Source organism: Gopherus flavomarginatus, chromosome 11 (genome assembly GCF_025201925.1).
Source record: "Gopherus flavomarginatus isolate rGopFla2 chromosome 11, rGopFla2.mat.asm, whole genome shotgun sequence".
Classification (NCBI taxonomy): domain Eukaryota; kingdom Metazoa; phylum Chordata; order Testudines; family Testudinidae; genus Gopherus; species Gopherus flavomarginatus.
Genome location: NC_066627.1, coordinates 40,908,492 through 41,052,670, shown reverse-complemented (window position 1 = coordinate 41,052,670; position 144,179 = coordinate 40,908,492). Strand labels below are relative to the sequence as shown.

At 42.9% G+C, this 144,179-nt stretch overlaps 1 protein-coding gene across 5 annotated transcripts; it reads left to right on the top strand.

Moving 5' to 3' along the window:
• The first annotated feature begins 68,012 nt into the window (after positions 1-68,012).
• On the top strand, positions 68,013-137,044 carry PMEPA1 (prostate transmembrane protein, androgen induced 1). Of its 5 annotated transcripts, none has more exons than XM_050918232.1 (4): positions 68,013-68,361; positions 126,341-126,495; positions 133,230-133,283; positions 133,390-137,044. In XM_050918232.1, exons 1-4 carry the CDS (start codon positions 68,259-68,261, stop codon positions 133,933-133,935), a joined length of 858 nt encoding a protein of 285 aa, XP_050774189.1. In that variant the 5' UTR covers positions 68,013-68,258; the 3' UTR covers positions 133,936-137,044. The 5 variants fall into 5 exon arrangements, with proteins under 5 accessions (XP_050774189.1, XP_050774188.1, XP_050774192.1 ...); XM_050918231.1 differs by having other exon boundaries at positions 133,387-137,044; XM_050918235.1 differs by lacking the exon at positions 68,013-68,361 and adding an exon at positions 70,905-70,962 and having other exon boundaries at positions 133,387-137,044.
• Positions 137,045-144,179: the final 7,135 nt, after the last annotated feature.

Genomic DNA, 144,179 nt, shown 5'->3' with positions numbered 1-144,179 from the left:
TGTGCATTCTTGCGGGACCAAAAACTGTGAAGATTGGAGCTCCGCTGAAAGCTTGGCTCATTTTACAGAGTGTTAGTACAACAGGGTTTTGATCATTGCTACCAAACTCTGAAGTATGTTTTTTTAAAAAAAAAACCTCCTTGTTTTAGTGTCATTGACTGAATGACCTTCACTTGTTTTTAAAATGGAAGATTTAAGCTTCCAAACAGTTATGAAAATAGAGTTTATTTTAATTTAGAAGACTCCCACCCATTAATTTTCTTTGCTGGGCGATTACTCAAGGTTAGTCTTGGCAGGCTACACAGTGTTATGACTGTGATTTTTTAAAAAAAAAGTGGAACTGATCAGAGTAGAATTTCCTGTTCAAGAGTGTAAAATTGACAGACAGTAGATGATTTTTGGAACACTGCAGCTCTCAGGAAGCATTCATTGTTTTCTCACAATCCATAGACTTGACTCTATCTCCTGTTTCCTGATCTACTGTAAACAATAGATAAACAGCATGGTGGAAGACTTTAAAGGATTATAGGCACTAGCGGAGTGTCTGGCGATAGCTACTGGTCTGATTTATCGGTAGTACACAAATGTTACAGGAGCCTCAAAATAAACACTGCGTTATTTCATTCTGTTTCTTTTTTGTGGAAAGGTGAAAAAGAAAAAACAAAGGATATGAACAGGTACCAAAGAACTACAGTTCTGTTAGTCACCCCCACTGTTGACGCAAATTGATAGAAGACTCGGACTATTAAATAAATATTCAGCCTCTGTGTAAAATGTCACCTGATGAACGAACAGTCTCTGTTCTGAAGTTGTTGCATCAAAGGCTCAGACAAGACCTGGGAAGAGGAGAGAGCTGTAAGCAAAGTCACGTAGCAGGTGAATAGTGTGGAAAAACAAAGGCTGAATTTTTAGGGGTGTTCATAAAAATAATAGTAAACTGAGCATATGTTTTTAAATGACTTAGAATGAGCACTCCAGGAAAACTCTTCTGAGTATAAGGGCTGTCAGAGATAAAGGTAATTATGTTTGTGCTATAAATGTTTGCTTAACAAAATGCAAATTCACTGTAACAGATGCACAAACTTGTAATATAAGAAAGATATGGCAAACTAAAGATGAAATTGCAGCACATAGGAGGGAAGCTGAAATCTTTTTTATATCCTGGTTAGATTTCCTATGAAAATGTGCCATGCTCTGCATCAGCAGATTCCTGCACCCATGCATAGCCCCATTTAAATCAATGGGGCTCTGTACAAATGTAAGTGTCCACATGCAAGGAGTTCATTAAAGGATCAGAGCTGGATTGTAAGCTGTTCAGTCAGCAGTTGTCTTCCTGGGTGCTTTGTCTGTGCCTAATATACAGTGGACACTGCTGGACTACAATTACTAAAGCTGGTCCAAAAATGGGGTGATTGCTGCAGAAAATTTGGCCCAAAACTAACATTTCAACCTTTTGTCAAAGAAATGAGGAAAATTAGCAACCAAAACCCCAAAATGTAGAGCTAAAAACTGCTAAAAATTCTCTGTTTTGGTCTTCTGGTGTAAAACTGAAAAATTTCCAGGATAACAGGTACTTTCTGTAAAAATATTTGTTGAATCAAAAACACAAGTTTCTGTCAAAAAAAAGTTTAGGTGGAAAGTTTTCATCCAGCCCTAATAAATAATAATAGCCACTTAGCTAAGACTCTGCTAGTAGAACTGATAGGGTTACATAAGAATTCTCTGTATGTCCTTTTTCATGATAAAATATTGTCATAAGTAGTGGATATTTTCTATATGATTTTTTAAAATGTCAGGTTCAATTTCTCATAACTGCTCTGACGATTAGATGCACTTAATGACCTCCCAGTTTCTAATATGTTAATTGGTGATGGTACTGTCAGTGCATTTAAATTACCAGTAACCTACTAAAAAGCTGCTGCACAGTAATGCTCCCATAACAATAACCACTGCAATGCTGTAACCTACTAGAGGGCTATTATTTTTCACTCGAGAGCCAAGCTTTGGTCTGTGCTGCTGTTGGCTGGGGTTAATTAAACAATCAGAGCAAAGTGATGAGTACGTTTTGGGGACTTTACAAGTTGTGTAGAAGAGTTGATTGAATTTGTAGCAAGAGATCCCCTACATTTTACAAGGCAAATTAAGCAAAATATGAAGATCTTCAGCAATTGCTGGCATGTTTCTTCCTTAGGGTCTCTAATCCATTGTTTTAACTTATTGGCATAAGTCACCACTTACACCTGCATCAGATTTTGCCCTGAGCCATCTTGCTGTTCCTGACAGCTGGCTAGGGCAAAAGAAAATCATCCAGCTATGAATGTTTTCTCATAACATCATAATGAGGATATCTGAAAAAGTCTAAACCTTTGAGATTCAGTCCTTGACTTTTTTGAAAAAAAAATGGGGCTGGCCACTGACATATGTGATTAATTTGTGTCCCCACACTCTGGTTGCACATGCAACTTGGGTTATGGTGCACACAAATTAATCATCAAGGCACTTGGAAAATACTTCCCTGATTTGCTTAAGTAGTCATGATAATTAGAGGTCAAGTCCTTAGCCACTCTTTCCAGCTGCTTTGTGCCTCTCAGGCAGCTGGGGATGCCCCCTTGCATAGGGGAATTTCTCGGTGGCATAAAGCCAGGATGACTGGCTCTAGATAACCTGCTACAGAAGCCCTCAGCATAGGGGAGTGTCAGAGAGAAGGCTAGAAGTGGAAGGGGGCCTGGCCAGAGCACCTTCTCCTCCGGCGATCACTGGCGGGCAGAACAATTCCTGGGGGATCATTGCTGCTGGGATAGTTTAGCAGTCATAAAGTGCAAAGTTGTCAGGCTGCTCTAAGTCATGCTATGCACTGAACTGACCGCCAGCCGTCCCCAGCGTAGGGAAAGAAGAAGCGGATTTAGAGACATCTTCCAACTCTTTCCCTACCTGCCCTTGTGCCTCTGCCAAAGATCTTATCCCCATGTATGCAAATCACATGGTTACCCCCACCGACATTCTTAAAACCAAGCTGAATTTGTGTAAGCTAATTTTTTAAAGCCAATATTTCTAGAAATTAGCTTCGGCCCTGCCCTCAGTGCAATTAGAGCCATGCTAAGACTGGAATGTTGCCTTCTTGTTGCCTAAATCTCGCTCCAGAATCAGTTAAACATTGCAATGCTGAGCACAGCAACACCTAAAGACTTTTAAAAACCTGGCCCTAAGTGCCTTCCCCAAGGTCCCACAGTGATTCAGTGCATTTCCCCTGAAGATTTTCCATATAATACGTGTTCTAGCACAGGTCCTTCCGGAAGTGTCTGTAGAACAATTTTACCGTGCCACTGACATTATGTGACACCACCTTTCTGCTGGGACTGCCAGCTTGCAGTCCTAGAGCTCCTGGTTCCAGGGAAAATCAGCATACATACAGTTCCCAGAGGTGACTCAGCCCTCCAGTTTTATCATGGCTGATCTGGGCCTTTCATTCCTCTCCCTTCCCCTCCACTACCTCCCTGCTTACGAACTTGTGTGTATTGGAATATCCTGGAGGGAGGTTCATTGTGGCTCTAATATATATTTTACAGCCCTGATTTTAGACTCCAGGTTTGCCAGCATGGCTTTGAACACCTACTAACCCACCTCAATTCCTTTCCTAGCTGCAGGCAATCATTACACCTAACACCTGCTGGAAGACAAAATGGTGGTGCACTGCAATGTGCCGTCTTTCAGTCAGCAGGGGACAGAAACGAAGCTATAAAAAAAAGACTTTTGTTACTGCTGAACCATCTCCAATTCTCATTGGATGAGGCCTGCAAACCACCCTGCAAGCCAAGTAGCAGACTCATACTTTCAAGGGAACAGTTGATGAGTAAATTTAAGATGGAATAGTGGGAGGATGGGTTCCCAGTATCCGTGGCTGTGAAATGCCACACCTGTCATTGCTGAATCAATCTCTCCAGGCTGTCTTTATCATGTGTCTGTCTGCCTGTCTACCAGAACTGTACTTATCTGGTCAAAGTCACTCAGATTTATTTACATTATCCATGGGAGTGTGCTCTATTGGCCAGGGAATTATATTGTGTTGAATGCAACCCAATTAAAATCAGCTCATCCTCATACTAGATTGCAATTTAAGATAAGGTGTTTCTTTTATATAAATTAGACAAGAAAGATTATGTTAAATGCCACACCTCATAAGTATTTCAAGAGGCATTACATCGGTGAGAACTGTTTCTCCCTGAGTCTGTACTACAGAGCCAAAGAAAACACTTCCCCGTCCCCTGAATTTTCTTCCTGTTTTGTTTTTTTAAAGGACATTTTCCCTCTATCTTCTACCAAAATGACAAGCTGTCATGAATTGTGATTTCATTACAGTTGTAGATGTAACTCAGTAGGGAATCTACTCACATTCACATGGGCCTGATCCTGATCTCTTTTATAGCAGTTTAAATCCATTAACTGCAGTGGAGTTATTCCAGATTTTCACCAGTATAATCGAGATAAGAATTTTTTCCTAATTATAATACTTAACCTCTGTGTAGTTCAGAGCACTTTGAAAATCATTAACTAATTAATCCTCACAACAGCCCTAAAAGCCACTAATCATTCCTCTTTTAGACATGGGGAAACCGAGGCAGAAAGCATGACTGCCAAAGTCACAGATAGTGTCAGCACCAGCTCCAGCATCAGAACTCAAGTATCTGACTCCCAAACATGTGCTCAGGCCATTAGAACCATTCTAATAGTCACTATCTCAGCACCAACACAGCTTTACCCATGCTCTAGCCACCATTTCTCACCAGCTTTCCCCACCATCACCTAGCAGTAATCCCCCCAAACCAGCCTCAGGTTTTTGTGGGGTTCGAGTCAGTCCTGCTAAGGTACCATGGATAGATTTTGGTTCCCAGGTGAAAAAACATTTGAAAACCATCATGTATCTATCAGCTAAAGTGATTGTTGCCCTCCAATGCCTGCCAATGCACATATGTTGCAGTTAAATGTAATAAACCTGCATAGCTTTATGCGGGGGAGAAGCTACTCTTGTAACGGCCAGATATGAAACAGAAAAACTAGAGGACCCCATGTTTCTTATCCAGAGGATTTTACATGCAGAAGAGGTATATATTTACCTAGACAGGTCTCTTTTCTCTTGTATACTGACTCAGGTTATTGTGGTAACTTGAGTCAGTTAGCCACATGCATTTTTATAGCATATGATTCATAGATTCATAGACTCTAAGACTGGAAGGGACCTCGAGAGGTCATTGAGTCCAGTCCCCTGCCCTCATGGCAGGACCAAATACTGTCTAGACCATCCCTGATAGACATTTATCTAACCTATTCTTAAATATCTCCAGAGATGGAGATTCCACAACCTCCCTAGGCAATTCATTCCAGTGTTTAACTACCCTGACTGTTAGGAACTTTTTCCTAATGTCCAACCTAAATCTCCCTTGCTGCATTTTAAGCCCATTGCTTCTTGTTCTATCATTAGAGGCTAAGGTGAACAAGTTTTCTCCCTCCTCCTGATGACATCCTTTTAGATACCTGAAAACTGCTATGATGTCCCCTCTCAGTCTTCTCTTTTCCACACTAAACAAACCCAGTTCTTTCAGCCTTCCTTCATAGGCCATGTTCTCAAGACCTTTAATCATTCTTGTTGCTTTTCTCTGGACCCTCTCCAGTTTCTCCACATCTTTCTTGAAATGCGGTGCCCAGAACTGAACACAATACTCCAGTTGAGGCTTAACCAGCGCAGAGTAGAACGGAAGAATGACTTCTCGTGTCTTGCTCACAACGCACCTGTTAATGCATCCCAGAATCACGTTTGCTTTTTTTTGCAACAGCATCACACTGTTGACTCATATTTAGTTTGTGGTCCACTATAACCCCTAGATCCCTTTCTGCCGTACTCCTTCCTAGACAGTATATGGGGTCACACGCCTAGTCCAACTGAAAGAGTTTTGCCATTAGTTTCAGTGGAACCAAATCTATCCAAGTGTTTGCTCATGTAAAAGCTAAAGAGAAAATGGCTTTGCTGTCCCATGCTGATGCCAACCAGGGTTAACATTAGTAATAGGCAAAACAGTTCAGTGAAGATGAAAACTGCATCAGGCCAATAGAATTTTTTTTGTCAGTTTGGGTGGGGAGTTTGATTGTCTCTTCCCAACCCTTACTGGACAGACTTAGAGTTGTCTACACAGGAGAATTTCCCAGCATAGCTATACTGGAATAATTATTCCACTATGGTTAAACTGATGTAACGATAGCAGAATAATTATTCCAATATAGATATGCCAGGAAATATCCCTTTGTGGACAAGCCTATCGAGGGAAGGGGCAAAAGTGAGCTTGTTGAAGGATTATGAAGGAGGAGGGACCTTTAAAAGTTCAGATAAGCTTTAAATAAACCAGTCCAAACCTTTGGAGGTTTCCCCATCACTTGTCAAAGGGATCAAGTCACAAGGGAGAGGCAGAGAACAAAAGGGGCAGAAACATGGATTCCTTTTACTAAGGTGGTCAGTTGGAGAGGGGAAGTAGTATAATTTCCAAGAGAAATGGCATGGTGCCTGGACTTTAGATTATTTGCTTTTGGAAGGTGTGAGTCATTAGGAGAGAGAAAAAAAATCTTTGTCTCTGGTCGCTATGCAGTCCTGTAGAACAGTAGTTTCTATGTTTATTTCTGTGTTTTCCAGCACTGAATTTGTTGCCACGCATCATTATGAAACTAGAGTTTGTGCACACTCCAAAGAGAAAAGCAAATATTCGCCGATACAATAGCAGCTGCTTCCAACAGTAACAGCAGATGCAAATATGTTAAACGTATTGGGAGAGGAGGTATAATTAAAAGAATCAGGCATTCTTGGTAACCTTCCCTTGCTGAAGATTTTTTTTTTATATATAACAGAAGCAACTGGACTGGAAGAGCACCCAGAGCAAGCTGGAAAGAAGAAATCTTTGATCTCCCCCTTTGTTATTATTGTGTCCCAAAAGAGAGAGAAATACTCCCTGTTAAGTTACTCTGTTAAAAAACATGGGCAGCAGGAGATCTAATGGTTTGATCTTCTTAGAGTTTTTTATTCCTTAAGTTTGACATCTCAGTGCTAGAATTCTGCTCCTGAGTTTTGTTTTTACATCTCTTCACCTTGTTTTTGGGGGGGAGTTGGTTGTTTGTGTTGGGTTTTGGTTTTGAAAAAGTTGAAAATAAAGTGTGACTAAAACAAGCCTGTGTTTGTGAGATGCTGTATCTTCCGCAATCAAGCTACTGCCCTTCTCTAATTTCAGTTGGGGTTTTATTATTCGGTTTGGTTTTGGTATTTGCAGTCAACTTTTACCTCAAGGTTGATTAAAGGCAGGATTTTGTTATCATGTTTATTGTTTACACTAAAATCAGCCCATTTCAGGGGAAATGAACTTACAGAAGTCAGGTGTGCTGATGCCGTGGCAGCTTTCTGCAGACTGGCAAAGCTAGATTGAATCACTGTGCAGTTCTTCTTGCTCTCTCTCTGGGCTCTGCTCTTTTTGGGATGGACTCATAAACTGTCAGGAACACTAGAGATATTCCAGGGACCTATTGTTCACAAAAGCTGGCAGACTGCACCATTCTTATACCCCTCAAAATAAAAGATTCCTAAAAGTATCTTTTGTGTGCTCTCTCTTTTTCTAGCAGAGTTGTCTCCCTCCCATCCCACAAGAAGAGATTCTGATACATAAATATATTTGGTTTCCACAGCTCCCTTGACTCCTGCACACACTCCCGCACCGTTATATTTTCTGAGGCTCAATGCTGTGCACTGTCTCTTCATGGTTAGTCTAATGGAGTCATTCAAAAATGCCAAGAAAAGAAAGCCTAGCAGGTAAGAGCCAAGGTGCCCCTCGCGTGCTTTGTGAATTGCTTTCATGCTTGGTAAAACTGGCAGGGGAGGGGGAAAAACACTCTGCAGCTCCAGTCTAGACCTCCCCTGCTGTTCAGGGAATGAGAGAATTTGCAGCCAGAGTAGCTAGCTTGGGTGAAATCATAATAGTTCCATTGACATCATACAGTGTTTGAGGGACTTGCAGACCCAATATCCTGTCAGTTAAAATGTCTCACACTGGCACTGATGCTGTTATGACTGAGGGACCCTGATAATGATGCCAGTTGTGCTGCTTTCTCGTGCAATGACTAACATATGGATCAGGACAGCTACAGTGAGGTTTATCTGGATCAGGAAGAGCTACAGATCTGCTTGTAATATAAGTAAATGGTACTTTACCTTCCCATTTACGTTTAAAGTGGTGGTTGTGCTGTGTTGGTCCCAGGATATGAGAGAGACTAGGTGGGTGAAGTAATATCTTTTACTGAACTAACTTCTGTTGGTGGAAGGGACAAGCTTTGAGCTTCTTCAGTCCTGGAAAAGGAAACCAGAGTGGTCAAGCTAAATACAAGCTAAATCCCACCTTTGACTGACAGCATTCTGTGGCAGTTATCAAGATTATGTCCCCCAGTATCTCATAGTGTCCTTCAAATATCCTCTCCAGCCTGTTACCACATCTGACACTCCCAGAGCTACTGAGACATTGTAAAAACTAGAGAAACAATAAGGTATAATACAGATGAACAGTGACTTCTCAGCAAATCAGCTTGTAACAACATGGAGGCTTCTGCAGCCTTCCGATTTATTTAGTGTTGGTTGACCAGAATTTTGATCATGTGCCCCGGCTTATTTTCTGAGCTGCTGCTGACTTTTAAGACCTACTGCACAGCTAACTGATGGAAAATAAAACCTTTATGTGTGCTACTGGCAGTGGCTGTAAGGGAGGATCTTGTTACGAAGGCTGTATATGGCACACTGACCTGTGCTATAACTGTACATTTCAATTGTGCTCTGCAAACTTTGCCCCTGCAAACTGATGGAAAAGAGATAGATGGAGCACAGATTCATTTCTGAAAGGAAATGAGAATATAAATTCATTTAGGAAATGTCATGTCAATTTTTCTTTTCCCTCTCCCTCTCATAATAAACTGCATGGCTGCCAGGAATTTCTGTGAAAATAACACTTGCTTTTTGAAAATCCTGCTTGAGTATTATAAAAGACCTAGAGACTGATGTGTCATATTTAAGTTCTCTGCAGAGGTAATCCTCACTAAACAAATGGGGGCATCTCCCTGAGTTTTACTGCTGACAATGATATCAGTGTAGGATGCAACATTACTTCACTGAAACTTTGAGAAAATATATAACCCATTTACTTAATGGACTGAGCTGTAATGTCATCGCTTAAGTGAAGCCCATGAATAAAGAGCAAGATGAAGTAATTGCTTCCAAAACACTTCTGGAATGAAGCAAAGATTCATGCTGGTTGGTCTTCTGGGGCCTCATTGATAACTTATTTTCATCACCGTTTGCTCTACTGTGACATAGAGACCCCTTTCCAGGTGATACTACAGCGTTAGCTCAATAGATGGCACTAACCATAGGACAGTTGTGGTCTGGTCCTTCTTAGATTGTGGTGTGTGGGCTCCATCATGGGTTGGGTGCAAGTGTAGTAGTACCCGAATGAGAATTCATTCTAACCACACTGCTGAAAATTACAATGGTGGTGAGTCAAATACTTTTGAATGTGAGGTGGGTTACTCTAGCCCTTAATGGCTGAGACCTGCTGGTCTAATGTTCTGAAGACAAGGTCAGAGGTCAGGCCCTCTGACTTCTGTCTCACGCAGGCAGACTGCTGGAAAACTGGGAGTGGAACCTGGAAATTTTGGTCTAAACAATTTGCTGCAGTTCACACAGACGATGGAAGAATGAAATGGCCGATCATGGGGTTAAGCCTTGCCACATCTGCAGCAAATTGTTTTGACCAAAATTTTTAAACTTGAGTGCCCAAAACCTTAAGCACTTATATAAAACTGACCATATTTTCCCAGCTGCGGAGCACATGCACCTCTCCTTGCAGGCTACCACACACATACCTACATCAGCACCAACAAACTACACAGAAACCTGTGGTGCAAGTCCTAGCTGGGATGATTTCAACACAAGTGAAGAAACATTAATGGGCTGATGCTGCAGTCTGTACTGATTCACTACAGTGGGAATTTTACATGAGTAAGGTCTGTAGAATCAAGTTTAATTTGGCCACATCTGCAGATAACCCTGTTGCTCTGGCTTCTTTCCAAAAAGGCAAATCTTCTGAAGATGTACATGAGCAGAGCAGACCTCAGAGAAGGTGGAACTGATAGCGTTCCACTGCAGAGGACAGGGGCAAAAATCTGGCATGGTACCACAGGGCTCTGCAACCTTGCTGCACTGTGGAGCTCTGATCAGCAGTGAGTCCCTCTGTCTTTCCCAGGACTCAGGGATTTGCGTGAGGGATCAGGAGAGGGGTGTTCCGTGGATCATCTATTACTCGCATCTACCATCAGACCCCCACTTCCCACCTTGGAGGTGAAGGAGCAGTTATAAGGATAGTCACAGACTTCCTGGGTGATCTTCAGTAACTCATTTGATCTCTGGGTGCCTCAATTTCCCATCTTCCACTTATATGTTGTATCCCCTTATTCCACCCATTGTTTGTCTTATCGGTTTCGACTGTAGGCAGTTTGGGGCAGGGACAGTCTTTTATAATGTATATGTACAGAGCCTAACACAGCAGGGCCCTGATCTCGGTTTAACCCTTTCAACACTTCTGTATAACAAATGATAATTAAAAAAATTAAATACCTTGACTGTTAGTGTTCCTGCGTTTCTTACACAAAGGCTCTGGCTGCTGCATGTATCTATCAAAGCAAACAGAAGAAAAACAACTTCAGTTCTTTTTGTAACAGCAGTAAAATACCATAAGAAAAATCTGGCCCAATGTCCCAGTTCTGCTGGGAATAAATAAAAGGGCTGAGAACTCTATAAGTACAAACTCAGGATACTTGAGGCCTGATATTTTGTCAGCCCGAGGAACAAAGATAATGGAGATGTGGTGATTAGAGTAGGGCAAGGTTTTCATATCAAGTTTGTCTTCAAGGAACTGAGTATTCTGCTCTGCTCTGCATTAAGAGCAGTTTATCTCATTATAGTCAGTGGAGAAGGAAGAATTCTCTGAAGGAAAAGGGACTGCATGGTTTCTAGATACCTGACTTCTAAACAAAATGTCTTGTGGGAATAAGGCAGCAAAAAGTTTGACAATGACAAAGAGTCTAATTTAGTAAAAATCTGTCAGCGGGGCCAATAGTTTTTTGTAAAGAAGTACTTTGTGCATGAACAGGGATTCATCATGGACATGCCAGCACAGTAAGAAAAATAAAGAAGGGGTAGCTAACATTCAGATCCAGGCATGGAGCAAGAGCTCTTTATGTTCACCAGTTCCAACAGATGCTGGCTACAGAGGCTGTCCCCATGGTGTATGTGCTACAGAGCAGCTTGAGGCAGGGGAGAGAATGCCGTGAACTAGAGCAGCCCCAGAATCAAGTGGATGTTCCAGGCACTAGAAGCCCTGGGAGAAAGAGAGGGAGGGAGGAACAGAGGGGGTAAAATGGCACCCAGCCAGGGCCACCACTTCCTCAAGCCTCCACACTCAGAACAGAGCTGGGGAGATTCCTCCCCACCCTACTTTGGGGAAGCTAGGACCCAGGTGGTGCCTCTCCTTTCCCTCCCACTGCCCACCTCCATACCCTGGCCCTGTGGCCTTGGGATAAAACTGCAGAGAGGAAGCAGCCAAAGATGCCAGCTGCTGCCTAAACAGCTGAAGCGGGGACCTGCGGACATTCAAGCCATGCCTTCACTGCACAATGCTAAGCATGGGGTAAGTTACCCTGCAATAACCTACCCCACGATAGCACAACCACATTACTGTACTGTCACGACCTCCATATGCCAAGTGAGGTATCTGGTCGTGACAAGCCAGGCAGCTGTCTGGGCACATATCCCAAGATTCAAAGTGCCACAACTCACTGTGCTGCTCTGGACTTACATTTCCGGGGTATCGTGGCACAAGTTGTCTACCCAGCCTGGGGCTCATGGAAGGAAATGGTCTAGGCCTGTGGAATTCATTTCCTGGCATGCTCTCTACCCCTGGGTAGATAAGGAAACCATCTCCCTGCTTTGGGATAACCCTATGTTCCCCAGATACCACCCTCTGCCCTATCTGCCTGTGGGCTGCATGTCAAGGTTCTTTGTTCCCCAATATCCATGGCCATTTTCAGAAAAGGATCCTTTATTATAGGCAGCAGCCTCATGGCTGCTGCACACATAACTTGGGCTTTTCTCACCTTTGGGTAGCAATCACACATTATGCAATCCTCCTTATCTGCCTCAGTTTCCCCACTTTCAGCTGGGGTCTCAGTTACAGCAACATGGAGCTGTGTGTGATGCTGGAGAAACTACCAACTGCAGGGAACTAAGCAGATGCAGATAATCCATTTCCAGTCAGAAGGCTTATGGGAAGGGATTGGTGGACCAACATGACTCAATTATTGTGACTGCTCGTGGCTCTCATTACCAATGCAGTTAGCTCAGGATAGCAATGCATGTTAACAGCTTCCTTGCAGTCTTTCCTATAGCTCAGGATGACTTTTACCATGTACCACTGACAGAGAAATGCAGATGTGGAACATGGGGCAGATTAAGGGAAAAACTGGCAGTTGAGTCTGAGTTCAGTCTGCTGTGAAGACAAGCTCTCAGAGAACTGTCTACAGTTTTGACTGGACTTGCTCTGTCCTGTTCTCAGTGGCTGTTTACTCCCATTTTCTCCCTCCCTCGTTCCCTCCCAACTTCCCTTCATCTGCCCCTCTTATCGTCTTCTCCCCTGCACTGTTGCTCTCAGCCCTCTTCCCTTCAATGTCCCCTCTCCATTTGATTGATCTCCTCCTAAAATCATGGCACTAACACAATGGTTGCTGTCATCACATTGTTCACTTTGCTTAGATCTCATCCCGCTTTCCCCCCACTCTGTGTCTGTCTTGTCTATTTAGACCTTAAGCTCTTTGAAGCAGAGAGATAGCAGACTTAAAACAAACAAAAGTAAGCACTTCCTTGCACGACACTCAGTCAGCCTGTGGAACACACAGGCAGGGGATGTTGTGAAGGCCAAAACTATAACAAGAGTTCGGAAAGAATTGATAAATTCAAGCCATCTGTGGCTATTAACCAGGATGTCAGAGATGCAACTCCATGCTCAGGGTGTTCCTAGTCTCTGAGGACTGCCAGAAGCTGGGATTGGTTGGCAGAAGATGGATCACTCAATGATTGCCCTATTCTGCTCATTCCCTCTGAAGCATCTGGCATTGGCCACTGTGAGAAGACAGCTAGATGGACCATTATTCTGATCAACTATGGCTGTTCTTATGTAGAGACTGTTTGCTACTCTGTCTGTTGAGCAACTAGCACAATGGGGTCTCATTCTTGGCTGGCCCTGAGGCACTACCATAATAAACATGATCAATAATAATAATGAAATTGCATGCTTCCTTATTCTGTGGCCTGAAAGCATCCCAGTCACCCCAGCAGGTGCTGGGCAGTATTCTAGAGTCTAGCCAACCCAGTGCTCAGTCGCTTACTAGCACGTCTGAATGAGGTTACATTGCAATGGAATTCCAATAAATAATACGCCAAGGCCTTCACCCAGGCAAAGATTTCCTCCTGCAGCATTTTCATTTATTCATCATCTGCTTAAATGGACCATCCTTCCAGGGAGAAACGTTTTTCACCCAACTGGGATACAGTATTCTTTTTTCCTATGATATTACGTATTATTCTTGGTTCCACGTATAATGCGATCATAAATGCTGTTTTTAAAGGTTCAAACTGCCGTCAGACTCACCCATGTAACTCTCATTGACTCAATGTGGTCTGTTCATCCAGTTCTGAGGGCTGAGCTGGGTCGCAAATATCTCATTTAGATTCTGGGTTGGTTGAAGAATTAGAAAAAAAAGGGACAATTTTTTTTTTGGTAAAATTTTTCACATTTTTCTAGCTTTTCTCCACACCTATGAGGGCTAGACAGTTGCTTTTCTCCTTTCAAATGAAATCTAAAATTCTCAGCAAGTCACATGAGCCCAAGAGGTAGGACTTTAATAAAACAAAAGATTGTGAGACTCACAATAAAGTCATGAAGTTGGAAACACTGTGCCCAATGCATCCAGATAAGAGTGTGTGCACTGTAGGAAGTGATTACATGGAGTAAGACACTTTTACATCTCTCTGTCTTTCATGAACATACCAGGCATCCACGACTAAAACTTTTTTTTCAGATGATTCAGAATCCCATCATGGGAACTATCATAGGACCTACCAGGGCACAGAAGAGATATACCAAGAGCAGCCTTGCCCAGTGTATCATGAGCTAACAAAGGGAGAGGCTGGGCCATTCTGAGAGCTGAAGGCAGAGTCAAGATACTAACAGGAAGCCACAGCGTAGAAGGAAGCTAAGGGAGAGTGCAAGCACACAGCTCACCGCTGCACCTCATCTGAAGACTCATCTGAGGGGACACAAGCTGTCTGGGCTAAGGCTGAATGCTAACGGCCTGCTATTCAGAGGTGCTGAGCATGCCCACTAGCCATTGGCGTCAATGAGTGCTCAGTACCTTTGAATATGAGGACATCATAAATAACTCTGTCTCCTATGCCATGTTACTGCTTCCTGTCATGTTCAGTGTACGATGATGAAAATATAAGAAGTCTAGTCTCCGTCTCTGAGGCTGGTGGTGTTCTTAGAAGGGATCGGTTCTAGTGGGCGTCATGTGATGTGCTTGCAGCTGAAACTCTGTAAAAACTAATGGCGAGAAAGGGAAATCAGCTTTGAACCAGGGTGAGGGAACAATCAGACATATGAAAACAAAGGAGGGACTTTGTCTGGGTTTGTGTGTTTTCTCGCATTCTTGGGAGACTTTGCAAAAATGTTCTAGTCTTTAGAGATGCAGAAAGCATTCAGAAAGGCTGCATTCGTCTTTCTTCTCCTTTCAGAGACGCATCATCTGCAACAGGGCCTGAGATCTACTTAGACAAAATGCTTTTCAAAAACCCAACACGAAGACTGTACAATGAAAACCCACCTCTGATCTTTGCCTGCATCTCCCCAAGCAGCCAAAGAAACACCTTTCATGCTGAGTTTTATTCTTTTTCTTTCTTTCTTCTGTGAATATTTTTATCCTGATTTTTTTTGTCATCCTGTGCAGCAAAAGAAACTGCCAAAGAGACAATCTGTAAAAGTGCTTTCTCAGTTTGCTAGATTTTTTTTCCTGTATACAGGCTGTGAGGTCAGAGACTTGGATTTCTCTTTGTTTTTTTGTGCCCAGCTGCTATTCCTGTGTTATAGCACAAGGTCCAGATAAATAAGGGAACAGAAACAAAGGCGATCTATTTAAAAGGAAAGGTCTGTCCCCAAAAGTCTGAAGAGATAGAGTATCTATTATCCCCTGGGCAGTATCCAAGGAATCTTTTGCAGATCTGGAGCCAAAACTTCCCCAAAAGCCTGAGGGGATTGGTTTGGGACCATCTCTAATGTAGATGCAGCAATGACTTTTCCTGGAAATTATAGCTATGGAGCCATTCACAAAAGGAAAATCTGGAGCTCCCCAGGTCAAATCTCATGTTTCAGAGCAAAAGGAGCTGATCGCTCCAGAGGTCAAGGAACTCCCCCCACCACTTGTCTTTGCATAGTTTGCTAGGAACATTATGGGTTAGGCTTTTACACTTACTGTACCTCAGAAGCATCTGGGTATTGTCCACTGCCCGAGAGTCAGGTTATTGGACTAGATGGGCTGACGAGGTAGAGGAGTGTCTCTGGCAGACCCCTCCTGCTTTTGATGAAGTCAAACACTTATTATGGGCACTCACTCTGTTTGTTAGAATGGGATCAAGGAAAGCAACTGCACTGTTGTCAGTTAATAAGACATCTGGGTTTTGTCTCCATGCGTGAAAGCATGACATGGAATGGACTGATTTAGCAAGGTACTAAGTAGTTATGAGAACAGAGAAGCGGGTTACATCCAATGTATAAAGCAAGAGTGGCCAAACTTACTGACCCTCCGAGCTGCATACATTAATCTTCAGAAGTTCAAGAGCCTCAAGACATGCACAAGGCACCACAGGGCAGCACTTGCTGGGGCACGGGGCTAAAGCCCTTAGACACCCCCCACAAAGGGAAGAAGCCCCTAGTCTCACCATGCCATCACAGGGCAGAAGCTCTGAGTATTCCCCCACCCCTGCAGTCTGGTAGGAGGAGAATGGGGGCAGGGGCAGGGCTGGGAGGCTCCACGAGTCACACTTTAACTGTAATACAGCCAGGGCCGGCTCCAGGCACCAGCAAAGGAAGCAGGTGCTTGGGGCAGCCAGTGGAAAGAGGCTGCACATTCCAGGTCTTCGGCGGCAGTTAGGCAATGGGTCCCTCACTCCCTCTCGGAACGAAGGTCCCGCCACTGAATTATGAAGTGGTGCGGTACAGCTGCTGCCGAAGTGCCACCGATCATTTATTTACACACATACACACACACACACACTCCGCTGCTTGGGGTGGCAAAAAAGCTGGAGCTGGCCCTGAATACAGCTGTATGCAGCTCACAAGCCACAGTTTGGCCATGACTGGTATAAAGAGCTTTGAAAACCAAGAGAGCAATTTGAATGTGGGCTTTGTAGCTGGCTAAGAGGAGGGTGTATACCAGCTTTCCTGAGTGGGAAGTGAGTCTTGCCACAGATTTCTACATCCGTGAGAGCTGCAAGTTTTCAGCACCTTTGAAAAATCAGGCCATTTATTTAGTCACCTAAATATGGATTTAGGGGCCTAATTTTAGACAGCCATAGTTTGAAAATATTGGCCCTAGAACACAGAGTTCAGGCTGAATTTGAAGGGTTGCTCTCACATGGATTCTCCCATCACTACCATGTGAGATTAGTGCTTGCATCCAACAGGCACTGAGCCACAACCACCAAACACATCCAGTCTGCCAGTTGGACTTCAACCAGACATCCAAAGGTGAAATCTTATCTCCATGCTTGAGAGAACACAGGAGGAGGTGCAGATGGTCTCTGTAAACCATTGCAGGAAACAAAGTACACTCGATAAGGAGAAAGAGAAGAAGATGACGAAAATGGCTAATGCCAACGATTGTGTTAAAGACTTTGACCGTGCCTTATGGGAGACTGCATAGTTAAAATATAAATAAACTGACTTTAAAACATCCAGGCTGGAACAGTAGCTGCTGAGATGAATTTAACAGTAGCTGCTGAGATGAATTTAAATCACCTTCTGTAGCTGTTGGAATGTTTAGCACTGTAGGGGAGTGGGATGTTTTTTTTTCCTGTTACATAATTTTCTTTTCAAATCTCTGAAGCAGCATACTGAATTTATTTTTTTAAAAATGCCACTGGAGATGCCCACACCTCTTTTCAATATTTTACAAGTAACATGAAATACCACATAGGTTTAAGAAGAGGAGCTAATAACCCAAATTGTCCTTTTTAGCCTTCTTCAAGCAGTCCCTTGCCTTTATTTGAAAACCTGAAAATTTTCAAAGAAAAAATGTTGGTGAAAACAAAATATTTTATTTTCTATCAAAAAATTTCCATGTGTGTATGGGGCGGGGAGGGAGGGTGTATAATCATTTCTCTGTTCTAAACTATTGTCAGACTCTTCTTCCAAGGGACTTTTACATATTATGTGATCGACCATGCATCCATTGTGTTGGCAAGTACTTACAAGAGAAGTCCCATTGGCTTGAGTGGGACTACTTTTATGAGTAACTGATAACAAACAGCTGCAACTCAGTCATCAGCACAAGGTCTATGTACCATATAAGCTCTATTACGAGGACTTAACTGATGCATTGGCTTTGTTCTGGTCCCTGGCTAAGAATGAATGTCACCCCATTCTGACTAAGAGCTGCGCCATCTAAATCTATATATAGTTCAGCATCTTTAGATCAGCCATTGACAATGTTAGATTTAATATTAATTTCATAGTATGTTTACACCTCCAGAGGATACAAGACAATCCTAAAGCCCTTTTCCCCCTTCCAAAATGGTATATGAGACAAATAATTCTACAGGACTCTCTTAGACTGACTGCTGATTCATTTCTGATTCATAAAAATAAACAGATAGCAAGACATATGTCTGAGCCAAACAGCATTTACTCTGTGGGAACATGTAAATGTAATAACACACTTTAACAGGGTTAAACAACATTAGCCCTCTGATTTGTCATTATTAGTGTCACTAATTCTAGTTTCATGAACATCACTGAAAATATATGGCACGCAAAAAACAACCACCATAATGTGAGTACGTCCATCTGTCTTTCCAGAAGAAAAACAGGCTTGGCAGGGACTGCAGATCTGCATGGATTTAAAAATCACAATTTTTTTATTCATTAAAACGTAGTTATGGTCTGAAAATGGACTTGGAGGGGGTGGGAAAAAATGACCCCTCATTACAGACCAGCAATTTTCTTTTCCCCCGGCACCTGGGCAAACTGCTGACAGATACAGAAACCTAACACTGCTCTCAGTGATGCCAATGGCAAAACTCCCTGTTGACTTCTGTGGGAGAAGGACCCCATCCCACATGTCTACTGCTGTCAGCCGTGCGGAGCCAATGCCCCCCCCCCCAAAGGGAGCAAACTGGTTTCTTTTCTGCCTCAGGCATCTTCAGCAAATTGCCAGCTACGCTTTGATTCCAGACTCTTTATTGCGGCTGAGGATAGCTGATGACTGGGCTCGGCCAAGCTTGTGGAGTTTGAGGCAAGCTCCACATTGCCAGCCACAAGCACAGCTCCTAGGGTAAGTACGGGGACTGCTCCTTCCATGCCTCCCCAAGGGTCAAAAAATACCCCCAAATGGCTGGGGAGGAAGCAAGACCATGTGCTCCCCAGTCCAAAAGCTGAGCCATGGTGAGCTCCCTTAGGTACAATCCTTATTTCAGTCCTGTGGCAGTATATGTCCAGGGTATCCCTATGTGACAGAATCTAACCCTAACAGTAGAAGGCCGCAGCCTCCTGTGGCATACATGGCTAACAGTGCTTGGCTGCAAAAGTGGGAGAGAACAATTATGAGGACAACACCAATAGAGGCACATGCTAGTGCTGCAGTCTTTCTGCCTCGTCTCTCATCCTCCAAATGCTAACCTGACACAAACATATGGCATGTACTTTGTCCGCTAGTATTTCTCTCTTTCCTTCTCCACTCTTTTCCTCGGTCTTTTTGTGCTTGTTTTTCACTCCACCTGCTATCTGTTCACCCTATTTTTCTCTCTTCCCCTATCTCCACTCTCATTTTCACAGCCTCTCTCCAAAAGAGAAGGTGAACCCAACACATTTCAAAATATGAGGTGAGACAACAATCTCTGAGCAGGTTTGAAAGAAGTCAACGTGAGCTAGCCCATCCCTCGGCAGGGTGATGAAAGAAGTAGGAAGAATGTAGACTGAATTTTGGATACCAGGCAGAGCACAGGGTAAGCGCCTATTTTAATCCTCTCCAGTATCTGTGAATTGGCTTGTACAAGCAATTCTGGTTTTCTCAGGTAAATTGAGCCAATAAGGTAGCGAAGTTGCTGATGGGAATTAAACATTGTGCACTAAGCTACAGTCATTTCTTTCTGACATGTTAAAGTACTTTAGGTACCAAAAAAAACTGAGTGTGTATTAGTCCATATTTTGCAGAAGATAAGCCTAATCTTTATGCTCATCTCTAATAGGACTTTGGGGGCTGCATTAAAAAAGTCTGTCTAGCATCACTGTAACTCCTGGCAGTTCCTACTTCTTAGTGGGTGATCTGTTGTTTTGCTGTTATTGCTAAATTCTAATAGTCATTCTGCTCAGTGGTTCACAACAGATATTACTCTGCCTACCATGGGAATGGGGAGAACACAACATTGTCACATCCATGCCCAATTAGTCATTGACCAGAAGTTATACTGTCCTTAACACTGGGGTATATCAAAGCTCCAGGTAATGGTGGCACATTCTAGATCCTGCTCCATTTCAAGGAGAGATCTGAAAAGGCAAATACTTGCAGATGTTTCTTTAATACAGACCAAAATGAGATTGGAAGGGATGCCTAGACTACAGGGGCCTGATTTTCAGAGACCTTGAGCATCCACAGATCCCATGACTTCCACTGGAGTTCTACTTGCTCAAAACCTCTTACAAAATATAGACCCAAATCTGAAAAGTCAAATCCCTCAAATGATTCTTTCTCTGTCACTCATTTTCATAACACAAGAACTAGGGGCCACCAAATGAAATTAATAGGCAGCAGGTTTAAAACAAACAAAAAGAAGTATTTTTTTTACACAATGCAGAGTCAACCTGTGGAACTCCTTGCCAGAGGATGTGAAGACCAACATTATAACAAGGTTAATTAAAAGAACTAGATAAATTCATGGAGGATAGGTCCATCAATGGCTGTTAGCCAGGATGGGCAGGGGTGGTGTCCCTAGCCTCTGTTTGCCAGAAGCTGGGAGTGGGTGACAGGGGATGGATCACTTGATGATTACCTGTTCTGTTCATTCCCTCTGGGGCACCTGGCATTGGCCACTGTCAGAAGACAGGATACTGGGCTAGATGGACCTTTGGTCTGACCCCGTATGGCCGTTCTTATGTTCTTATTCCTCATTCCCTTTTTGAATTTTAATGATGTATCACTGCCTTTCATTAATGATAAGCCATTGGAAGGTGAATTTTCAAAACCCAGGCAGGATCCTTCAAATATATTTCTTTAATTTTTTAAAGCATCCCAGGTCCCTCTTCCCAAGAACCCCTTAACACGGTGTACTTAGTGCTTCTGGTGATGGGAAATCAGGGAAAGATTTTTAATAGATTTATTTCTTAGACTGTGTCCTGGCATTCATAAATCCAGTTAGAGAGACTTCATGACTATAGTGAACTAAGAGAAATTTTATGCCCATTCACTCACCTGCAGAACAACTTAACATTGCATGTCAGCATGTAAACAGGATTGTCTGTAATTAGGCTATCAAACAGAAGTACAGTGGTCACAGATAGTAAAACCTGGGCAGGGATCTCTTCCTGCAGTGTCTGTTTGACTTTGGTATTCAATAGCCTACATTCAGTCTTATGCAGGAGACACACAGTAAAAATGAGTAAGATATAAATACATTACAAATATAGATTGGCTCCAAGGGCAATATCAGTAACATATTGCCTCGGGGGGTAGGGGGGCAGGAAAGCTTGGGACTGGGACAACGAAAGGAATTAATTTTAATTGACAGCATTCATTTTACTTCCAGTGTCCCAAGAGACTCATGGTTTCACTTTCTTTCTTTTTTTTCCTTGGAGCCAGCTGGAAAGATGTGCAGGGAGCAGCTCTGCTGGGGAGATGTGCAGACTTCACTGAAGGCAGAAATAGGTCCCTTTAAGGGATGGGAAGCTGGTTTCTTCTGTTGTTGGTGCTGTCCAGCCACAGGTCAAGAGCCCCAGCATGTCTGTGCTCTCAGGTGGTCTCCTGAAGCAGAGCTCTGCACCTGGAGGCCCCAGAGCACCTGTTTCATTGGGCTAGGCGTGCTCTCTTAAAGCCTTGAAGACAAGTGTCTTCTCGTGTTCTGCATGGGCAGGTGGGCAGTCTCCTGAAGCTGGGGCTCTGGATTCACAGCTCCCAGAGCTCTTGTCTCCTGTGCAGGTGGATGGGCAGCAAAGTAAAATGAAGGGTCATATGTACAACTACTTAACTGGGTCCAATTTTCTTAGTACCAAACACTTGATTCAAGGGAGGCAGCATGTTCCCGTCTGAAGGCAGTCCACATACCTGTGTTATATTCCTGATTCAATGTGTAACCTTGGATAAGTCACTTCACCAACCTGCTCTGCAGCCTTCTCAGCTGACCAATAGGGAGAATGACACTTACTTCCCCTTTGGAGATTTGAGGCAAACGTTTTTCACAGTGAGGGTAATTAACTACTAGGCAATTTACCAAGGATCACGGTGGCTTCTCCATCACTGACACCTTTTAAATCAAGATGGGATGTTTTTCTAAAAGATCTGCTCTGAGAATTATTTTGGGGGAGTTCTCTGGCGTGTGTTATATAGGAGATCAGACTAGGTCATTGCCACTATCCCTTCTGGCATTGGAATCTGTGAATGTGTGAGGCAAAGCACCATGTAAGTTACTTGCAGCTTTCAGTGATATTGTCAGATGCAGAAGGGACACCAAAAGAACCCATTAGGCAACTACTAATAAGTTGCTTATTGTTACCTCAGACTAGTCTGGCAACAAGCACAGCTTAACTACAGGGCTTGCGTCCGTCTGCTGCGTGTTTAGTGGCACCGCTTCATGGAAAGATGAAATATATGGCTGGGCAATAACAGAAAAGCTGAAAAGAAAGATTTATAATTTTCCCCTTAAGCTTGTCACTCACCTCCCTAATAGAGATGTGATTTAGGAAGGCAACAACTTTTTTTCTTTTTTCTTTTTTTGATAAAAGCTTTGTGTATGTACCCACAGCCTGACAACCAAATGGGGCTGCTTTTTTCCTTCTTTTTCTTTCACTCTCTGGATTGCTTCTAAGTCTGTCAGTCAAATGGAGCAGCAGTTTCATGAGGAGGAATGATTAAGGCTCCTTCAGAATAATGGACTGCACGCTGTGTTTTTTCTATTCGTCAGCGCTGAAGATGGAAGAGTAATTCTGTGCTGCTGAATAGCATGGTTTCTCAGACATACAAAATATAGCTCGGAAATACTGTACTCAATGAAGCTCAAAAGCCTCCAAGTGCCTCTACCTTTTTTCTGATTATTTCTGCATGAACATGCTTTATTTTTTTCTTTTCACCATGTGCTCCTGGGCCCTGATTCAGCAAAGCCTTTGAGCAAATGCTTAACGGTAGCTCCATTAAGCATATGCTTTAATCTTAAGCACTTATTCTGCACACCATCCTTGTTCAATGAATCGCATAAGCACATGCTTAAGTTCCACTGAAATCAAAGGGACTTCAGCACATGGTTAAACATGTTCTTAAGTGCTTTGCTGAGTGGAGATGGACTCTGTGAAGATTCCCATTGACTTCAGTGGGCTTTGGGTCAGGCTCTGACTCTCCAGAACTTGTTTTTCATTGAAAGTTATATGATCAGAACAAACAAACATTGAGACCCAGTATGTCTGGTGGAGAGAATGTGCAAATCACTCACAGTAGAATCCTGCTTCAGTGATGTCAAGGCTGTTCATACTATCAGGACTTGGAATAAGGGGTAGTGAATAAGGGAGTCAACAGGACAGGGAGATCCTGGGCAGTTCATTAGAAAGGGAAGTTTAGAGTGTGAGTATCTGAATGATCATATTAAAGACTTGTCTTATCGGTATAATTAATAGCTGTATTAAAGGCCTATGTAGGACCTGGGATATCATGTGCATTTAAAAGTAAACTTTGTTTTATCTAGCATTTTATCTAGCATCTCTTCTCACTTTCATCTGTGTAAATCAGGAGTATCTCCAATGGAATTACAGGCATGAAAGAAGAGAAGTGGGACCTACATAGTCAAAGAATCGAGCTGTATATGCTGCACAAATATTAGCTAATCGGTTAACCCACACAGCCCCTTGCAAATAGGAAAATGCATATTATTATCCCTGTTTTATTTGCAAGGAAATCTGAAACATGGATGTGTGAAATGACTTGCGCGGGGATGTAGGAGATCAGAGCCAAGATTTCCTGATGCCAAGCCCTATGCTCATTGCACTAAACCATGCTGCTCCCCAGCAAAGAAATGAGGAAGCTGAACAAAGGGGGGCAACAAATGGTGTTTGGGCACTTTCCTTCTTCTTTATAGCGGACAAAGACAGCGGCATAGTGGTTCTATTCCTGTCAAAAACACAGGATAAAATATGTATTTATTTTGTTTGCATTATTGGGTTGTAACTTCCCTCTTCCTTGTGGAGGACTTCGGCAAACTTTGGAGGACCTGGAATATGACATCACATCTGGAAGTTGGACCGTGAGCTGCGGCTCTCCTCCAAGAAGAGAGGAGATGTTTAGTCTTGAGTCTCAGGCAGGGACACACACAGCTAAGGTTCTCAGCCCCCCTCGGTAATGTTCTCCAAAACTCTCCCAACCTTGCTCTCCAAGGAAAAGAAGGACGTTAGGATCTGATATCTGAAGGCAAAAGAAGTGGCTGAGGTTGTTATTATACTTTTGAAAGGTGTAATAAGGGGCAAAGTCCATATATATGTTTTTGTTTTGTAATTCAACTAAGCACAAGCTCCATATTGGTATTATTAATTATGTATATTACAGTAACATCTAGGGGCTCCAACAGAGATCAGGCCCCTATTGTGACAAGCACTGGGCAAACAAATGATAAGACATGGTGCCTGCGCTGAAATGCTTAGAAAGTAAATGGATGAGCCAGACTAAGGGTAGGAGAATGGAAGTATTATCCCCAGATGAGAAACTGAAACACAGAGAAATTAAATGACGTGTCCAGGGTCACACAGAAAGCCTGTAGCAGAGCTGGGAAGTGACCCACAGTTCCTCAAACTTCAGTTCCATGCCTTCATCACAGCACTATCCTCCTCCATCCAGTTAAGGTACAATGCATAGAACCTAGAAAACAAAAACAAAGTGAAGATATGTCTGCACTGCGATAACCCCTCCCCCAGCACTGAGATTCAGAGCCCAGGTCAGCTGATTCAGGCTGGCGCAACTCAGGCTGCAGAGCTAAAAATAGCAGCATAGACATTCAGGCTTGTCCAGGCTCAAGAGACCCTTCACCCCTGCAGAGTGTCAGAGCCCAGGTTTTAGCGTGAGCCTGCGCGTCTACACTACAATTTTATAGCCCTGCAGCCTGAGCCCTGCAAGTCAGGGCACCTGACCCAGGCCAGCCACAGGTCTTTCACTGAAGTGTAGACATACCCTCAGAGTCCCTCTGCAGTTCACTGAAATGCAGGATATTACTTCACGACTCCCTCTGATGTTTTATTGTGTGGCGAATCTATTAGGGGGGTAATTTTCAAGGAACACACTTAACTGAATTTTAGAAAAGGAGAAACTATTCTGGTCAGTTTCACTTACCGTTTCACTGGCTGCAAGAATCCTGCCTGTGTGAATGACTGTAACAGCCTGTGTGCTATGTTTGCCAACGTACAATGGAGTGAACACTTTGGTACAACATGGTAAATGTTTCATGAAAAGAGTATTAAATGGGCTATCTAAAACTCTGAGAGACTGTCTGCACTGCAGTCAAATGCAGGACATTATTTTATGATTCCCTGTGATCCCTTTTGCATTGTAATTCTAAACAGTGAAAAGAAAAGTGAATGAAGGTAGATTACAAATCCTAGTCCCTATAAAGAACATGTAATTATTTGCTAAACGATTGCATTTAGTCTCTCAGGCTCTTTTCTCTCCAGTGTGGGATATGCTGTATTTGCCTGCTGCACTCTCTTGACCATATTACCAGAACAGTTTAGAGGGACCATCTGCATCTCCTCCTGCTTTCTCACATGCATGGAGATAAGATTTCACCTTTGGATGTCTGGGTGGAGTCCAACTCGCAGTCTGGATGTGGTTGGTAGTTGTGGCTCAGTGCCTGTTGCATACAAGCTTCGTTTTGAAAGTAGCGTTCATGATTTTAAGGAATGGCAGGAGAGAAAACAGCACAATAAAGATAATGGATTTCAGGAAGGCAGACTTTAGCAAACTCAGGAAGTTGGTAGGTAAGGGGAAAACAGTTCAAGAGAGTTGGCTGTTTTTCAAAGAGACATTATTAGGGATCAAGAGCAAACGATCCCACTGCATGGGAAAGATAGGAAGTATGGCAAAAGACCACCCTGGTTACCCAGAGATCTCCAATGATCTGAAACTCAAAAAAGAGTCCCCAAAAAAAGTGGAAACTAGGTTAAATTACAAAGGATGAACATAAGCAAATAACACTAGCATGTAGGGACAAAACTAGAAAGGCCAAGACATAAAATGAGATTAAATTAGCTAGAGGCATAAAGGGTAACAAGTAAACATTCTAAAGATACATTAGAAGCAAGAGGAAGACTAAGGACAAAGTAGGCCCATTATTCAAACTATATTGGAAAATGTGGAAATGACAGAAGTGCTAAATGAGTTTTTTGTTTCTGTTTGCACCAAAAGGTTAATAGCAATTGGACAGCTAACAAAAAGAATGCCAGTGAAAATGAGGTAGGATCGGACGGAAGCTAAAATAGGGAAAGAACAAGTTAAAAATTATTTAGAGAAGTTAGATGTCTTCAAGACTCTAGGGCCTGATGAAATAGATCCTAGAATACACAAGAAGGTGACTGAGGAGATATCTAAGCCATTAGCAATTATCTTTGAGAAGTCATGGAAGAGATTCCAGAGGACTGGAAAAGGGCAAATATAGAACTAATCTATAAAAAGGGAAATAAGGACAACATAGGGAATTTTGGAACTGTCAGTTTACCTTCAGTACCCGAAAAGATAATGGAGCAAATAATTTGCAAACACCTAGAAGATGATAATAAGGTGATAAGTAACAGTCAGCATGGATTTGTCAAGAACAAACCATGTCAAACCAACCTGATAGCTTTCTCTGACATGGTAACAAGCCTTGTGGATGGGGCGGAAGCAGTAGAGGTAGTATATCTTGACCTTAATGGTTTTTGATACTGTCTTGCATGACCTTCTCATAAACAAACTAGGAAAATACAACTTAGATGGAGCTACTATAAGGTGGGTGCATACCTGGCTGGAAAACCATTCCCAGAGAGCAGTTATCAGTGGTTCACAGTCAAGCTGGAAGGGCATATCAAATGGGGTCCCTCAGGGATCAGTTCTGTGTCTGGTTCTGTTCAATATCTTCACCAATGGTTTAGCTAATAGGATAGAGAGTACACTTATAAAGTTTGTGGATGATACCAAGCTGGGAGGGGGGTGCAAGTGCTTTGGAGGATAGGATTAAAATTCAGAATGTTCTGGACAAAGTGGAGAAATGGTCTGAAGGAAACAGGATGAAATTCAATAAGGACAAATGCAAAGTACTCCATTTAGGAAGGAACAAACAATTGCACACATACAAAATGGGAAATGACTGCCTAGTAAAGAGTACCGCAGAAAGGGATCTGGGGTCATAGTGGATCACAAGGTAAATATGAGTCAACGGTGTAACACTGCTGCAAAAAAAGCAGACATCATTCTGGGATGTATTAGCAGGAGTGTTGTAAGCAAGACACGAGAAGTAATTCTTCCGCTCTACTCCACGCTGATTAGGCCTCAACTGCAGTATTGTGTCCAGTTCTGGGAGCCACATTTCAGGAAAGATGTGGACAAATTGGAGCAGGCTGAGGGAGGTACTGGCCGCCGCTTCCAGCAGCTCCCATTGGCCTGGAGCAGTGAACCGCGGCCAGTGGGAGCAGCATTTGGCCAGACCTGCGGATGTGGCAGGTAAACAAACCGACCCAGCCCGCCAGGGGCTTTCCCTAAACAAGCGGCATCCCAAGTTTGGGAAACACTGGTCTAGGTAATACTAGTCCTGCCTTGAGTGCAGGGGACTGGACTAGATGACCTCTTGTGGTCCCTTTCAGTTCTATGATTTTCACACAGAACTAATGGGAGCATGCATGCTGAAATCCAACTTGAACTCAGTCATATTTTAATCCATTTTTAGATGTCTTAGGACAATTTCTTGAACATGTTTTGGGCTGCCATTTTTTTGGTGTAAAACTGGATTTTTTCCCATGATAGAAAGCTGGAGTCTGCCTTAAATCTCAAGGAACTTCAAGAAAAGTCCTTTTCTTTCTTTCTTTCTTTCTTTCTTTCTTTCTTTCTTTCTTTCTTTCTGTCAATGGGACAGAAGGGACATTCCCCCATAATACATATACAATAACATATAGATATATATATATATGTCTCCAGTAGTAGCAGGATGCATATATACATATGTTCTCTCTTATTCTACTTTATTGCAATTCAAAATAGCAACACTCTGGTTATCTGTCCTTTCCCACCAAAGACAGGGAGGGGTTATTTGGGTGGAGTGAGGAGGGCTGATTGTCTGAATTTTTTTAAGTCATCACAATGAAGTTAAATATAATTTTTGTGAAATGCTCCAAGCACACCACATTTGCTTGGGTATGTTGTTTTTCAAGCTTTCTCCCACCTCTAATCAGATCTGATTCGGCACAGTTGGCAGTCACTACTCAGCTGTGGCTCACATCTAAGCTAGTAAGCAGACTGTCTGAATCACAACTCAGCCCTGAAAGGATGGTCTTTCTAGGTCAGGGCTAAATATACCGAGTATGGGGGTGAGGATGGAAAAGTTCCCGTTAAAGCTGCCTACACTGTGCCTAGCCTGTGCTGAGTCTCACAGGAATGCTGGGAGGATTAAGTCACTAACATTTGTAAAGTGCTTTGAGATCCTCCAAAAGAAGATGAAAGGTATTATTATATTCACGATTGCCCTAGCCCTGGCAGCCCTGAAGGTCTGCGAGGGGGAGGGAGGGGGATATGTAAATGTGGTGTGAAACCACCTTTGCTGGCTCCCTTTATCTGTACTGAGTGCTGCTCAAGACCTACCTCTTCCATCATTGCCAATGCCAGTGAACCTGGCTTGTGTCTACACATAAGATGGTTAATATATGGGATGCTGAACTGTGACTGTGTAACTGGGATGGCCCTCCTTCCAGCTCCTAGTGCAGCAGGGTGAAACCCTTTGTGCATGTTCTTTGGGCATGATTCCTTGCTTAAGCAGCATGGTGTAGCTGCTCAGATGTTTCCAGAATGCATCAATACATTCACCCTTAGACAAGTGGTAGGAGTGGATGCACAAGCTCAGTCGACCAGTGGTTGTGCTGTGAAGAAAGGTATTGTATGGATACAATTCAGCCACGTTTGTTGCAACGGGGTTGGATGAAGGTGTCAATGTCTGGTTGAAAAGCACAGAAGTCCTTGTGGTGTAGATGGAGCCCAAGTGCTTTCCTTGGGGCTGAAGTCTGCATGATACCATCTGAAGCACATCTCCAATGGAAGAAGGCAACTCACAGAATCTACCTCCAGCCTGGTCCAGGTCTCCCTCTACCCTGCAACTGAAAATTGGTAACTTGGCTGGAAAAAATAAAGTACAGATCTGCACACTGCTTAAATGTAATAATGAAATGAATGCGCATTTCCACGGGCACACAGGCCACTCTCTATTAATTCTACAATAGCATCTTTTGGCGTCATATAAGACATTAGCCCTCTGTGAGAGTTTTCTTCCCTTTAGAAGATGAAGCTTAGTCTCGATTGTTACAGTTGCTAGAAGCAACTATTCTGCAAAAACCGTTTATTTAAAATTTATTTAGCTAATTAAAAGTATTGTAATAGCACTGTGTTCATAGGATCCAATATCTCCTCCACACAGTGCATGTAATGGGCTACGTGTTAACTTCTTCTGCAGAACCACAGAGAAAAGGGGAATATGGGGATAAAAAAAATGGCTGCCCCAATTCAGCTAATTCTAATGCACCATCTCCTATAAAGCATCGGGACCCACGATCTGTTTCATTTTTTATAGAAAGAAAAGTAACAAAGTGTGTGTGTGTGTGTGGCAGAGGGGAGCTTATAATGGAGTCAATTCAATATAGTTGGCAACAGGAATAGAACAGCCTTACATCAGTGACATTTTCCAGTGAAACAAACCTGTCGTACAGAGAACAATTTTTAATTAACTCTATATCTCATGTGTCGAGGAATGTGAGCAAACTTCTTCATGACTTCACTTTCAGCTCCAAAGTACATCCCAATTTTTACTCTCCAAGAATAGAACCGGGGGAGGGGGGGTGAATAGCAGGGAACGGTGGGTTTCTAAAAATGCATGTGAAATTAAGTGCAAAACAACTTTGCAAGTATGCTACTGATTTTTTTTATCTGCCTCTTTTCCATAATACAAAGCACAGTGCGTTAACCATTACATGGTCCTGAAAAAAATTCATGTGCTGCCAGAGGTGGCTGAAGTATGTATTGAGATTGAAGCCACCAAATATTTGGCTTCCCGTCCAAAAAGGGTGGCCCCACCCAAGACAGCGAGCAGTATGTGCCATACACACTGGCCAAATCAGTCATCCGGTCACCAACTATCACCTGCCCACAACTTCTCTCCTGCCATGAGATGGTTTGGGAGGAGCTGCCAATGATCCAGAATGCACCTCTCCTTCCTGTGACATCTGCTGCTCTCTGTTTCAATGGCAAAGCTTGGATCCGTGGAACTGGCTTTAGGGTGTGATTCTGTGATTCTTTAAGGCGTGAGTTCCATGCATGGAACTCCCATTGAAACAAATGGTTGCTCTACATGAAGAGGGCCTAGGAGATCAGACCCTTAAACTTAATGTAACCCACACACCTCCTGGGTGTGATGCTCTGTCCCATCTAGTGGCACCAAGACCAATGAGAGAGAGCGAGACAGAGAACAATTAATGAGTCTGCTCTACAGCCTTAGTGAAGAGCCAGTTGGCTTTTAGCTCGTGAGATAGAGGCTCGTGCGCTAAGCTTCAGAGGTCCTGGTTCGATCCCACCCGCCGACAACTGGCATCTGTTGGTGTTACATTAACACTCCAGCACTTTGTGGTAGGAAAGTCTCCTGACTTGGCTAGAAATGTTGGGAATTTGGGAAAGGAGGGGACTGGTTGGCAGGGTGGTCCATTGCAGAGGGGAATGCACATTGCCAGTTCTTCCAAGGTGGTGGAGCTGCCAGTATAGCATGTACGTGCTGGAAGTCTTTATAAGGAATTCTTTCAGGAGGCTCCCAGTGCAGTACAACCCCTCCACACACAAGCCGGAATCTATCCATAGGATAGCACAGAGAATGTAGACATAGCCCTTGCAACAAACAGATTCCAAATAATTGCTGTATATGGCTCAGTTCTGAGCCACCTCAGGTACCCATGCAAAAAAGTAACAGAGTATAAGGCATTGCACGCTACTCACATGGGTAGGCGAGCAGGGGAACAGTCTCTATGGAAATGCTACACTCTGTCCCATGTGTTTGGGTGAGGGTGGGTGGAGGCATGGCCAGCAGAACTCAGCTGGGGCACCAGGACAGATAATCGATGCCTGGTAAAGGGCTCTGTGTCACAATCAGGTCCCAAATCTGCTCCTTGGTCAGTGCAACAACATGGTGAGCCTTACACAGAGCCTGTGGCAAAGCCAAAATTGAGCCCATACTGAAGCACTAGGAAAACAAGGGACATTTCTCCAGTGTGAGACCAGCACTAACCCATATACTTTTTCCTGGTCAACAATATCAAATTTATTATTATTATTATTATTATTTTATTTGTTGTGGTTTTTCTATAGATGAGCATGAAGCTTTGCAGATAAGCACCAGAATGCTCTGCCCCCAGAGAGTGTACAGTCTGAACTAATGGACAGGCAAAGAACTGGAGAAGGCGTTACAAAAGGGGAAGGTCATATTTGGCTTGGCACATCTCTTGCTATTCCAGGGACTTGATTTAAAATATATATTGTGTTTATGGCACTGGCAGGAAAGGATTATTATCAGACAAGCTGAAAGAAGTGTGGTTTTAGTGGGGACTTGAAGAAAAATCAACCAGCTATAAATTAACCAGTCTGCAGGCCAAGGAGCTTTATAAATGTAGCCAAAGAGCCGCCAGATCTCATGCACATCTCAGTAGAATGTTCTGTACGGGCTATGCAGCTGCTCCCAGCATGTAGGCTGCAGCTGTGTTGCGGAACTGGAAGATGACATGATGAGCACCATAGATCATATGAGATATGAGCCTGTGTGCTTTAACTCAACTCAGACTAGGTTTCCAAAGTCCTAGAAAGCATAATGACAGATCCAGAGGGATTGTTAGGCCAAGCCTGCATAATAATCTCATCCAGGATTTCCCTAATGGACAATAGTAAAGATGTTTCTCAAAATAATGGGTGAGTCAAATGAACCAAAGAGTAGCTAAGTAGGAGGATATATGATCTGGTTCAGAAGCCTTGGAGTTGGGAATGGGAGAGTCTTACAAGCTGTAACAATTCCGGAAAGCGATGCCAGTGGGTGAATAGCAGCCACTGTGTTAAATACAAGGGTCTATGGAGCATTATATTTATGGACGAAGAATTATTTTATGGGGCCAAATCCTACTCCCATTGAACTTAATGGGAGTTTTGCCACTAATGTCAATAGGAATAGCATTTGATCCATAATGAGAAAATAATAATGGTAAAGAACAGAAAGAGCCATAATTCAGAGCAGCCAGGAACCTTCTAAAGAGATGTAGTAAACTGTATGTAGTTTGGGTGCAAATATAGGTTTATACATAAAAGTCAGTCTTTCCCCAAACATTTGTGCAGACAAGTGAACAAAAAGGGGGTGCAAAGTGTTATTAAGTGGCACCAAAACATTTTAAAATAGTTTGTTTAAAATTCTTAAGATTTGGACACTATAGTTTTAGCTTAGTTTTTGGGCCAAAGTCAGCACCGTACAAGGTGGTTAAAGTGCTTTGAGATCTATGGATGAAAAGCACTACAGAAGAGCTAGGTATTATTATTATAAGGTGTAATTTACAGGTTATATACGTGGGATTCTAAGTTGTTTTAATTTACCTCTTCTTCCATTTCCTCGGCTTGTAAATTACACAGACTTAGGCACACCGATGGATGTGTAATTTACGCCTCTTTGCTCAGTACCTCTGACTTCAGTCCATTGTCTCTATCTGAGGCACATTGAAATGGCTGGAAACAAGTCATAAAGAAAGCAGCAAAGAGTCCTGTGGCACCTTATAGACTAACAGATGTATTGGAGTATGAGCTTTCGTGGGTGAATACCCACTTCGTTGGATGCATGTAGATGAAGTGGCTATTCACCCATGAAAGCTCATGCTCCAATATGTCTGTTAGTCTATAAGGTGCCACAGGACTCTTTGCTGCTTTTACAGATCCAGACTAACATGGCTACCCCTCTGATAAGTTATAAAGAGATCACATGATGCAGCTTCTCAACCAATAAAGGGCCTTTACAGACTCCTTCCTGTGTTTGGTTTCATTAAGGTTGGTTTGGATGACTAGCCCAAGCTACCTAACTCACTCTGGAGGTACAAATAGCTTTGTTTCACCACCCACAGTGAGGTTATGCCCCATATTCAGAGATTTGTTTGTCTGAGTTATTTCACCCCATCTCTATTTTAAATAAGCGGGGGGAAGAAAGTCAGAGATCAATAAAAGTGAAGCCCAGAAGGCAGCCAGCAAGTAATAGCTTTAAGTATTCCCTCTAGAGACCCGCTGCACCAGAAACCTGCCACTTAGTGCTGGTGATCCTGACACCTCCTACAAACTGTCTGTGGGTGGCCATGCTCGGTATGTGGATAGGAGACTTTTAAACTACACCCCTGTTGCTGCCAGAAATGGGATTGGTAATTCAGTATGGGACCCTCTTTTCTTGAAGTCACTACTCAGTCAATGGCTCAGGATGTTTTCAGGGGCACTCGGTTGCTGGTGCTGTTATTTTTTGAGATGAGATTTAAAACCACTGCCACCATCTGTATTAAATGACACCTGGCTTTTTCCCTAACATTTGGGTGTTAAAATCAGTGTCCTGAGCAAATTTCAAAGCAGGCATTTATAGGCTGCCTCCCTAAATTCCCTGCTTGCAGTTTTTGTTGTACATAAGTATTTTTCATTCCTGTCCCACACTGGCAGGTAATGTAGCTGTGTGCTGTTAAACAACCAGAGTGTTTTGCCCCAGAGGTGGCTGCATTTTATTGATGTATTTAAATGATCCCTTTCTCAGTTTGTAACAAACAGCGCTATCAACATGGAAAATGTAGTTCTTATTATTGCCTAACTTTGCCCTCCTTTCTCAGAGCGTATTCCCATTGCAGGATCGGCCCCATTGTAATTAAACCTGTATAAGAAGCTTTGCTCATCTGTGTAGTCTCTAGGAGTGACCCAAGTTCAGCTCAGAATAAAGTAAAGGACAAACCAGATAGACGAGACAACCCATATGTTACTGACTGGAATGAAAACCTTCTCTTACTTGTATGCGATAAGACCTAAATATTCAGTCTGGCACAGGGTTTAGCACTGTGTCAATGAGCCCTCATGACATGAATCTGTATCTTTTGTTCTTGCAGTGCTAGAGCCTTTTATTTTCAGAAATGCTAAAAATTTGCATGATATTAAAATGCATATTCCATTGGGCTTTCCATTTAAATTTGTTCTTAACAAACAGGGCTCACTTTCACAATTGTTCAGTTTTTCTCTTATTTAAGCAAAATTTTAAGCCCTTCAGCTGCTCTGCCGAGAGTTTTCTTTCATTACTTTATGGCAGATGAAAGTTAAGAGGCCCAATTATGAACATTTTATGATGGCACAGAATATTATTAAAGCACTTAAGAGGTTATTAACACCTTTTATGTACTTCATTATTTAAAAGACTGCCATATTTAATCATTTTAGCACCATTAAATTGGCATTAACAACAACCCTATGACTTACACTCACAAAATGTCACAGTTTGACAACACTCATGTAATAAAACATCTTGGAAAAACCTGCAAGCGCCAGGTGCTTCTTGAAAACAGGAGTTTTTAGTAGCTTTATAGCTACAGAGAAGCAAAAGGGGACCCACTGGCACTGTGGCTTTCTTAGCCCTTTCCCCCACTGAAGCATTTTCTTATGTCCAAATGCAATTGGATGCTCTCGCTCTCCATTTAGGACCTGTTACCCGCCAGTGGACAATACTGAGAATAGCGCCTGACTATACAGGCCCAGAAAAAAAAGACTCGTATGATTGTGTTTAATGCCCACCAAGGTTTGAGATGGCTGGTCATAGCTGGATGCAATGAGACAAGTGAAGGGCAGCACTTGCTCCATACGCGGCTCTATCCATGAACAGGTGAGCCTGTTGACAATCTATTGCAACACTGTTCTCCATTAGAGATGATTTTTGCAGCCCTTAAACATTGTGCTTTTGGAAAGTGATGCCACAATTGCATTACTTTTGGCTCTTATAGTGCCTCCCATTGGAGAACTCAACACGTTTTGCAAACATGAAGGAACAGATTCTCTGCTGAGCTCAGCTTTTGCTGGGTGCCAAAGGCAGGGGCTGTCTGAGAGGCATTTACAGGTCCTTCATTCTCTGCCTGGCTCCAGACACAGTAAGAGCAGCCTGGGGACTACTCTAAACTGCACCAGCTGGAGATAGCTGACCCCCAGGCGACCAGAGATAGTGAACGCTCATCACTCTCCAGCCACTCTCTCGCTCCTCATCCCTCCTTGTCTTTCCCAGCTCCTGATATGCCCCTTGCACTAGGGACTGTGGCGGGGGGAGTAAGAACTAGCCCTGCCAGCTCTATGCCCACTAGTGACTACTCTATGCCAGGGAGTGTCCACAGTAGCGGATTTGGGGGGTTGGTGGTGCCTGAGTGGATTAAAGAGCAGAGTGGGGCCAAGAATCTAGTCCAAACTGTTTAGTCTTCACTCCCCACTGAGGTAGGGAAACAGCATTAGCCCCATTTTACAGCTGGAGAAGGTGAGTCACAGAGCAGTTGTTAGGTGACTTTTTCAGAGTGACACAGGAAGTTGGAGGCAAGGCCAAGGTGCAATCGCAGCTGCTTTGAATCCTGCCTATTAACCACAAAACTGTCCTTCCAAATGTCCATGTTCAGGGCAAACACAGTGGGAATTCCTATTTCATATTTCTACAGCACCTTTCACACTGGCCCTTTGGCTTGCTGAGGAATGGGCACATTCTCAGCTGCAATGGAGTATGTTTTAGAACAAATAGAGAGTGAAATAGGGCAAATCTTTCAGAGAAATGGGGTCCCATTTTCAACTTCAGACGGAAACTTGAAAAGATCCTCAAAGTCTGACCCCTTTTCCCTGCCATTGCGGTTACACTGCACATCCCTGAGCATGACCCCAGGATAGCCGTGTACCAGAAGGTGGGCTGAAAGGGAATTCAGGAGCAGCAGCTCACCTTGTCTTGGTATCCAGAATGCTGAATCACTAAGGGACAGACAGACTCTGCCACCGTATCACAAACCTCTCCTCGCTCTGGGAGCATCCCCATCCATTTGGGTAGCAATATTTGTGGCATGCTGCTCAGCATGACTCAAGGTGGCAGAATCTGACTCTAAGAGCTAGATTGTAACTTTACAGTCTGGCCTGATTGGGGCCATACGTAGCTGCAGTGCCCCAGGAGCAGACTAGAGAAAGGATTGTGATCTAGAGAGTTCCACTTCCTGCCCAACTACTCCTTGCTCAGGACAAGGAGTAAGTTCCTGTGCCCTTTTCTTACATCTCTCTGTGCACTCAGCTAGCCAGCGTGGGGGCCGAGTCAGGGCTCCTCTCAGGCCCCATCTACTTGCTTATATAACACACTGCTCACTGTGTTATGTGTCCCCCTTCGTGCTCAATCCACAGAGGAAGTGAGCCTATTACAGCTACTAGTTTAAAAGGCTAGTTTTTTACCTTAAGGTGTAGCAGTCTTGTTCTGGAGATTAGCTAGTTCACTCTTCAGTGCAAGCCAAAACAGTAGCTATCACCCTTGCAGTAGGGAATATTGGGTGAGTATCTCCCACAGGAGAAAGCACCTTCTTCCCCTATGCAAACAAGTCAGAGCTTAACAATCTCCCCTTGTGTTTGTAGAATAATGCAATAACATATTCGCACATCCCTGAAGGGTTTCAATGCTGTTGTTTTTCCCGTGTCCCTCATTTCTGGGGCTCTGTCCCTCTTTTTGCCCTGGAAGGTTGAGGCTGAAGTATGATATGTTGGTCGGGAATTATGCTTTTAATATTAGACTCTACCAATTTATTGTGAGCTAGATTGGGGGTGGGGGGAGGGCAGGACTAAAACACACAGAGAGACACAGACAACAACAGCAGAGTGGCTAAGTGGAGCATCATGTTAATCAAGTCAGAAGTATTTTTTTAAATATCCTGATTATTTCTTACAACCTGGTAAAAGCCAATGTGACCTGGGTACCTCAGAGAAGGTCTGATCAAATTAGGAGTGTTCCTATTCCATTTGACTCACAGTTTGGTGCCACAGGAAAAAGATTCAATTTGTGAGGGGATTTTTTGTAGCAAAATACTTGTTGAATTTTAAGGCTTGCAAACAAAACCCCCACAGTCCCAAAATGAATGCTACTAATGTACTATGGGCTTAGGCATTTTTAAAACACATTCTTGTAGCTGTTCTTAAAATGCCTGCTATAAATATGAAGACAGAATCAGGCAAATATAGCCCATTGCTCACCTGCCCTGTCTCCGACAGGGTTCCCTTTCTTCAACAGGGTTATCCAGCTCCAGCAGAGAAATAGGAAGTCCAGGATGTTTTAGGTTTGAACCATGAATGGGAGCCCATTGACTTGTATTTTCAGACACTATCCTCACATACAAGTGACTGCATCTAAAATAAATCAGATCTGTGTACAAAACATACTGATACTATTGGCTGGAAAGATGCCATCACTGCTATCAAGGGTATTAGTTCAACCATTTGGGGTAAATGTCAGCAATTCCAATGCAAAGAGGTCAAGACATTCTGCTGTTAATGATGCTGTCTGTCCACAACAAAACTTCCAGTGTTTAATGTTAATCACTGGCTCTTGCCTATTTCCAAGGCCCCCGATGGAATATATTAAGGCTTGGATTTGTTTTACTGTTTGTGCTGCATCCATGTCTGCAGCAGTTTAATGTTGACAGACCACTGTGTCTCTTATGTGTATGACAGGAGCCCCTCCACAGAGAATCCTACACTTCACATGACAGGCTAGAACACTGCGTTCCAAGTTACTCAGCAGTCTAATGTCAGCAGAATGAGACGGGTCTGACTAGTGAATCCACCATGGGAACAGAAGCTGGATTGAGTTATTATTTGAAAAGGTGGGGGGGAGGGAAGGAGGGAGTTACCACTCATTAAAGTGAGAGATTAATAGCAAACTAGCCCAATCTCCACCTTCAACCTTCCTCTGCTTCCCTTCTAGAATCATAGAATATGAGGGTTGGAAGGGACCTCAGGAGGTCATCTAGTCAGGGCTGGTGCAAGGAAGTTTCGCACGCCAGGCGAAACTTCCACCTTGCGCCACCCCGCAACCCAGCTAACCTCGCCCCTCCATGGCAGCTAACCATGCCCCCCCATTTCCCCCGCGGCAGCTAACCCAACCCCCCACTAGGGGAGCCTGCCCCCCCCGCAGCAGCTACCCCCACTCTGCAGCTAACCCAGCCTGGGGGAGACCCCCCTGCAGCAGCTAACCCCGCCTGGGGAGACTCCCCCCTCACTTCCTGCAGAAGCTAACCCTGCCTGGGGACCCCCACCGTGGCAGCTAATCCCGCCTTGGGAGCCCACCCCAGCTCACCTCGGCTCCGCCTCCTCCGCTGAGTATGCCGGCATCACTCTAATTCTCCTCCCCGCCCAGGCTTGCAGCGCCGATTGGAGGAGACTTAGAGGGGGTGCTATGTGCTCAGTGGAGGAGGCAGAGTGGAGGTGATCTGGGGCAGAGAGTGGTTCCCCAGTGCACCCTCCCCCCTCCGTTACTGCGGGCAGCCCACCTCGCGCGCCTCCCCCCCAGCTCACCTCCACGCCACCTCCTCGCCTGAGCGGGCTTTTAGGCACCCTCAACCACTAGGCGACCTAGGTGGCCGCCTAGTTTCCCTAAGTGGTTGCACCGGCCCTGCATCTAGTCCAACCCTCTACTCAGATCAGGACCAATCCCCAGACAGATTTTTGCCCCAGATCCCTAAATGGCCCTCTCAAAGATTGAACTCACAACCCTGCTCAAACCATGAGCTATCCCTGTAGCCCCTTCTTCCCTAAGCCATGCCTTTTTGCTTCCTATTTTAAAACCCTTTATGGCCCCTCTCCTGTTCTCATTTCCCTGCTCTCTAGAAGCATTTAAATCTTATTGGAACTCGGGCTCCTAAATGCCTATGTCACTTTTGAAAATGGGACGCAGGTTTCTAAGTCACCGAGGCACTTCTGAAAAATTTGCCCTCGGTGTTGTTTGGAGTGTGAAGGGGATGGCCCTGGGTGGCTCCATCGTACCAGCCTGAATGTGTTCTCGTGGTCTAGCTGACTACTCCAGGAGCAGAGAGGAGGGGGCAAAAGCTAAGTAAGTGGGTTACTGCCTGAATCTTTGGGTCTGGATCCAGAAGCTGCCCACAACCTACTGCATTATGGGCAGCCTCTCTGTACACAGAAGTGTCACTGAAGTCAGTGGTAGTTTTGTATCAGATGTGTTGCAGGACTGGACCCAAAGAAAGAGAAAATTGTAGAGATGAGGCCATATGGGGAGCAGAGCTGTGAGCGGCTTAGGCCTTGTCTACACAGGAAAGTTTTATACCAGTTATAGCAGTATAATTATACTCATATAACCTCCTTGTGGACACTCTTATTCCAGTACGAAAGGCTTTTTTTTTTGGTTTAGCTTAAACCCCTTCCCAGGCAACATAACTAAACTAAGATGCCATGCATCCGATGAAGTGGGTATTCACCCATGAAAGCTCATGCTCCAAAAAGTCTGTTAGTCTATAAGGTGCCACAGGATTCTTTGCTGCCTAAACTAAAGAAAGCCTCTCTTATAGCAGAATAAGAGCGTCCACACAGCAGGGAGAGAGGTGATAATGGTGGTATAACTCTATCAATTTAAATTCACACCTTAGCTTATACCAGTAGAACTTTGCTGTGTCGACACACTCAGAGTAGTTGTGCAAGGGTTCATTCATCTCTGCTCTAGAGCAGAGTTTTGATTTTCTGCTAGGGAATGTAGCTTTTCACTTAAAACCCAGTGACGGTTCACAGCCCCATGGGAGACAAGTCTCCTGGATTTGCCCCATGTGTGAAATTTCATTCCACCCCATCTCATTTTCAGATGCAAAGGGCAATTTTTATGCTGGTTTTCATAAAAACTAGTGAAAAAACCAAAAGGGCATTTCTTGCCCTGGAAGACACAGCTCTGCTATGGAAGGCAGCTCTAAAATAGCCTTCAGCCCAACAAACCCCATTGGTGAAGAATAGTCACCAGTAGAGCTGGTCTGCAATTTTTTTCTGTAGCAGAACTCTTTGACAAAAATGAAAAAAACAAAACAAAATCTTTAATTTTCCAGGTAAAATTTTGAATTTTTATTAATTTCAAAACCAAAGGATGTGTGCTGAAAATGGGAGTCTTAGTACCTCATGAGAGTTGTAGTTTGCTCCTTGATTCCCCATTTCTCCTTCAGGGGCTAGGATCTCCAGCTAGACTACATCTCCCATAAGGCATCACGTTCTTCCCTTTTGATGAGGGGAAGCTGTGCAAGACAGAGTCCCTGTATGTGGTGCAGCCCATCCATGGTGGAAATTCCAGCCTACTGGCTAGACTAGTAGCTGCTGCCTCTGCACGGGGATCCCAGGTAATGACCAATCCTGGATCCAGAGCTCCCTTCTGCAATGGGCCCACCATGTGAGACTATTTGGAGCCAGTGCATAGCCCTACTTCTGGAGTATGAAATGGGTACTGTTCAGCAAAACCAACAGCAGCTCAAGCGTCCCTATTCTGATTTTTTAGAGTTCACCCCTAAACTGCAATGTGTGAGAGGGTATCTCGGAGTGCATGCCTTCCTTTCTCCACCTTTCTCTGAGGCTACCAATAAGATGATCAGCTGGTACCATTTGTAATAGACCAAAGTAACCAACCCAATCAATCATACACCCCGATGATAAATGATTATTGTGACTACCAGTCTGGGCTGATGTATGGCTGCAGTCTTGCACGTAATCTGCAGAATCAAGGTGTGTATGTGTGTGAATTGCTGCTCAGTTGTCCTCCCGCCTGAGGCCCATTGACTCTAGCTTTGAGCAGGGAGAAATACATTTCACCCTCCATACACAGAGTTCAGTGGGACAGTCACATTGCTATTCATCTAGTACTGAATAGCAGATTGAAGACGTGCCTATTTTCCACCACTTGATTCAAGAGATCCTTGCAAAAAAACAAAAACAAAAATCTAAAGGCCTTCAGGATCTCAGCTCCTGCATCTGACAAAGTGATTTCCTAATGTCCCAATTCAATGTACACTGTAGGAGAAAGACGAGATGACATATAGCAAGTCCCACTTTGGTCAATTCTTACTCAAAGATGAGTTATTGTAATCAAAAAGTGGTTGTTGTTCTGTTTCTAATTATAAGACTTGATTCTAGAACAGGCAATCATACAAGTGAGATTGGCTCACCATCCCACTTTAACTCCACATTGTGTCACATTGGAATGGAAATGGCCTGGTAAAAGCCAGGGAGTTCAGATATGATGCTGCCAGATCGTTATGAAATATTCACAAGACATTTAATTTAATGTGGTGCTAATTGAATCCTGACAGCATAAGTTACTCTTGCTTGCAGCAATAGTCCATCACATTTGGGCAAGTGACATTCTCCCCCTTTGATGCTATAACGGAAAGTACCCTGCACATAGTAGGGGATACAATATCTCAGGGTCCAATCCTGTTGGCCCCATGCAGGAAGAACTCTCTGAAGCCAACGGGAGTATAACTTCACAGAGTGAGGCAGGCTGGTCCCATGTTAGGGGAATAGCTGAGGAGTTGAGAGATGTAGGTTCAGTTCCCTACTCCCCACAGACTTCCTGAGTGACCTAAAGCAAGTCACTTAGCTTCCCTGTGCCTCAGTTCCCAGCTGTATAAGGGGGCTAATACGATGAGGGTGTTGTGAGGATTAACACATTAAAGATCAAAAGGTGCTCAGACACTAAGGAAATGGGTGCCAAATAAATAGGGATTGCAAGGTTGGAGTCTACAGGGGTAAGTTTTTCGATATAAATAAGGTGTAAGTTTATACCAGTCCAGCTCTCATGATTTAACCTCCCACCCCACGTGCACATTGGCATAAGAATGCCCTTTCCCAGTTTAGTTCCTATTACTTGGGAAGAAGCCACTCATACTGCAGTAAGAGTATCTAGAGAGGGTTCTGTCTGTGTAACGATATTGATACCACTGGCAAAACTTTCCCATGTAGACAAGGTCTTATTCGCTTCTTCATCTGATTCTTTTCTAAACAAATGAACACAATGTTTAGTGACAGTTCTAAATGTATTGTTTTGTATGCTCAGTTTTCCCCAGGGGCATTAAACATCCCATCAGGAACTTTATTACTGTCTTAATTGTCCCTGGTTTTACTTATTTCAGAACAAAGTTTGAAACATTACTTTAGAAGCATGATGTCTGGATTCTTCAGAGGGGACGCGTGGTCTAACGAGCTTGGGCCCAGGCCTCGGAGCCAACAACTCTTGAATGCTAATCTTGGCTCTGCCATGTCCCAGCTGTGGTTTTGGATGAGTAGCTTGACTCCTCTGCCTTGGTTTCCCAGCTGCAAAATAATAATGCACACATAGCACACAGAGGGGTGATAAGGAATAGCTACATGTTACCATTTGAGAAGTGCCATAAAGAAGTAAAGTGCTATGTGAATGCTAAATGCTATTACTGGCATGCACACAGTGATGGCATGGATACCGAGAAGTAGGCCAACAAATGGACACACCACTTTGTATAATTATTGAAGCATCACTTCAATGTTTTCCTTTTCCTAACACATCCAGAGGGAAGTTCACAGCACCTGCGTAGAGCCAGAACAATAGTATAGTGAGGAAAACCCAGCCCTTAACCTGGGCTCAGGATACTTGTGTGGAGTTAGGGCCACTGGATGTGTGTAACTGAGGAACCAGGAGTCCCCTCCACTACCCTCAGCACCGCCTTCCACACCAGCCAGTTTAAGGAAACAGAAGAGCTCACTTCTTATGCACAGGGCGTACTGAGATCCTGCTCCACCGCTGCTCCACCCTGTCCCTCCTGTGGAAGACAAACGTGGTGCAGAGAGCTTCCATGGGACCTTCTGTACAGGTGTGGATTTCACCCCATGAGATGGAGACCTGTGTGTTAGAAAAGTGACCCAGGACATTTTTAATCTGGAGAGCAAACTCCTAATCTGCCCTCCACACCTATCCTTGGTAAAGAAGGGAATTAAAGGAGACTGGCTCACAACACAGGAAGGTGTTAATTAATTAAGCTGACAGTGACTTAAGTGCATTAGTTCATTGAGTAAATGGCCAGCTGACTACAAGTTCTGATGTGAGTGCCAGCTGACTATAAAAATGTATATAGTCCTAACACCACTGGAAATTCTAGAAAGGCGAAGTCATGCCCTGGTCTTTAAGGGCTGGCCTTCACTAGAAAATACTGGCATTTTAGCACTTTACCTCACTCACACCATGTTAATTATCACCGTGTGGTCCATGTAGGCAGGGACCATTATGTCTGGCTACGTCTTCATTGCAAAGAAAGGGGCATTTTTACATCAAGAGAGATTACTTGATGTGCAGCCCTAGCATAGACAAGGCACTGTTGTTTTTACCTCAGTTTAATTCACTGAAGTCAGCTCCAGTTGAGGGTTGTAGAATTGACCTTGACTAACTGCATCAATGTAAGAACTACCTGTGCCAAATGATTGGAGGATAGCTAATGTGATGCCAGTTTTTAAAAAGGGCTCCAGAGGTGAGCCCAGCAATTACAGGTCAGTAAGTCTGACTTCAGTACCAGGCAAACTGGTTGAAACTATAGTAAAGAACAAAAATTGTCAGACACATAGATGAACATAATTTGTTGGGGAAGAGTCAACATGGTTTTTGTAAAGGGAAATCCTGCCTTACCAATCAACTAGAATTCTTTGAGGAGGTCAACAAGCATATGGACAAAGGGGATCCAGTGGATACAGTGTACTTGGATTTTCAGAAAGCCTTTGACAAGGTCCCTCACCAAAGGCTCTTAAGCAAAGTAAGCTGTCATGGGATAAGAAGGGAGGTCCTCTCATGAACTGGTAACTGGTTAAACGATAGGAAACAAAGGGTAGGAATAAATGGTCAGTTTTCAGAATGGAGAGAGGTAAATAGTGGTGTCCCCCAGGGTCTATACTGGGACCAGTCCTATTCAACATAGTCATAAATGATCTAGAAAAATGGGCAAATAGTGAGGTGGTAAAATTTGCAGATGATACAAAACTACTCAAGATAGTTAAGTCCCAGGCAAACTGCGAAGAACTACAAAAAGATCTCTCAAAACTAGGTGACTGGGCAACAAAATGGCAGATGAAATTCAATGCTGATAAATGCATAGTTTTGCACACTGGAAAACATAATCCCAACTACACATATAAAATGATGGGGTCTGAATTAGCTGTTACCACTCAAGAAAGAGATCTTGGAGGCATTGTGGATAGTTCTCTGAAAATATCCACTCAATGTTCAGCGGCAGTCAGGGCCGGCTCCAGGCCCCAGCATGCCAAGCACGTGCTTGGGGTGGCATGCTGTGGGGGGCGCTCTGCCAATTGCCAGGAGGGTGGCAGGTGGCTCTGGTGGACCTCCCGCAGGCGTGCCTGTGGAGGGTCCGCTGGTCCTGCGGCTCTGGTGGAGCATCCACAGGCATGTCTGCGGGAGGTCCACCGGAGCCACGGGACCAGCGGACCCTCTGCAGGAACGCCTGTGGGAGGTCCACCAAAGCCGTGGGACCGGCGAGTGGCAGAGCGCCCCCCGCGGCATGCCACCATGCTTGGGGCGGCAAAATGGCTAGAGTCGGCCCTGGCGGCAGTCAAAAAAGCTAACAGAATGTTGGGCATCATTAAGAAAGGGATAGATAATAAGACAGAAAATATCATATTGCCTCTATATAAATCCATGGTATGTCCACATCTTGAATACTGCGTGCAGATGTGATCACCCCATCTCAAAAAATATATATTGGAATTAGAAAAGATTCAATAAAGGGCAATAAAAATGATGAGGGGTATGGAACGGCTTCCATATGCAGAGAGATTAAAAAGACTGGGACTATTCAGCTTGGAAAAGAGACAACTAAGGCGGGATATGATTGAGGTCTATAAAATCATGACTGGTGTGGAGAAAGTCAATAAGGAAGTGTTATTTACTTCTTCTCATAAGAACTAGGGGTCACCAAATGAAATTAATAGACAGCAGGTTTAAAACAAACAAAAGGAAGTATTTATTCACACAGTCAACCTGTGGAACTCTTTGCCAGAGGATGTTGTGAAGGCCAAGACTATAACAAGATTCAAAAAAGAGCCAGATAAATTCACGGAGGATAGGTCCATCAATGGCTATTAGCCAGGATGGGCAGGGATGGTGTCCCTAGCCTCTCTTTGCCAGAAGCTGGGAATGAGTGACAGAGAAAGAATCACTTGATGATTACCTGTTTCTGTCCATTCCCTCTGGGGCACCTGGCATTGGCCACAGTCAGAAGACAGGATACTGGGCTAGATGGACCTTTGGTCTGACCCAGTATGGCCATTTTTATGTTCTTATGCTTTGTCTCCACTAGGATTTTGAATCAAGAGTGCTAACTCAAGTTGGCTATCTTGCTGTAAAAACACACTTTTTTTGCAGTGATAATAAAGCCTTACACATCAGATCAGCTGATTATGGGTGAACCCTGAGGTTTACATTATAGGGTTAACTACAACCAGTTGATGTGACATTAAATACAGCATATCTCAGTCTACACTTCCTGCAAAGTCATGTTTAACATCCTATTAGTTCAACTCCTCAACTCATGGTCTTATTTTAACATGGCCTAATCTGAAGACCCAATCTAAAGGGGTGTCAGATACTATGGTGATGGGTGCCAATACAAGAACCCCAGCTAAATAGATCACCTACACTAGCTTTCTCCTCCACAAATTTCCCACTGTTGCTACCACTGAACGCTACTTTCCAAGTGCCACCACCTTAAGTGGGTTCAAATTGTGACACTGCACCCCATATTCTTTTCAGTGATTTTATTATGATATGATTATGACATAGTTATGATGTATTTTATGCAAGGTAAGTCATGTGAGATGTCATTGGAAAGGATATGATTTGCTAAATATTGTTATCCTGTTGGTATGCATGTATCACTCTTGTATACAAAGTTATGAATATTGACTATGTACCTATTTCACATGGAGCTATTCCTGGGCAATGTCCACTAGGCAAAAGGCTCTGGCTGACTGGGAAGGGCCCATTCAAGTTAATGAGCCATTAGAGAGAACAATGGGCCTTAGAAGAAGCTTATGTCTCACCTTGGGAGTCTTTCTGAGGACACTACAGATAGCCTTGGAATAATGGCTGCTGTGACACTATAGGGACATGTGGCCAGGTCACCTGGACTCCATCTTGGGATGTCAATATTTTTCCACTGACTGGTGTGGGAACCAAGCTTTGAAACAAAGGGTTCCTGCCATATGGAAAAGCAATATATAAGGCAGGGGAGTGACATCATTGTGATTCTTCACTGATTCTTCCATCCAAGATGCCTTGTGGAAACAGCTGAGAAACGAAGACTGAACTGGGGGAAATGCTGGACACAGGCTAAAGGGCTTGGGGATTCCAAGCTGTAGGCAAGTGCAGCTTGCCCCTTAAGAATCTGAAGCCTGCTTGTATCTTCACTTAGGGTGAGAATTTGCTATTCATATCCAATCTATGTAGTATATTAAGCTTAGTTTGCATTTTTTGTTTATTTGCTAGGTAATCTGCTTTGGTCTGTTTGCTATCTCTTATAATCACTTAAAATCTATCTTTTGCAGTTAATAAACTTGTTTTCGCTTTATCTAAAACCGGTGTGTGGGAGTCATAACTCAGGGCAGAAAGCTGTTGCATATTTGTCTCCACATTGAGGGAGGGGGCGAATTTCATGAGCTTACGCTGTACAGTTCCCTGTTCACTTTGGGTATACACTCCAGATGGGGTATGTGCCCGAGTAGCTGGGAAGTACCCTAGCTGGAGTCTTCCCATGCAGGGGCTGGTCAGAACATCTGCATATAATTTCACCTGGGTGTGTCCCTACCTGTACATATGCTGGTAAAAGGGAAGGCTTGGAGAGGGCTTGGCAGCTTGTCCCAGCAATACAGTGTAAAAGGGAGCCCAGGCTGGTGGGTCAGGAGAGCTCAGTGGTACCCCAGTTCCAGGTGGCACCCCGGGGGGGAACCTATCACACAAATGAATTTGCATTTTCTCCTGTCTGCATAACATAGCCTCTTGAGAAAGGGATGCATGACATGCCCCACCCTCCATGGAATCCTGCACCAACTGGCTCCCATAACTACTTCTCCTCAGAGAGAAACTAAATGATGGTCTGGAAATCATCTATCTTGATTCATTTTATTCTGGGCTAGAGCAAAGCCAATAGACAGTGGGAGGACTCCACTAATAAAATATTTTTTCCAAAGCAGAGAATACCAGAAGATAACACAACAGCAAATTACTGCATATTTTAAACCCTTGTAGCTAAACATGCAGTTTTGGGGCTACGCCAGGTATCTTGTGGTGCCAGTGAAAATGGGATACAGATGTTCCCTTGTTTGGATGGAGGCACTGCAATAATTCATGCCTGCTACAAATTATATGATGCCTTGTGCTCACAAAAGAACATCTCTATCTTTTTGTCAGTAATGAGAAAATATATTCTAGCTGCCTATCTTAAGGAATACAATGCCTGTGAGGATTTGGAATCTGGAAAGTTGGTTCTTTCTTTTCCATAATGCTACCTCTGCTGTAGAAAGCACTGACTTGTAAAAGTATTAGTACCACGGTACAAAACAAATGGTGTGTTAAAGCCATCACTCAGAAATGCATGTCAATTAGTGGCAGGGATAGGTGTAAATTAAGTTAAAATGTATGAGTAAAAAGATATGTCCTGGCTCAAACCTACAGAAGGACTGTGAGAGAATTTGCCACGAAAAAGCAATCTGCAGTGTCAGTGGGGCCACTGCAGACTTCTGCTGTCTATAGCCATGCTGGTCAAGGATGTGAAGAGGTGAGATCCCTGATGGACACAGCTGTGCTGGCAAAAGCCAGGGCTGCCCAGAGGCGGGGGGCAAGTGGGGCAATTTATCCCAGGCCCCCAGGCCCCACAGGGCCATGAGAATATAGTATTCTATCGTAGTGCAACTTTTTTTTATGGAAGGGGCCCCTGAAATTGCTTTGCCCCAGGCCCCCAGAATCCTTTGGGCAGCCCTGGCAAAAGCTTCTGAGGTAGGTGTAGCTATACCAACAAAACCACACTTTTTGTGCGTAGCTCATTTAGCTCAAGGGGAATGAAATAAGCTGTACTGGCAAACATGCAGTTTTGCTGGTCTAAGCTTTGTCCACACTAGGAGTGCTAGTATACCAGTATGGCTATACCGGCAAAGTATACCTGGAGTAGACCTGGCCTGAGACTAAGGCTCCTAAGTGCCTCAATCCCTTAAACCAATTTGAAATTTTTACCTCTGGTCTTGCAACCATTCCTTTTGCAAATAGCCCCGTTGGCGTCAGTGGGATTACTCAAGGCAGTTAAAGGCACAAGAATCTGCCCCATCCAACTGAGGGGGAAATGTGAAACCTGCCAGGCATATGCTGCAAGGGGGTAAATTTCCAAGAGGGCTGAGGCCTGCCCTCCCTTTGCAGATGCAGAATACACTTGCAAAACTGTCATCTGCAAACGGTATTGTGAGAGCAAGTCTGTGTACTTACACCTCTGACTTGCACTTTCCATCAGATTTCTGCCAACAGAAATGCAACTGGATTTGCATCCACAATTCAATGGCAGGTCCAAGAATGCAGGGATAAGTCCAGCAAGGGCAAATGGCATCCCTAAAAGACAAGCCACTTCTTTGGAAATCTGGCCCCACGTCACTCAGCTTTCACTCTGGCTATAATTTTTTCCTGTTTTTCTTGCAACATCTATATTTAAATAAAGGATTTTTAGCTTCTCAGTCCATCATCTCCTGGTGAAACCTTCACTGGAGCCACAGTTAGTGCTGTGTGTTATCATCAGTTTCATGGGACTTCGTGTGAAATTTTGTAATGTTTGCACCATTTTGTCTCCACCCTTTAAATTTGACCTTTATTTGCAATTTTGACAACATGGCTTTGGACTTCTGAGACTAGGGCAACTTGTAATGTATCAACATCAAAACTGTTACACTATGGCAAATCTCTAATTTACCCCAGTAATCAGTAGGATAAGCCATATGAATAGTCTCCATCGTGCACCAGTGCATCACATCTACACTAATGCAAAAACAGAGACAGAACCTATTTTTGTTCTGCAAGAATTCTCAAAACATGAATTTCCATGTGTTTCCAATGTGGAAAGAAGAGTTACTTTAATTTGCAAATGAGACTATATGTGCTCAAAAATTTGCCAATTTCCAATAAAAATAGTGCCCATTTTTTGCTCTGAAAATATAGACCCTTTTGAAAATTTTCCCATCAGATTTGGAATAGGATGGAGGTGTGGGGGCGGGGGCGGGAGGGTTGCCATGAATTTCAGTTCATTTTTCATTTCTCTAGGAGTATGTCACACACCTTTAGTCACAATGCTGCATTTTGTATTGTCACATTAATTTTCACAGCAACAGACTGATATAAACACTGTGACTGCAGTGCAGAATCAAGCAAGAGAAACTAGACTGATTTGGAGGCATAAATATCTTCAGTGATACTGAGGGGAATACAGAAAACAACCAACCAAGAAATTGCTTTTTGTATAAATGTTATCTTTTTACAAGTGTGCTCCAGTGTGAACGTCCAGGGAAACCAGTGACCTTTTAATCCATTTATCAAGCTGATTGTTGCTCCTGTTCCAGTGAGGCAATACCACAATGAATACAGGAGGAAGAAATTCAGTCTGCATTCAGAAAGTTTTATGAAATACAGGGGCCTAATCATGCACGATCTGCACAAAGGGAACGCCTATGGATTTCAGTGCGGGTTCTGTGCATGTAAGAATTACAATACGAGGCTCAAAAAAATGATGTATTTATGACAAAAGAACAGCACGCACCCATTGAACCAGATCCTCCAGTGCTACAAAGCCACGTGAAGATTCCTTTTGTGAAGGGGAATCCTTCAGTGGCATAGAGCCAACAGAATAGCTCCTACACCTGTTCCCTTCGAGTTCCGGTGCAGTGAGCTAGTCCTGGAAAAAAGTAGGTACAATCAGGCATCGCTGTATCCTAGAGATCCTTAGTGGGTCATCCATGCTTTTGTCACCTCCAGATTGGATTATTATAGTGTGTTGCTACATGGCTGCCATAACTCAAGACCATTTGGAACCTTCAGCTAGTGCAGAATGAGGAGACTCTCTTGCGAAGCAACGTGTTTCCCAGCCTCCCTACTAGCAGCGTTTCCTGCAGGGAGCACATTACACCGGAGCTCTATGATCTGCACTGTCAACCCAATGATATCTGAATGAAATTTAAACTGTTATCTTTATCTCATAAAACATTGTATGATTAAGGCCCCGCCTGTTTCAGTGACCACCTCTCCACTTGGCTCGGGAACTGAATTCCTTCTTTGGCCCACCAGAGCCCAGGTTTCTGGATTTTTCAATGCATGCTGCAGAGCTCATCTCTGCTACCAGTTGTTTTCAGAGGAAGGACTGAGAGTGGCACTGGTTCATTGTAATACGTTTGGTTAGAGATAGTTGAAATGCATAAATAATGGAAGTCGGAAGCATTCCATGAACCAAGTGCTGGGTAATAACATGAGAGGACACCCTGTTTCTAAAACTAAACTGGCTATTAATAGCACTGTTTACAGAGCTGTTGCAATTGCCGCTAGCACTTCAGCCATGTGCAAAGCAACTGACTTCCTGGTGCCTCCTCCAAACTCTTCCCTCCTGCAACCTGTGCTTCTCCCAACAAGTTCTATGCAGATTGCTCCATGAGGGAATATCACACCGTCTGAACAGATTTTGCTAATAAAGGTGAGTTGTGTATCCATATGTATGCTACATTTCTCACATTTTTCCCACTCATTGCCGGAACTGCGTAGTGTTTTGTAAAACTTGTTCTTCTGAGGCTGAGCCTGCAGTTCCCAGTTGATAAGGCCAAGCTTCTGACAACAAATGCCCTGAGTGGAAAATCACTTGTACAAATTTATTTATACTATATGAATGGCTTGCAGTAGCCAGAGCTTTTAAAACAAGAACAGATAATGGCTTCTTCGTAATGGTGTGTACATTGCCTGACACTGGATTGGACTGGATATGAAAAATCACTCATAACCAGACTTGCAAACACAAATCCACAATTTTTGAAGAGTAGGATTCAACTGAAGTTCTTAAGCCCTTTTTTATTGTATAAAGATCCACTAAAATTTTCAGTTTGAGCACATTTTTTTTTAACAAAAGAGCACGATGCAGCCCAATAGATCAGTCTGAAGCAAAGTGATTTGTGTCATGAATACTAATATGCATTTGACGGCATCACATAAATTCAACACATTTTGAGGAACATTAGCAAGAGTTGTAGCTACTGTACTTAAGAAAAAACATTTTCAGTTACAGAGAAAAGGAATCTAGCAAGAGTCTATAATTGTATTCTAAACAAATATGGCTCAGGTAATGGTAAAGCTTATGTGTGCCATGCTACACCTGTGACTAGTGCACATCATTGATTTTGTCTACATTAATCACCCTAAAGCTATAGGAAACACAAGCTGACGCTATGTAGACCTGATTTCCACATTAATTTGTTGTTCATTAGAAAGATTTTCTCTTTCTTATTTGCCGCACCCCTGCTGCTGCACGTTCATTAGGGGAATGGAATGTATTCCAAATATTTCCTAGCACGGGCAGGGCAGATGGCTAAAAGTAATGCTGCAAATTCCTTTGGAAAAGAAAATAAAACAAAACACCAAAATCAGAAACATCAGTTCTCCTAATGCTGATGTGTTTCACATTTTTATGTCCCTCTGGATGTAAGACATTTTATGTCAGGGTTATGTGAAGGGCTGTATATTGATAGGTGTGTATCACATTTAGAGTGACCATATAAGACTAAGCCCCAAATATCAGGCTCTAAAATCAGGACATCTGGTCACTCTAATCACATTACAAATGTGATGCTTGTGTGGCTACTTTCCCCCCACCCCCCCAAACACTGGGGTAGAGCGTCAGGTGAAGTTATGCACCAGCCAGAGTCATCCCCAGGCTGAATTCTGTCTGTCTCAGTTGGAAATTTTCCGGGGAGCAACCAGCCTACCTGCTGCACTACCGTAAAAGAGACATTAGGTGGTGGGGAATGCAGAAGCCATGGCCCCAAATTGTTTCAGGCACCAAATGCCCCCTAGGGTCCTGGGTGGTAGCACAGACTATGCTTCCCATTGGTGTTCTAGCCAGCTTTACACAGAGCACGAGAGGGAGTACAAGTTCCTTATGTCCTCCTCCCCCACTGTGTAGGTACTGGCCCATGGAAGAAGAGGTACCCTGCACAGGTCTAAATGTTCAGATAATGGCAGAGTAAGTAGCCACGAGTGCACTTCCTTCTTGACTCCTCTGTAGAATCAAGAAAGTGAAATGGAATGGAAAATTCAGCTCTTAGATTTCCTTGAAAGATCTCAGCATTGACTCTCTGCTCTCCCTTCATGCTCACTTCTCCTGTTGTCATGCAGACGGGAGAGCAGAATACCACAGTCAAGATCTATCAGGCAGATCTGCAAGCCCTAAATGTGGGTAGCAAAACAAAACAAGTTTCAGAGGGGGACTCCTCATTGTTTTTGCTAATTCAGACTAACAGGGCTACTCCTCTGAAGTCACTACAAAAAATAATTTCCCCTCTGTTGATACTCACCCCTTCTTGTCAGCTGTTGGAAATGGGCCACATCCACCCTAAGTGAATTAGCCTTGTTAGCACTGACCCCCCACTCGATAAAGCAACTCCCATCTTTTCATGTGCTGTGTATTTATACCTGCCTACTGTATTTTCCACTCACTGCATCTGATGAAGTGGGTTATAGCCGACGAAAGCTTAAGCCCAAATAAATCTATTAGTCTCTAAGGTGCCACAAGGACTCCTTGTTGTCTTCCCAAAGGCAACCACTGCTCATGCTTGGAATGGTCTCTGTTTTCCCACGAGCCCCTTGACCTTCAGGTCTTTCCTCAAACCAACACTCTTGCAGTGAAGCCTTGTAAAAAGGACCCACTGCTGGATTCTTATATCTCTTCTGCTCACACTAGCACAAGATGTCAGACACAAAGAGTCTGAACTGAGTGTCTGCGTCTGTACTCTAAGCTCCTTCGCAGCCACTGTGGCTTCATATTTGTTTTTAAAATGCTTAAGCACAGCAGTGACAATGAGTCATAAATAAAAAAGAGTACGGTTGCCAACCCTCCAGGATTGTCCTGGAGTCTCTGAGAATTAGAGATCAATCTTTAATTACAAATTATGTCATGTTATGAAGCGTCCAGGAATATGTCCAATCACAACTGGCAAACCTAAAAGAGAGAGGGGCTCAGATAGAACCCTAGATATGAACTGAAGAAATTTCCTCCTTGGCATCTCTTAGCCACTGCTGAAAACAATTCTCTCATGGGTGTGGACAGAGTCAGTCAAGATCAACAAGTACTGCAGCGCAACATGCTAGAAACCTGGCAGAAGAAAGAAATGTGTTTGACCCCATCTACACCAGTGCGTCACCCAGTTCCAGCACACAGGGAAGGGCTTGGAAAAAGTTGTTTTTGACACCTGTTGCAAAACCCAGGAGGATTTCTAGTGCAGACACACCCTTGGGGTTTAATTTTCAAAAGGGATGAAGCCCAGCTTTTCTTTCTGCAGGCATAGTTTGCAGTGTTCAAATATGTGAGTGCAAACTGTGGAACTTGTGCCTCTAGCTATACACAATCAAGTGTTAGAACCCAACTTTGATCCAGCAATTCAATGGTGTGCTCAAATTTTGTAGGCACAAGTTGCTCCTCAATTCAGAAAAACATTTAAGCATGTACTCAGCTTTAAGTCCCTGCTTAAGTCTCATTGACTTAATTTCATGGGGCCTAATCTTTCTTTATATTGTCTTCAATTTTTTGTAAAGTAACATGTATGTTGCCTTCAGTAGGACTTAAGTCCATGCTAAAATGCTTTGATGAATTGGGGGCCCCAAAGAGGACGTGAATCCTTTGAAAATTTGACCCTCACTATCCACTGTTAGGCTACTTAATGGACCAAAGCATGAGATCAACCTTGTAATAGATTAGTACTTATGTGGGAACCATCGTGTTCCTCATTGGAGAGCTGACTTTCGCTGTTCTATGGCTGAGAATAGCTAACACTAATCCTTCTTAATGCCCCTAGAACTGTCTAGCAAACAGTGTTTCAGCTGAGGTTTAGAACCCTGTCTAAGCCATACACAGACATATATTTTTCAGTGCCGAGTTTTAAACTACTTACCATCAGCTGGCCAAGAGTCTTCAGAGATGAACAGTGGGGATAATTCCATTATCAAGATTTCTTTTTAATTTGTTTTTACTGAAATGTTGAAAATGTATTTTATTCACAATTATAATGGGTTGGAATGAAGTTTACCCAGGGTAATTTAAAGCACAGCCTACATATGTATAAAATATTATCTCAGTCATATTTTAATTAAAATCTGTTAAGATGATACCCCTCCAAAAAAAAACCTGAACCAAGATTAAGTTTCTAATTGTTTTAACAGTGAGATTCAGTTCAGTGAACACAGGGCATATTAGTTTCCTTGGAAACACTAGCAATGTATTAGCTGTATAAAATCTACAATAAAAGATTTGCAAAAGTAAAGCCTCTAGGTCTTAACTGATATTATAACTCTTTTCATTTTAAAAACCAGATTGATGTGTGGCCCCTGGGAAGGAGTCATTTTGGTGTGTTCTGTTAAGCTTTAAAATTAATCAGTTGACAAATGACCAAAATCATTAAGAAAAGAATCTAAAATGGAAAACAAAAGCCCTCTGCCAACCCAATATTCCTGATTCATAAGGTTTATTTCACTGGTGCAAGCACGGCAGAGCTCAGGCAAAACTCCCAATGACTCCAGCAAGAGCTATAGAAATCCGGCTCTTTATGTTTTAACATCTATTTTATTACTATTATTTATTATTTAACACACATGGTACTATATGCCAGAACCTCAGCTGGTGTAACTTGGTGTCGCTTAATTTACATCAACTGATGATATGGCTCCATAAATTGGTCATAGGCATATAACACCGTATGTCTTCAAGACATAAGTTTTGGGAAATGTAGTCCAGCCACAGAATGTGGCCCAGTGAGGAGAATAGTGGCATGAGGGGCCTGAACTACAACTCCCATGAGGCAATGTGGCAGCTCAAATGGACACACATCAGCGTCAATGTGAACCAAAATGCAATATTTTGTTTCAATTCTCCTGAGGGAAAATCAGAACATTTCCGGAAAATCAAAATTTTCTGTGGGAAAAGTTCTATTTTATGGAAACAGCCTTTTCTATCGAAAAAACATTTTGACAGAATTCCTGATCAGCACAGCACACCACCACTTATACTGAAACAATCTACAATATTTTAATATGTGTGATTCACTCTGAGCAGAAAATGTGAGGCTATATAGTAACTAAGGACCAAAATACTGCAGAATCATGTTTTTAAATTAAGCAAAAAACACTGTAGATAAATGACCAAATGTATGATTTTAAATATCAGAGCACAGAGTACATGGCTCGGTTTTAACATGTAAGACTAATAACTCAGTTAAAATCATTTTAGCAGCTGCTGAGTAAATACATTTACAGAGAACATCTATATGGATGAATTTGGATTTTGGGATTCCCACTCCCAATTCCCCTCTCCCTTTTTTCCCTCTCTCTTTTGTGTTGAAGCTGCCAAGTTAACAGGTTTATTAGGTAATGATGACGATGTCAAATGTGCAGCTATGCAATCAACAAAGCCTCTAGACTGTAACATATACATATAAGTTGAGCAAATTGAGTGCAAGTTCAGCAGCTCATCCGCAAACAATAGGCCTTTCTAAAGCAATAGGTCTATTCAACTACGTGCTTGGCTGATTGCCACCAAAAGCTGTGACCAGTCATGCACAGTCCAGGAGTCTGAAACACCCACAGACACACACAATCCCCAAGAAGACTTTTGTTTTCCTTGTGCTCTTTAGTGATTTCTATCCGCTGCAACCAGATCACTTCCATTGCACTTTTCCCTAGTGAGCAGTAACCAGACCAGATCTTCTATAGAACGAGATTCCTAACGCATGCAGTTAAAAGCATCAGGAAGGTGGAACTGAGGAGGGTGTGAAATAATAGGAGACTAAAGAAAAACAAGGTTCGGGGTATAATCTTGTTCCAGTTGAAGCCTCTAAGGCAGTGGTTATCAAATGTTTGTACTGGTGACCCCTTTCACATAGCTAGCCTCCGAGTGTGACCCCCTTTATAAATTAAAAACACTTTTAAAATATATTTAACACCATTATAAATGCTGGATGCAAAGCTGGGGTTGAGGTGGAGGCTGACAGCTTGCAACCCCTCATGTAATAATCTTGTGACCCCCTGAGAGGTCCCGACTCCCAGTTTGAGAACCCCTGCTCTAAGGAGCCTTGCCATTGACTTTTTGGGAGCAGAATCAGGCCCTGCATGACAAATGTGAAAAGGGATCTTTTGAATTTATTGGAGGGGTTAGTACACACCTTCTGCACCCAGTTACACAGAGTTGCCAAGAGTGAGTTGTGTTTAAACTAGTGGCATACACAAGGATCTGTTACCAAAAGCTTTTCCCATTTAATAAGATGGTAAATAACAATTCAGTGGTCACTAAGAGCTGCTGTTATTTGGTAATCTCTGTAAAGTGCTATGTATGTGTGAAGTGTCAGTAATCAGTGCCGAGAATGTCTGAAACTTCTGGTTTTTTAAAAATAAGGGCCATATCCTCTGCAGGTGTAAATCAGTTCAGCACCCCTGAAGACAATAGATTTGCCAATTTGCCCATGTGAGGAGACTTCACATATAAACAGTGCTGTATTTAAGGTTTTGTGTTTTATGACCCACAACAAGGGCCCTTATCCTTCAAAATGAGCGTAGTTACAACTAGAAATAAGCACTGCCCTTGATGGGAAGCATTTGCAAGATTGGGTCCCTTGTTGCATAGCAAAATATAAGCCTGGATGTGCTTCTGTATCAGGCTGTTTGCTTGTGTGTAGATTTCTTGGAGAAGCTGATGTGTGCGCACACAGAGATGTATGAGTAACTTGACACAGGTGAATAGTGCTATTAAACCAGCTCTATTCACTTCTGTAAAGTTACTCCCTGGCATAAGTCTTGCAGGATCAGGGCCTATATGGTGACATACTTGTGGTATTATGTCCTATTATTATTTATTGATAATATTAAAATACCACCATATAATTAAACGTTATAGGCTTTGTTCTAGCAGATTCTGATCACTCATGACTCAGGATCAGACCCTACTACAATCACGCACAGAAATCCGACATATTACAAACTCTTTGTCTAGGCTTTAATTGTGATGAATTTATCTGGAAAATAGCATTTTTCCTTTCTTTATGAGTACAGCATGTTTACTTCCCCCTTCCCTATGGGAACATGGATATGTGTATTTTAAATATTCTGAAGCTACCAAATAACAGGAAGAATTAATTTCTTAAAAAAAAAAAACCCAAGAAGACCAATCTGTCTAAATTGAACTTCATCCGTGGCAAGAAGCAATGATGGCTTTTAGGAACGTGTTTCCATTGCTTCATAGACAGAGACATTGCTACAGTGTTTGCAAGGAGGCAGAATAAGGGCGGGGGGGGGAGGCTGTCTCTTTAATGCGTCTGGCTCAGGGAGAAGAAGCTGTTTATTCCTTTGTGATAGCAGTGGGTCAAACTGAGGTTAGCAGCCCCTTTTTACAACAGCCTCTGATTGCAAAGGTAATGAATTGTGTCTGTGCGCCTCCCCCTTCCTTCCAACACGTGGATTTAAAACCCCACATGGACAGAAGGGTCCTTCCTTCTCTTTGCTGATTAGCTCCCTTGCAACCAGTGGAAACTTCCACTTGTAGGAACTCAACTTTTGATTGGCTGAGTGGTGGTGTCATTTACATGTGGAGACAGAGAAACTTCTGTGTGTGAGTGACATCAAACCAAGTCTGAAACCCACCTCTTGGGGGTCTGGAGAGATTTAAAGCGGCAGAGCGCTTTGATCAGAGCTTCTCCTCTAAGTTGCAGTAGATAGTCATAACTGTACAAGGTTATATTTTAAAATATTTTGTATATTTCCATAGATAGATAGATAGATAGATAGATAGATAGATTAAAAACTGCATATTCCTGGCCACAAGTTCAAGCTGTTTTTTCAACGATAGAGTGAAAAGATTATGTATATTGAAATAGATGGAGAACACACAATACATATTTAAAACCATCAAATATCACTGTTATTTCCAATGGTAGCATTAACTCCCTTTGGAGGGACATTTTTGAAGAGTTTTGAAATATTTGATTATCTTCTAGCAACTGAAATACAAATAAACTGCATTTGCTCTAATTTATTTATTTTTTGCCCGTGGCTGCAAAGCAAGGACTTGTCATTTAAAAGAGAGGGCAAGCATCAAACTTGGGTCTGGGCTCTACACAAAACTTGTACCTTGTAATTCTCCTTATTTGAGAGAAGGGATGCACGCACATATCTATCTGTCTCCCTGCAAATCACAGAGCATTTGTGAGTGGCAGTAACTGAGGTAGCTAAAACAGTGTTTGCCCCCCTAGGGTATGTCTTCATTGCAGTTAACTCATGTGATCCGCAACCAGGTCTGAGCATACCATGTAGCTTGGCCACAGGTGTGAGCAGCCACTTCAATTACTCTGTCCTCAGTGGTGTGGCTCCCTTGTGTGTGTCGCTAGGACTTCTGGGGGCATATCCCATGGTTCGTTGTGCTGTAGTAAGCTCTATGAGTCTTTCACAGTGAATTGTAGAAGTTGTCTGTCCTCCTGGGCACACGGGGGGAATCGTGGGAAGGCATTGCAGAACTGTCAGCACTGGATGATTTATCTTGTATCCTCACTGCAAAAATGTGTGGCTTATCAGCCCAGTGAAAGAGGCACCTGGGCTCCAACCCAGGGGTGGGCAAACTTTTTGGCCTGAGGGCTGCATCGGATTTCCAAAATTGTACGGAGGGCTGGTTAGTGGAGGCTGTGCCTCCCCAAACAGCCAGGTGTGGCCCGGCCCTGGCCTGTATCCAACCCCTCCTGTTCTCGCCCCGACAGCCCCCTCGGAACCCCTGTCCCATCCAACCCCCGTGTTCCCTGTCCCCTGACTGCCCCCCGCCACGCCATCCAACCCCTCCTCTCATTCCTGACTGCCCTCCCCAGACACCTGCCCCATTCAACCACTCTGCCCCCTATCCACACCCCCACCCCTGACCACCACCCCGAACTCCCTTGCCCTCTATCCAACCCACCCTGCTCCCTGCCCCTTTAGCGTGCTGCCTGGAGCACCGGCGGCTGGCAGCACTACAGGCACGCCTCCCAGAGAACCAGGAGAGGCTGCTGCGATGCGACTGCGCTGCACAGAGCACCGGGTCAGGACTGCGGTCTGCAGCCCCGCCGCCCAGAGCATTGTGCCAGCAGCACAGTGATCTGAGGCTGCAGGGGAGGGGCCCGGGGCTAGCCTCCCAGGGCAGGAAGATCCTGCAGGCCGGATGTGGTTTGCCCACCTCTGCTCTAACCCATACCCCCAGCTACCTCAGGTTGAAACCACAACTGAATTGGGGTCAGAGAGTTTTTTGTATGGACAGGATGACGGTTCGGGACAACGGCTGGATTAGAGCCAGGCTAACTCGGCAGTGAAGATCTACCCCCAGAATAGAGGTGTTGCAGCAATGGAGATTTGGACTGACTCCATGCAACTTACCCTAATATAGAAGCCCTTTCTTAACGTTTGGATTGGGGTTTCCTTTGAGATCAAAGAAAGAATAAGGTCTCCCTGAGAGAGACAAGAGTGTGCCTTTCATTTTGTAAGAGCCTCCATTTAAAATCCACTCATAGCCTTGTCCCTCACCAGGCAGACAGCTATAGACTTCTTGAGACAAATCCTCAGTGGGTGAAAACTGTCTGAGCTCCAAAATGGATTTCTGTAGAGCACTGATAACTCACTTCAGTGGAGAATCTGCTCTTTTACATCTAAAAGTGCAGAACAGAGGCAACAGAAGGAGATTTACCTGCACCCCAATAAGGTAGTTCTGCTACACAAAAATATACTTCTGAACATGTCTAGTCAGCAAGAACAACAGCACAATCTGGATTTCTGAGCTTGCTTTTCTACAAGCATCAAGGGGTCATGTGACATGGCGAGATCTCCATTGTGGTCCATGTAGATATAGATATATAAATGCATCATTCTGTTCTGGCTAGGTTTTGACTATAAGATATTTTATATAAATACTATAAGATCATATATATATATATATATATATATATATATATATATATATATATATATATATATATATATATATATATATATATATATATACACACACACACACACATATATAAAATTTGGACAGCTTAACAAGACTGCGCCACAAAAAAGCACCCTCAAAGCAAACCTAGTCTGAAAGCTGTACACAAAGTTCTGCTTTCAGAATGTCGGAACTGCTTCACCAGAAGAGCTAGAAGACTTAACTTTGATATGTTGGCTGCAATTTCAGAATTTCAAAGTGTCACCTTTGTTTGCCTTCCAAAGTACCATTTCTCTGCCCAAAGAGATTGTCTTTCCACCAAGAAAAATCAGCCGGAGTTTATGCTTCTGTATTTTAAAGCACTTTCGCTAGTGCTGTTTTATTTTACATACTGTCATTGCTATTCTTGCTTTTCAGAGCAAGAAAGTAAAATGTTTTCAACTTGGAAATCATGAATGCTAAGGAGGTTTATTTTTTGTTAGTGCCACATTTCTTACCGGTGCTCCCAGCGAAATATAAGTTAAGTTGGAGTCTTTCCATTGATTTCAGTGGGAGTTGTATTGGGACCAAAATCAGATGGAACAGACTGAAGTAACATTCTAAGAGGGTTTCAGTACAATTTGTCATTACAAACAAAGACAAGTGAACTTTCTAGCCCTCCTGGTTGTGAAGAAAACTTCCCATATGTGATCCAGGCAAATACTGTAAGTTTGCCGAGACAGAGAATAAAGCATTAGCTACAAGGCAGCTGTGAACTGTCTTCTTTCATCTAAATTGAGGGTTTACACTGGACCCTAATGATGACTATTTTCCAACTGATTTTTCTTTTTTTTCTTTAAATCCCACCATACACAGGATTGGAATTTAGTCACCAGGAATGATGGAACATGAACAACCACGTGAGAGATGGAGCAGTAGCCACCAGGAGTGGGAGGGAAGGGGGAACATGGCTGAGGGGGAGTCACCCGATAAAGGGAAAGAAATAGAGGTGCATCCACCCAAAGGAGAGGAAAGGAGGATGATTCAACAGCCACCAGGGATGAGTTATGCTGATGAGTACAGTATAAATGCCGGAGCGGGTGGACATGTAGATTAGGCAGAGAACCACTGGAAGAGTTGAGTGGGACATGAAGATTGTTCCCCTACTCTCCTCATAGAAATGTGATGTAGGGTGAATAACTCTTGTCAACTATTCTGAGATTCTCGGAAGAAAGGTGCTTTACAAGTGCAAAACTCAGTTGAAACTGACATGCACCTGTGTCTCTGCTCAGCACTGTTCTGCTTTACCATGCCATGGAACGTGCTATAACTGGCATGGAGCAGATTGGAATCCCTAGCACCAAACAGTTTCGAAACAAAAAGGAAAGAAAAGAAATGTGGATTAAGAGGTTAGTCACCAGAAAGTGAAAACCATGTCTGGAATTGTTAGAAATAAGGCTTGCTTGAAAATAAATACAGAATTATTCACCATGGTAACTATTGCCCTATTGCGTTAGTGAATATCGATTTAACATTTATCCTGAGACTAATGCTGTGAAATATTTGGTCTCTTTAATGGACATCTATTTAGTTAACAAATCTTTGGGGAGCTGTTGGGTTTTTGTGTTTTTTCTTTTTTTTTTTCTTTTTTTTTTTTCCAAACTGCCTTGACCTATTTTCTGAAGAAAATGAATTGACTCCTAGGTTTAATTATTTCTGTTATGGGTCGTTTTTTCATGGTATTTTATATGAACTTATACTCAGTATAATAATTACATGGGGTAGCTCAAATGCTTAACAAAATCTGAAGTGTTTGTAGTAAGGCCTAAAAGCAAAGATTTAAACATGTAACTGTATACGTGCTTAAGGCAGATACGGAACTTCTGTTTTTTAAATGGAGTAAAATTATCTTATAATCAAAACATAGCCAGAACAGAAGATGACTTTATGCAGCTCAGTTCATCCAAGGGTCTCAAAACACTGCGAACACTCATGAAACATCACAAAACCCTGAGAGATAAAATTAACCCCATTTCATAGATGGGAAAACCTAGGCACAGAGAGGTTAAGTGACAAGCCTAGGTTCACACTAGGTTTGTGGTAGAACCAGGAGAACCTAGAGTTCCTGACTGCAAGACTATGCTCTAACCACCACATTACTGGGGGATTAGTAAAATTAGTACAAAGTTCGGAATAAATCAGTAAAGGTCATCTAACGTTCTTTAATTTTTACAAGGCCCATCTAGAATTACTTTAATTATTCATTCTTACATCACGTCGGAAAAATGTTGGTTGTTCCTAAGGCCACACATAGCTCTTCCGATTAAATTCGGTAGTAAATGTTGCATTTTTAAACCAGCATCAACTTGCAAACAGTGATCTATCTATTTATTTAATTATTTATCTTGGATGAAAGGTTAAGAGAATGTGTGAACTTACAGAAGCCTACATCTGAAACTTGAGCTTATATCTGCCAAAACTGTACAAAACTTGTAAAATCTCCCCTTAAAAGAAGAAAGATGATTCACAGGAACTCTTGCCCCGACCTTTTCCCATCCATAAAGAAAGATGTCCTTTCATCTCCTGTGCCTGCTCTTTTTTTACTCACCTACAGCCTGCTCCTGCTTCCAGTTAAGTCAGTTGCAAAACTCTCATTTAGCTGAGTCTGGGCCTGATCCTGCTTATCCCAAACTCCATTGACTCCACCTGATAACTACCTAATCCTAGCCTCAAGAGGAATTTTGGCTGTGCAAAGAGTGCAGAGGCCTAAATGAGAAAGTCTATATCCTGAAATGCAGTAATTATTTATCAAACATGATGCAGAATGTCACTTATTCTTGTACAGGAACATGGACGCATATTAGCAAGCAGAACACAGAGGGCTGAATGATTAATTGCAAGATTAGTCTGAGAACGTCAGTGGTTTCCCATGAAATGTGAGTAAGATTGTATTGTTAACATTGACTTATTTATGACTATGCTACACACTGTAAGTGTGAAGGCATATGTTAGTTGCAAGTACAGTAGTATGATCTAGGCTTAGCGCACATAATTACAGAGCTTTTTGGGCAAGCAAGCAAGGTCCATTGAAATAGGGTCTTTGCTATTCAGTTTGCATCAAAAGCTTTTTTGGAAGAAAAGATCCAGTTATCCAAGCCCCAATGAAATATGTCAAGTCATTTAAGGCAGCAGAGGCAAAATAGAGCATTCCTCTTTAATGTTTCAATTCAGCAAAGCATTAAAGCATGTGCTTAACTTTAAGCACATGCTTACTACTTTGCTGAATAGGCTTCGACTGCTGAATCGAGGCCCTAGTTAGTTTAGTTGACCTTCAAGTTAAACTGGCTTTTCTTAGATATGAAAACCAACATTTAAATTCTCTATTTGCATTTCCATGTCAGTAACAAAACCAATTTTTTGTGTTTTCATAGTGCTTAACAAAGGGGATCTTGACACACTTTGCAGCCATTAATGAATTGAACCCATAAGGGAAATAAGGATTACAGACAGGGAAACTGAGGCACACCTTAATGACCTGGAAGAAGACAGTGGTTTGGCTAAAGCACAGAGCTGGGAACCAGAGGATTACTGTTTTTTTGCCAGTGCTACCACAGACTTCTCATGTAACCCTGAGCAAGTGATTTAGGCTAAAACTTTCAGATTGGGGTACTCACATTTAAACACTTCAATCCATGTTTAGACACCTAAAAATTGTTGTGATTTTCAGAGTTGCTGAACTCTCCCAGCTCCCATTGATGTTGGGGTGCTCAATGCCTCTGAAAAAGCAGACCACAATTTTAGGTACCTACAAACATGCCTAATTCAGGGAGCCACCCAGGGTTGAAAAGCATAGCCTGACTACAGGAAATTTGCTCCACAGCCAAAAAAATAAGTCTGACCTACTGACTCTCAGTTCTGTGCCTTAAGCACAGACATTACCTCCTCCTAGTTCTTTAAGTCAAAGCTGTATTCCGTGCACTCAAATATGCCTTTTACTATGGAAAGAAAAGTCTGTTGAACTGGCAGAGTGACCTAATAGATTTTCTTTGCCATCTGTAGCTCTACAAAAATTCATATCCTTTTAGCACTACACTTTTAGGAACCAACATCTAGCTTCTTAAGGCTAATTTTCTATCTGTGATGCAAGACTTCTTCCCCTGTTCATACTGGACTAGTTATTGTTGGAGATACCTACTGTCAGATGGCATAGTGTTAAGCCTAATCAATCTTCCAGTAATATGTCTCTTTCCATCAGGCATTTTCCTGAGGGGTAGATGGAACGATAGCCATCTCCAAGGAGTATAAAGGATTCTTTGAAACCACATGGTAAATAATCATGTGAAAAAAAATCCTATTTTCGGTGGGTGAAAATAAAAGTTCAAACTTGCCAATAAGTAAATCATGCCTGACTCCAAGACCATCTCCCTTCATCCTCCATGATTTCTATGGCTTTGCAAGAGATTTTGGTTTTTAATTTGGTATTCACAGTTTGTATTCTTTTTATTTAGCACAATATTCATGATAGCATCTTTAGGGAGCATAGGCCCAAGTGAAGACCCTTTAACTACTTCCAAGTACTAAATCATAGCTATCAAGAATTATGGGAAAATATGCCTTCTTGGAAGATAATTGAAGCTGACGTTATCTCTCAGTAACAGGATTTACCAAGTATTATGGGACCTTGTTCACACTACTATAGTAAAGTGTGTATCAGCATTTTCATTATAAACCCCAATTTTCACAGGTCTATTTCTCAACTGAAAAAAATCACTCCTGATTAAAACTTGGCATAAAACACTCATTGTGGGAATGATTCCTCCTCTCCCTCCTTATATCTGTCTAAAAATTAAATTGGGCTGACATTTTTAAAGTAAATGACAATGGAACTGTATCTCTTTGGACTATTTGTTGAGGTTTGCGCCTATAAGGCAAATGCTGGTTCAGCTGACGAGTGATCAAACCATACAATATCTAATTGCTTTTGGTGCCTTCACAAAAATAAAAAATAAAATAGTGACATGGAATTTCTGAATCATTGAAACTCCTGTTCATAAGAATTACCAGTGGCACCATCATGCCTTGGCAAGCCCCAAAGTGACCTTACATTAAGCTCAATCTTGTAACTACTCCGCATACACACAAAGTTTGCACTGAAATTTTCCTGCAGAAAGACCACAGGTTCAAGATCTATAACTTCAGAGCCTGAATCAATGGCAAAACTCCCACTGACTTCAGTGACAGCAGAATCAGGTATTCTGTGTTTTCCTCAAAGCTTTTATTTTTCACACTTCCACATTCCCTTCCCTGGAAAGCTCCCCCAACTTTTCACTTAGGATCTGTCTATACAACCAAATCTGCAAAGCCACAGGGATGTTGCTATACTATAATGCCCTATTTCAAGGGTCCCCAACGCACTGCCCGTGGGCACCACGGCACCCATGGGGGCATCTTAATGCGCCCGCGTCCTGGCCCCTGGGACAGAACCGCCAAAATGCTGCAGCGGCATTTTGGCAGGGACGCCTCTCGATGACGATGCTTGTCGCCGACAAATGATGTCATCGAGAGGCATCGCCCCCGAATTTCGGCGGGGACGCCTCTCGCTGATGCCACTTGCCGTCAACAAGTGACGTCATCGAGAGGCGTCGTTCCCGAATTTCGGCAGGGACACCTCTTGATGATGCCCTTGCCATCGACAAGTGATGTCATCGAGAGGCATCGCTCACAAATTTCAGCGGGGACGCCTCTTGATGACGTCGCTTGTCGATGGCAAGCAACGTCATCGAGAGGCGGTGCCGCCAAAATTCGGTGGCATTTCGGCAGGTGCTCCACCGCCGCAATGGTCCTTCGGCTGGTGCCCACCAGCCAAAAAGGTTGGGGACCACTGCCCTATTTTGTTTCTGTCTCTGCTGAAGGGACTTAGCCATATTACACAACCTTAATAAAGCCCTGTACAGTCCAAGGCCAAAATTTTCAAAAGAGGGCACTGATTTTCTATGCTTCAAGTGGTTAGAAATTATTCAGGACAGTGGTTCTCAACCAGGGGTCTGGGGTCCACTGGGGGGCCACAAGCAGGGCCAGTGTTAGACTTGCTGGAGCCCAGAGTAGAAAGCCAAAGTCCCACTGCATGGGGCTGAAGCCCAGGGCCCTGAGTCCCACCCCCTGGGGCTGACAGAGAAGCCTGAACAATTTAATGTCGCGGGACCCCCTGTGACATGCAGCCCCACGCAGTTGCCCTGCTTGCTACCCCCTAATGCCAGCCCTGGCTTCTGTATGCAGAAAACTAGTTGTTGTGGGACAGGTGGGCCATGGAGTTTCTATAGCATGTTGTGGGGGCCTCAGAAAGAAAAAAGTTCAGAACCTCTGATACAGGGAAGGTTAAAAATCAGAATTACCTTAAGGGTGTTCTCTGGAATGTGCATTTTAATGTACATTACAGATTTCCTAAACACATCTGTACATAACAGTGGGTCACAACAGCATTAACCAAGAATACAGTATTTCTGGGGCCTCATTTGCAGAAGTGCTGAGAAGTGTCACTTCTGCCAAAGTCAAGGGGAGCTGTGGTGCTCTGAAAAGCAGGCCGCTGGCTTGCACAGCAAACCTGTACCGTGCAGACTTCCTTACAAAGGAAGGAAAACCTTCAAGTAACAGGTTGAAGTGCAACGTTCCTGCATTTGGTCATTAAATGTATGTAAATGATTAATAAAAATTAATAAAAATGTAATTAATTTATTATTTTTATTGTTAAAACATATGCAGTGGGAACTGTTTTAGTGATTTTTTTTTTTCAGAATAGTTTCACAGTCATCAAAGGAGATGTATAGTAATTGGGAAGTACATTTGGCACACGGCGGTGCTTTGCAACAGCCTGATTCTTATAACCCCCTTCATTATAAATTGTGCTGCCGTCTACCCCAGTATAAGGAGAGTAAGGATGATCTTCTAGGAATCTAGGGAACTGACCTGGTGCTGGGAGCCGGGACACCTAATTTCCATTATTACACGGCTGTGGAGCTGGAGTAGCCGCCGTGGAGTTACTCTGGATTTACACTAGCCTCCTTTAGCTCAGAATTTGGCCCCAGGGTTCGATTCCTGACCGTCACCGACTGGCTGCGTGAGTTCGGGGCTGCAGTCTCGCTTTTGGGGGGGGGGTAATCTGCGCTAGACCCCAGAGGAAGGAGGAAAGAGGGGGGCGATGTGTCACCACCTCTCGCTGGCCTGCAGCCCCAGGCCTGGCAGGAGTTGCCTCCTCGGGGGTCTGGTGTGGGTGTCCCCGCGTGCAGGTGGCGAGCTCCCCCCGTCAGTTCGGGTGCACGGGACGGCAAGGTGCTCAGCGGCGCTCCCCAGGGACGGGTCATTATTACCCGCGTCGCCGGGAACGACCTGCACCGCCACGGCTCGGGGCTGCCGCGGGGAGAGCCCGCCGCCCGGCCGGGGCTCGCTCCGAAGCCAGCGGGAGCCTTGGGGCTTTGGATCGGCCCCGCTCAGCTCTCCGGCCGGGCACAGCAGCGTCCCACCAGGGAGCAACGCGACTCCCCGGCGAGCTGCGAACCGCCCTCGCCGCGGGTTCACCCCACACTGCGGGCCCGGGGCAGGGGCAGGGCTCGGGCGCTCCTCCTCCCGCGAAGCGGCGGAGCTGGGATTGGCCAGCAGAGCCGTCACTCCCCCGCCTCCTTCTCTCCCCTCCAGCCTCTATTTCCTCCCCGTCCCCGCCTGGCGGGGCGAGGAAAAGGGCAGTCCCAGTCTAGCGCTGACGTCACCCTGTCTGTCTGCCCCAGACGCCCCTTTCCATAGGAAACTGAATCTCCTTGGACTTGAATGAGGAGGAGCGAAGGGGCCGGGGAGGGGGAGCCGCTAGGAGCCTGCCTGGGCAGGAGCGAGAGAGAAACAAAGTAGCAAGTCTGTTTCACCCAGCCCTGAGCAAACTTCCCGGGCTGGCGGGGGAGGGGAGGGAAGCCAGCAGAGCCCGGCTCGGGTCTCTTCTCTGTCCGTCGGGGGGCTGCCTCTGGAGTGGTTCGCAGTTCCCTCTCCCCCCCAGGCCAGGAGGAGCCCGGCTTGATGCGGTGCTGCCCGGAGAGCTCGGCTGACTTTCCGTTCTTCGCTCTCCCCCTTTTTTAAATGTATCACTTGATGGGTGTGAACAGCACAGCCGCAGCCACACAGCCCAATGTCTCCTGCACATGCAACTGCAAAAGGTCTTTGTTCCAGACTATGGAGATCAGTAAGTACTTGCTCCTTCCCTCGCCGCCCCGCGCGGACCCGATCGCTCAAGTTTCCTAGATGTATCTGTGGTTTTTGGTCTGCCCCCCCCCTCGGGTGGATCGCTTTTGGGGGTTAGAAATACAAAATGTCCAGAATCTTTGCTGCTCCCCGGTCCTGGCTGGCAGGCTCTGAACTCCGGGGTCCAGCTGTCTTTCTCTGGCTGCCTCCCGGAGAACAGAAAGTTGGTTTTTAATTTCTTGTTAAAAACAAATATTGTTTATTCCCCCCCCACACACCTTTTCTCGTAACGCACCGCAAAGGAGCGAGTCGCGGTGATGACCTCTTGGCTGTGTGTGTGTGTGTCACTTGTGTGTGTTTTAATCCGATTTCAACCCTCTCCTGCCTCCCTCCCCCCAATTCTCTTACTACCTTCTCCTCCACCCTCGAAAGTTGCTGCTGTATAGGTGAGGATCAATGTATGTGGTTACATTTTTGTAAGATCTCAATGTATGTAAGGAACGAACTCTCCCCTTTCCCCAGGGCACTTTGTGGGGGACTTTCAGTTGTAGGTGCAATCTGTGTATTAAGTGCGGATAGGGAGATCGGAGAGACTTCTGGGCATTCTGCTGTGTAGTCATAAAGGTTGCGTTGCAGGGAGAGTTTGCTGCCAGGTTAGTGTTCCTGGGATGACAGGGGGAGAGGGAAGTCTGTGTCTGGGGAAGGGTGAGTTCTAGTCAGTTTCAGCTGGCTGCTTCTCTTAGCTTTGTCTCTGCCTGCGCCCCCAAGGCAGACAGGGAAACAGACTGCGAGGGCTATTTAAAGCATATGCAGAGTCCCAGCGTTAGGCTGGCGGATCCAGCAGCTCCAGGCGTCCTTTCCTCCCCCAGACACACACCATCCCTCTTGTTTTATTACAACGCTTCTCCCCCGTAATTGCCCTGAACCTGACATCCCAGGTATCCCTCACTGTGATTCCCTCTTTTCCTCTGCTTCCCCCCACCCATTAAACTATTATATTCTCCTCCCCCACCCTCATTTAGATTTTGCAAAGAGCAGGATTTTGGGGAGTGCATTAGCTCCATTCTTGGTTATTCCGTTGCCAGTTCCTAAAGGGTGCAGTTCAGATGATGTGGCTATGATAGGGAGATTATGCGGGTCCCACTAACCTTCTGTACTAATTCCAGCTTTGAAGTGTATAGTCAGCTGTTATTTTATATCTTGATTTTAGGATGATGAATCAGTGAAGTTGCAGAAAGACGTCTGTATTTTTCTCCTTTCTTTTCTCTCCCCTTACCCAAGACGATAACAATGGTGTAGTAGTAGCATTAAGCGGTCTCATCAACTTGACTGTGGTGTGTGTGTGCACGCGTTTGGGGGGGGGGGGGGGGGATACACATGTACATCCAGCGATCTAGAATTTGTGACTATAAATAGTAATCGCTAGGTCTGAGAAGTAGATTAAGACCATGTCTAGCCTGCAGAGTGGTTAAATAAGTCAAAAGTTTTCCTGCCTGTCTGAAGGGGAAGAGGGCCTGGCTAATAAGCTGTATTGTTAGACAGACTGTGAAACCAAATACAGAAAAGCTTGGGTCTGTTCACAAAGGTCTATGAATACCTATGGGGTAACTGCAGGGGCTAAACAACTTGTAGAGATATTGCTAAAGGGTCAGAGTGAAGTAAAAAACCATCAGGCAATAGAATTCAGTCCTTTTCTTAGTGTTTCTGCTCCAGTTTCTTTTGGTCTGCAGACATTTCCAAATATGTGTCACATCCTAAACTATTTAACATGAATGCATTGATGTGTAGACACCCATGTATGATCCTGATCACACTTGACTCATTAGCCAGTTTAACATATGCTGATGCCACACATTGGGCTGAGTGTTTTCTCCAGGAAGACTCTGCCTGGTATTTAAACATTACAAGTACATACAAAAGGTAAAAATAACAAAAGACCATGTCGTTCTCCATTCTGGGCGCTGTCAAGCAGTCTTGATGTCTTGACTTTGGAGAGCAGAATACAAACCTCCTAGACACAGAACTTCCCCCCAAATGATATAAGTTTTTGCTGGGAGAGCTGTGTCCGATTCTGCCTATCAAAAACCTCTCGTAATTAAAGATAAGGAAGTCCATTGAAATGATAGAATAGCTCCTTAATTTAAAAAGAATTGTTACTATTTTTAATGGCTTTTCCATGCTAGCCCTGATCTCTGATCTGTTGCTGTTTAGGATTTAGAATATTTATAAGTCATAGCATCCGCACATTAATAAAACCTAGCCATATTAATTTGGTTTTGTTATAAAGCTATGCGAGGAATTTGCTTGATTAGGACAAAACTGCATTTAATGCTACCTCCATATATAATGTTGAGTAGTTTGTACAATGGACAATTATCCACCTTCCCCCACTCGGCATATATATATCTATATATACACACACACATATATTATAATCATTTTTCGTTTAGGTCCTTCCCCCAGCTAATGATACAAACATAAACATAATGATATTTGGGTTGACACTGAGGCAGTTTGGTTAATTTAGTTGTCTGTTCTTCTAAATAGACAACATTTCTCTCCCTTCTGATGAAGTGATGCTCAGGAGATTTTGATCCCTAAGGTTAATGTTGTCAACACTTTTAACAGATAAATATTGCTTTTAGGTATCTTAATTGGCCATTACATTTAAATTAGATGTATGCGTGTAGTTATTTGGGAGTTAGAGGGCTACAGACAGAAATGGAGCAAATATTTGGAAAACTAGTTTTTTGTTTTTAAATCCATAAAAATGGAGTAGCAGTGAGTATGTTGTCGGACCAAATATCTCCAGTTTTGTGTTTGCCATTCTGCCTTTTGAAAATGGACCATATGGAGCTGAGCTAGAAAGTGAGCTTTAGTTTGGTGTGTGGGGTTTTAGTTTCGGGGATAGAGGTGTTTTTGTAGTTTTTTGTTATTGTTGTTTGAGAAGTTGATTGGCTTTTTTAGCTATTACTTTTAAATTTATTGTCTGGAAACTCAGTCTTGTCAAAGTGTTTCAGCCCGTGTGGCTTTTCTACATCTAGAAGGCCAGATTCTGATCTGATTTACACCCTGTGCAACGCTATTGAAGTCAGTGCAGAATCTGAACCTGGGTGTGTTGGTGCATTGAGTGAAAAATGGAAATTTGGGGCACATACCTGCCCTCACTTACACTCAGGCAACCCTATTGGGCCAAATTAGTTCCTGGTGTAAGTAGGTGAAAGTAAATTGAGCTGTGCCCATTGATGCCAGCAGGGAATTTTGCCCATTGTACAGAGAGGGTTCAGGACAGCATTGGGCCCTTAGGATTTTGGATGGTCAGATTCCTGCATTTCCCTGCTCATCCTGGGCTGACTCAGGTTGTTTGAATTTTGAAAAATCTGTTGGCATTGACACAGTGGGCTCTAAAACGAGTTCATCTTGAATTTTAAAATAAACTATGCCCTTTGTACAGAATGCACCTTTACTCTTGATTTGATCTCATTTGTGTTCAGACAAAACTAAACTGGATTTGCCTGATTTTATTAATACTACCAATACTGAATAAACCATTATTCTTTTTTGACTATAACAGACCATGTTAGGTATTCATACCAATGATACTATATAAATACATAATAAAGGTATGGCTGTCTTTTATGCCAACCAGTGAATGAATATAAATTATTTCTGTGTCCCACAGCATAATGAATCTGACGAACTTTTTATTTTTTTAAAACTAGGTCAGATCAAGGCAGTGATGATGTAAAAAGTAGCATTATTAAAAGAAATAGCATCTGCACAGTCTGTCTTTTGAAGAAAAAGTCTCTCCTGCAGTCTGACTCATGGCATGAGCTTCTTTTCGGGACTGTTTGGGGCTGTTTTTGAATCTTATTCCTTGATATAGATATAGATATATCTTTTTTTAGAGGTACTGTCCATTTTCAGATTTTTCTCCAGTTTCTGAAAGACTCCACAGCAGACAGGTGCCAATCACTGATGTTGCTACTGCCTGTGTGCAACGCCAGGAAGAATTAAGAAAAAATAACAATTTTTTGCACAATCTCATTAAGATGGAACCAGTTTTGCTAGAAGCTTGTATGTCAAGCTGTTACACTGCTTAGCAACTCTTCCAAACAGTGTCTTTCTAATACTGCGTCCTTTCCCTATGCTGTCAGTCAGTCAGCACTGTGATCCTGATCCGAAACCCACTGAAGTGGACGGAAGCCTTTTCAATGACTTCATTGGGCTTTGGATCAGGCCCGTAACATTAGTTCTTCTAACTTCAGTTTATTTTGTAGTAGGTTACTTTAAATTGCTGGCAAATAGCTAATTTCTGTGAGGCCAGAGTTGTTACCTTTCCATGTAAAATGGGACTAGCTACACGAAGGTTGCGCCTTGTCTGGATTTAATAAAAAAGTCAGAGTTGTGCCTCCATAGGACTGATTATTAGCAGAGTTTTTCACTGTCTATTTTATCTTTTTAAAATAACTGTTTTAACTGGCCCTAAAAGCAGTCAATTTTGCAGCTGTAAATATAGTGTAGGAATGTGGCAGGAAAGTAGCATAACTGCAAGCTCTTTTTAATTTAACCCTCTCTATATAAGTAGGTAAGCTGTGAAATTGACTCAACAATATTTCGGTGTAGTCTTTAGTCCATATGACAAGCATGAGTATTTAGACAGATTAAAGCAGGTGGCATCTGTTGGTGGCACTCTGGGATTAGAATTGTAAAGGGATGTTTTGGTTTTCTTTTGCATTTTTTTTTTAACTCCAGGTTCAAAGTCTTGACTACTGTAGAGACTAAAGCGAGTCCTCTGAGAGTATGTCTATACTACCCAGTTACAGCGTGGCTGCAGCAGCACTGTGACGTGGGCAGTGTAGACACGCTTTATCGCCAAGGGAGAGCTCTCCCGGCGATTTAAAAAAAACCAAACCCGTCCCGAATGAGCAGTGGTAGTTTTATCGGCGATAAAGCGCTGTCTATACTGGTGCTTTTCAGCACTAAAACTTTTGTTGCTCAGGGTGGTGTTTTTTCACTCCTCTGAACGACAAAAGTTTTAGCGCTGAAAGTGGCAATGTAGACAGCCTGAGTTGCCCTAGTGCCAGTACTTTGTGCCATGTTAAACCGGACAAACCTCTTCTCTAAAGCCCTAATCAGCTGGCTGGGTGAAGGAGGTCAGGGGTGATTTTAGTGTTGGCTGAGTCTGTAAATAACTAATTATTCAGCTGAATAAACAAATCAGTGCTGCACCCTTCATTCAATAGTTCGCTTTCCTGCTTGCTAAAAACAGTAAAACTGTTTTTATTCCGTTCCATGTTCTCCATGGACAAGTCTTGTGACTGCCCAGTTTGTCCAGCACTAGAGTCATTAGCACTGGTAATGGGTTCCTTGTGAATGCCAAGCAGGGTTATTTTAGACCATAAAGGATTTTTCTGAGGAAGTTAGGCTGCCATAGGTAGGGCTGGACACCCAGGACCAGAGAATGCTTCTGCGCTTTCTTAGAACTTCGGCATGCTAGCGTGATGCAGGTGCAAAACACTAATGACTTCGGTGGGAATGCTTAAGGGGTTAGGTGCTATTATTCACAATGAGTAAGGTGCCGGTCCGTTTTCTTTTACTGATGTTAACCAATATATTCTGCAGATTTATTATTATTATTAAAGTAGTTAAAATATTCTTTAACTAAGGAAATGAGAACGTTCTCCTTACATCCTTACAGCTGGAAAGCAGATGCTATACACAAATTTAAAAGTGGCTTAGATTGCTGGTTTAAAACCATTCTGAGTTGACCATCTGAGTGGATTACTTTCTGAAGGCAGAACTTTTAAATCTTTGCATTCTTGAGTTTAATAACCAAATACAGATGGCTCACCCTAGTATCATGTCTCCTTTCTGCCCCCAAACTAGTTCTTTTCAAATATGTGTCATCATTGACATCCTGTGTCAATGGCAGCACTTGACCTGTTCACCTCTGTTGACTGAAAGAATCTGAGTTACTATAATATTGACTTTTCTGTCACACAATATAGTTTTTGACTAAAGTTTTCATAAACAAGACCAGTACATGTCAAAGAATGGCCCATAAACAGCACAGGTCTGCTACCAGCTTTTAAAAAAGCTGCTCTCTCTTTACTTTGTTGCTGAAATCTCAATTTGATATATACAAACCACAGTCAGGAGAGTTCTGCCTCTCTTTGGTCGTGTCTTTATTGGGGAGGGGAAGTGTATTTTTACAAAGATAGCCATCTCCTGTAAAATCCAAGAGCAGACAAGGAACAGGTTGTAGCTACTTTAAGGAAAGCACTACCAATGCTTTGTCTCCACTGGGATTTTACATAGGTATCTTGAGCTAGCTATCTCTATCTCTTTTAAAAACATACTTTTTTTTTTTCAGAGAAGACACAGATATAACTTACCTTCTCTCCTTACTGTGCCTACATATCACAGAGGTCTTAGAATGATGATTTATTATGTGCCTCAGGACAATGACTTCAATCTTTGTGCTTTATTCCCTTCATTCAGTGTTGATTATAAAAGAGATGGAGGAAGAACCAGTATCAAGTACATTTAAAAGAAAGAGAGTCAGAGTTTTTTCTTCTTCTTCTGTGCTGTACTCCATGTCCTGATACCACAAGGTGGGTCAAAGTCAGGTGGCATGCATTGGAAGGGGGGCACCTGAAATCGTGTATAATGCAAAGCACTGACATGATACAGCCAACTCTTCTTTTCGGTCGGTATTGTGGTAGATTTAGGAGAATATTTGAGATAATAAGTTTTGTTACTCTGTGTAGCATAGAGGTGTGTGTTACCCACTGAATAAGTCTTTTTTTAAATTATTTTTAGGTGTACTGAAATTATATCAGGTTCTTGAATACTAATGATCGGGGTGCCTCATGGATGTTGTAGAAATGCATTTGATAAATAGCTACTATTAAGTAGGGACCGAGGTTTTCTCTGCATTTTTCAATATTTTAAAAAAATAATTTAGCTAGACTTTCCTGATTTCTTTGAAAATGTAAGGAGTAGGTGCCTAAAAGAAGTAAGTTCTTCTTTTAAATTATTATTGTTTTTCTTTTGCTGTTGCTCTCCGAACACGCTAAAATCTCTTGGTCAGAGAGCTGGCAGGCTCACTGGAATCCCCAAATGAATTTGAAAACCTACATTATTAATGGATAGGAATAAGAAGGCCTTTCCAAGGGAGCCGCATAAATATATAGTGACTCTCACGGACAGTAGCTGTGGTGATCTAGATTTTGCCCATGCGGTAAATAGTTGTACAGTCACAGGTGTTGGTCTTGTTTCAGTTTAATATTACCAGTTATAATTTAGTAACTCTGATCAGCTAAAGGGCTATTTACCTGTAATGGTCTTCAAATAAAAACCATTTTTCAATTAAGAACATTTGCTTTGTATAAAGCAATGGCATATGTGGCACGCTTTCTAATCCAGTACTTTTAAATTCTTTGGTTCAGATGGTTACAATATGTCTGTTATCAGCAGTATTTATTTTGCATTGTTACTAGCAACTCTTGGCATGGAAGGCAGACAAGTAGAGATGTATAAGGGGCCCTCTGCTGCATTATGTATATTCTCTGTTCACACGGGTATACTCCTTAAACAAACATGCAGCAAAGGGGCCATTAATATTAATAGGAGTTGTATGCAAGCACTAAGACCAAGATCCAGAGAGAGAATGTGCCAGTTTGTTCATTAGAGTCAGGGGCTACGGGGAATGGCTCTGTGACCAAATTGCTGGGTGATCTTGGTCAAGTCATTTGGGGCAGATCCTCATCTGGTGTAAATGGTGATAGCTCCACTGAGATGAATGATCATTTACACCAGCTGAAGATCTGTTCCTTGGAATCAAATCCCTGTCGCATTGATATCAATGAAAAGTGAAATCCTGGCCCAACTGAAGTCAATGGGAGTTTTTTCACTGATTTGAGTGGAGCTGAGATTTCATCCCAAGACTCCACTGAACCTCAGTGAGACCTGGATTTGACCCTTCATCTCATGGTGCCTACATTTCCATCTGTAGCTTCTTCCCTACTTCATTGCTGCAACAGTTAATGGTTTTTGATTGAATTCCTTGAAGAGTGGTCAAGGTACAAGTGCAGAATATTACATTATCCAAACACACATACTGTACAAATAGTGGCAGTATTTGAAAGGCTAGCATAGTCATTTACAGGGTGCGGGGGCGGCTCCAGGCACCAGCACGCCAAGCGTGTGCTTGGGGCGTCAAGCCGCGGGGGGCGCTCTGCCGGTCACCGCGAGGGCGGCAGGCAGGTTGCCTTCGGCAGCATGCCTGTGGAGGGTCCGCTGGTCCTGCGGCTTCGGCAGACCTCCCGCAGGCTGCTGCCAAATTCGCGGGACCGGGGACCTCCCACAGGCAAGCTGCCGAAGGCAGCCTGCCTGCCATGTTTGGGGCGGCAAAATGCCTAGAGCCGCCCCTGACAGAGTGGGTTAGATATAATTTGTATACCTGTTGATTCTGAAATGTTTTCAACAATTCCAAAGGACTACAGGTTGATTTTATTTTTACTTCTTTGGTAAAAGGTAATTTGCTTAACACTGCCAAAGATGACTTAAAATAAACTCGATGGACTTTCTGAATGCTATTGGATAATTTGAGGAGGCAGTATCTCTTTTCAGATAAATTTCAGCTATATCAGTTACCCAAATCCTCTGAATAAGGATGACAAACTATTCCAGGTAAAAGGGGCTTTGATGGTTTGCCAAGGAATATAGCATAGAAGGCAGCACTTTGATCTGCATTTTAAATGTTTCTTTGTAATGAAAATTTTTCATAATTTTCTTTCGAAGTCTGTGATGCAGAGGTTTGTTTTTTATTAAAAAGAATAGCAAAAACATATTACCAGCCATTTATTATTAGTTCCTCATCTATAAAATACAGGATTTCGAGATCTCCTGATGAAAAGTGCCATAGAAGTGCTAGGAATTATTATTTATTATCTACCTTGGAGCCAGCTAAAAATTCTAGCTCATCACATGCAGTGGTATACCTGCTAACGACATGATTATGCCAAATGGGAAATTAGTAATGATGTTAATTTATTATCAAAGCTTTGAGTTTCTTTTGAATACACTAACTTTCTCCAGTGAGAAACCTAAACTGGCACTAGCATTTTGAACACTATATATTATACAGGACTTACCTTGACTGTCTCCCTTCTACCTAATGCTGAGGGTCTCTGATTTAGATTTTTCTCCCTAAATAAGATACTTTTTTATTATTTAGAATATAAATCTGCTTAGTCTTGTATCTCACATATTAGAAGATAATGACTTAAATGAACATTTCAGACACTTTATACAAATAATTTGCTTGGTTTTCTCTAGCTGTTCAGAATCTTTTCTACAACCTCCACCTCACCTTCCTGACCAAATTAACAATTGGTCCCCAGAAGAAGTCTAGGGTGCTTGTTATCCGCATAATCTCTCACACATGCAAAATGATGGCTGTTGTGTTTGATGGATGTAACGTGGATCCGGGTTTATCTAGAACAGGGATCGGCAAACTTTGGCAGGTGGCCTGGTTTGTTTACTTGCTGTGTCCGCAAGTTCAGCTGATTGCTGCTCCCACTGGCTGCGGTTCACTGCTCCAGGCCAATGGGGACGGTGAGAAGTGGAGGCTAGCACATCTCTCAGCCCCCGTCGCTTCCCACCGCCCCCATTGGCCTGAAATGGCGAACCGCGGCCGTGATCGGCTGAACCTGCAGATGCGGCAGGTAAACAAACCAGCCTGGCACCCTGGCGGGCCGCATGCCAAAGGTTGCCAATCCCTGATCTAGAAGAAAGATGGATAGAAACACAGAAGACATTTTAAAAAGGTTTAATTTAATTTACTTCTTGAACGTAATCTTTCTTTCTTGAAGCTGATCTGTGCAAGATTTATATTTTGGTTGGGAAGCTGATGTCCTGAAGACCTAGAAAGCAGGCTTTCGCAAATAGCTTCACCAGTGCCTTCTAGTACTGCCTTGCTGCTTTTCTTCTGCTCCGGTCACAGGACTTTCTAGGGCAGAAATGTCCAACTGCCCCAGAGTGGTAGCTTTCTGCTTGTGGGCATTGGTCAACTGGTGTTCGGATGAGACCAGCTCCATTCCATTTGTAATCTAAACTAGCATGTGAACCCAGGTCTCCAGATCCACGTAATACTTAGTCCCATATGGATGCCTTAGGGAAAACAATGTCTTGTGTATATTTAACCTGTATCTTTCTGCACCCTTCTCTAGAACTAAAATGTCTTCCTTCAGTTTCTTTATTGTGCTGTGCACGTCCTTGAGATTGGATGCTGATATTGGGCTTATGAGTGCTCCTGGCCATGTATCTTATAAAACCTGCAAGCATGGTAGCTGAATTTACAAGTGATGCGTGCTCACATGCCTGATATTAGCACTGGGTCCTCATAAACCTTATTTCTGTTTTATGACCTAATAATAATTTTGCAGTATGTGTAGTAAAAATTTTGAGACTCATGTATAATTTATACAGTAGAACAGTACCCTTGAACTTTAGAATTTGTATTTGAAAAGGTGCATTTATGCTGTATTTAGAAGAGTTTTCTTTTTTGAGATGCATTTTAATGTCAGTTGGACTATAGATTTTTCACACTCAGATTAGCACAGAATTTTTAACTTCTCAAGATGGTTTTTGAAGTTATTTTGTGTGTATTGGTGTATTTCTGTAATGCTGTCAAATTGTGTGCGCGCGCAGGCGTGCACAATATACGTACAATGCTGCACAAATCACTTAACAAAATTGTCCACGATTCTCAATTATGTATGGCTAATTTAGCACTTAAAATACATGCACAAAAGCATTTACATGTGCAAACATATTTGCGGATGCCAGGCTATTAGTGCTGTTTGTTTGCATCTGCAGCTTGAATATTTGGGCATGTAATATGGAATTGCCCTTCAGCAGGTGCAACTTAATTGCCCACATTTGCAAACTCAACTCGTGCAAGCCAACAAGTAGAATTTAGCTTGATAATTAAATACGCACATGCAAGCTGATGATTAACCAACAGTTTTAAAGTTACTAAAAGTGAAAATATTTAATTACAAAAATCTATATACATTTGCAAGGATATATGCAGGAAGTGTTTTGTTTTTTGGGGTTTCTTTGGTCTTGTATCACTTCTTCACATGCTGTCCAAAATGTCAAGTAGACACTTTGTTACTGTAAGCTCCTGCAAACATTGTCAGTAATAATTCTGTAAAACTATTAATCAACTTTGCATGACACTGTGCAAACAGACTGAGTAATTTCTTTGTTCTTTTCATTTTACTTTGTAATTGGTGTCTGTAAAAGCCCAAAGGTTTGGTCTTGTGGAAAGCATGATTCATTTATTGGTGTCTGTGTCGACTAGTTATCTTTCAGTAATTCCAGAGTAGTGCTACAAGCCAAGAGTGATTCATACATGGCTAAGTGCACAAACAAATGGGGTCATGGCCATCTGCAGAAACTTTTCTAATCTATTTATGGTATCAGAGAAAGAAGTGGGTGTATTAAGGATGATGGAATAGGTGTCAATTACACTGGTGAATGTAACCAGTTAGAAAACACTAACCATTACTTAAAAACCACTTTCTGCTTGTTGCTAAGGCTCATTGCAATAGATTACATTTAAATGATGTCATTTCCACTTAGTGACCCAAGTGTACTGAGAGAGTGATTTTTTTTTTAAACATAACTACAGTGGTAGTTCCCTTCAACCAACCTCAAAATCTAGAGGCTGATATTAATTGTCTTTGTAGATATTGGCTTAAACCTTGCTCTCTGTTATCCAGGGTTGCACTGGTATATGCCATTATTCCATTGCACTCAGAATTTGGCCCAATACTTGCATGTTCATGAGCAGAGATAGCATTCCATTTTCACATATCCCAGCAAAACTTCCATGGAATAGCTTAGAAAAGTAAACACAGTGGGCAAGTGGGTTGATTCTCCTCTCAGATGCAGCTCCATTGCCTTCCTTGGTGTTATCCTGTCTGAGTGGAGAGCTGGTTCTAGTCAGGACATCTATTCTGGAGTGGCTTTTTCTCCTTTGCCTTTGACTAGTGGTGAGAATTAATTTCACTCTGCGCTCAAGTGAATGAATGCATCATTACTAAGTGCACCAAATATTCAAACCATGCTCTGCTCAGATAGAAACTCCTGTGGTCTGTCTTCAGTTTGGGGGATTCAAAGTTGCCCCAGCATTGCTTAGCCGTGTAGTAAAGCCAAACACGGGCACCGCCGTGGCACTTGTTGTCTGTGCTGCCAAAAGCAAGAAGGGGGTTTGCGGCGGGTGGAAGAGAAGGGAAAGTCCTAACAAGAGTATCAAGGGACAGCTGTTGTAGTAGTAATAATAATACCTAGCTCTTATAGTGCGTCTCCTCTATAGATCTCAAAGTGCTTTTCACAATCTTAAATGTATTTATCCTCACAAGAGCCCTGTGAGGTCCTAGTATCATTACCACTTTTACTGATTGGGAAACTGAGGCACAGAGAGGCTAAGGGACTTGCCCGAGGTCACACAGGGTGGAGCAGGGAATTGAGCCCTAAATCCTAAACTAGTGCCCTAACCACTGGACCATCCGTCCTCTTGCTGTCTGTCAACTACAACCATACCAATGTGGGAAGGACTAAGAGGTACATTTTGGACCACAGAATCATCTTTAATCTTCATGCACCCATGAAGCCAATGAGTTCTGCTGCAGGTATAGGGTCGTATGTAGCCCTTTGGTCTAAAACTGAAATGCTTAACCCATGAAATAAATGTGGTGTTATACAAGACTTAACACTTGCAGTGTACAGATCTCAAAGTGCTTTATAAATACCTCTCACGGGGACGTGAGTAAGCATTATACTGGAGATTGGTGTGAGTTGCAACATTAAATGTAGTTCATGAAATTTGCAACATGCCCAAGTTCAAGGGTACCCCTTTCCAGGAGGGGCTGAGTTGGTCACGTCTGTGGTGCACTTAGCTTACAGAAGAATAAATTGAAGCCCAGAGGTCAGTGGCTTGATTACTCAGCGAACTGAACATGTGCACTAGGGCTGGCTGAGAAATGGGAATAATTTGGCACAAACTTCATCAATTTTTGAAATTGAAATTTTAAACACTTTGACTAGCTAGACATAAGAACGATCTTACTGGGTCAGACCAATGGTCCATCTAGCCCAGTAGCCTGTTTTTCAGTAGTGGCCATTGCCAGATGCTTCAGAAGGAATGAACAGAAAAGGGCAATTATCGAGTGATCCATCCCCTGTCACCCGATCCCAGCTTCTGGCAGTCAGAGGTTTAGGGACACGCAGAGCATAGGGTTGTGTCCCTGACCATCATGGCTCTTTTGTATACTTGCTGTGTGTGCACCCACAAATGGCCCAAAGAGGAAATAGACTCCAGGAGGAGAACTGATGTGGACTTTTGCTCAAACACTGATGAATCTCTTCTGATGACTGAATTGTATTCCTCTCCCACTCTCACTTTATTTAAACTAACAGACTGGGTAATCACGTGCTAGACTTACCTGCAGGGTGTGGGCAGGGAGCTATGCCTTTTGGATCAAGTCTCATGAGACTTCTAGCTATTGAACATTGAGGCCAAAATTTTCAAACCTGAGTACCTAAATTAGTGCTTCTAAATCCATAATTAGGATCCTAAGTAAGCGTAGCCTGATTCTCGGATGTGCTGGACACCTGTGGCTTCCACTGACTTGAATGGGAGCTGCAGGTTCTTGCAACCTCTGAAAATGCTTGACTGTTCTCAATCCCAAGGGCTAGGATTGCACTCTTACAGTGAGATTTTTTTTTCTAAGTGCTCAGCATTGGCCTAACTCTGTGTTGAAAGAGTTTGAAAATCCAACTTTTAATGTGTTGGGTTGGGCTTTTTTTTATTTTATTTTATTTTTTAAAAAACCTTCAAATGGAAAACATAATGAAGTCATATCCCAAACCTCTCCTGCTCTCCACACACCTCACCTGTTCTGCATTCCACATGCTGCTGTTGCTGATCCTAGACACACACTAATGTCTAGTGGAGTTACTCACACAGACTTGGCTAATCTGAACATTCCTTTGGTGTGTGTGGCTAAGGGTGGGGTCAGGTCCCTTGGATGGAGTTAGTGGTTTAAAATACAAAGGCCCCTGCTGCCATCACATGTGCAGGAACACCCACAATACAGTAGCTGTGCTTTCGTTAATCATGTGCACAAAGAGGGCTGGCTGAGTGGGAAGAGGTTGGATCTAGGGCCTTGTGGAGCTGAGATGAATTCATAGAGGTCTTGGCTGTCCAGTTTGCACATTGTGGGGGGAAGGAGTTCTGAGCAGGAGAACGTTCTCTGGTTCTCAGTAAAGCATTTGAGGTGAAATCCTGGCCCTCTAAGCAACTGGGAGTTTTGTCATTGGCTTCAGTGGGGCCAAGTTTTCTGGTGTCTCTGTGCTCACTCTGTCCTGTTGTGCATGGTAGGCTTGATGCCGCATTACACCTGCTAGTGCTTTGAGAAGGCAGTGATGTGAAATGTGCACATTATAGGCCCAATTATCAGAGGAACCAACGACCTCAAACTCCAGGGAAGTCAGTGGGAGCTGCAGGGGCTTAGCTCCTCTGAAAACCAAGTCCTAAACCTTTTGTACAGGTGTAGGAAATACTGCGGTTCCCCCTCTCCTCCTTCCCATGTCTGAGAGGGAGCAAACAGCCTCCCCTCCGCCTCTACTCAGAGTTTCAATTGGCCTGTGTGCTTCGCTGGCTCCAATAGCCCCTCCTCCCCCACTTCCCCCCAGCATATACAACATCGGTCCCTTCAAAACTGAGCTCAGCACTGAGGGAACATTGGCCAGTAAAGTTCCCCCTTTATAATACTTAACCATATGTCACATTGTTCTGTTTTACTCATTCCAGAGTGAAAATTAGTTTAGGTTTTAATTGTTCCCAGTTTAGGATACGGTATCTCCTTTGTACTTGTCTTAGACCTGTAGTGGAGACTTTTAAGGAAAGGTACTTTTCCTATGTGGTACTATATACCTTGTTGGTATATAGTAACTTCAAAGACTAAAATATTCTTGTTTTGTCTCTCATGCTCCAAGTTTAGTGTAATATTTTTAATGATTTTAGCTGGTTGCATATGAAGCGATGAAGCCTCATTCTCCAACTCTGGAATGACTGACACTTTGCAGTGTATATGAATTGCTCTTGCTGCAGCTTTTGCCATCATGTCTTGCCGAGATCTTTAATCATGCAGAATTCTAGGGCCGTGTCACTGAAAATAGTGTTCTCATAAGACATATGTAGGTCATTGCCACAGGACTGAGTTGTGAGGAAAAATAAACATAATGGTCAAACTGAATTGGATAAATTCACTATGTCCTTTTATTAGTAGTTGGTTGGTTTTTTTTTAAAGAAGCTGCATTCATTGATATTTAAGTTTTGAAAGAAGGTATTTCAAATTTGAAGGAAACCTGCGCGAATAGGTCTAATTTAGTCAGTCAGTTATGGAGCCAGAGGGGAATGAGCACTTAAGTAGGAATAATGAGTAAAGAACTAGCTGTTCTTGAATAAGAGTAGCAGTTGTACCCGAACATTAAGGAACTTCTTTATTCACTTGACCATCAAGCTCTGTTGTACTCCAAATGACAAGTGTGCTTCAGTCTCAAAGAGCCTATGGCTTTGACGAAATCTTGCATCATCCTCTATTCTTTTTTATTCACTTGGCATAGGTAGGATCAGAATGTGCTCTGTGTGTGTGTGTGCGCGTCTTCCTTGACTATATGTCTAGGAATTTTTTTGCTGCAGCCTTATATTAGTTTTGCATTAGACCAAGACACAGTCTCTTCCAAAAAAAGATCTCAGGTGTAAGACATAGGTCCACTTAAATGAAGAGGAACGCCCCCCCCCCCAAAAAAAACACCAAAACAACAACAAATTAAGCAAATTTGAAATTAGCTGTTACAAAAATAGGTACAGTAGGTCTGTTGCACAATGGTTTTTATGGCTTCTAATGTTAAAATCATAATAAAATCCTGTATCCAGATCACTCTGATTGAACTGAAAATATGAGGGGCATCATAAGGAAAACAAAACAAAAAAACCCCAAAACCTAAGGTAATAGGAATAAAGTTATAGGGAAAAAAATTCCTGTTTGCCAAACTAAACACATCTGTAATGTTTTGTTTTGTTTTTTGTTTTTTAAGAAGGCTGGGAGATGACATTACTCTTCGTTGTATTTGCAAGCCAAACGATATCTGTAATGTTCATTCTCTCAGTATTTGGTGGTGGGCAGAGTGTAAAGACTTTTTTTGTTAATTGTTGTTACTGGAAGATGAAAAATGCAAACTCTCTTGCAGCTGTAGTCTCTAATTGTACTGATGCCAAGAGCTGCAGCTCAGTTTTCTAGCTTGATCAATGCTGTTAGTTTAAGTAGTTGGATAATTTAGTAGCTCTAGGCACTTTTATCTGACTAGTGTGAGCCTGGATTGCTTTGTTTGCCCCTCTTGGGAAGGAGAGGAGGGAACTTCCCTTTGACTACAAGGTTTCCCTTGCCTCAAACAACTGTCAGCTGACACTTTCTGTGGCCGATACCCACAGAAACTGGAACTGAGGGACAAAGGAAACCGTGGATATGATGCTTTGACTTTGCAGCCTCCCATTAAGCTAGATCAGGGGTCGGCAACCTTTCAGAAGTGCTGTGCTGAGTCTTCATTTATTCACTCTGATTTAAGGTTTTGCATGCCGATAATACATTTTAATGTTTTTAGAAGGTCTCTTTCTAGAAGTCTATAATATATAACTAAACTATTGTTGTATGTAAAGTTATTAAGGTTTCAAAATGTTTAAGAAACTTCATTTAAAATTGAATTAAAATGCAGAGCTCTCTGGACTGGTAGCCAGGATCCGGGCAGTGTGAGTGCCACTGAAAATCAGCTCGCGTGCTGCCTTCGGCACCTGTGCCATAGGTTGCCTATCCCTGAGCTAGATACTCTTTCCTGTTGCCACATAAAGCCTTTCACTCCCCTTTCTGGAGGGGCATAACATTCGCCCTTCATCTAAAGCATCTTCTTTTCTTTTTTTCTTTTTTTTTAAATTGGGCTTGCTTACCAGGTATTGCCCATGAAACTAGTTACTAGGTATTCAGGGCAAAACTTCCATCCATACAGCTGTTAACTAGTGGGATGAGCACTCTTTCCCTTTATTCAACCAGTTGTTTAACAATTTTTCTCTGTCCTGGGAGTTTGTTTGGCCTGTCTTCAACTTTGGCTAAGGAGTAGCCGGGTGAGACTATGACAGATCATCTTCCTAGGATGTACAGGCCTCTGAAGGGGGGAAACCATGTTTCTTTTCTGAGCAGCATTTTAACCAATAGAAGAAATGCAGCAATAGTGACTCCTAGGAAGGGGAAAAAAGGAAGTTGAGATGTAAAGGGAGACTTGATCACTATTCTGTACTTGTCCGTTTAATCTCTCAACAGGGTTCTCCCACTCCCAACAGGAGAGGAATATATATACATACAGTATATATTTTTCAATCACTTTTCCTTTCTTATGAAGAAAGGATATGATTATTTAGGAGAGTAAGGATGGATTCCTAATATTGCTGGAGAAAACCCTCTACCTAGCATTCAGTTGCTTCAGTGGAATATGCTGCAAAAGGTATGGCTGACATTGCTTTAGTCCATGAAGATTCATTTAAAAATAAATTAAAAGTTCCAGCTGCAAATGAATGAGCACGCTTGGGGTATTGGTTTGTGCAATTTAAAAGCTGTCCTTGCATTTCCAATGGTATTATAAGTCATTTGCTGACCCAGCCTCTGTTGGCTATCATGGGGAGATACAGCAAGGCAGGAATCGATTGCAGTAGATCAGTGCGTATTGGCTTTGCTTTTCAAAGGCCATGCTGGTTACAAACATTGATGAAAGCTGAAGACTGATGCTCATATGAGCAATCTTTAGAGAGCATAGTCTCCCCCCAACCTTGTCACTGAAATCTCTGGATTTTGGCCATTTCTGAAAAGTGCTCTTCTTGAAACTTAATACACCTTTTAGGATGGCCATCCACCTTGAAGACAGCATGAAGCCCTGGTTCCCAGCTTGGCCGTGGACCTGTTGTGTGACTATTGACAATTCTTTTCTCTTCTAATCATTATCCATCTTAGGGTATGTCTACACAGGGAGTTGTTCTGGAATAGCTATCTTGCAGTAAATCCACACTCTACCTTATGAGAAAGAGAGAGATTTCTGAAAGGCTCTTAATCTTAAGATCTGAGAATACTCGTTGTTAAACCAACAGGCTTCTCTGTAAGGAACTTCTCTACATCAGTAGGTGACTGTGCCTTTACAACGTAGGGAAGAAGTGAGCCAGCACTCTAGAAGAAAGGAGGCTGCTACTTCCAGGGAGTAAGAACCCAGGTGGTGGTTGACCCAGAGTTCCTCGCTAACCACAGAGATATGAGATTGTGATGCCTAGAGCAGGGTTTCTCAAACAGAGGTTGCCGCTTGTGTAGGAAAGCCCCCAGCGGGCCAGGCTGATGTGTTTACCTGCCCCGTCCGCAGGTCTGGCTGATAATGGCTCCCGCTGGCCGCAGATCGCTGCTCCGGGCCAATGGGAACTGCTGGAATTGGCTTGGACTGAAGGACTTACTGGCCGCCGCTTCAGCAGCCCCCATTGGCCTGGAGCAGCAAACCGCAGCCAGTGGGAGCCGTGATCGGCCGGATCTGCGTACGGGGCAGGTAAACAAAGCAGCCTAGTCCACCAGGGCCTTTCCCTACACAAACGGCAACCCCTGTTTGAGAAACCCTGGCCTATAACCTTCCGGCAGCTCTTTCAGGGAGAATGGGGAAGGGCTGTTCCAAACTAAATCTGAGTCGAGGCTTATTCACTGCATTTCCCCGCCCTCTATAACAAACTACTGAGAAGCTGCTTTCAGTGGTTCCAGTTCCTGGAGCTGGGCTCCAATGTGAGAGGAGAAACCCCTCCCCACCACAGTCTCACTGCCGTGGTTGTCACTTCATAGCCTTTGAATATTAAGGGTTTGCTTGTTTTGAACTCCCTTATTGACTAAAATAAAAGAACTTATCCAGACAGGGATTATACAAATGCATCTTGTGCCAAATGTATTTTGGACCTTGAAACACGGTTGCCCCCTACATAGACTTTTATTTTTTTTAAATGCACCTAAGCTGTGCACACCTCTGTTTTGTAGGCAGTCCACTCAGTTGTACAAACTGTGTAAGATGAAACCACTTGCAGCAGCAGGTGTAGGCCAAACTAATATAACTACCTGTTCTTTGTTCGTGCTTGTAGATGGAGTTTGTGGGCCACTATTTAGAACAGTGGTTCTCAACTTAATTACTATTGTGGGCTGCATATGCAGCTCTCTCTTTGTTATGTGGGTTGCATCCATACAATATACATACTACCTATATGGCCCTGAGGATGTCACATGGGCTGGGTGCTGATTGGGCCACTGGTTTAGAAGGTCATTCAGTAGTACTGCAGCCACAGAAGTGGTTGGGCACTGATCCATGGCGACAGTTCACTGAATGTTCTGCAATGCCCAGATCTCAGATCTTTCCTCTAACAATGAGGAGGAGTCTAGAAGGGATGAAAGGAGAGGAAAGAGGTGATGGCTCAAGTCCTTTGCAAGAACTCACTTTGAACATTGCTCCTTGAAAGCCTCATTTATATTTAACACTATGTAAAATGGGTTATACAGATTAATGGACAAATATGAGCACAGGATAGCCAGACGAGGCGGGGGAGAAAGGCAGGGCGTAACTTCCTAAAACCCTGCATGATGACACAAACTCCAGACTAGCATCTCCCACACAACCAGGGCCAGTCCCAAAACCTCTTGGGTAAGTCATATGGGCAGATAACGTGTGTGTATACTGTGTGGCATATGAGTGATGACCACCCTCTTGGCTGACACATCAGTGATTGAACCAGAGACCTCTAGAGCTAAAAACACGAGCTGCTACAGCTTGAGCTAAAGAACCAGCCTCTGTAGCTACCGGCTGTAACAACTCATCCTCCGTGGATTGGCATGGGGGCAGGGAGGGGCTAGGAGACTGGTAACACACTCAGCAGTGGGCTACATATGCACCTGTAGCTGAATTTGAAGTGGTGTGGGAGGAAAGTAGCCAATGGCTGCTTTCTTACCCCATGTAACCTATTCCAAGTGTGACTGATCCTATATCTAGCTATTTTTGTAAGGTTTAGAAATTGAAAGCAGTTGGGTATCTTCACTTCACCTAAAAGGCTGTGAAAGATCAAGGAGGCGGATAGAACTTGTCACCACAAGTGGGTGTTGAGCTTGGTAGATTTCTTTTCTTTTTCCCTCCATTCATGATAAATGTATGAGATGCTGCTTCCAATCAAAACTTTATTGCATGCACATGTGCTACAATTGCACACTGCCCAGTGAATCCCATCTGCCCAAAGGAAATGGAGGGTACGGTTTACATTTTACAAGATAACTTTTCCTACTTCCTTCTGTGAACAAGGAATTGATTTGCAGTGTAGCTAAACTTGTTCCTGTAAAACAGAGTGACTTAAAATCAATGAGTAGACTCTGAGCCTAGAAATCCCAAGTTATTTAGCTACTGCGGTAATTTACACTGACACTCTGACCCTTAATCTCTTTCTAGGGTGAAAAAGTTTCCTATCTCTGTCCTCTCAGGAGCACTGAAAGTAATTGCAAAGGTCTTTCAGGAGAAAGGCTGTGTTAACATAACCTTTTAAATTGCTTTCTAGACTGCTTTCCTACGCTTCTCACTTGCCATCTTACAATGGGAACGTTGGGAGGAGAGAGAGGTGCAATGCAGCCTTTGGCTTTCTAGTTTTGGTGTTTGATGTCTCTGGCACATGTTGCCCTCCTGTTTTATGCATCAAATTTAGACTAATACAGAAAATCTCCTATGCAAGTCTGGTAGTCTTTAGCTGTATATGCCAAATAACACTCACTGGCAGGACATTACTCTTTTCTTTCCCCTCTCTGTGAATTGTGGCTACGTGAGTGAAAGAGCTCAATGTATATCACAGTGGTGTGCAAATTGTTTACCTGCGCTAATAATTGGAAGCAGATGCTCAAACTGGTTATGGTACCATTAACTAGGAGTTGAGACTAAATAATATTGCATTAAAATACATAAAGAAAATAAGCAATTCAATGCCTGTTATCTATCATCTAGCACAGTGTTTCTCAAACTGCAGGCCAATGGGAGCTGCTGAAAGCGGCGGCCAGAATGTCCCTCGGCTGTGCCACTTCCAGCAGCTCCCATTGGCCTGCAGTGGCGAACCGTGGCCAGTGGGAGCCGCGATCGGCTGGATCTGCGGATAGGGCAGGTAAACAAACCAGCCCGGCCCGCCAGGGACTTTCGCTACGCAAGTGGCTGCCCCAGTTTGAGAAACACTGATCTAGCAGGTTAGTATTGATCACTAATAAATACCTTTCTAGGGAAACCACCGTTTGAGTCATTGGCATGTTCTATATAAAACGTTTGCTTGTATTTTTGTATTTATTGCTTTTCTAGGATTTCTTCCTGCTTGGTGTGTGAGCTAGGTTTTAACAAAGTGCTAATTTCTAATGGAAGTCCAAGTAGTGTTCTCGGGCTGTGTCAAACACAAATTTATGAATCTGCAGCATCCTATATAGGAGAACCCCACAACTCTGTCTCACGTAATATGCTACGTTATATTTAAGGGGGCACGACATTATATCCACATGCAGCATCATGGCCATGATCCAAGGATGGTCACCTAAATAATATACCTTACCTGAGCTCTAGATCAGGTATCTGAGACCATTTAGCTGTTTAATCAATTGGTTAGCCTAGAAATGGATATTTGTAGCATTACCTTCTGTTGAATTCATGACAGGATTGGGTGACCTGCTGAAGTTTTGGTCTTTGATCTAGTGCCTAGATTATTCTTGGCCCAGCTGAAGGTCACATGTTTTCAGTTACAGCATTCAGTTATTGTTATTACAAATCATTAGTGCACATTTTTATGTTCCACCCAAAGCTAAAGTCTTCTTCAGATTGTGGTAAGTATCCACCACTACTTGAGAGTCTTAGGAGACCTCTGTCCTTTCTGAAATGCTAGCTGTCTCAAAGTCTGGTATGTGAAGATTCCTGGGGTTTCTCCCAGGGTTAGAACAGGTGCAGCGTAGGCCTTTGTACAGAAGACATCAGGGCCAGCTTTAGGACATGCGGGGCCCGATTCGAAAGAGCTGCCGCCGAAGACAGCGGTAGCGATTGAGCTGCTGCCGAAGATAGTGGTGGCAATTCAGTGGCAGCTCAATCGGTTGCTGCTGTTTCCGGCGGCACTTTGGTGGAGAGTCCTTCCTTGGTAGCAGTTGTCTTCCAGGGCCTTACCTTGCCAGGCCCCTCTTCTGGATGCTGTGGGGCCTTCTTAGGCGCGGGGCCCGATTCACGGGAATCAGGGGAATTGGCCTAAAGCTGGCCCTGGAAGACATGATACTCCAAGATAGACAGACAGCCCATGAGAGTCTCCCACCTGAGGCCACCAATATTGTATAACAAAATGTAAAAGGTAAGAGTGTTGCTGTTACCGGAGATGATAGGGAAGGCTCTGATAGGTTGGAAGAGAAGGAGAAGGGTGACTGTGACCTCCAAGGTGTTAGATAAGGCCTGAAAAGTTTGTATATTTTATCTAAGCCTTCCAAGGTTAAGCCATGAGTCATGACTGTTAGTGTTGGATGTAAGTGCTACTGGGTAAGCAGTCGTACTGGTATAACAGTGAATTACTTCCCCTTTTAATTCACTATAACTTCAGCTAATTTGGAAAGAGGTTTTTTCAGTCCTTTTTTTTTAAACAGAAGTGGCCCAAACTAACTTTTTTTTAAAAAAAAATGAGTATCCCTGAGGATTGCGGGGGTAATGGCATTAAGGGTTAGAGATATTTCATGTTCTCAAATGTCGTTAGGTCTTTTGAAACTCAGGCCCAAAAATGTCGTAGCAAATAGCTACTTGTATGGGAGTTACAATGAATACTGATGAGGCTGCTAAGGTGATAGGAGTACAGATGCGTTACTATAAAGTGGGAGTGCAAGTGGTTGAAAGACCATACTTCTAGAGTAGCTATCAGTGGTTCACTGTCTAACTGGGAGGGCATATCTAGTGGGGTCCCACAGGGGTCAGTCCTATGTCTGGTACTAATTAATATTTCATTAATAACCTGGATAGTAGAGTGGTGAATATTCTTGTAAAATTTGCAGATGGAATCAGTATTTTTGCAAGTGCTTTGGAGGACAAGATTAGAATTCAAAACAACCTTGACAAATTGGAGAATTGGTCTGAAATCGGCGAGATTAAAGTGCAAAAGCACAACTACAAAATGGGGAATAAATGGGCTTGGTGGTAGAACTGCTGAAAAGGATCTGGGCATTATAGCTGATCACAAATTGAATGAATCAACAGTGTGATACAGTTGCAAAAAAGACTAATATTCTGGGTTGTATATACCGGAGTATAATATATAAGACATGGGAAGTAATTGTCCTGCTCTACTCAGCACTGGTGTGGCCTTAGTTGGAGTATTGTATCCAGTTCTGGGTGCAACACTTTAGGAGAGATGTGAGTCCACAGGACAGCAACTAAAATGATATAAGGTTTAGAAAACCTGACCTTTGAGGAAATGTTAAAAAAAAGCTGGGTATGTTTAATCTTGCGAGAAGATGACTGAGGCGTGCCCTAATAACAGTCTTTAAATATGTTAACCCCTTGGGTATGCAGAGTCCACTGAAGGTGGGATAAGAAGAAATGGGCTTGATCTGCAGCAAGGGAGATCTGGGTTAGATGTTAGGAAAAGCTCTCTAACTATAAGGGTTCTTAAGCGCTGAACTAGGCTTCAAAGGGAGGTTATGGAATCTCTACCATTGGAGATGTTTAAGAACAGGCTGGGGGATGGACCCAGTTACTTCTCAAGGTCCATTCCAGCCCTACATTTCTGTGGTTCTTTGTGAGTTTTTGTTTGTTTGTTTTTCAAATGTATCCAGGCCCCAAATCCTGGTCTCACACCTTTCCAGGTAAACTGGGCAAGTTAAATATTTCAAGAGCAATGAGATCTAATTATGAACAGGACCAGCGCTAGGGGTTTGAGCGCCCTATGCGGACGGCAATTTCGCCACCCCGCGCGCTGGTCCTGCGGCTCCACTGGAGCTGCCGCAGTGGTGCCTGCGGAGGGTCCAGTGCTCCGCGGCTCCAGTGGAGCTGCCGCAGTCGTGCCTGTGGGCGGTCCACTGGAGCCGCGCGAGGAGCCGACCGTCCGCAGGCACGACTGCGGCAGCTCCACCGGAGCCACGGACCAGTGGACCCTCCGCAAGGCACAACTGCGGTAGCTCCACCGGAGCTGTCTGCCGCCCCCTCTGGCAAAACGGCGCACACCAATTATTCTGGCACCCTAGGCGATTACCTAGGCTGCCTAAATGGTAACGCAGGTCCTGATTATGAAGCTTATCTGTATGTTGCTGGACTACAAACAGCTTTCATAGTTCACTCAATGGAAATAGGTTGTAAATCCCATTGTCATTCTATTAATAAAATAGTATGTTTATGACAGTAGATATTTGCCATATTGGGTATGGCAAGAGGGCTGCAATATCATGAGGAACCATCTGTACCAGCTGATCTATTTAATTCTACAAACCTGCATAGTTTGTTCTTTTTTCCTTCCCATTGTTCGGCAGACCTAGGAGCTGTCATGTGTAGCCTGCAACTTCCACTGTTGTCTAGTGTGGAAACAGCTGTTCAAGTACTAATTTTTCTGTTCTCCTTAAAGTCTTGATCACTTTTCTGTTTGTTGCTCCTGTTCTAAACTTAGACTTTGGTTAATGAGGAAACACTTCTGTGCATTCTGTGAAGGCAGACGTGTGTGCACTTCAGTGACCTGATTTTTCGTAAGTGCTGGGAAGCCACAACTCCAGTTGAAGTTGGTAGGAGCTGTATGTATTTAGCACCCAGGAAAATTTGGTCCTAAGTGCCTACTAGACCAGACTCTCTGATTCAATCTGAAGCTGCTTGCAAAATGCTCTTTGCTTTCTTAAGAATATGTTATAATTTCATTTATGGGGTTCACGGACCTAAATTTGGGCACTGATTTTTACATTAATTCACTCTAAATATAAAACACCTTTTCTTCTTTGATTAAAACATAACTTGCAGAAATCAGTATATTGAAAAGGTAATCCTTTATATTGAGGTTCCATTGATAAAGAGTTTACAGAGTGTTAGGAAATTTATTTATTAAATCATCTATTAATCAATTGGCATATCGCCTGACAAGTCAGTAGGTTGTTTATAACCTTGGCTCATAATCAATCATCTGTAACACACTCTACTGCATGTTTGTAACATGCTTTTAAACCGTATAAATCACTTGTTAGTCCTTTATAAACCATTTATAAATGGATCCTCAGTCAAAAGCTGTAACCAAAAGCTTTGTGCATGATTCTAAAAAAGTCCAGATTCTACAAGGTGCAGGGCAAAGTAATCACTTTCACCAGTGCCAAGTGGCTGTGAAATGCCACCATTCTTAATAAGGCTTTGCACTCACTTTGCATTGGTGGAAATAATGACTCAAGGAGCTGGACTTCAGAGAATGGAGCCCAAGGATGGGAATAGGTGGTGTGTGGAGGAGTGTCAAGAACAGATGTAATCAATGTGTCTGGTGAGGAAAAGACTTAGTAAAATCTGATAGGGATTTGTTTTGTGGGGGGGGAAAATGATTTTTTTTTTAGTGCTTCAGCACCAAATACTCCCACATTTTCTGCTGTTTAGAAGTTTTCTGTAAATATGTTGGACCAGCCCAGAAAGCCCAAGTATGCAACTGGCTGCTCTGATCAGTATGGTTACACTGGTAGGAAGCACCCACGGTTTTAATTTTGTTATACTTGCACCAGTTATCTTGCTCCTGTAGCATGTGAGCAAAGCCTTGTTCTAGTTTGGGTTGTTGGTTTTGTGTGTGTTGTTTTTCGTTATTGGCATCACACACACACACACACACACACACACCCCTTATTTTTTATTTTTTTTTTTTTGAAAAAAAATTCTGCTGAGAATTTGTCTTTCTATAGTAGGGCTATAAGAGGATTAAATGTGAGTTTTTTTAATGACAGTTATTCTGTGGATTCACTACGTCTTGGCTTCTTTCCCTAACATTCACTTGATTTATCCTAAAAAGGGTTGTTTGGAATACAACATAAGGCATTCTAATAATCTTACCATGAACCTAATTTCACTCAAATTCAGACTAATGGCTGACCAGGGTTTTTGTTTGTTTTTTTAAACCCCATCCAAGAACCTTCTACTTAAATGTTACACAAAAAGGGGAGACTGCAGAACACAGAAAAAAAAACAAGAGAAGACTTGTAAGGCACTTAAAAGCTGTAGTCTGCAACAGAAAACTCCCTCTGTCAGATGGTTATTCTCAGAGGCTTTGTCTGGGACCCTGACTGCAGCTACAGATTGTGCCTATATTGCAAAAACCTCCAAATCCAAAAAATGATTTATTCTGTAGCTTGCACAGAAAGCCTCCCCTGAGAATCCACACAGAGATGCCTACAAGCCTCTTTTGGCATTCTTGGGCATCTGGAGCTGCATTTTTAGGGAATAACAAGTTTTCATTTCTAAGACAGGATGCACTAAACACTATGCTTGACTGAGCAGGGGTAAGAGGGAGAAGAATCTCTTCTATTCAAGCCCGATGTTGCACTCAAATAAAGGGGAATTTTTTTAATGGAACCTTCTTTGCATTTAATGACGTGCCCTTTAGCTGTGACAACCTGGCATTAAAACACTTGTTAGTTTGCACAACCACAATAGCGCCAGTGGCAGTATTAGCCAAGATCTGTGCTGGGTTCGCTGGATAATCCCTAACTACATCTCTCTTTGGATTTGAGATAAATCTCTTAAAACTCTTCATGCAAGGGGTCAAAACACAAGCACCAGGCGGGGAATACTATTTCAAGTAAGACTGATCTGAGAGAGTTTTATGGTTAACTGCTTTTTTTCCCCTTCCCACTTTTGCCTGCTGACTCCTGAATACCTAGTGCAAATTTCTAGTTTGGTTGTGGGGCTTTTTCTCAAAAATGCAGTTGATGTTTGAGGCCATGGCTACACTGGCACTTTACAGCGCTGCAACTTTCGCGCTCAGGGGTGTGAAAAAACACCCCCTTAGCGCTGCAAGATACAGCGCTGTAAAGGCTCAGTGTAATCAGTGCCGCAGCGCTGGGAGCCCGGCTCCCAGCACTGCAAGCTACACCCGTAGAGGATGTGGTTTACGTGCAGCGCTGGGAGAGCTCTCTCCCAGCGCTGGCGCTGCGACCACACTCACACTTCAAAGTGCTGCCGTGGCAGTGCTGCCGCAGCGCTACCCCGGCAGTGCTTTGAAGTTTCAAGTGTAACCATACCCAGTATCTCCGACTCTAAGCTTTTAAAGGATGAGGGACAATGGATATAGCGCTAAAGAACTTCCACTTCCAAAAGAGAACCAGGAAGCTGAATGCTAAACTGAGGCACTTGGGAATTCCTTCCATCAATATGGCAACAAAAAACTAAGCAGCTCTTATTGTCTTCATGGTGGCCTCTCAAAAAACGTTTGTTGCTTTATAACATGAGAACTTGAGATGATTCCTTTCCCAAAGAGCTTGTAGTCCTATTTTGAATGAAGTACAGTCAGTATGCGCAATAAAATGGAAGGGAAAGGAGTGGGTTGAGGGGACAAACCTTACAGTCGTAAGGTGCTTGGTTACTCAGTTTAGGCATTTGCGTATTTCATCTGCAGTTTCCTGGTGATATTTCAAGAGTGATCTGGCTGGTATTAATGGGTGTGTCAGCAGTGGGTTATGATTGTAGTGGCTCCATATGGTCTATAGAGTTGGTGATTACTAGACCTAGTAAACATTACAACAAAACTACCCACCAGACGAGTATCTTAATTGGAAGCTGTGTCCAAGTGGACACTGGAATTGCATTGCTTGTTCTAATGAAGTGGTTCATTCTGCTCCACAGTCAAGTCCGTGTCTCATGCATCACAGGTGACCAAATTACAGTCTTCCTCCTCCTAGCCTCTACCGTCCCTCGTAAGAGCTGGAAACCACATTGGTGTTTGCACAGTGCTAATCTAGGCAAAAATGTACTTTCCATTGACTTCTTTGGGCTTTGGATCAAAATGCTTGAAATCTCAGGGCTGCCCAGAGGATTCAGGGGGCCTGGGGCAAAGCAATTTCAGGGGCTCCTTCCATAAAGAAAGGTTAGAATACTATATTGCCCCACTTGCCCCTCTCCCCCTCCCCCTAGGCAGCCCTGTGAAATCCAAGCCTCATCTGTCACTGTTTTCAGAAGCCTGGAATTGAATCCTGTAATGCCTCAGTCAGTTGGTAAATGGCCTCTGTCCTTATTTCTTTATTTTACTCTGTTCTTTCAGTATTTGGTTATATTAGTCTACACTCTTCATAGCTAAACATTATTGATAAAACCTATTGATAAAACCTTTTTGTAGGATCTATGGATTTTTCTGTGTTGAAGTACAGAAAAATGTACATGCAATTACCCCGACATTTCTTTTCTTCAGATAGTAAGGCCTATAGATAAAGGTTGAACATTTGGTAGCTAAGTGAATAACAAAGCTCTTACGCTCTGCAGTAAGCGTATGCATAGTCAGTAGTTAATGATTTACTTATCAGAATATGTTCGGTTACAAGGACACAATTTCTATTGCAGCTGTGGAAGCTGTCTTATTTGTCTGGTTCTTTGTTAGCCCTGTCTCTGAGTTTAGTGACTGGGCTGCAAGTGGGCTCTGAAGACCCATTGTAAGATCTGTGGATTTCACTGTGCTGAAAGAAAGGAAACTTTTGGAGAAGTCAGTATAAAATCCTCTTCTTTCACTGCCATTGCTCTGTAAGCACCATGCTGACTGGCTTTCGTGATCCAGAAAATATCACTTATGTTTGGATACAGCAGTAATTCCCAGGTGATATCACAGAAAACAGCACTGGCTCCCCATGTATAAATTGCTTTTTATTTATTTGTGGTGATTGGGAATTTTCCATCAGAAAGATTTTCAGATGGAAAGTGCAGTTTTCACAAAGTTGCAATTTTTCATCAGGAAAATCTAAATTAACTATTTTTGTTTCATGCTGGTTTGAGCTGAATCAGACTATTTAATTTTGTTGCACTGACCCAAAAAGTTTTATTGGACTGATTTGAAATGAAACATTAAACTGCATTTCCCTATGGCACATTGCCTTAGAGGAGTTGACGTTTTGGCCTCCATTCTCTCCTATGGGACGAACTTCTATAATGCAATGCAGATTTCCTTCTGAAAAAGCTCTTTGTGGTGGATCATGGGAGGCACATGACCCAAAGTATGTCATGGAGAATGTAGGCTGACCAGGGAGCCTGGCCCATAGGGGAGAATAGGAGCATCAGGCTTCCATACTACGCATCCAAGATGGAAAATGCAGTTTTAATGTTAAACTGATTTGAAACAAAGCATTTCAGGTTCTTTCAAGAAACCAAAATAAAACATTTCAGTTTTGGGAATGTCAAACGTTTTGTATTGATCAAAAATGGTGAAATGAAATGTTTTGACATATCTGAATCAAAATGTTTTGGAATTCCCATTCCATGAAAAATTTTGAAATTTCAACTTTTCGTCCCTATTCAGGTTAAAAAAAAAAACTGTTGAAATGTCAGAATTTCCCACAAGATGGAAATTCCAAATTTTGCTCATCTGTAATGTTTTCAAATACTTTTTAAAACTATACTAAAATACACTCCAGGTATTTGGTAACAACCCAATTTCCTTAAGGCTGGGGGAAGAACTTTTGGGGGTGTTTGGTGAGTTCTGTTTTTACTTGTACAGTACTTGTACATTTCCCATTATTGTAGTATCTGAGTGTTTCACAACACCTCTGTGAGGTAGAAAAGTACTATTATCTTTGTTTACAGATGGGGAATGGAGGTACAGACTTAGTGACTTATACTCAAGGTTAGCTTGGACTTGAACACAGGTGTCCTGACTCTTAAGCCAGCATCCTAACCACAGGATCAGAAGAGATTTCCCAAAAATGTTTTATTTTAGACTAACAGCAAGACAAAAGTAGAGACTCCATGAAAGAGAGCATAGTGTATGCTCTCTCTCTGGTAACAGTCTGCGCTGAATTGAACACGAATTGGTTGCATTAGTGGAGGTGTCAGAGATCTGCAGAATACAAAGAGGCTAAGGGAATCCAAGCCCATTTAAACTGAACATATTAAGTCAGACAAGCAAATTCCAGCTCCCAGGGGTTTGGCAGACTTGATGCCAGGATGCGACGCTGTTTGCCTAGACTCCCTAGAGTGTTGCAACACTGACCAGAGGGACCCCGTGCTGTGGAAGCTTATCCCAAAGCATCGATTGGCTAAGAAGGGACAAATGTCGTCTGGCTCTTTCACTGTGATGGGATGTAGTTCTGAGTTTTATTTACTGAATATTAGGGCTGGAGCTTGCATTACTTTTGGCTTTCCCCTTCCCTTCCTGTCTAGTTCTATACGCGGCTCCTTCAATGTCTATACCAGCCTCTGTTCTCTAAGGCAAAGCCTGTATCTCCGCAGTACAATACTTGCCTTCTCTCACATTCAGACTGAAGGTCTAGACGCTTTCTCTACCTTTTGTTAGTGGGGGTCAGAGGTTAGGGAGTGTTCCCAGCCAGTCTTCTCTCAACTGATCAGGGAACGCATCCCAGAATACGGAGCTGTGCTTGGGAAAGGAAACGGGGACTCCGCCAGTGGGAGTAACCCCGCTATTTAAACATGCTCAGATTTATAATTATCAAGGCAGCTCCCAAAGAGAAATGTGCTTTTGAAATACAGTCAAGATTACTCCCACTCCAGTTCTTACATGCACAGATGCTCAGCTGACACCGTCTAAATAAAAACCTTTTAGCCTATGCCAATAAGTCTAGAGCAAACTGCCAAAAAGCATCTAGAACCAAGATACAAGACAAAGTCAGGTCTCAGTAGAGGACTTTATATATAAAGGAGGCAGCTGACCTGCCTCTGTCTTTTGAAGACCGCATACAAGATGGTTCAGTCTGTAGGGATTTATTGAATGTAATAGTGGAACTGCAAAGGTTTTCGGCAGATACAAAGCAAATAAACTCCCAGCAACAAAGCAGTTGATTCTTTTATGCAGATTTGTGAGGAAATATTTGTTAATTTTTATTTCTTTAAATCGCAGATGGTTTTGGTTGAAGGAGAATTGTTAACCTGCAATTTCAGCTTTATTCAGTGCACATCCTACCTTTCTCTCCTCCCCTGCCCCCTACCGCCCAGCTTCCCCTAAACTTCGCTCATATCTAGCTTTACCTGTCGTTGAACAGTTTGGGTTCAGTTGTGTCCCTGCTCCTAAAGTCTGTGTTTGGCCCATTGGCCTGATATCTGGAACTGTCAGATAAATAAGTTGGAAGCACGTTTATCACAGTCCCATGGAAAGAAGATAAAACATTTGGCAGGCTAGTACTTCTTTTCATTTAATTAAAAACCATTTAATAGTAACAGGGGGCTGTCAAATCCTGAAGTGCTTATTTAGGCAAAACTCTCCATGAAGTAAAATGATTCAAGATTTGCCCCGCTTCTGTATCTATATGTGTGTGTGTGCGTATCAGATGTGTAGAATGAGCATATGTATGATAGTATATACAGGAATATTCATCAGGATTCTGGGGACAATGAAATTATGAGCGTTTTGTGGGGGGAGGTTTGGGTTTTTTTCACTTTATTTGACATGATAAACTCCAAGAGAGGTTTTAAAAAGAATACAACCGATGGCTATTTCTCCAGATAGCTAAGGCTATTATCTCTGGCTTTTGCCAAAATGAGTCAAGGAAGAATTCTATATAAACTCCAGGGCTGATTTGACAGCTGTGGAATTGTGGCAGGTTTGAAGCCTGCTTGTTAAGCAGAAGTGATGTAATTTTTACAGAGCAAATCTGTCTGGTAATTTACATCTTGGGAGAGGTTGGAGTGGGAACAAAATCCAATAAACCTATTTTCCCCACCCCAGCCCAAAAACCCAGCTACTTTAACTAGGCTGGAAGTAGAAGCCTCGGTTCTGCAAAGCTGGCTTTGGAATCGGGGAGAGCCATTTTAAAAAAAACCAGAGGGTTTTTCAGTGTTGTGTCCAAGAGTGACTCTCTGAATTTCTCCATTCCAGTGTTTGGCAACTATGGGTATGGCTACACGTGTGGTCGCAGCACCAGCTTTGGGAGAGAGCTCTCCCAGTGCTGCACGTACTCCACATCCTCTACGGGTGTAGCTTGCAGCGCTGTTTACACTGAGGCTTTACAGCGCTGTATCTTGCAGCGCTGAGGGGGGTGTTTTTTTCACACCTCTGAGCATGAAAGTTGCAGCGCTGTAAAGCGCCAGTGTAGCCGTGGCCTATGTGAGGCCATGTGCCACCAATTACCCATGAAGACACAAACACACATGGTCATTCAAAATGGAGCTTTTGCCAGAGCAACTCTTTTTTTTATGAATAGGCCAAATATCTTGAGCCAGTGGTAGGGTTGCCAGGCACCGGAACGCCCAGTCGAAAAGGGACCCTGGCAGCTCTGGTCAGCACCGCTGACGGTGACATTAAAAGTCCAGTCGGCGGTGCAGCAGGGCTAAGGGAGGGTCCCTGCCTGTCCTGGCTCCACATGGCTCCCAGAAGTGGCTGACATGTCCCTGTGGCTCTTAGGCGCAGGGGCAATCAGGGAAGCTCCGTGCTGTGCTCCTGCCCTGAGCACCGGCTTCGCAGCTCTGCAGCACGGTGCCACCTGGCTGCCCCTGTACCTAGGAATTGGACATGCCGGCCGCTTCTGGGAGCCTTGCAGAGCCAGGGCAGGCAGGGAGCCTGCCTTAGCCCCACTGTGCTGCCGACCAGGAGCTGCCTGAGGTAGGCACCTCCCACCTGGAGCTTGCACCCTGAACACCCTCCCGCACCTCAACCCCCAGCCCCCGGTTGGAACTCCCTCCCTCACCCTAACTGCCTCCCAGAGCCGACATCCCAATCCCCTACCTCAGCCCTGACTCCCCCCCCCCTTCTGGAGCCTGCACCCCCTCTCACATCCTAACCCCCAGCCCTGAGCCCCCTCTTACAACCAAACTCCCTCCTGGAGCCTGCATCCCCTCCTGCACCCAAACTTCCTTCCCAAGCCTGCACCCCACAGTCTGTCCTGCACCCCAATCTGCTGCCCCAGCCCAGTGCCCACTCCTGCGCTCCAGACCCCTTATCTCCAGCCCAGAGCCCCCGCATGCACCCTGAACCCCTCTCTTCTGGCTCCATCTCAGAGCCCAAGCCCCCAGTTGGAGCCCTCACCCCCTCCCACACCCTCACCCCCTGCCCCAGCCCAGTGAAAGTGAGTGAGGGTGGGGGAGAGGAAGGCGGGATGGAGTGAGTAAGGAACTGGGCCTCAGACAAGGGTCAGGGCCTCGAGGAAGAGGTGGGGCAGGGCAAGGCTGTTTGGGTTTTGTGCCATTAGAAAGTTGGCAACCCTTGCCAGTGATTGCATTAGGTTAGTGAAGCGATTTGCATTCCTTCTCAAACCCTGTAGCCCATGCCCCAGTCTGGCTCACCTTGCACTAAAAATTAACCAATTGATTTCGGGATGCAAGCAGGATTTGCCATCTTGATACTTCTACAGTTCCTGCTGGCTAGCACACATGTTGTGCATACATACTCTGGGCCTAGTCCCTTTAACATCAATGGAAAGAGGTAACTGAGTGTAATGTGAGTCTGATTGGCCCCCTGCGAATACATATTGGCTCATCATCAGAGCGGCACCAAAAATCTTTGTGACTTCTCACTTTAAAAGAGTAGCTCCAGTCAAGATAGAGAGGTGATCTCTAAGCACCCACAGCCCACCAAATTTAAAACTGCTTGTTTTAACCCTTGTAGAAATCATCTCACATTGAGTAAAATAAAATACCCTTTTGGCCGTGGGTTCAATTCCAACCAGCGAATGCTTAGCACAAATCTAGATGGATAATTTTTGAGATGCATGTTGACCAGTGCTAAAACATTCTTATAAATGGCTTCTAAGATGCATATGCTACAATAAATGCAATACTTTTGTCTGGTGAGGATTCTGTAACACTTGACAGAATATGGCACAGGAAGCAATTAAGGGCTAATTGCATCTTTGGCCCGCAAAACCTGCAATGCATTTAACACTGCTATTCGTATAGGGGAAAATATTAAACTTTTCATAAGGGAAGAAAAGTATCCAGCTCCATTCTTTACTGCTCAATTTAGTAATTTCTTCCAGATAACCAACACATCTGTGTCAGTGCAATTAAAACAGAAATTCTGTCTAATGAACAGTTGTAGCCCTTGGGCTATTGCAGAATAAGCTGTGAAGTTGGGAACAGTCTTATTAAAATAATAATTAAGCAATGAGTGGGGGGGGGGGACACGCAAATGGGGTAAAGGGAATGTTATGGTGCAATAAACAGATAATTCGATTTTGAATTTAAAAGACAACCCCCCCTCCCCAATCCCACGTTCCACTCATAACTGCCACATGACGCAGCTAGAAAAGAAACTGTGTGTGCATCACTGCCTCCTCTTCAGAACATGCTTTTGATGCCCTTTGTAATGGCTGGCCAATTTTACTCTATCTTACAATAAAATGAAATCTTTAAAAGTCATAGCCTTACACTTGGGTTTTGCTGAAATTGTTGCCCTGTAGCGTTCTCTGTCAAGAACATTCGCTAATCTGTACTGCCTCACAGGTGTTGTAAATCTAATTCAGTTAAACCAAATCAGATATTTTGCATATTCTTTATAAATATTTCGGCTCTCAAACAGCTGATAAAATTGGGTCAAGGGGTGAGATGGTTCTTGTGTTGGCTAAGCTTTTAACTTTCTGTGCTTCTCCCAGAAAATGGTCCTTTTGTTAGTAAAAATGGTGACGCCCATTCGGTTTGCATTAAGTTGCCGTATGCCCCTAAGAGGAGAGGATGATGTCCATTCAGGTTGCATATCGGTGAAGGTAGACCAGTTGCTATTACATGAGGTGTAATTTATGTATTTTTAAGCCTGCAGCTTTGAAGGCAACAGTCAGGTTTTCTTTTTTATTTATATATGGTGATGCATTTTGTAGTTAACCCTTTATATAGAAAGGCTTCCCATTTTAAATCACTCTTATGTTCTTGTGCATCATCTAACACACTTGGAGCTGGGCTTTAAGTACCTAAACATCCATATTAAAGATTATTTTGCCAGACAAAGATACGCACATCTCTACTTAAAAACACATGCCAGCCAAATTCCATTGGAAAAATCTATTGAATGGTTTTGACAGAATATAGATCAAAGAGCTGTGGGTGTTTTTTTGTTTGGGTGTTTGTTTGTTTTTTTTTTTTTTTTGCTTTTTAAATGTTGGTTATGAACTCAAGTGATTATGAACCATTTTCATTTTAATTCCATCTGATAAATGGTTTCAGATGCAGAAAGCAATACTGCATCTTTAAATGGCTACTCTGTCTGCGCATCTCACAGGACTTTAAATGCCCTTTGTTATCACAGTCTAGACAGGATGCAGGCAGAATATTTGATATGTATAACTTATAAGGCAAAGATTTGACAAGGTTGAATAAATTTACCATTTATTTAAAACTGAATTTCAAAATATTTTTCCCTGCAGTCTTCTTTGTTTTCCTTTATTTTTATTTTTTTTTTTGAGAAGTTAGTACAGTGCGTTAAACTGCTTAGACTCGGAGAGGAGACATTAGCTTACTGCAGCATGCAGTACTTTAATTGCCCTTTTTATAACTGTCTAGACATCATGCAGATGCATGTTTGTGGTGAGAAGACATTTCCCCCTCTGGTTATATGATAGTCTGAAACCTTTACATTCACTATCTTTTTACTCCCCAATCCTGGAATGTACTGTTTTTCCCCCATCCACTCCCCAAATCATTTTACTTTCTTTTTTTCTTTTTTAAGGGGCACTTCAGTCTCCTTTTTGTTTTCTGCCTTTATAATATGTTACCTTGCAAGTGCTAACAGTTTCTGGGAAAATACAGGTAGGTAGGACGAGTATCTCTTGGGAGTTGCATGGGCAGATCACATTACAAAAGCCATGATTATATTTGATATATATTATTTGTGTGCATTCACATTGCGGTAAGAAGAATACAGCTCGGTAGGCCAGGTTTAAGAATGAAAATATCAGCACGGTTTGAATGGGTTTGTGGTTTTAGTTATGCAAATTAGGTGCATTAATTAACCAGTTGCTATAGCTACTACTTTATTGTTAAACAGTGGAAAAGGGACAAGCTGTGTCCATGGATAATCCTCCCCTCTGCCCACCCCCATCAAACTCTTCACCCCCACCTGAGCCAAACTACAATGTAAACTGCTATTCCCTGCACTCCCCTGAAATTCTCAGGGTCCCTGTGTTTACCTACACCACAGGCTTGCCCAAGGTGGAAGGGGAGGAAGCAGAGCTAGCCATCTGCTGCTGCAACCAGACTTAAAAAACCACGAGAGCCAAAAGCACATCAGGATATTTAGGTCCCTATAAAGCTGGTTAGAAGCCAAGCTGAAATCACATCTAGGAAAAGTGGGGAGGGGAGCAGAGGGAGGGGAGGGGAGAGAATGAAAGAGGGTCTCTTCCCCATCCCCTTGCTCTTGTGAAAACCTATTGTTGGTGTTGACCTTACTGAATAGCTGTAAATTTTCCACCGCAACCCCTAATCATCCATCTACCTTCTGGTTCCTACGTGCAGATTGGGAGAGGTCTCCGCTGGAAGGGGGCGGAGAGCAGATGTCTCATGGGAATTCCAGACTAGTCCCGCTTCTGCAGTAGTGACCAGTGCATATAGTAAACAGAGATAGATTTCTGATTTTATAAAATAATCCTTGTGGCTGGAAAAGGAACAGGGGAATGGTCTTTGAATGAGTTAAAAACAGAATTCTTCTTCTTCAAAAAAAATATGCAAACACCAGTGCTTGCTCCAGAAGTTAGTTAGCCTTCGGGCTGTAGCCACAATTGTAATGGAAATAAGTTTATTACTCTCCCCTCTGTAATTTTACCAGGCCCATGATATTCCTCCTCGTCTACTCCCCCGCCTCAGGCACTCAAGCCAGTTTGATACTAGAACTAAAATACTGAAATGGTGAAATGCAGATCAATTTGAGATTTTTGTGAGTTTTTTGGATTTTTTTTTCTTCTGGTAAATTTTATGGCTACAATTGACATTTTCTTTACTTCACAGAAGCAACTGCCTTGTGATGTGTCTCTCCCATATAAACAAAAGTTACCAAACCAGGCAAGGGGCACAAAAGTAGAGGAAATATGAAAATGTAAAGATATTCTTTTGGTTACTGCATTGGATTAGGAGAAGATCTAGCTTCAAATCCAACCACATCCTTATGCGTAACTCTGGGCAAGTCACTTTTGTCTCTCTGTGCCTCGCTTCCCTATGTGTAAAATGGAGTAATAGCATTTCCTCTCTCCCACCCTTTGACTTGCCTACAGAGTCCCCTGTCCTGCAAACATTTTGCTTCCCAAGGAGTCCCATTAGAGTCCATAGAACCCAATGAACTATTAGAGTCAGTAAGATGACCCACCTGAGTAAGGTTACACATGTGCCTAAGTGATTGCAAGACTGGGACGTTCACCTGTAATATCTTCAAGGCAGGGACTGTATTTTTGGTGTGTTCATGGTTCCTGGCACAATTTCAGTCAGGGCTTCTTGGTGCTTCTGTAATACAAATAATAATATAACCTGGGCTGTAATGGAACTGTTGTCTAAATAATGAAAGTTAGAAGGGGCTGATGATTCATATAGGGAAAGAGATGATCAGCAGACTATCACGTGAAAAACCTCTTCTTTGGTCACAGCAGACAAAATGTTGCAAAACTGGCCTTGTAGTGCATCTGGTCCCAAGTTCTGAGCTGTCAGGTGATGAAGCAAAGCACCAGTCAGAGTGAGATGTTCTCAAATATTACCTTCTCAGACTAGCAGTGTAACTGTGTATCTGTGCAGGGATCATTTATTTATTTGTATTACAGAGCCCAGCTGAGACTAGGGTCCGATTGTGCTTGGTGCTGTACCTGCACATAGTGAGAGATCATCCCTGCCCCAAAGAGTTTATAATCTAAGGCTATGTCTACACTACAAAGATAAATCGACTAGTGTTAGGTCAACTTACAGCTGCTGCATTAAGTACTACGGTGGCTGATGTCCACATTACCCTCTTTCTGTCAGTGGTACACGTCTTCACAAGGAGTGCTTCCACTGACTGAGGAGGGGCAGGGAGGGGACTGAGAGTCAGGGCTTACAGCTATACTCAGCTGGGAGCAGGGGGCAGGGAAATCCACGTCCAGAGTGCAGTCGGCTGCCATGCTCCCGGTGGCAGCCCGGTTTGGAGCAGAACAGGCAGCACTGCCTGGCTCGGTAGCCAGCTTTCTTGTCAATTTCACAGCTCCAGCCAAGCCGTGAAATTGACAAGAATGACAGCCAACAATGGCTGTAAGGAATGCAATGTCTACGCAGACACTGCGTTGCCCTAACTACGCTGACAGAAGCCCTACTCCTCTCGTTGAGGTGGTTTTATTATGTCGGCATATCAGGGGAGTTACACTGGCGAAGGAGCATTTCAGTGTGTACATCTCTGCTGTTTTGTTGACAAAAGCTGACTTTTGTCGACAAAATTATGTAGTGTAGACAAGGCCCTAGACAGGTTGTGACTTTCCTATGCACGTTGGTGAAGTTACTCACAGAAGTAGTCTCACTGGTGCCTCATGTACAGTAACTACTGACTATTGCAGGTAAGGTCCTGAATAGTCCACGAATCCTAAGTAGACAAGTCAAACAAAGGGCTGGCTAGAGGGAGGGAGGGAGTGGCAAAAAGAGATTAACTGATTTGTCAGCGGTCACACAGGATGCCAGGAACTGAACCCAGTTCTTCAGATGCCCAGGCCACAGCCTGACCCACAAGACACTCATTCCTTGGGGCTGGGGTGTATGTAGGTATATAGCAGTGTTCCCCAACCTTTTCGTCTGACAGGTGCCAGACGAAGGACCACTGCGGTGGTGGAGTGGCATTTTGGCGGCATTCCTGTGGCAACGCCTCTCGATGATGCTGCTTGCCATCAACAAGCGGCATCATTGAGAGGCGTCCCCGCCAAAATTCGGGAGCGACGCCTCTCGATGACGTCGCTTGTCGACAGCAAGTGGCGTCATCGAGAGGCATCCCCGCCGAAATTTGGGGACGATGCCTCTCAATGACATCACTTGTTGGCGACAAGCATCATCATCGAGAGGCTTCCCTGCCAAAATGCCACTGAAATTTGACGGCATTTCGGCGGGTGCTCTCCCAGGGTCCAGGACGTGGGCGCATTAAGATGGCGCCCGCGGGCACCGCGTTGGGGACCACTGGTATATAGAATACACATGTAATTTTCCCTTTATTTCACTATTCCTTGTCCAGATTCAAAACTGCAGAACTTACATAATTTAATGGGCTTTGGTGTGATATTTCTGACAATGGCTCAAATATATTTTCTGCAGTAGCATTTCAATAGCAGCAGGAAGCAGAGCCAGTTACTAACCTACAGAAAACAATCTATTGTGCCTCTACCAGAGAGGATCTAGACTTTCACAAGTAAGTGTGGAGCTGCATGCGAAAAGTCCTACGAACACCAGCCAGCTCTCCAGTATGGTGACAAACAGCTTAAAAGAAGATGGGAGTGGAAACCCACTCCATCTAATTGCTGTTAGTTTTCTGGGGAGGTGGCAAAGCTCTCCTTGGAAGAGGTTCACTCTCCTTAGAGAGTCCCTAGCTGACAATTTGATCAAAACAGATGTGGGCAGCAACAAACATCTATTTCTATAACTAGAAACAAATTTGGTAATTGCCTCTTTCAACAGGACTTGCTCAAGCAGGAAATGAAATTCCTAAATGGCAGTTAGTAAAGTATTTATAGCAAGTTCTTAAATGAGACATACTCTTTTGTCATGAGTTTCTGATGGCTGGGGAAAAAAACCTATCCAGCAGCAAACCACATATTGATCCAGAGTGTTTCCAGTGTACATGGGGCTATTCGGTCTTGTTTTAATAGAAGTTTAAAGCACTCCTACACCAAAGCATCTTTTGTCTTTCAGAGCATATATACAGGGCTTGATTCTGATATTTACACCACCGTAAAGCCATTGATTTCTGTGGAGTTGCTCTTGATTGATGCCAGTGTGATTGGAAATTGAGGTCCACAGTCTCTCTTACTTTCCTCTGTACAAGGCCTCATGCAGAACTGGAAGTCTGGGGGTTATTGTTGTGTTTTGGTCGAGGATAGAGTTGGGATCTGACTTTTCTCTCTTTCAGCAGGAGAGGTGGGTAGTGCTGAGAGATCATGCCATAAAGTTTCAGCTGTTAATTATTGCTGTTGCTAAGGAGAATGAAAGGGGGACTTCAGAGAGTGATTGGGGGGCTTTGTTTCTGGTATTTGAGCAGTCATCTAGCTATGGTAGCTTTGTAGAGTTGACAAGGGATGGTGAAGTAGCTGTTTTTGCTTACTCTTTGGTCAGTGATGGCTAGAGGAGGGGTTTTAAAGTTTTTATAAAGTGTAGTTGGTCTGTAAGTATAAAATCAGATTCTGAATTTAAAAAGTAAAGTGACCATCCGTGCTCTTGGAAATAGTTTCCAAAGTGGTATACAAACTGTGGACCGTCCCTAAACTCCAGTGGGCTTTGGAACTGTCTCTCTATGCATAAAATATGTTGGTTCAAAAGACTTTGTGGGGGAAACTGGGCAAAAAAGGGAGTTAATCTTTAAAAGTGTCTCACTGTCCTAAGGGATAGCCAGTGTGTTCATAAACTCTCTCCAAAACTCCTATAACATTGGTTAGTCCCTTCCCTGTCCCTCATTCCTTCCTGCCACCCCCAAATGTAATGAACCTCTTCCAACACGGTGCTGGACTCACTTATTGCCAACTTGCTGTTCTGTTTTTTGTTTTTGTTTTTTTAACAATTACTTTAAAACAAAAAGGTGACCCAACTGAAAAAATCTGCTGATTTTTAACATTAATGAGCGTAAAGCTTCAAGTAAGTGCTAAGGATTGTCAGATAGATCCTTCTCTTCCATTCCTGGGAGTTTTGGCTTTGAACTTGATGGACTCTTATTCCTTAAGGCTGTGTCTGTGCTAGCTGGGGTAAACTCCGATCCTAGCACTATAACTAGCAGAAGTGTGACACACTTGTGTTTTAGGGCAATCGTCAGAGCAGGTCTAGATGATGCTGTGGCAAAAATGTCCAAGCCTCATCTACGCTGATGCCACTGTTGCTGTCACTGGCAATCATGAAATGAGGGTGATTTTGTCCCAGAAGGTTAGGTCCTAAGAACTCACGGCCATAGTTTGTCTGTGACTCAGATAACTGATGACGCTTGATTATCCAGTCTGATGAATGAAAAACTAAGCTGTATTAAAGTGCAGTTATGGTCTGAGAATTGACATGGAGGGTGACATCTTGGTGTTTCATCTTTCTCGAGCAATGATTTCTCTTGCAAGCTAGCTCCCTTTCTGAATCATGGTGTAATTTGTTACTCCTTACCCCCAGTGCTACAGTTCTCAAGCTGGGATCAGTATGTATATCGTGCGGTGGTATTTCTGCTTTGTACAACACAATTGACCATGTTGACTCGGGAAATATAATTTAGATATTAAGTGTGCTGAGGATGCATGAAGCAGAACTGAATCAAGCTCACTCTTCCATAGTTATGTACCTAGTTCTACAGTGCTGGTTATTATGGGCCTGATTTCAGGCTCATTTATGTCCATGTTTTTCGCCTGTATAACTCCGCTGACTTTGAGACAGTAACTCCTGCAATGTATGTGAGATCAGGATGGGGTCCTATATTCTTTTTCTTCAGTATATTCTATCATGCATTGTTGACAGATGTACTTGTTGATCTGATGGGTCTTTTCATTTCTGGTTTAAACTGAGCTGATGTTATTTGGAAAGTAAACAGACCAATATGTGCAGTAACAACCAGATGCCTTGTTTGGTCCATATTTTCTCACAATGACCATCCTCCTGATGTGCAAGTGATAAACTAATGAAATCTACCATCTTAGGGTTTGCCCTTCCTTCTCATCTTCTCCAGCTTTGGTCCTCGTATGTGTTATTTGGGATCTGGTGGGCGCAGTAGCTATAAATCAGGAGCTGGATTCTCTGCTGCGCAACCTTTGGGCAGCTGCTGAGTTCTGGCTCTTGTAAGGGCTGAAACAGCTCCCAACATAAGTTAGAGATGCTCCAAGGACAGCAGGCCTCTTACATTGGGAGAGCACAAAGCTGTTCATGTCAGCTCGATGCTGCCCCTCTGACCAGGGGAATTCTCCCCTCTCCTTGTGTTCCTATGTGGGTGGAGGAGTGGGAATTGGCCCCTACATTCTCCTTTGGATAATCAAGGCATCGCAGGTAACCCAAAAGGCAGGCGTTACACACCAGTTCAAAGCTGTATTCAGAGCTTTGGAGCAGAGCCCAGAGCTGGAGCACGGAGCATTGGAGCTGCACCTTTTTGCCTGGAGCTGGAGCGGAGCCGGAGCACAGCTCCAAAGCCCTGGCTGTATTCCTAACTATTAATATGAGACTTTTGTAAATCTTTTTTTTAAATCACCAACAAAACTCCTAGGGAGTCGTATTCAAACTCTCTGCTCTGTCTGGAAAAACTGGGGACTGGGGTCTGAGGTCTGGCCTTGCTGCTTGACTCATGTAACACTACAGCATTACGCCAGATACTCATGTATCTGAACCTGCAGCTCGTCTCAGCTCTTCTCACTCAAGCAGATTGTCTGTTTGAATCTTGCCTTCAAAGAGGTGCTGCTTGTTCCGAAATCTTCACACAGTGCACAGTCAACTTGTGGAACTCCTTGCTTGAGGAGGTTGTGAAGGCTAGGACTATAAAAGCGTTTAAAAGAGAACTGGATAAATTTGTGGAGGTTAAGTCCATTAATGGCTATTATCCATGATGCGTAAGGAATGGTGTCCCTAGTCTCTGTTTGTCAGAGGATGGAGATGGATGGCAGGAGAGAGATCACTTGATCATTAGATGTTAGGTTCACTCCCTCTGGGGCACCTGGCATTGGCCACTGTCGGTAGAGAGGATACTGGGCTAGATGGACCTTTGGTCTGACCCAGTACGGCTGTTCTTACGTTATCTCCCAGGAGCTCTAGCCATTCCATGATTTAGGCACTGCCTCTCAAAAGCCAATAGAGCATTGTCTGATATTAGCGACAAGACTTTTTGGCCAGTGTAGACCTTACTGTTCGCTCACAGTGTGGGTATCTGGCTTTAGAGCATGAGGTACAGGGTTTTGTTTGTTTGTTTTTTACTGAAGTGATTAAGTCTCTATTTGGGCAGATCCTGATTTTCAGGGCATGCCAAGTACTGGGAGGCTGTAAGCTCTTCATGGCAAGAACTGTTTATCTTTGTACAACACCTTGCAAAACAGGGCTGTGGTCCAGACTGGGGCCTCTGGGCATTACTGCAGTACAAATAATAGGCATGCTTTGGAACTTGATAATAGAGGAAGGAAGTTGTCTGACTGTATCTGGCCATGCTCGTCAACATCTGACAGATATGACGGGGTATCTTCTTCTCCCTCTTCCATTCTCCTTTTCAAGAACCAGCACTTGATTTTCATGGCTTCCGAGCACCCATATCTCCTGCTGACTCCCACTTGAGGTTTGGGTGCTGAGCCCTGCTGAAGATCAGGTCCATAAGGTCTGGTGAAAGGCAGCATCTCTGCTTGCCTGGCAGCAATAGATTGTGGGCCTGAGGCTGCAATGCCTAACCTTAATTGGCCTGTTCTTTGGGAAGCTGCACATGCAGCAGGTCTCCCTTCAAGTGCAGGTGATGAGTGGGGTCCTCCGGGCAGCTGGCCCAAAGGGAGGCTGTGGTACAGAAAGTTACAATATTATTCAGGGTCACCCACAGGATTCAGGGGGCCTCGGGCAAAGCAGGGGAGCTGTGGCACTTGTACTCACCCGGCGGCTGTTCGGGTCATCGGCGACATTTTGGCAGCGGGACGCCCTTCAGTTGCTCCATGTCTTCAGCAGCACTGAAGGGCCCCCCGCTGCTGAAATACCACCAAAGACCCGGAGCGACTGAAGGGCGCCCCGCCATCGAAATGCTACCAAAGACCTGGACCGCCGCTGGGCCAGGGCTCGCAGGGCCTGGGGCAAATTGCCTCACTTGCCCCCGCCTCTGGGCGGCCCTGATACTATTAAAGCAATCCAAAGTCTGGAATAGTGAAAAGAATTTTCCTACCGAAACTGGGTACACAGGGCTCCTGCTCTTCCCTCGTTTCCAAGAGCTGCTTTTTCTTTTCTCCCGCAGGTCCTGTGGGGCATCTTGTTCTAAAGTCCTACAAGTCACCACACAGGCTTGAGTTGACTCTCCTATTATTGATGGCAGTCCAGTGTTCTGTATGTCCAGCATCCTACTGTGTCTCCCTCCCTTCCCCCATCAAGCCTGTCAGGTACAGAATTATGGAAGCTAGAAATGGGGAAGGGTGCATGGAGACCTATTGGCCCAAAATCCCAAATAGGGGTGCAGAACACTATGGTGAACACCGCCTGATTTAGGCATCTTCTCTCTCTCTCTCTCTCCTTCCCGCTACTTGTCTTATATCGTTAACACCTGAACCTGTCTTAAAGTCAAAATCTTGCGCTGTCTCTGTATTTTCTTTACAGCTGGTTCTACAAAATGGCACTGCCCTCAGGGACTACAAGGAATCTGTTCAAGCAAAAGACGCCCAGGGTGAGAGGGGGAGGGAAGAACGTGAAAGGATTAGAAAATCGGGATGAAAATAGAAACTAAGGTTGTGCACATAACTGTTACATTTTGCTTTGAGAGTCACATTGTTAGGGCAGCCGTTTGGCTGTTGGAGGTGTTAATGGAAAATCAGAAAACAGCACATGATCAAAAGTACTCATCATGGATTTCTGAACCTCTTTTCATTAATTCCTCCAGATACTTCTCTCTTGCTTGGAGGGAGGGAGAGAGAGAGAGAGAGAGAGAGTGTGTGTGCGCGTGCGCCCCCTGTTCCGAGACCAAGAGAATAGTTTTAAAAGACCATTTGGGACAGTGGGACCTTTTTAAACCCATATAAGTTGATGTTTAGTTGCCAGAGATTGTAGAGGAAGTTGAAGTGTGTGGCCAAATGTATCACAATGCCACCGCTTTTAGACAATAATGGTAGACTGCAGCTTTATTGTAGTCAGCAATTCACTTCAGATTATATAAACTTCAGAACACACTCCTCAACCTCATTGTTTCACTCAAAGCAATTTTAGATGTAGGAGAGGACACTGTATTTTGGTTGAATTGAAAAGACATTACCCAATCAGAATGTTATTGTTTTAAGTGAATTCTCCTCCTGATGTGAGATGACATATCACACCAACTTGTCTAAACTCTGCTAGAAGTCCTTCCCTATTCTGTCTCTTCACTGGCCTGAGTCAAATTCATAAAGTGAGACTTCACAAATAGCTGCAAATGCTTTATGGAGGAGTAACAAAGGAACCCTAGAGTCTGTTCCCAACTCTGCTACTGTCTCCTTATGTGACCTTGGGCAAGTCCCTTAACCTCTCTGTGCCTCATTTCCCAGTTCTGCAAAAAAGGGTCTGCAAAGTTAGATCGGTATTTAAAGTTCAACAAGACCCTCATATGCAATGCACTATGTAAGGGCAAAACGTTCAGTGCACAGAAGTAAGACTTCTCCATTCAGCATTTCTGCATTATGCTTGCATCTTTGAGCAGGATTCCATTTTCTTGAGCCACTGGGTGAGATTTTAAGGGCTCCAAAGGCTGCTCACCTCAGTCACAGGGAGTCATCCCAGTGTGGCTGACAGCGGTGTCTCCCATGACAGGTTACACTCTAGCTGCTAACCTAACTTAGAGTCAGTTAAGTCTCTAAAAGATTGTTCACTCCTCTCTCCCCTCCCACTATCAACCGTGTCTGTTTCATGAATTCACATAACCCTTTTTATACATCTTAGACCAGTGGTGGGCAACCTGCGGCCCGTGGACCGCATTAGGCCCATCAGGGTAATCCACTGGCGTGCCAGGCCATGAGACAGTTTGTTTACATTGACCGTCCGCAGGCGCGGCCGCCTGCCCACGTTATCTCCAGCAGTGCTGTGGCTAAGGGAAAAGGATGCTGAAACTGACTAGAATTAAATTCTATCAACACCTTTAAAGATGAACATCCTCAAACTACTCACTGTTAAAAGAAATCCTCAGTCCCCTGTCTTCTGAAAACTGTTCTGATAGTCAGGAGGATGTTACTCAAGTTGCACTTTAGTTCATTTTCAAGAAGCAAATTTTAAATCTGTTAATAGCATTTACTGAGCACTGGTAGTCAGGCAACAGGAATCTTTTTTGTACAAAAGATACCGTGTTAAATATCCCAGGGTAGCTAGCTACACAAGTTATTTGAAATATCTTAGACAAATTCAGAATCAAAGGCAAATAAATGTTCAGTGCCGGAAATAGTTCTTTGGCCATTCTGTTAACTTCTTGGGGCCCATTTCTCTGAAAAATTTGTCACGTTTCTTGAGCTTCTTAATTAAAAAAATGATACCCTATTTACAGAGGAAACTGGCCTGTTTGAGAGGTGTTGATTTGCAAACAGCCCAGGTCCAGGAACACGTACCAATTTATCCCTCCTGTAACTCTGAGGCAAGTTCCATCTCTGTACACTCTTTCTTTCCCCTTAGTACTCAACAGGACAGTCCCTTATCACTTATGCAGAGCATGACCAAAGTCAAGATAAAACCAAATTTTCCCTTAAGCAGAACCAGGCTAGGTGAAAGAAAACCTACTTAGTACTTCTCCTGAGCAGTGCTGATAATGACATTGGCAGTGCAAGAAGGTGGCTGTGATTCTGAGAGAAACGTTGTTTCCAATGGACTCTAAAACGTGTAATATAATAAAATCTGTGTTCCTTTCTGTTTTCTTCTTTACAGTCCCAGGAATTCTTACTCACTTCCTGTTTCTTTTTTCCCTACTAATTTAATTAGCCTTGATATATAGAGATTAGCAGTAGATGCTACTGAATGAAAGCTGCAGCTGAGTTTCCATTATAAACCCGTTTTTGGCCCCCTCTCTATAACCTGGTTTTAATAACACTGGGAAATTTTCAAAACTTTCCCTGGTATAGACAGGGCTTTTCTTGTTATACCTTATGCCTGTATTCGCCAGGACTTTCGACCCCCTTTGCTTATTTCTCAACAGCCGCTTTTTATGTTGGTCGCCTGGAACTGTCTGAGGGTCAGAGAGGGGCAGGAACTTGACTGAGGGGGCAGTGGAAGAAAGACGTTGAAAAGAATTGACTTTGTACAGAAACAATCAAGACTTTTTACTGGTCCAGTTTGTGCCCCCTCTCTCTGTACCTCGAGGGACTCCCTGTATGTGGATCACCCCATTTCCACCTGGACAAGGAGCTCAGTTACCTCTAGGGCTGTCTCTGTCCCCTCCCATGGGGTCAGCGCTGCTTTTCCCTTTTCTGAGTTCTGTGCTAGAGGAAAGTAAGGAGTGGAGAGCCTGGGGGGATTCATACTATTCTAGCCTGACAGACCTTACCTGAGGAAAATAGAATGATGTTCTTCTGCATAGCCCCCTCCTTGGGCCTCCCACAGGCCAGGAGGTTCAACATTTAGGACACCTCCACTGGACCTATGCTACCAGGGGAACATGGAGGTGCTGGGCAAGGTGGTACAGATGCAGAGGGGCCCACCATTGATCCCTGAGGAGGGGGTTTGGGAGTAGGCTGAAACATATTTGACACTCCTTCCAAACTCTATGGAAAACCTTTCCAATGGGATGATATGGGTTGAGCCTAATGGAGATTTACTTCCCCAAAGCAGCATCTTTGACCCTCCTGCAGTAAATCTGGTGCACAGGTGGGTAGGGAATGGATTACACACAGGTACACACCCTGATCGTCTCTTAGTCCTGGCTCAGCACTTATCATGTGTGAACAGTGACTTGCTAAAATAATTCAAAATGCCACTGCTTTGATGCTTCCTTTCACAGAGGTCTCTAGTGTCCAGCCAACTCATAGTGCATGGGCACAGAGGATGTGAGGCATCTGCTGTTATTTCGGCATTTGTTAGGGTTCACAGCAAAAGAAGTGCAGACCTGTGGAGTATGTGGGCAAATACTGCCTGAACAATTATTATAAATGGAAAACTGCCCTGTCACCCGTGATCAGATTCAAGAGAGAGAATTAGCCACATGGTTTTAGCAGGAAATAGGATGGAAATTTTTCTTTCTTTCAGTGACAAAACTCATCAAACTGTTACTCCCTTTTTACTTTAATTTGTTAACACAAGGAATTAACGTCTCAGAAGAGTAATCTTGTATCTATATAATCTATATAATCTTTACTGTTGCTCTAATGTGTAAAGTTTGTCTTGAAAATGACTGTGATAAGTCAGAGCAACGGACAGAAGAATCTTCATTCTGACTCACTGCGTGGTCTTGTCCAAGCCCTTTAACCTCCGCTTTCCCTGTCTGTAAAGTGAGGATAATAATACTAATCTGCCTCAGAAGGAAAATAAGGCCTATGTATTAAAGTTTTAAAGCTCCCTGCTGTCCTTGGAAGGATCTATTTGAAATGTTTATGAGAGTGAAAGTATGGCCTTATTTAAATCAATAGCAAAACTCTCATTGACTGCAGTGAGGTCAGGATTTCACCAAGAGCTTTTGCACATACGTGAGCTTTTTGTATGTACAAAATGACACACACAGTTGTTTACATAAAAGTGTTCTTGCAAAACTGGAGGCTGACCTGAGCCTGGCTGAAAACTTGGCCCTAAGGGAATGTACCATGCTCATAAGGGCTTGCCTGCCTCTGATGCCAGCTGCCTCATGATCTCGCTGCTCCTGGAGCAATCATAAAATATAGTTTCAGATGCTCTCTTCAGAGTGTGCTTCATTAAAACCAATGGTGATGAGTGATCCGCCACTGGTTTTGATGCCAGTCTAGGTAGGTAGCATCCAAAAATTCAGGTGCACATCCCAAACCTTCTGGGTTGGAAAGTGAGCTGTGAACCTTTAAAAAGTGAGGTTTTCTTACAAGGTGCCTGGTATTCCAGGATTGGATGTGGTGCATGGACCGCCTTTCTTCTGATACTGTGATTGAGCCACCTCTAATCCTGGCAAATACTGAAGAGTGCATGAAATTTTCTGAAGAGAAGTTTACAAAATTCATCAGGAACACACATGTGGGGTATGGTTCAGGATCTAAATTGTGGTCTAGATCAGTTCTCTGTATCATCTGAACTGCCCCAGAAACCGATTTAAACAAGGAATTCAAATTACAGTATCAAGAGCATTTAGATGAAATGGTTGTCCAAAGTAAAAGAAAGCATTAGAGGAATCCATTTCACCAAGACTTCTTTTGACTCTGAATTAATATGCTTAACTTTAAGTCTTGCTAAAAATGTTCTTTAGTTTCAGCCCAGTTTACCATAGCATGTATGACCTGTGTATTCTTTACCAATTGGTAAAACAAGAAAATGTAGTTGCATTACCATCTTCAAAATAATTTGGCCTTCTCCACCGTCACCCCTTCTCTTGCATTGTATGTAATACACGTAATGACTGAAGCCTATGGATAGTAATAGAACTGTTCTGACTTGCAGATTGTATTCAACTGAAAGCAAAGGTCTTACTGGAAAATACTCTTCTGAAAACCATGCTGTACCTTTGTACCTTACAGATTTAGGGTGGGTTTTTTTTAATTAGTTCAGCAGAATACTTTCCATACATACCTTGTTCTCCTACAGCCGTGGCGTATTGGCTTTCATAAATAAATGGTATAGCAGAAAAGAACAGTTATTGTTATGTATTCTGTATATGGGAACAATAATTGTAAAATAAGGGAATACATTTTAAATCACATTTCAAATGCATCACAAGTATCATGTGGCAAAGCTGGTTCTGCTTAAAAGCTGAATACTTGCACCACCTGATACATTTGGAAAGAGTAATGATCATTGGTAATAGTATGAATATTAACCCAAATCACTGTTTTCTTTTTAAACAAAATGTAAACCTTTTGTGGATGAAATGCTCAATGGACATAGTATTTGAAGTGCTCCTAGTAGCTATCAGAAAATTTGTTCCTTTCAATGTCTGGTTCAATTTGATTTTAAATTCTAAAGAACCAGGTCTTCATTCAAATAAGTAGGAAATCTTAGCTCTGGTATTCTTGGAGCCTAGATAAATGGAATGGTTTGCCAGTTGAAAGTCACTCACATGGGGCTGGTCAGAATGACAATGAGTTGTCCTCTGCCTTGTCACATAGGCAACAGTTACTAACCAGATTAGATTTTCATACATTTCAGACACTTTCAGTTCCTAATACCTTTGTGGGCAGACAGAAGTGCAGGCATGACCAAATTTGCACATGGTTGTTTTTAACCAGGAAAGGAGGAGTTGTTCCTCTTAGCTCATAGACAATTTCTTTACAACAGTGGCACCCACACTGTGCAAGGCTAAGGGTGCCATTTGCTCTTGTTCACAAATTTAGACAAAAAGTCAAAATAGCTGTGTGTGAAGCTATAACTCTGTGCACTTCTGTCATCTGGGGTAAACTGAATAGGCTGTGTTTTTCGTTGTCCACAAGCTTTGGGAAGCACTTTGGGCTTCTGTGTTTGATTTAATGTAACACTATGATCCATTATGAAACTGTTATTCAAGGACAGATTAGTGACAGAAACTTGAATGCAGCACTTGATAAGTGATTGCACTTGACCCTAAATATCAATTTCCAGAAATTTGTTAATCTCTAACTATATCTATCTATATATATAGAGAGAGAGATCACGCACTGATCCCAAAACTGGCAGTGTCTGCCTAGACAGAAAATATAGAGAAGCAGGTTGTCACTTAAATGTGGTGTCTGAACCTGTTAGTTTGAAATGTATTCAGGAGTGAAAATTATGCTAAATTAAATTAGAGTGACCTTACTTTGTATTTGGAAGCCAAATTTGTCCATCTCATAAAGCCTGGTGCATTCATAACACCTCCCTGGGGGAAAATTACAGACAGAAATGGAATGAGGTCTCTTCTAATTGAAAAATGACGATGATTAGGAAGGCAAATACAAAAGGAGTGGGGATTTTTTCTTTTTCTTATTTTTTTCTTAAGACACCTGTAGAATTATAAATTATATTCTTTGCAGTCACCCCTCCCTCCCCCCTCCACACCCCATTTTATTTGCACAGTGGCTGAAGTGCTTGGTTTTAATATACTTTAGGGTTTATTAATTAGTTTGACTCTAGCCATTTGGATGAAATTTTACTGTGTGGATCCAGCTTTCCAGGGAGTTTTCAATGGTTTGAAAATGAAGCACATGAATACAAGTTAAAACAGAAGGAGGAGTTGGCATAAACTTTGATCCTTCAAGTAGATCTGGCCCTTTTGAAGCTTGAAATGAGCAAATTGTGTGGGAGTATTTTTTATTTATTTTTTGGGGGGGATTTTTTTTTTCAAAAGGTCAGATTTAGGGGCATGAATGTTCTTCCTATAGTGATACAGCACATCTCAAAACATCTTACTTAGCCACAGGCTCACACACTGTGCTGCTCACTGCAGGCTAGAGTTTGGGACCAGAATGAGACTTACAGGCATCTCACTGATGCAATCCCCATAGGTAGCAGTTGTGGTGGGAGCAATAATGTCCAGATACCTGGAGCTGCTGGTGTCTCTATCACCCTGTCATCTAGACTTGCTCTGAGAGTTGCTGATGCATTGTCCGCACGAGAGGCACATTGATGGCAATATGATGGTGAGAAATCTTTATTTATAAAACTTGGGGTATCCCTCATCCCTTTGTACATCTCAGCCAGGTGCTAAATTCAGATTCTGATCTCTAGTCCAGTAAAAATGTAGAGTCCCTCTGATAGTGATTTTTAGGTGCATAGGAGCCATTTGCTTCCCCATGCAGATGAAGATAAATGATCAAGGACATGGGCATAGATGTAGGCACTGACTTACTGAGTTGCTAGGGGGTACTCGACCTCCCGCTTCACCCCAGACCCTGCCCCCACTAACTCCCTCCTCCAAGCCCCCGCCCTGCTTCATCCCGCCCTCACCCTGCTTCCTTCTCCCACCTCTTCCTTCCTCTCACCCCCCCCACCTCCTGCATGCCATAGAACAGTTGATCCACAGCAGGTGGGAGGTGCTGGGGAGGAAGGGGAGGCTGAGCATGCACTGTTTTGTTTTTCCTGTGGGTGCTGCAGCCCCGGAGCACCCACGAAGTCGGGACCTATAGGATATGAAGAGAGAATAGCTGAAATGAGAGGAGTGGACCTATGATATTGCAAAAAATATGCTTGTAGGATGTTGAGATTAAATTTCTTAATTGGAGGGGAAATTACTTTTGTAAAGTTCTGATCCTGTTTATAATGTTAATTTTCCCACACAGCACATATTGTTAAACTAAATTATAAATTTAAACAGCCTGACTCATAATCAAAAGTAGTGAGTGCTATGTGATACACCGCAGAACCATAAATTTCATCATCTCACCTGCACTCTGCCCACTAATCTACCTCATTTGAGTATTCGCTTCTAATATTCGAAACAGCTGCCTTTAAAAGAAAAGTAAAAAAAACCTTGCCAGAAAGAAATATTTCCTCTTCTCTAATAATCATATCATGTTAAAATAATAGCTTTTGGCACCTATGTTGTAATCAGCCAATCAAATTAGTGGCAAAGTAGGCAATGTTTGGTACTGGACCGGGGCTAGAGTATCAGACTTTTAACCTATGCCCCTAACCCTTACACCATCCCTCACCTTCCCCATGGGGAAAACATCCTTTGTTCAATTGCAGACTCTCCAGTCATGATACTTTTGTGTATGGAAAAGCTGTTTTATGTGACTTTTAGAGGACCATAAAATTTGAGGTTGGACTCATGGTAACTAAGAGTTTTGCAGGTGGGCGGGATATGAAAAACACTCCCAGATGGCTTTAGCTTTACTTATACCAACAAAATTCCTTAAGCAGTTTAGCAAGACCTGGCTAATTGATGTGTCTCACACCCATCGTGTGAGAACTTTTTCTTTAGAACCAGCTAGTCTTGTTTTTTTTTTTTTTTTAAGAGTCTTCAGAATCTTTTGGAATAGAACCATGTCCTTTTTTAGGTTTTATGAGCCATTTGGTCACCGATATCACTCTTTCTTTCTTTCTTTATTTATTTATTTAAAGTGGCCAAAACATATGTCACACTTTATCACCGGCAAAGTTGACTTGCCTCCTTAAAATCCAGCTTTGTGTAAATAATGCAGCAAGCAACACATTCCATCATGTGGGATGGTTGTTTATCCAGCTGATGGTCTCTGTCACAAATATGTAGGAGGGAAAAGAGGGCTCATCACTATAAAGATGCAGGGCCGGCTCTAGCGTTTTTGCCATCCCAAGCACCAAAAAAAAAAAGCCGCTATCGCGATCAGCAGCTATTCGGCGACAGGTCCTTCACTCCGACAGAGAGTGATGGCCCCGCCACTGAATTGCCGCTGAACGGCCGGACGTGCCTCCCCACTCTTCATTGTCCGCCCCAGGCACCTGCTTGCTGGGCTGGTGCCTGGAGCCAGCCCTGAAAAGGTGTGACATTGTCTATGCCCTTCTGTTTTGTACAGTAGCTGGACATGGAGAGTTTCTAATTAGAACTGATGGAATATGGGAGTTTAGAAAGTTACCTGAATTTGAAAGGGATTGTTGCAATATGCTGAAATGGAGTCACTGAGTAACTTGGGCATTTTGACAAGGGCAGGGTCATTAGAAGTGGAATGTTCTTCAGCAGCGCACTGTCTAGACTTTGTGCCAAGCTTAGTTACAGAAAACGCACAGGACCTTTGCTGGGATAGTTCAGAGAGAGCATAAAGAGTTCAGACCGGAGTGGCAGACCAGAACTGCAGCCTGAGTAGCAGGCAGTCTTTGTATCTGCTGCAGTTTTAGTTGCTATCTGTACTTTGAAAGGAGTGTCTGACAAACTCTTGTGAATCCAAGTGCATGTATAATCCCAGGTGCATTCTGAACACCATATTGCTACAGTACCCAGTCATCTTATGTGACCTCCATTTTTCTTCTTGAATAATTAAATGGGGTTCCTCTCCAGATTTCACATGATTGGAAAAGTAGGGGGGGGCGTGATGAGGATATTTGCTGGAAAGTATATTGTACAGTAGCTGGACATGGCGAGTTTCTAATTAGAACCGGTGGAATATGGGAGTTTAGAAAGTTATCTGAGTTTGAAAGGGGTTGTTGCAATATGCTGCCAACTCTTGTAGTCTAGCCACCCCCAAAGGAAAGTGAACTGGGACTCTCTACCCCCTCCCCCAACGGCATCCATCCAGAGCCTTTGGCTCTGAATAAACATCTCAAAGGAACCTTCTTTTTTTAAAGGGGGTTTGGTGTTTCCCAGTGGGCCGAGGACCATAATAGCCCCAGTAGGAAACAGAATCACTCCTCCCAGTTAAGTCTGGCGTTCTGCAATTCTGGTACTCTCGTCTCTCTAAAGAAATGCAGACTAGCCCAAAAATGCAGGTCTCCTGCTGCCCGGAAGAGGTAGATGGCAGCTGTGGGAACCCCCTCCATCCTGCAGACAGGCAGCCATAAATCTGATTAGTAAAACAAAATTAAAAAAAAATCCCTTGCTCCTATTTGAACCTCCTCCTTGTCAGGCAAGGCTGAGGCCTGTGCAGTGCGTGATAGGACTGCCAAATGCAGTCTGCCCTAACTCCACCCTCAAGGCAGCCTGCCTGTCTGCCAACCGCTTAGAGCTGTCTAGGAAGCAACCAAGCATGCCCAGGGCGATAGCAGTTAACACAAGGACAAGGGGATTGTCTCCCTGTCAGGGTTCCTGTTACCTTTAACCTCTCATGGTTGGAAGGAAACAAAGGGGCTCCGGGTAATGGTTTAAAGCCTCTCATCCTTTTGGTCATGCAGGGAGACTTTCTACAAAGGGCCCTTGAATTTTAATGGCAGATATTTAAATGAGGCAGAGGGCCTGTGTGACTGTTTCCCTTCATGGCATTGTGTGGCTTTTTGACATGTATCTCATTGAGGTAGAAAGTGCAGAGCTGCCTTTTCTCTGGAGTGGATTTAAAGACCTCTGTTTATTACGGGCCCCAAAACAAGCCCCAGTGACAGGCTGCAGCTGTGAATGTGGGTGTCAGGGGACAATATGCGTCCTGTATGTTACCCGTTCGGTGGAGAGCATTACATCTAGAGTCATGAGACTTTGAAAGCCTCTAGAGGGGAGAGCGAACTCTTCGCTGTCGCTGGGTAAATTTCTCCCCCCATCTCCTTTCCAGCCCTTTTCCTCCCATTAAAAAATGGTATCCAAGAGGCTCATACTTGGAAGCTGTAGCTTTGTAAAAGTTTGAGACGGGAATGTTGGGGGTGGGGGGAATCTACCAATATAATACACACATTTTTCTCCAGGGAAGCCTTACCTGAAGTTTTCCGTATGCCGTTGCATTAGAAAAAGTAAGGAGATTTATAAGAGTTCTTAATAGATTCCCCCCCCCCCAAAAAAAAAAAACTATTGGAATTAATCATGTGGGGGTTGGGCCTGGAAGAGATGATTAACTAGGGTGACCAGATGTCCCAATTTTATAGGGACAGTCCTGACATTTGGGGCTTTTTTTTATATGGGCTCCTATTGTCCCCCACCCCCATCCCGATTTTTCACACTTGCTATCTGGTCACCCTATGATTAACTGGCTTTAAGCATCTTTCTCTCTCTAGAACCACACATCTCAATCCTAGCAGGGTCAGATAGCCCTTCATTCTCCCACAAAGCATGCTGCCTGTGGGAGTGTCAGATTAAACCTTAAAAGAGAGAGGTTCTATGTAGCTGGCATGCTGCGCCCATCACCATGACATATGGGCACCTGGTCTGCTTTACTGTTGAAGATTCCATGGCTTCCTTTTTAAGAGAGTAGAGTTTGTCCCTGGGACCTTAGCTAAAATTCCCTTCCATCACTGTTTGTGCAGGGTCCTGTGAACTGATTGTTCCACTCAGTTGCTTCCTTCCACCGCAGAGGTAGCTGCACTTTCAGTGGTGCTATAGATAGGTGGGCTCCAATCCTCAAAAGACATGCTCTCACGCTTAAATTTAAGCGCCCAAGTATTTCCATTGACTTGAAGATATGCCCAAGTCTTTGAAGGTTGTGGGCACAGTCAGTAGTGTTTTGGGGTCCTTTGGGATGAAAGATGCTATGGGAAATGTAATATGAAGACTGGTCTGGTGGCAGATATGGCCGCTGCTGAGCAAAGTTAATTCCAAGGTAACTGGCCAGAATTGCCACTGGACTGTTTTGCTTGACATTTTATTTGCTTTTACTTCACTGCTGCCAGAAGGAAAATGCTCCATAAAAAATATCTGCCTGAGTCAGCACACCCCATCCCATCAGATACAGATGTTACTGTGAGCTGTCCTGTTTAGGCGCTCTTACATTTTAATGCAAATTACAGTATCTGTGATAGTGGAGGGCACCGTTTTTGAAAAAGTGGTTTCTGTGGCTTTTCTCGCAGAGGAACAGGTTATATCTAAGTTGTCAGCACTGTTGACTTTGCTTTTCCTCCCTTCTTTCCCTTGAAATGGCCCCTGTCTTTATAAATATCATGGGAGGGGGGCGGCGGGAGGGGAGGAAACTTTCCTGAGATTCCCTTTGCCAGGATAGCACAGATAGAAAAGCACCGTGCCCTCGCTTCAGGCCAGAGAACAGGTGAGCATCTGTGTGCGGCAGACGGTTAGAGTAACTTCTTGGCCAGCTGTCAGGGAGCTGAGTTGCTCAGGGTGGCTTCCAGGCTCTCCCTGGATGCTGAATACATCTTCTCAGAACTAGGTTTGCATGGAAATAGCACAGAACAGTCTGACAGATATTTCCGATATCTAGTTCCAGCCAATGCATGCTGCAGTCCAAGTGAGGAACGATTTCCTTTGACGTTAGGAGCTATTCCACACCAGTTGCTGTCTAGACACACTGAAGTTAACTGGTAACCCACTGAAGCTCTTTATGCCAGTTCACACCATTCAAGCCCCCACTGTCAGCTGGCTGTGCTGGGCACAGAACTGAATGTTATCTGGAGATCTGGTATATAGATGTAGTGGGGAGGGGTGCAGTCAGTGTAGATTCAAGGTTTGTCCTCTCATGAAAAGCACCAATTCTGATTCACTATGGGTTTTTTGGCAGATTAACTAAACCTAGAGAGGGAGACTTGTAGTGTGGCTGGGACTGGGAATCAATTCCTAGGTGTTGCAGGCTTGCTGTGACCCCTTGAGCAGGTCTCCATTTACAAACCGGGGATAATACTCACCCAGCTCACACGGCTGTTAAGGCCTAATTTAATACAAGATCCTCAGCTGAATATGGCTATGTAAATGTTAAGTGTACTGCAAAACCAAACTCAGTTTTTAATATTGTTTAATTAAGACCAGAAGTATTTGAGGCATCCCTTCATTAAATAGGATGACGGGGCATTCAGCACAAAAATAAAACTTTGACAGACTGATTAGTGGAGGCATCTAGCAAGCATTTCTGGTAGAGATAGGCCTGAACCCACCCTCTGGGAGATTTTGAGAAACTTGATCTCTGGACTCTAGCCTTGCAACTCAAGCCGATAAAGCCATCTAGGTATGATATAGAATTTGCAGATCACATTTAAAGACAATCCCTTGTCTATTATGGATGAGGGCTGTTATTCCTTGGTGCCGGTCATTTCCCTTTTCTATGTTGCTTGACTGGAAGCTTGCAGAGAACTTTTGTGTCTGAGAGCTTGAAACACCCATGGAAACAATTCAGCTATGAAACTCCACTAGCTGTATGGCCGAACTCAGCCTAGGATTTCTTGTGCTGTATTTCATGCTGCTTTCTAAGGTGGCTCAAAATGCATGTCTGTGTCTCTTGCAGCGGAGCTGGAGTTTGTACAGATAATCATAATCGTGGTGGTGATGATGGTGATGGTGGTCGTTATCACATGTCTGCTGAACCACTACAAACTCTCTGCACGATCCTTCATCAACCGGCACAGTCAAGGGAGAAGGAGAGATGAGAATCTATCTTCAGTAAGTTACTGCGCCATCTCTGTGTGCACATTGCTGGCCAGATGGTTAGAAGCTTGTGAAATGTTAAAGGTGGAAGGAGTCCAGTTTGACTGCATTTGCCTATCTAGTAAAGTGCATGTGCTGTTTAGAACCCTACAAACAGGCACTTTCCAAGCAGCTGAATCTTTCAAGTGGTTGGGGTCTTGCAGGATTGTGTGTAGAAACTTCAGGTTAGCATCCTGTGCCTTGAGAACAAAACCACAACATGTGGGAAGTTGGGCACTTTCATGAGGGCAAACACAGGAGTCTTTTTATGCTCTGTAACCTCCAGACATGCAGCTGTGAATGTGTATGCCAATGCCAGCTAACTGGCCTGATGTTATTCAAAGGGAGAACCACAGCATGGCATGCGAGGGGCGGGTATTCTTGTATCCCCCTGAATCTGAAAACACCAGTTATAAATACCTGGATGGGATTCACGTTATTGACTCTCATAATCCCAAAATACAGCAGTCCTTTGGGTGTTTCATTGGCCAGGGAGTCCTAAACTATACTGTTGTTTAGAGATGAGAGTGCAAATATCATACAGAATTTACTAGGGTGTTCTGTAATAGTGGTCCAAAGGCTGCATTATTACCACTAGAAGTGCAGTGTTATTGCGTTTTTGTTGTCCCATTATTGTAGTGTAGAACACAGAAAACATGGTCAGTCTAACAAAGTGAATTCTCCCTGAAATAATGCCTGAAAAGTTCATGGTGCAATTTAAGCTTCCTGCCTCTTTCGAACAAAGAGGAAACAAAATTCTTTTAATTGTAGTGTTGAGATGAATTCAATCAAAATCCATTCCAATATCATGAAGATATTAGTCATGTTGCTTAATGCACAACTGGAAGATATTCAAACACTATGGTGATGAGCACATTATAAAAACCTACATAGAAAAGAAATAGAATCTTTATTTTTCTTGGTGGCTGAGCGTGTGATTTTTTCCACTACTCTTTGTTTGATCTACCATTTAGTGCAGCAATAACTTGCATTCATATATTTCATTGCATCCTGAAGGATCCCAAAGCTCTTTAACAATAAGAACCTTTCAAACTACTGCTGGTGTAGAAGGCAGTACATAGCAGCCCTGCTCAATGGTTTGGGACAGGAAGTGAGGAAGAATACTTCATCCATTTGAAACTGTTCAGGAGTTTCCATAGGCAGAAAATAAAAACGAATGTCCCAAAATACAAGTCACTTTTTCCCAATTTACAGGTTTCCACTATAAATCAAAAGCACCGACAGATGTTTAGTTTGTCATGTCTGGTGCATCATACCCATGCATCCTTGTGTTTCCTACAACATAGAATCAAATAATGCTATCCCTTTGAAAACAGGAAACTTGACATTCAAAAGAGTGAGTTCTAGTAAGTCCTCCCTATGGCACCTATTGAAGTGCCGAAAGCATGTAGTAACATGGCATCTGGCAACACTGTCCAGTATCCGTTTAATGTCCTGACAAACGCAAACCATCCTCATCCCACAGATGCCCTCTCACTTTCACATGAAATACTCAGAGGTAGCTGAGGCCCCTTGACAAGGGCTTCTTGCCAAAGTGAGAGACACCCTCAACTGTGAAATCATGCAGTTCATTCAGTCAAAGGACCCTTCGTTTAGTCTGATGTGGATGGAATGTGTCTCCAAGGAGTGAGGGAATGAACAAATTGTTGTTTAAACCAGGCAAGAGGAATGAACTGCAAGGGGTGGTATGTGAACTCTCTTTAACTATGTTGACTTGCAGATGAGGCATATTACAAAAGCATCTGCCCCTATTTGGAGTGAACAAGCCAGGGGATCAGAGCTGAAATTCTAACCTGAATCCAGATGCCAGTGGGTAGTGTCAAAAACTTTTGCTACCATTCTTCCTAAATTCTCACGCATCTGGTTTCTGCCAGTAACAAAATACCAGAAGAGAGGCTGTTTTTATAATGCTTCCAGTCCAGCATCCAGCCAACAGCCAACAGGAGCTGAAAGTTCAAGAGAGAATCCATTCTTGCAAGATTCCTAGCCCACCGCGAGCTACATAGGGATTTCATTAATAAATCAGACCAGCGTTCCATCTAGTTTGGTATCATGGCTCTCTGACAACGGCTCATCCCAAATGCTTCAGGCATGCAAGACACCCCATCATGGACAATTGGGGAATAACCCTGGCATCTTTCTGCTCCAGTAAGGGGTTAGTTGATGTTCACATGTCAGGAATAAAGAGAGCTATGCAAAAAAAGCTCACCTGCAATGCACTGTGTTATAAACTAGACCTCCAAAGATGTGGTGAGCCCACAGATTCTGTCTCTGGTCTAAGGCGCCTGCTGTTGATAAACCAGGCTACATTTAGAGGCTTACGTGCCGAGGTGTGCAAGGTTCTGATTCATTCTTGTGTTATGCCTAAAGCAAGCTGCTAAAACCTGCCACAGGACAGAAAGTTGGTGCAGTTCTCTGTGGTCTTTGAGGGCTCTTTGGTAGTGGAACCTCATGGGCTTGGGGAAGGAGGGAAGCAGTGCAAAACCAAGGTAATCTGGCAGGTTTACACTATACCAGTTCAATGCCGCTTGCATTGTGTACAATACTTTCAGAGCCTGTTTGAATTTACCACCGAAGGAATACTTTTGTAACACAAATTAGCTCCATAGATCAAAAGCTACATTATCTTTTATTTTTAATTATGAATCATGCCTTGGTTCCCTTCCTCCCCATCCCCCAGAGGAAAGCTTCACCCCCACCCCATACAGTGTAATTAACTTACAGCCACACAGTTCTTTAGTTACTGGCATGCTGTGAGCACTCCTTTAAGGACAGAAAAGCCCCCTAGTGTGCTGAACAGGAAGCTCATTACACAAGGATCAATCATAATAAAGATTTTAAAAGTGGCCTATTTAAGATTCAACACAGTATGAATTTTTTTTCCTGTAGAAAACAATGTTCCAACATCAGTTGCTGCCTGTCATCCCCGCACATTCTCGGTATTGAACTAGATAGTGGTTTGCCAATCCACAGAACACACTGAGAAGTTGTTGTTGTTTTTTTTAAAGGTAAACTTTTTCATGCCCAGAGGAGCCCATTGAGACATGTACTTTCCATCTACTGAAGTACTCAAGCGGCCTATTGCTTGGGTTACATTTTTTTTTAATATTCAAGATCTGCATTAGAGCCCACACTGTTTTGCTTCTTAACATTTGCAATTAAAAGAAGAAAGCCTTACAATTGTCCCCAAAATGTTTTTAATGTGACTACTGCTGGCACCATGTTTCTCTGTTGCCTTCTCTGCCTGTCACAGATACCTTCGTTTCTCCAGAGTCTGACTGTCTCTAGGAAACACGGCAAAACCTTCCTTTCGAAACAGCCTTTTCCACCATAAGAATGATACTCAAAATACTGACACCCCCTTCTACTACCAAAGCCCTTTTGACTCCCTGGAAAAGGAAATCAAAATCAGAAACCCTTCTCCAAGCACGGTGTTTACTCCCAAAAAGCGTCACTATTGCTATTACTATTTGATTTTACAAGGAAGGTACTCATATATTACTACACTGATGGGCAGCCATGTAAATAGACGGATAGAATTCTTAAATAAATAACTTTCAGATTGTTACAGGCTCTCACAATTGTGTGGAGAGTCTTGCGGTTTTGTTCTTTAAGCCCTAGACTGTGGAGTTATGTATAAACACCACAATCTCAGTTTTTTAAGAAATAAAAAGTTGGTTTCTAGGCATCATACATGCAGAGGAAGGCTTGAAAACTCATGATCCCTAAGTGCTCAAAAGTTAGAAAGCCAAATAATAACTCCCAATCTCATGGTTGGTGTGTTTTTGGTTTTGATTTTGGTGGGAGGGTGGAGGGGTGGCCTTTCTCGTGATTTTGGAATGCTTAGGATTGGCATTATAGCACTCCTATGGCCAGGAGACTGATGTCCTTTAAAAAAAAAAAAAAAGAAAAGAAAAGAAAATCGTGATTAATATTTCAGCCTGCAAACTTTGCACACCTCTGGCTGCTGCTTTCCTGGGCTGCTTTTTATTTTTCTCTCTATATTTAGAGATGAGACATTAGCTGCTGCTCAGGCGCCATAATGACGGGTGCTGTACAAGGCCCCAGTCCCGCAACATTTTAGCACATCCTTAATTTCATTGGGGTAAGTCTGTTGTTTGCAGGATCAGGCCCTAAAAAAAGCCTAAATAGAATGAATTAGAACCAAAATCCCAGATCAGACCACTTCAGACTTTGGATGTAGATCTGAACTTCCCAACCTCCCACTCCTTCACAGCTTTGATTTCTGGTAATTCCATTTTAATGCTGTTCTAGTTCCTCTTGGGCACCCTCCACTTGTGATTATTTTTTGTATCTTGGTAGCACCTGGTAGCCCTGGTCATGGACCCCATTGTACAGTGACTGCTACAGAACATGGAACTAAGAGATAGTCCCTGCCCCAAAGAGCTTACTGGCCGGATGCAGCAGGGGGTGGGAGGTGAGGATTCCAGGGGGAGAGAGGCTTTGAAAGTAACTTAATTCACTTGACAATATTTCACCTCCCCTTTTGAGAGCTGCCTTATACAGTGCAAAAGCCAGAACCCTATCTAGTGCCATGGCGTTATTCCCTCTGCCCTGGGGAAAGCACTGGCGTTCCTGCTGCATAGCAGCCTCCCATGTGGAAACAGGTTGACATCACTGCAGGGGAAATGGAGAAGCAGATGGGATATTGCCGTGGCACTGCCCACTGCTAAGTTAAATATAAAACATCTAGCAGAAGGCAGGGAGGCACTAGCTGCTCAGGAAGTTTGCCATGAGGACATTGCAAAGTAAACACTTAAATGTTTCAAAGTGATTCCCTCTGCTGCCCTTTGGTTCAGCTTCCTTTTAATCAAGGTAACAAACAGTAATCAAAGATACCTCCAAGCCAGCAGAGTTTTAATCCGTGCGTACAGCCATAGTGAATGTCTCAAAGCCATTCACTTCTGAGTGAATTCATATTGGCTCTGTATTCACTTCTGAGTAGTATCCTCATATCGCAGTATCTCTTCCATTACATTCCTTGCCCAGCCATACAACATAATCCCGCGCCTCCTTTAGAGAGGTCTGCATTCGGTACAAAGAGCCAGATCCTTAACTGGTGTAAATTGGCATAGCTTCTTCCGTTTCAGTGGTTCCATTGATTTACACTAGATGTTTCCAGTGATTCAAAGTTCTTTGGTATTCATTATTTTGAGTCCCTTTTCCGGGGGGATAGGGAGGCTGTGTTTTTGTTTTGTCTCCAGACAGGATTTCAGTCTGTGATGGGTGCAAGTGCCCTTTGTGGTTTTGGATATTGAGGGAATTTTACCATAGAATATCCTTACAGAACATCACTTCATGTAGGCAAAGGAAGCCACATGCAATGAAATAGACTAAACAATCAGTGCCTGTGTAGACAGTTACATATTAAAGTCTCAAAACTCCCTATAAAAAATTCACAACTATCAAACATTTTGGCTGCATAGATATATGGTATGAAACTAAAATTATAGATCCATTATCTTTAACTCCAAAGTATGTGGTTGTCATAATACTTAACCTCTTGCATTTCAAGGAGAGACTCCCTAAAAACCACAGAGAAGTGAAAAGAATCTGGGACATCTCTTTTCCATATAAACTCCTGTTTTTCTTCCACTGATAACAGCACTGCCTTGAGATTTGTGTGCAGAAATTGAGCTTCAGAAGCAAGTACTTGACTGGATTCTTGAAGTATCTGACATCACATGCAGTGCCACAAAATATATTTTTCTAAAATTGGGGGAAATATATATATATAGAGAGAGAGAGACAAAGGTTGTGCAAGTGGATGGGAGTCCTCTAATTCAGAATGCACTGTTGGATAAGTTAATTTTCCTCCTACCTAATATTAACTGATATGTTTTCATTATTTAAAAACCCACAAAATTAGAGCCACTTTGGCACCAGAGTTCACACACGTGAACTCAGTGTTGCCACTACTGCAATTTTATCATGAGTCTTTCTATATTTGGTGATTTTTTTTCTTAAGTCCCCAGATGCTGGAGTATAGTTGTTACTATATACAAATTTCCTATTAAAAGAAAAGGTACATTTCTAGCCCTTATAGTTGCAGAGAAAAGTTTGAAAATGTGAACTATAAAGGCTCTAATAGCAGAAGCAAATAAGGAACCTTTTTAAAAAATAATAATAATAATAATTTTAAGCTAATCTTGGTGAGTTTTGGGCTTGGCTCCTGACTGAGTGCCTGAGGTTGGTGATACTGAAATCTAATTGCAGTAGTGGGGGCAATGTTTGAACACAGATAAGACTACTCATGCCTGAGCACCAAAAAGTGAAATTGACCTAAAAAGCAAAATTAAAAAACAACTCTAATGAAAGAGAGAGTAACACTGGTGTTGTTTTCACTGTCCAATTCAAGTTGTAAGTGAGATTAAAAAAAAATAGAAAGCATAAATGATAAAGATTAGATTTTGAGAATTCTTTCGGTGTTAATAATCTAATGCTCTTAATAATGCACGTAAGAATATTGACTGTTTTTAAGACCTGTGACTATATACTTCGCTTTTATAAATTATGTGGCTCCACTGACTGGAGCTACATCGATTTACACCAGCTGATGTTCTGGCCCAGAATGTAACTTGGTAAAATTCCTTTGAAAATATTTGGCAGTTTAGATTCTGGCTGGACAGGAATGATTCTCAATTCTCCTCTTATTCTTTCCAATGTAGGAAGGAAGTCTGTGGCCTTCAGAAAGCACAGTGTCAGGAAATGGAGTAACAGAGGTGAGGACAAGGCTGGTATTGCATAATAACCTCATCTGTTTACATGTGGGCTATGATACAGGCTGAAATGTTCCCAAACTCACTCTCTCTCCCTTGTCTTCAGCAGCAAATCTATACTCCAAGACCCACAGACAGACTATCAGTTCCATCGTTTTTGCAGAGAGACCGTTTTAATAGATTCCAACCAACATACCCCTACATGCAACATGAGATTGACCTCCCACCCACTATCTCCCTGTCAGATGGAGAGGAGCCGCCTCCTTACCAGGGACCCTGCACACTACAACTCCGAGATCCAGAGCAGCAAATGGAACTAAACAGAGAATCGGTCCGGGCCCCTCCCAATAGAACCATCTTCGATAGTGACTTGATAGATAACTCAGTGTTCGGAGGGCCTTGCCCACCCAGCAGTAACTCTGGCATCAGCGCAACCTGCTATGGAAGCAACGGCAGAATGGAAGGACCGCCGCCGACCTACAGTGAGGTGATAGGTCACTATCCAGGATCTACGTTTTTCCAGCACCAGCAGAACAACAATGGCATGTCCTCGATACTGGAGGGCAGCAGACTCCACCATTCGCAAATCAATGGCCTTGAGAGCACAACCGCGTGGAACAAAGAGAAAGAGAAACAAAAAGGGCACCCCTTTTAAAAACGAAAAACATCAAACACGAAAGTAAGAACACTCTGCACTTCTCATTAAAAGAAAAAAAGAGAGAGTTGGGGAAGACGAGCAAAAAATAAGAAGCCCTTTCCCACCACTCTGTGTATTATATTTACTTGTTATGTCTGGTCTGAATGCACAAGCCAAGAAAGCTTGCAAAAACATTTATTGAGCTGCATCTAGAAGTTTAAAAAGGAGAAAAAAAAAAGAATCAACCGTAGTCCTTCATTTTTTGTTGTTGTTGTTGTTGTTGTTTCTAGTTGAGCTGTGTGTGTGGATGCTTTTTTTTATTTCACTTAACTTTAAAAAAAATATTTGCACAAAAACGTTTTGTTTAAAGATCTGCAATATATATAAATATATATTAAAAAATAAGAGAAACTGTATGTGTGAGGAGCAGGAGTATTTTTGTATTAGAAGAGGCCTAGTTAAAAAAAATTTTTGTTGTTTTCTGAACTAGGAGAAAAAAATGGCAATTTTTTGAGTGCCAACTCAAAAAGTATGTATTACATTGTAAAAAAAAAAAAAGAAACAAAAACAAAAAACAAAACAGAAAAAAACAGAAAAAATCAAAAGCAGGGGTTTAGAGTTATTTATATAAATGTTGAAATTTTGCACTATTTTTTAATATAAATATGTCAGTGCTTGTGTTGGTCAAAGCCTCTATCATGTCTACCACAAAACTGTTAAGGGATACATTTCAAAGTGAAGAACAAACTAGCTGGAAGGGAGTGGAAAAATCCTAAAGTTTAAGTGACAGCCTTGGAAGGAACATTGCAAGAGAGACTGCATCTTATGCAAATCTTTAATTTTCATGGTCACCTGAGTGTTACCCATACAATACAGTCTGCTACTGGGTAGTTTAATGATAGTCACTGCTTTGTACATTCCCTATAGAACAAGAGGAGTTTGTGTGTTTGCATATATGTTGCCAGTTAGGATTATTGGAGTTAAAAAGAAAAAAGCTCTCAATACTTCTGTGAATTAAAAACAACAGAAGCAAACAAATTACCTTTTTTTTTTTTTTAATTTTTTTGAGGGGTGGGGCAGGGGTGGGTTATAAGCTTCAGTCTGAAGGAAAACAATGGGTTTTTTGTTTTTTGTTTTGCTTTTCTTTAAATATTAAACTGAAAGCTCTGTTTTGAGAGAAAGCGGTGGTTTATTGAGGTTAATGTGAGTAAACGGTAACATAACTGAAGTCTGGCTTTTTGGATAGGTCTTTAAATGGGACACCGAACAAGCTTTACAGTCTGTAGTTTGTTCACGTCATTTTCATAGATGTTAAACTGCAAAACTTTTATTTGGAATAAAACAGAGTGCAGTTGTCTTGCATAAATATCTGCAATCCTTGTACACTGCCTCTGGTTATTAGTTTTTCTTTTATTACTCTAGAGAAAGAGGCGTAAAAAACAATAGATGGAAATGAATCTGCTCCTGTGATGTATTAAATAAAGGCTAACGAAACCATGTTTAATGCTTTAGAAGCAAAACCCTTTACCTCTTCTAAATATTTCTTCATTCAAAACAATCACCATCCCTTGTTCCCCAATATCAAGGTTCCAGCTTCTCCCTCCCCCCTTCCAAGCACCTCCTCAAAATCATTGGATGTGTTTTTAATTTATCTTTGTTTCATAAGCATTTTGTCTTACTATGCTATTGTTTACATTTTTTCTATTGTGTGGATATCTGATAGACGTTTTACCCTTGTGGTGAATTTGTATGTAACAGAGTGAAATATTAGAGAGAGAGAGAGAAACACATAAGGGAATAATTGTGCTTGCTACCTTGTGTGCAGATATTATTAGCTGAGCTACACCTCTCCATTTGCTGGGAGAGGATATCTACAAATGTGAGGAAGGGTCAGATGGGGGAACCACAAAGAGTGAAGATTTTACAAGGAGATGTAACTTCTTTTTCTGCAAGATGCTAACTAGTAGAGTAACATAAATGAAAGATATAAAGGCAATAACTATAAACTATTGTTGTTAAGCAACTTTTCCTATTACTTGAAAACAAACAAACCATGAGAACAGTTTTGAAGTTTGACCATTTGAACAATATTTATATATATATTTTAAAGGAGATAATGAATAGATGAACTTGAAGTTTGATCATTACTTTGTTTTTGCTTGTGGGTTTTTTGTTTTGTTTTGTTTGGAGTTTTTTTGTTTTGTTTTGTTTTTGCCTGGTAGTAGTACCTTCGCAGAATCACTGCCTGCTTTTCCACAGCTTCTTGAAATCGTCGTAACTTTACAAGTCATGTCACCTAAATTCTGTTGACCTTCAAAACAAGAAAACAAAAACAAAATAAAAAAAGTCATGCAAAGGAATAAATCTAGTTTGTCACGAAAGGTACAAAACTGATAAATTTATACAAGTTTTTAAAATTTATCTTTCCTTTATGTAACATGTCTATTTAGTGCCTTATTAAAGAAACAGTAACCCTCCCCTTACAGAGGGAGAAACAAATCTTTGCTAGTGTTGTGAGTTACCAGGGTCTGGTCTTCTGACCTTTAGATCCTTGCATTGAATTTTCCCATTATGTATTTAAAAGGGGTACTGCTTCTTTAAATGCTCCCTTTCACCCACTAGACCCAGTTTGATGTGTCTAGCCATGTAAGGTGCTCCCTTTCTGCCATTTGTTTTCATGGACTGTTTGTAAGGTAACTTGAATACATTTATGCACATCTCCTACTCCAGTGGGTAGGAAACTGTGGTGGATATTGTAAATGAGATACCAACCAAAAGACAAACTGAAATATAATATCTACTGCCCTCTTGAGCCAAAATGCGTGAATAGTATTGTTGGGTTTTCTTTTTTTGTTTGTTTGTTTGTTTTTTCTGTAGTCTAACTAGTTTGTTTGCTACAAAAATGGTTACCTCAGCAGGTTTTGGGTGGAGTGTGCATCACATCTAAAACTGTATAGTAAATATGGAAGCATTATCCGGACTGGAGGTTGTTAAGTAACTGAACTGTCTTGTCATTGGGAGGGGGGGAAATTAACATGCCCAAAACACCTGTAAAATCAATCAGAAAGATATCTGGCTCTCCTGAACACACTGTCTAACGGGGGTTGGCAGGAGAGAGTTCTGAAATAGAGCTGGTCAACATACAGAGAGTCTAATTTTCACCTTTTTTAAGAAAGATGTCCCCCTTTCCCTCCCCAACCCCAACCAGTTCCCAGGAAGAGTATTTTCATTTGTTTTTCTTGTATGCAGAAGATATGTCTGTATAAGTAGGAAGGCTCAAAACATGGAATTTTCATTGCAAAGGAATTCCCCTTTCAACCCATCTGTTGCACAAAGACAAAAAGGATCTATCTTTTCTTCCAGCAAAGTGTCCTTAACATCCACTAACCGAGATTTAGATATGGGCATATATGGAAAGGGAAACCATAGATTCCAACCAATCTAGATTTCCAACAGCACTTAACCCTTTGAGGTGAAATCTGAGTGCTTCCGAAGTCAATGACAAAACTTCAGTTGACTTCACTGGAGCCAGGATTTACACCCAGTCATCCCCCTCCCCCTACCCCCCAAGTCCTCTTTCTGCTTTGTGTAATCTATATATTTGTTACCCAAATACTCAAGATAGGGCCCAAACCAACCCCAAGATCCTAACAGGGTTTTAGGAATCATGGTCTAATTTTTTTTGGCTCAGGGTCCATTTCTACTGAATGCTGATATCCCATATTACCACCAAGTTACTGAAAAACAGCTGTGCCGCACAACAGCTGATGTATTTTTGCCCTTGGTTTCTCCCTGCCTTTCTGCAGATGAGAGAATTGTACTTGAACTTGATTGACTTCTGTAGTGTAGGACCATAATGGGAGATTTGCTGTTGATGTTAATGGGGGTGGGAGGGGAAGAGTTTGAAGCCCTTTCAGAAGGAGCACCCTTTCCGTTGTTTTTGAATTTAACAAAAGCAGAAGAAACAAGACATTGCTTATGCTTAGCAACCTCTTGTCCCAATCTGCCTGTTTGCTAGAAGTTTGACACATTAGCTTTAAAGTCATGTTACCTTTTTTTCTTCATATCTTCTAGTAGGGCAAACAGCATTCTTCAATAAAGTGCCACCAAAACGTAGTGAACTGCAATGTGAACAAGGATTTTTAAATACAAATAGCAAGGAAGAATGGGTTTTATTTGATTCTAACACTGGTAAAACTAAGTTCCCTGCACAACCCTTGATTTCAACAGTTGGAATATCAGCTTTACTGATCTAGTGCATTGTTTCCTTAAGTACTTTAAAATTCATTCTATCTTAAGTGGGGGAGTAAGGAGAACTGATTGCTTTCTTGGGAAATGACCCCTTTTGTATGCATATGAATCTATGAAATTGCACTAACTGCTATACTGAAAAAAATAAAAGCCCAACGTTTTTATTAAGGGTTGAAAAACGACTGAATCCAGATGTATGGCATAAACAATGTTAGTCAAGAACAGAACGGATTTTTATTCTTTTCTGTCAGCTCAGATTTTCTATGTACAACACAAAGCTACAAAAAAAAAAATGTTTTCCAGAAACTGTGCTTCAAATTTTTGCTGTACTATAGAAGCTCATGAAGGACGACATTAAAGTCCTAATTTGCCTGCCTTATAGTCACATTTCATTGTATTGATATTTTCTTAAACTTCCAGTTGCATTGCTTTGGCTTTGAAGTTTGTTATAGGCAGTCCTGTATCCTGAATTCTGTTCAAGTTTAAACTTATGTAAACTATTGACAGCACATGCAATGCAGTACTTATCTATATTTTGCTGTTTTAGTATGAGTATGTACTTTGATGCCAATTTACAAGAATCTGTTGTAAACGCTTATTGTGTAACAGTAACCAATAGTGGCAATTATATGTCATTCTAAAAGCTGCAATACTTATACAATAAATTTTACAATACTTTGGAATGTTTGTTTTCACCTTTTGCTTTCTTAGCCAAATTCGGAGTTTGCCAACACAATGTATTTTTAAATGCACTTCCCCAATTTTTGAAAACATTGGAAAAAAGTATATCCTCAACTCTGTGTTTGTGTGTAGGAGAGTTAATCACTAACTAACGTTCTTAACGGGCTAAAATGCCAAGCCAGTATATGTGTAGACGCTGTGGTTTTCAAATGAAGCTGTAGTCTGCTCCTGGTGTGTTTGCATGCTAAATGTTTTTGTTTTGTGTGTTTGCATGTGTGTGTCTGTGTGCACAACTAGGTACTGTTTTTGGAATGTGCAGCTTTAATTGCAGAAGCAGCATTCCAGTTTTGCATCATGACACCAATATATTCCACCCTTGTAATCCTGCCTTTGCAACAAGAGCATGGTTGATGGTGAGAAGTTCTTAACTTGAGTAACCATCAATCAACGGAGAACTGTCTAAATTGACTTAAGTCTTAACACAGATAACTTGTGTGACTCGTTTACTTGGAGGCTGTGGTCAGTTTGCAGAGATCACAGATTAAAAACCTAATAGTTTGCAGGGTTTTCTTTCACTTCTTAAGGGTTCTAATAGCTGGGGTCAGCTTCGCAGGATGTGCCATAGAGTCTGTTTTTCCTCTTAAAAGCATGAAGCGTCTAGTAACACTGCACTTCCATAACACCACTCATCTGAGTGCCTCAGGTACTTTACCAATATTAATTAACCCTCCCACCAGCCCTGCTCTGTTGGTGGTGGTTTCGACATGTTCTAGATGGCTAAACTGCACCATAGAAGGTAAGAGCAGCATTTCAAAAGTGGCCACTGGTCACAGGCACCTCAGGTTTTTGGGTGCCCAACTAGGGACAACGTGACTCTCTATTCTTCAGAGGTGCTGAGAACCTGCAGCTCCCATTGACTTCAACTGGAGTTCTGGTTGTTCCACACTTCAGATCAAACTGTTGAAGGTGGGCGCACAAAATCACTGACTGCTTTTGAAGACATCAGCCTGGATGGCTTGAAACAGATTAATGGTAGGACTGGGAAGAGAACCCAAGATTCCCAAATCCAACCCCCTAGACTACTTTGTTTATCATCTGCTTAAAGTGTTTTTAGCATTCAGTAGTCTTTCCTGCTGGGGAATATAAACATGGAGGGAAGCTATTATGCTAGTAAACCTCCTTCCACTCCACCCCTCCCAAGTATCTGTCTGTCTAATCGTAGGATCTGGTGGATTGAGGTATTACACTGCTATCCTTCTGAGCTATTTGAATCTCATATAGACCTCCTTTCAAAATAAATTGGCCCAATTCTAGAATAAAACTACATTTCAGAAAGTGCATCCGCCTCATCTCAAAGTGTCTGAAAATGTGTGTTTGAAAGTTGAGACCTGACCAGTCATTTCCACCTGATGCATTCTTATTAAGTTATCAAAGACAGATCAGGTAAAGGATTGATGCTTTAGAAGAGTTAAATACCTGTGAGAGCCAAAGCACTTGTAAGTACTGTCTCTGTATTAAATTGTCCTTTCAGTTTTTGGATGCACAAAACACTATCCTGGGGAGTGTGAGCTCGGAGCTGGGTGTGTTTGTGCAAATGACCCAGTTGTGAAAGCATGGTCCTCAAGAATGTGAAATCCTTTCTTTATTCAAACAATACTAAACTCCTGAGGATCATGGAACATTGATACACCAACCATCAAACAGTCACAAAGTCTTTCATCTATCACATATTTAGAGCAACTGTTGGTCAGGCACTCCTTGCAAAACTTGATTCAGCAGAATCTAACACTTTTTTTTTTTTAAATCAGATTGGCAGCTTGTTACTGGAACAAAGTAATTACCTTCAGAAACTGGGCAGCCTTGGGTTTTTTCTCCTCTTTGCTTATGCCAAGTAGTCTGTCTAACACATTTTACTAGCAGGCAAATTGATGAAACAGGACATTTTAAGTGTATATTAGGGGATAATCTTAGGAAACAAAAGTAAAACTTCAGTGCAATTATGTCAGCAGAAAAGTGAGTCTGAGGGTTACGCATCTGCAAACAGGAAATGAAAACATCACCACGTCACCTTCTTTGAAATTCACCAACCCCGTTTCATATCTCAGCTATTGTGCACTCCCAGACAGTTAATGTCAGATGGATTAAACACTGTGTGTTTAAGTTTAAGTTAAGTCTGTGAGTAAGTCTCTGCGGGATCAAGGCCCAAAAAAAACACAACCCAACAAGGCTGAAAAAGCACTGAATGAATTTGGTGCTCAGCTCTAATGGTGCAATAATGGAGTATGGCAGCTGTCACACAATGCCCGAGTATTGACAATTAACTCAGGTACTAGGCAGCAAAAGCCAGAATCCAATACCATACCTAACCAGGGCTACAAATAGGGGTCACTATTCCTGAGCTGCTGCTAATGTTTACAGTGGTGTGCAGAGGGATTTCTTGTTTGTGTGTTCGTACAGTACCTAGCATAATGGGGTCCTGGTCCACGCACTATGATAATATAAGTATACGGATATCAACTATGCACTTACTGTAGCGTATGTTTCATGCTGCACATCCCCTTGGCAATGTTTCTTCTTAGCCACAGCTGTGGAATTGCATATGCTTGTCCAAGAGTTATTTACAAATTATTTCTCAGATCAAAAGCAGTAATTTATTTACAGAGCATCCACTGCCAAGGAGTCCAGGTGAAAAACCAGAGTCTGGGGGGACTTGGTAAAGTACTGCCTGCCTAGAGTACAGGCAGATAACAAATGGACATAGGCAATTTTAATATAAGCAACTGGAAAGGAAGGTGTTAGCAACCTGGTAATAGCCAGGTACTAGGCACCTTTGAGGAGGGGGTTTCACTTGGCATCTAGGATCACCTTTAACATAAATAATATTATTTTAAAAGGATGAGGGAATAAAATAGAGGTTTCAGGAGTGAATGAGGTCCACAACTAAAATGCAGTTTCCTGTTGCCTTCAGGTGTGATGGTGGGCATCCAAAATGGGGGTAGGATGTAAGACCAGATCCAAAGCCCCAGGGTTATGAGGCCAAAGCAAGGATAACGAGTTCTCTCCCAACAAAATGCCTATTGGGCATGACAGGGTAGAACATGTGCTAGGAGGTGGTGCTATTATCTGCTTCCTTACTCTGACATGTGCTCCATTGCCAGGCAGCATTTCCCCCTCCCACGTTTACATGACTGCAGTGCTTTATTGCCCTTTGGTATGTTACTTCAAGACCACGGATTCCTGCTCCAAAGCGATTGGGATACTTGTAACTCTTGACCACCTTTTAGAAGTGCCACCCAACTTGCAAATTAAAAAAACACACACCCCATCAGAGAAATGATGAACCTCTTGGCTCTTGCGAACAATTAACCTGCCCAGTTAAGTCTGAGAACTCTGTCGGACTGCGATACCCTTCAAAGAGTCTAAACCCACGCAGCGCTGCCAACCAACCCATGCAAAATAGCTGTGGCAAAATGTGGAAACAATTGAAATGTAGCCCTTTTCAAATCACTAGCACTACAATGAAACCAAAGGGTGGAGGGGATATTTTCATCCTGAGAGCTTCCCCTACTCCTCACCCCCACCAAGTTAGGTCACATTTTTCCTTTGTTATCCCACCGCCACCAAAAAGATCTCAGAACAGCTTTTCTGGGGTTGCCTTTTTGAGTGTTAAGTCAGTTGCTTGGGTTTAGTCAGAAGGCTGAAGCCCCATTTTATTTCCTAATGATCCCTGATTGGCTGAGCATAATTAACATGTTTGAGGGGTCAGCTGATGCTAATTTGACTTGTGTTTTTAGATCTGTGTGGGGAGGGATAGGCCCCTTAATTTTGCCAGAGAAGAGTGGACCTGGCCCCAAAAAGGAAACTGGACAGGGCTAACAGGAGACCAGTCTTCCTTAACCAAGAATGAAGCACCAAGTAGCTATGTCATAGAGGATATCTGGTTTGGCTCCAAACTAAAGTAGACATCTCATCCTCAGTTTACTCTTGGTTCATTTTGTTGGAGGAGAGGTCTGTTGGGAAGAGGATGAAGGGGGTTATAAGGAATGGAGGACTGTGGGCCTTGTGGGGACTTCTGTAGGATGGAATCAGCATTTAAAATTCTGGATGTTTGCCTGAACCTTTTACTGTTTCTCGGGTGCTAGTTTCATATGCATTTCTCCAATGCTGTGCCTAGCTTTCCTATACTGTTACATTGATTTTATTTTGAATGGCTGATTTATGGCATGTTTTATATGCAGTTTGGTAATGGGGTGGCTTGTTTGTTTTAGGGTCTTTGTGCTGTGGTGTATTTTAGGGATATTGCTCAATTCCTATCCACTACATACTCCTTCTTCTTTAATGTAAAAGGACATTAAAATGTAGTATGGGAGCAAACTGATATTTTAACGGAAAGAAGCAAGTTCTGCAGCTGAAGTCATTGTCTTAAAGTATTTAAAGCATGTAAAGAGGAGCAACCAGCTGCTTATTAATGACAGTGCATGGAGATGGTTTCTTAAGTAGATAGTGCAGATCTGGTACATCTTTGTCTGATGCATTTGTAATGCTCTATTCACCACAGTATCAAAGTTTGTTACTCACTCACACCTTGATGCGAGGCTAAATGCAATTTTTTACTATATAAAATGGTCCAGGAACAAGGCTGATACAGCTACTGGGTAGAGCTGTTTGAGAGGAATTTTCCATATGTGGGAAACTGACATTTCAAAGTTGCTTTCCGTTCCCAATAAGAATGAAAAATTAAAATAACAAATTTGTGCAAAATTGAATATTCTGAAATGTTTCAAATCAGAACTGGCAAAATGAGAAAAGTCTACATTTTCAATGGAAACTAAACAACATTGGGTTTTTTTTGTTTTGAATCAACATCTCCCAATGATCTTTTTCATTTCAGTTCTCCCAATCAAAGATTGAAAATTTCCAGCAAAATACAAAATAAAAATCCAGCCAGCTCTACTACTGGGTGTGGGGAAGAATTGTTCTGGAGTCTCCAGGAATTAAAGAACAATCTTTAATTAAAGATTATATCATGTGATGAAACCTTCAGGAATATGTCCACCAAAATTAGCAACCCTAGTGTGTGGGGGAGAGAATTATTGTAACTAAACTACTTCTCTTCTCAGACAACAAGGGAGGCTACCGCATATTTGAGAGGGGAGAGATTATTTCTAACTTATTTTCTCAGTGGCGGAAACAATTTTTAATTGTGACTCTTAGAAACCACAAATGGCAAGGGCCTTGGTTTTAAACGTAAAAAGACCCTTAAAAAAATTGATTCAGCCTTGCCCAGAACTTCCAGCACTGAGGCTATTTTTGTTACATTTCTGCGTCTC

What these genes read in the sequence shown, in the direction of transcription:
- PMEPA1 (XM_050918231.1), top strand. Translation starts at nt 68,259, where the DNA reads ATGTATCACTTGATGGGTGTGAACAGCACAGCCGCAGCCACACAGCCC. An exon ending in GTTCCAGACTATGGAGATCA is followed by an intron (nt 68,362 to 126,340) that starts GTAAGTACTTGC and finishes TGTCTCTTGCAG; the next exon opens with CGGAGCTGGAGTTTGTACAG. An exon ending in GAGATGAGAATCTATCTTCA is followed by an intron (nt 126,496 to 133,229) that starts GTAAGTTACTGC and finishes TTTCCAATGTAG; the next exon opens with GAAGGAAGTCTGTGGCCTTC.